Here is a 121,896-nt window from a genome sequence, read left to right on the forward strand (position 1 = left end):
CTGGGTTCTTCAGAACCATTTTCTTTTTTTTTTTTTTTTAGATTCCATACATATGTGTTAGCGTATGGTATTTTTCTCTTTCTGACTTACTTCACTTTGTATGACAGACTTTAGGTCCATCCACCTCACTACAAATAGCTCAATTTCGTTTCTTTTTATGGCTGAGTAATATTCCATTGTATGTATGTGCCACATCTTCTGTATCCATTCATCTGTCGATGGACACTTAGGTTGCTTCCATGTCCTGGCTATTGTAAATAGAGCTGCAGTGAAAATTGTGGTATGTGACTCTTTTTGAATTATGGTTTTCTCAGGGTGTATGCCCAGTAGTGGGATTGCTGGGTCGTATGGTATGAACTCAGGCTTTTCAAGAACCACTGTGGCCTGCTGTGCAAGGGTGACAGTGGGAGACAGTTAAGAGGCACTGCAGACATCCAGGTAAGAGATGATGGTGGCCTGGGTTTTGGTGGCTGATGGAGGTGTGAGAAATGATCAGGTGTTTCATATGTTCTCATGAGATTTGCTGAAGGAATAGGAGTGGAGAGTGAGACCAAGGATTTAAGGATAACTCTGAGGTCTTCAGCCTGAGCGCCTTGAAGGAGAGTTGCCATTTATGGAGATGGGAAGACGAGGGGAGGAGCTGGCTGTGGGTGGGGGTGAGGCGCAGCAGAGTTTGGCTGTGGACATATTCAGAGGCTGCCTGCCATGTTGTCCAAGTGGACATGTTGATCATGCAGTGAACATGCAGCTAGGACAGATGAGAGGCTGGCATCTGGCGAAAAGAAGCCTCAAAAGCATAAAAGAGGTGTTGGGGGGCTTATAAAATAACCCTCCTGAAAAAGTGTCAAGGCTTTTAAACTTACATCATCACTGTTTTTATATCACTTATAAAGTTCTATGACTGTAAAAGGTGTGGCAATACCATGTTGCAGGAAGTGGCTATAGCTGGTCAGTGGTTTCTAAAGTGTGGGCCTGAGGCCAACAGCATTAAATCTCCTGTGAGCTTGTTAGAGATGCAGATTATTGGGCCTCACCAGACCAGACCTAGTGAATCATAAACCCGGGGCAAAGGGCCGGAACTGTTTTGACAACTTCTCCAGGAGATTGTTATGAAGGTTAAAGTTGAGTGAGCTAGATAAGAAGTTTAGCATTTCTAGATTTTAATCATTTAAAAAGAAACAACTTTTTTAAAGGTAAAATGTCTTTATTGTTTGAAGCATTAAAAAAGTAGATAAAAATTGGTATGACATTTCATTTCTTAGTCTTCTCAATGAGGTTATAAAAATACAGTGCCACTTAGTCTTATAAACTCTTGAATCTGTCTAGAAGTTCACACTTAGTATTATCTAAAAAGTCACTTAAAACACACGAGATGATAAAACAAAATCACCTCATAAATACAATCAAAATTGCTTTGAGAAATTTCTAAATATAGACTCCTAGATAAATAGGACTTTTTTCTTTTCCAAAGCATAGACAGTATTTTCCCCATGATATGCCTACAGGCATCATAAATGTGGACTGCCTTCTCCTACCTTCTGTTCTAGATATAGGTTAACAGAAATGCAAACTAAATTCAGTTTTTTTCAATTTAATCTCTTATTTTGTTTAAGATAAAATTCTTAATTTAAAACCAAGATCTTTTAGAATGCCTGGCTCATTTTCATTTTGTTTCAAATCACAATTCATTAAAAGGAAAATAGGAAGATGATGCAAATGTTCTTTATTCAGCTAAAAAATCACCCTAAACATTTCTGAAGAATGTGAACATACATGTGTGAATATTTTTAAATATTGCTGTTGCATCGTTCTGGGTTTTGAGGATTCTGCACTAACTTAATCTTCATAAACTGAGATCACAGGTTTGGATACAACCCAAATCATTCAGTGCATTCATCTACGGAAGCAGATTTGTACACTTTACATATTTCTAACTCTTCTTTTAGGTTGGTCAAAGAATAAACAGTGTATACCATAAATTAAATTGAAACCCCCTGCCGTATGTCCTGTATGTGCTGTTGCTAATTAAAATAAGTGTATTCTTGCTGTGGAAATTCTGCGGTTTGGGAGTTGTATGAGATCATCTTTTCAAGGCATAGGTAAAGAATTTTTTTTTTAACAGAAAGAAATACAAATCAGATCATTAATTCATTCTCTGCATACAAAATGCTGTTTTAGAGGTAAGTGAATTATTTCACCCCAAGGGTACTGTTTACACTAAAAAAGTACACCAGGTGTTTAAGGAATTGCCTGAACATGGTCAATTTGGAATAACAGTGAAATACAGAGATTTGACTACTTTACTGGCAGGATTTGGACTATTAATGAAAACTGACATTTAAAATAATATGGGGGAAAATACAGAGCCACTTGAACGTGTATCACTTTATTACTGCAATCATAAATGGTAATGATTTGAATTAGTCCTCGGCATTGATTTGTGTGTTGAAATTAGTCCTTAATTATGCCTTTTCTGCCTTTTGTTCACCCTTTTAAGAAATGCCATGATAATTAGCACATGGTTGTGTTGCATAAAGCATCTTGTACTACCTTCCTGAGTACATGTACATGTGTTCATTTCTCGTGCCTCTGCTCATATCTTTCTATTCAACTTTTCTGTTGGATAGCATTGAAAAGCCTTTGCTGATTTTCAAGGCAGTCTTTCAGCTTATCCTCTGTCAAAGTCAGTCGCTGCTCCAGGATTGAAACAGTCTGCAAAAAAGGGGGACAAAATAATCAATGCCTGGTGACCTGGTGGTGAGGATGATGATGATAATCTCAGCATTGATCTTTTTCAGAACTGGAATGCCACCCTTTTGCCAGGAGGTTGGCTCAGAAATGAACCCTAGAACTTGCCCCACTTCTGTGCCCTAACACAAGGCAAAGCACTGTCAAGCAGTTTGAGGAAAAGAAAAAAAAAGGAACCATTTGAGGAAAATGGAGTAAATGATCAAGCCTCTGTAGGCAATTCTGAAGTCTGATCTTCTAAAGCATCGCTGCCAGAGAAGAGGCCCCGTGAGGCATGTTAGGTAGTGTCACAGGTGACATGGAATGTGGGAGGTGGGGATGGAATGCCACATAACCCCACCGCTACTTAAATGGCATCACTGGTCCTTCTGTCACAATCAATCCATGATGGACCATACCTATATTACCCTAGACGGCTGGATACCTAGCTTACTTTGAAAATATAATGACTGCTACCCCTTTCTGCACCCAGAAGATGACAGCAACTCCTAGGGTTGTTAGGAAGACTGACTAAATGAAATACGGCATGTAAAATGCTTAAGCTGGTGCCTGCCACACAGGACTTCGTGAATCTTATTCTAACTCCTTCAGCTCGTGAGTATATAACTACACACACGCGTGCGACTACTTTTAAATCTAATTGTGATAGACTACTTCATCTTCAGTCTTTTATCTTTTAAAAAAAACTATACGATAAAATAGATTCAGGAAGTTGCACAAAAAACATGTGGCACTTAATGAACTCTCACGAGAAAAGCACCCTTATGACCAACACCCAGGTCAAGAACTAGAACTCTGCCAGCCACCCCCGAGTGCCTCGCGTGCACCTTCCCCCATAACAGCCCCTATGCTGACCATTATAATAATCACTCTTCTGCAGGTCTTTATGGTTTTATCTTTCAAGTGTACATCCCTAGACACTATAACTATATCTTACCCATTTTCAAGATTTGATGTCATTTAAAGTCTTTTAATCTACAGATCCCTACTCTCTCCATTTATTTTCTTTATAATTTGTCTTTGGACAGGTTCAGGCCATTTGACCTGCAGCGCCTCTACCAGTCTGGATTTTAGGGACTGCGTACTCTGGGTACAGTTTAATCTGTTCTTCTACCCTCTGTATTTTATTTAAATTGGAAGCTGGATTCAAAGGCTTGGTAAGACTCAGGTTAGATCCCTCGGTGAGACTATTCTTTCTTTGGAGGGCACAATAATAACATTTGCTTCTTTTTCTGTGTTGTCAGTAGCTACTTAATGTCTAGATCTATCGATTCTTAGAGATTGCCAGTGATATTCTAATTCCATCATTTAAAAAATGTATTAGTTGGGATAATTTATACAAGACACTTCTCTCATATATTATTTGGTTACCTGGTAGTACAGTTCATATAGGAAAAGCAGCATAATAAATGCTTGGTTACAACTGATTCCCTACCAGCCTCTGAAGGCAATCAGTTTAAAAAAAAAAACTATCTAATACTTTTTGCTCTCATATTCCATACTATAGATCATGATTCATTGAAATTAACGGCAATGCTGATAATACTTTCTACTATTTCTTGAGTGCCTACTATGTGCCAAGCATTTTGCCTGATACTTATCACAATGTAAGATGCAAAAGCTTTTGATATGTGTATCATCAACACCTTTAACCCTGGTTAACTCCTCACCTACCAACCATCTTAAAAGTTATAATGAGAAAGTGATACTACAATCTGTACTGAATTATAAGCACTGCCACTGGGTTAGGAGATGTTCAGTCATCTGTAATTAAAGTGAATCTGAATGTGTTTATTTTACTTGTTATTTGCCCACAGAGTCACATTGTTCCCATTTTGCAAGTGTGCTGTGCCTGCTTTTAACTTTTCATATTTGAAGGAAAGTCAGTCCTTAAAAATTAAAAGTAAAAAATTACAGACTTTCAATAAAGTTTAAAGGGATCCATTTTAACCTTAAATCAGGAAAAAAGAAGGCAAAATGAGTCACGAAGCTGACAGAGTAGAAGATGGAAAGAGCCTAAAGAGGACTTGCCACCCAATGTGACAGTGCAGGTGAGGAAGCCAGGGCCCTGGGAAACAGGCCAACCAAAACTAAAGCTGGCATGAAGCTGAGAGAAAAACTGCCTTTTAAAGGAAAGGAAAGTCCGATAAACACAGTCACCTCTAGCACAATACTGCAAAGCAAAAATTGATGATTTTCCTATTATTTTCATTGAACAGATCTTACGACTCCAAGGTCTCACAAGGCTCGTTCTCACAATTTGTCATGACCCCCATCCACATCCCTTAACTCCAAGGCCCTGAGATGTTATCTAAAGGGTAAAATTTTTAATTACTGGCTCTTAACCCAAAATGGAACCTTAAAAGTCCGATGCCAGGGCCTTGAATTCTCTGGAGATGAGACCTGGACGTCTGGATGATTCTTAACTAAGTGCCCTGGCGATTAGAATGTACAGCCAGTGTTGAGAATAAGAATTAGATGATTTCTATGCATGAGCAATTTCAACTTGAAATATTTATTCTGCAAAAGTAACTGACGTCTTCTCTAGTTCACATTATAGCCTCTTTCTGTATAATTTAGGACAGTGTCTGCTCTGGATCCTCATTCTGTTTATCAAAGAGGAACAATAAGAATTCTTCAAAGGAAACACTGAGCAGAACTGGAAGGGCAACCTCTGATGTATCCATCTTAATACACCGCTTCCATTAAATGACATCTGTATTTCCTGACCAAGAGTTGGAAGACCTTCGATATATTAAGATCCATGGTATCCCTTCTTGCAAAAGTATATTGGCATCAAAGGACTGGGTAATATTCTAAAAGGGGAATGTGGAAACCTCACCTCCAGAAGAACAGAGCATCATGTAAGGAGCTTTGCAATGAGGGAAGTTAAACATTGGACAGAGAGAACTTCTTCAGAGTGAAAAACTAAAGCAATGCCAAAATTTCATTCTAACCGAAATGATTAATCCCAATACATTTTTCTTATTGCCCTAAATATTTCTTTGATAATGTCCAAATCTGAATACATGGCATCAAAAATTCTTACGGCAAAACATTACTGTCCAAAATCAAATAATACACTTGTAGCATGAAGTACGTGGTCTCCTCTATTCGCTTGTGGGCCTCAGATGCTAGAGTACAGTGTGTGTGTGCACACATGCATACGTGTATATGTGTGCATGGGCTCTGACTTTGCCTCCATAAGGTTTAGAGCGGCTCAGCACAGCAGGCACTGCTATATTAACTACCACCTTTGAGCTTGCCTTGCTAAGAAAGAAAAACTTCTTACAACCAAGTGAAAAGTGCGCCAACCCACCTGTGTCAAAACATTGAGCTGTTCCATGATATGCTCTAAGGCATCGGTCACAGCGAGTGGTATGCTTCGCTGATTCTCAGAAGGCAGGTCACTCATTTCTTCTGTTTTCTTTTTCAAGGTTGTAGGTGAACATTCTGATGACATTAAAGAAGGGTTCAAGAAATATCCGCAGATCTCTTCACCCTTGTCTGGTAGAGTATGAACAGTGGTCTCCGTTGTCTTTGACACCATAGAAAAGATAGGAAGAGTTATATTTTCCAAACTTTAAAATGATATATATTAACGTTTTCAACATTCCTCTTTTAAAAGCCCAGGTTTCATTTAATTGTTCATCTTCAACTACAGCAAATTATGGAAATTACAATTATAAGAAGGAAAAAAAGGCTAAAAAAGGATGGACAAAATTCACGATTCTCCTTGATTTTTTTTCAATAAAATTGTATGTATCTGTCTGAAAGATCAGGTGTTCTACCATTAAAAAGGTGGTTACATGCTAATTCTTGATTTTTAAAAAGTCACATCCATTAAGGCGAGTATTATTTGATTTCTATGGGGAGGAGACAAGATGGCAGAGTAGAAGGACTTGAGCTTACCTCCCCTCATGAAAACACCAAAATCACAGCTAACTGCTGAACAACAATCGAAAAAAGATGAGAACCTACCAAAAAGATACTCTACATCCAAAGACAAAGAAGAAGCCACACAAGACAGTAGGAGGGGTGCATTCACAGTATAATCAAATCCCATAACCACCAGGTGGGTGACCCACAAACTGAAAAATAATTAGATCACAGAGGTTTTCCCACAGGAGGCAGAGTTCTGAGCCCCAGCCAGGGGGACTGGCATCAGGAGGAAGAGGAGCCCCCAGAGCATTTGGCTTTGAAGTCCAGCAGGGCTAGAGTGCAGGAGCTCCACAGGACTGGGGGAAACAGAGACTCCACTCCTGGAGGGCCCACACAAGGTTTCATGTGCACTGGGATGCAGGGCAAAGCAGTGACTCCACAGGAGCCTGGGCCAGACCTACCTGCAGGTCTTGGAGGGTCTCCTGGGGAGGCGGGGGTTGACTTTGGCTCACTGTGGGGACAAGGATGACAGTGGTGGAGGCCCCGGGGAATATTCATCTGCGTGAGCTCTACTGGAGGTCACCATTTTGGCACTGAGACCTGGCTCCACCCAACAACCTGCAGGCTCCAGTGCTAGGATGCCACAGGCCAAACAACCAACAGGGTGGGAACACACCACCACCCATCAGCAGACAGGCTGCCTAAAGTCATCCTGAGCCCACAGCCATCTCTAAACACACCCCTTGACATGGCCTTGCCCACCAGTGGGAAAAGATGCAGTTCCACCCATCAGTGGGCAGGCACCAGTCCCTCCCACCAGGAAACCTGCACAGCCCCCTGGACCAACCTCACCCACCAGGGTGCAGACACCAGAAGGTAGAGGAACTACAAACCTGCAGCCTCAGAAACAGAGACTGCAAACACAGGAGTTAGATAAAACGAAATGGCAGGGAAATATGTTCCAGACAAAGGAACAAGGTAAAACCCCAGAAGAACAACTAAGTGAAGTGGAGATAGACAATCTTCCTGAAAAAAAAGAGTAATGATAGTAAAGACGATCCAAGATCTCACAAAAAGAATGAAGGCACAAGAAATGTTTAAAAAAGAGCTATAGAAGATTTAAAAATCAAAGAGGTGAACAATACAATAACTGAAATGAAAAATACTCTAGAAGGAATCAATTAACAGAATAAATGAGGCAGAAGAACAAGTGAGCTGGAAGCTATTGCTGGAGATCACTGTCATGGAACATATTAAAGAAAAAAGAATGAATAGGAATAAGGACACTCTCAGAGACGTCTGGAACAACATTAAACACACCAACCTTCACATTATAGGGGTCCCAGAAGGAGAAGAGAGAGAGAAAGGGCCTGAGAAAATATTTGAAGAGGTAATAGCCAAAAACTTACCTAACAGGGGAAAGGAAACAGTCACCCAAGTCCAGGAAGCACAGAGAGTCCCGTACAGGATAAACCCAAGGAAGAACACAGCAAGACACACATTAATCAAATTGACAAAAATTCAAGGCAAGGAGAAAATACTAAAAGCAACAAGGGAAAAGCAACATGTAACATACAAGGGAATCCCCATAAGGTTATCAGCTGACTTTTCAGCAGAAACTCTGCAGGCCAGAAGGGAGTGGCATGATATATTTAAAGTGATGAAAGGGAAAAACCTACAACCAAGAATACTCTACCCAGCAAGGCTCTGGTTCAGATTTGAGGGAGAAATCAAAAGCTTTACAGACAAGCAAAAGCTAAGAGAATTCAGCACCACCAAACCAGCTTTATGACACATGCTAAAGGAACTTCTTAGGCAGAAAAGAAAAGGCCACAACTAGAAATGAGAAAATTACGAATGGGAAAGCTCACTGATAAAGGCAAATGTAAAGGTAAGAAGTCATCCACATACAAATATGATATCAAAACCAGCAATCACGAGGAGAGTACAAATGCAGGATATATTGGAAATGCATTTGAAATTAAGAGACCAGCAACTTGAAACAATCTTGTGTGTGATATATACATATATATATACACACACACACACACACACACACACCTATATCAAAACCTCACGGTAACTGCAAACTGAAAATCTACAGTAGATACACCACACAAAAGAAAAAGCAATCCCAACACAATACTAAAGTTAGTCATCAAATCACAAGAAGAGAAGAGGAAGGGAAGAAAAAAGACCTAGAAAACCAAATCCAAAACAATTAACAAAATGGCAATAAAAAATACATATAATTACCTTAAACATAAACGAATTTAAGTTTCAAACCAAAAGACATAGACTGGCTGAACAGATACAAAAACGAGACCCATATATATGCTGTCTACAAGAGACCCACTTCGGATCTAGGGACACATACAGACTGAAAGTGAGGAAATGGAAAAAGGTATTCCACGCAAATGGAAATCAAAAGAAAGCTGGAGTAGCAATACTCATATCAGAAGAAACAGACTTTGAAATAAAGACTGTTACAAGAGACAAGGGCAGTACATGATGATCAAGGGATCAATCTGAGCAGAAGGTATAACAATTGAAATATATATACACCCAACATAGGAGCATCTCAATATATAAGGCAAACACTAACAGCCATAAAAAGAGAAACTGACAGTAACACAATAATTGGGGGGGGGGTCTTTAACACCCCACTTACATCAATGGACAGATCCAGACAGAGGATCAATAGGGAAACACAGGCCTTAAATGACATGTTAGACCAGATAGATAGACTTAATTGATATTTATAGTGCCTTCCATTCAAAAGCAGCAGAATAGACATTCTTCTCAAGTGCACATGGAACATTCTCCAGGATAGATTACATGCTGGGCCACAAAGCAAACCTTGGTATATTTAAGAAAATGGAAGTCATCAAGGATCTTTTTTGACCACAATGCTATGAGATTAGAAATCAACTACAAGGAAAAAAACTAAAAAACACAAACACGTGGAGGCTAAACAATATGCTACTAAACAACCAATGGATCACTGAGGAAATCAATAAATACCTAAAGACAAATGAAAATGAAAGCACGATGTTCCAAAACCTGTGGGATGCAGCAAAAGCAGAGAAATTTACAGTGATACAGTCTTACCTCAGGAAACAAGAAAAATCTCAAATAAACCTAACCTTACACCTAAAGCAACTAGAGAAAGAACAACAGACAAAACCCAAAGTTAGTACAAGGAAAGAAATAAAGATCAGAGGAGAAATAAAAAAATAGAGACAAAGAAAACAATAGAAAAGATCAATGAAACTAAAAGCTGGTTCTTTGAAAAGATAAATAAAATTGATAAACCTTCAGCCAGACTCCTAAGGAAAAAAAAGGAGAGACCTCAAATCAATAAAATTCGAAATGAAAAAGTTGTTACAACAGACACCACAGAAATACAAAGGATCATAAGAGACTACTACAAGCAACTCTATACCAATAAAATGGGCAACCTAGAAGAAATGGAAAAATCCTTAGGTATAATATTCTAAGACTGAACCAGAAAGAAATAGAAAATATAAACAGACCAATCACAAGTACTGAAATTGAAACTGTGATTAAAAATCTTCCAACAAAGAAAAGTCCAGAATCAGATGGCTTCACAGGTGAATTCTATCAAACATTTAGAGAAGAGTTAATACCTGTCTTTCTGAAACTATTCTAAAAAATTGAACAGTATAGAGGTTCCTTAAAAAACTAAAAACAGGGCTTCCCTGGTGGTGCAGTGGTTGAGAGTCCGCCTGCCAATGCAGGGGACACGGGTTCGTGCTCCGGTTCAGGAAGATCCCACATGCTACAGAGCGGCTGGGCCCGTGAGCCATGGCTGCTGAACCTGCACTTCTGGAGCCTGTGCTCCGCAACGGGAGAGGCCACAACAGTGAGAGGCCCACTTACCGCAAAAAAAACAAACAACAAAAAAAAACAACTAAAAACAGAACTGCCATATGACCCAGCAATCCCACTCCTGGGCATATATCTGGAGAAAACCATAATTCAAAAAGATACATGCACCCCATTGTTCATTGCAGCACTATTTACAATAGCCAGGACACGGAAGCAACCTAAATGTTCATCGACAGATGAATGGGTAAAGATGTGGTACAGAAGATGTGGTACATATATACAATGAGATATTACTCAGACATAAAAAAGAATGAAATAATGCTATTTGCAGCAACATGGATGTACCTAAAGATTATCATACTAAGTGAAGTAAGTCAGACAGAGAAGGATAAATATATGGTATCACTTATATGTGGAATCTAAAAGGATGATACAAATGAACTTAATTACAAAAGAGAAACAGACTCACAGACTTTGAAGACAAACTTATGGTTACCAAAGGGGACAGGTCAGGGGGAGGGATAAATTAGGAGTTTTGGATTAACATCTACACACTACTATATATAAAATAGATAATCAACAAGGACCTACTTATAGCACAGGGAATTCTACTCAATATTCTGTAAAAACGTATATGGGAAAAGAATCTGAAAAAGAATGGAGATACATATATATATATATGTGTGTGTGTGTGTGTGTGTGTGTGTATATATATATATATATGTATAGCTGAATCACTTTGCTGTACACCTGAAAGTAACACAACATTGTAAATCAATTATACCCCAATATAAAATTAAAAACTATTACTTTAAAAAATGAAAATAATAAGCGTTGGTGGAGAAATTGGAACCCTCATGCATTGCTGTGGGAATATAAAATGGTCACCTGATTGGAAAACAGTTTGGCTATTCCTCAAAAGGTTACAACAGAGAATTAGCATACAATCTAGCAATTCCACTCCTGAGTATATATCCACAAGAACTGAAAGCAAGGACTTGAACAGATACTTGTACACCAATATTCATAGTGGCATTAGTCACAATAGTCAAAAGATAAAAACAACCCAGTACCAATCAACAAATAAATGTATAAACAAAATGTGGTACACATACAATTGAATATTTAACCATAAAAATAAATAGAATTCTACTACATGCTACAACATGGATTAACCTTGAAAACATACTAAGTGAAAACAAACAAGACACAAAAGAAAATACCATATGATTCCATTAATATGAGGTACCTGGAATAGGCAAATTCAGAGAGAGTATAGGTTACCACGAGCTGGAGGGGAGAAGAAACATGGAGCTTATGTACCCATTGCTTAATGAGGACAGAGTTTCTCTTTGAAATGATGACAAAGATCTCAAAATAGTGGTGATGGGTACATAACATCGTGAATACTTAACGCCAGGGAACTGTACACTTAAAAATGGTTAAAATGGTCAATTTTACAATATGTATATTTTACCACAATAAAACAAATAAGCCCTCCGAACATATAGCAATAAAAATCTAAAAATAAAATTAAGAAAACTCAGTCTTCATGAGCATCAAAAAGAATAAAATGTTTAGGAATAAATTTAACAAAAACAGTGCAAGGCTTATATACCAAAAACTACAAATAAACCATCAATGGAAGAAATTAAAGACCTAAATAAATGAAAAGACATTCCATACCCCATGTTCATGGAACATAAGACTTAATATTGTTAAGATGGCAATATTCCCCAAATTGATATATACAGGTTCAATACAATCCCCATCAAAATCCCAGCTGCCTGTTTAAAAGAAATTGACATGCTGGTCTTAAAAGGCATATAGAAATGCAAGGAACCCAAAATAGCCAAAAGAATATTGAAGGACACAGTTCAAGACTCACATTTCCCAGTTTCAAAATTCACTACAAAACTACAGTAATCAAGACAGCATGGGACTGGTATAAGGACAGACATATAGATCAATGGAATAGATAGACCTTTCCATATACGGTCAATTGATATTTGACAAGGTTGCCAAGATAATTTAATGGAAAATAATAGTCTTTTTCAAGAAACTGTGCTGGAAAAACTGTGTTTTTAAATTCAAAAGAATGGATTTGGGTCCCTACCTCACACCATGTACAGAATTAACTCAAAATGGATCATAAAGTTAACTACAGGAGCTAAAACAATACAAATCTTAGAAGACAACATAGGAGTAAATTTTCCTCACCTTGGATTAGACTGAAGCTTCTTAGATACAATACCAAACTAACAAATGACAAAATAAATAACAAATTGGACTTTATCAAAACATAAAAACTTTTGTGTTTCAAAAGACAAGAGGGACTTCCCAGTGGTCCAGTAGCTAAGACTCCATGCTCCCAATGCAGGGGGCCCGGGTTCGATCCCTGGTCAGGCGGCTATATACCACGTGCCGTAACTAAGAGTTTGCATGCCACAATGAAGACCCCGCACGCAGCAAAGAAGATCTCGCATGTCTCAACTAAGACCCGGCGCAGCCAAATAAATAAATATTTTTTAAAAGTAGGTAACAAGAAAGTGGGAACAAATCTCGCAGAATTGGGGAAAATATTTGCAAATCATGTATTTGATAAGAGACTTGTGTGAGAACATATAAAGAATTCTTACAACTCAACAATAAAAAGACAACCCAGGGGCTTCCCTGGTGGCGCAGTGGTTGAGAGTCCACCTGCCGATGCAGGGGACACGGGTTCGTGCCCCGGTCCGGGAAGATCCCACATGCCACGGACTGGCTAGGCCCGTGAGCCATGGCCGCCGAGCCTGCGCGTCCGGAGCCTGTGCTCCGCAATGGGAGAGGCCACAACAGTGAGAGGCCCGTGTACCTCAAAAAAACAAAAACAAAAACAAAAAAAAACCAATTAAAAATGATCAAAGGATTTGAATAGACATTTCTCTAAAGAAGATGATACACAAATGGCCAATAAGCACATAAAAAGGCGCTCAGTATCATTAGTTATCAGGGAAATGCAAATCAAAACCACAATGAGATACCAATTCATACCCATTAGGATGACTAAAATAAAAAAGAAAGAATATAACAAGTGTTGAAGATGTAGAGAAACTCGAATCCTCATACATTGCTGGTGGGATTGTAAAATGATGCAGTCACTTTGGAAAACAGTTTGGAAAAATTCCTCAAAACATTAAACATTGAATTACTATGACCCAGTGATTCCACTCCTTGGTATATGCCCAAGAGAAATGACATCCTTTACATATATCCACCTAAAACTTGTACATGAATACACAGCAGCATTATTTAGAATAGCCAATAAAATGGAAACAACCTATATACATCAGAATGTTGTGATAATTAATGGAAATTCAAAATGTGGTATTATCCTTACAATGGATATCAGTTACCCACAAAAAAAGAATGAAGTACTGATACATCCTACAACATGATGAACCTTGGAAACAGTAGGCTGAGTTAAAGAAGCCATACACAAAGGCCACATATTATGTGATTCCATATGTATGAAATAGTCAGAATAGACAAATACAGGAAGACAGACTGAGATTAGTGGTTGCCAGGGGCTGGGAGGAGGGAAGAATGGGCAGAGGTCGGTAATGGGTATGTGGGTGATGAAAATACTCTAAAATTATTTTTGGAGTGATTAAATATTCTAAAATTAGACAGCACTGATGGTTGCACAACTTTGTGAATATTCTAAAAATCATTAAATTGTACTCTTTAAAATGGCAAGTTTTCTAGTATGTGAATTACCTCATTAAAGCTATTTTAAAAACAAAGAATCCAAATATATGCATCACAGAAATCACAGAATTTTTAAAAATTTTAATCAGTTTTTCATTCCTGGTTGTCACTGGCATATGAGAGTTCCAGACAGAAGGTACCTCAAACATGGCAAGTATACTTCTAATGATGATGGTGGTGGTGGTGGTGATGATGGTGACAATTAGCAAGTACGGAGCTTACTGTGTACTTGCATTGTTTCAAGCGCTTTACACATGTTAACTGGTTTAATCTTCACAATAACCCGATCAGGTATGTTCTGTTCTACTATTATTCTCATTTTTCAAACTAGGAAACAGAGATACAGAGAGACTAAATAACTCGCCCAAGCTCACACAGGTGGGAAAGGTGTATGAAACATAACCAATCATAGATCTAAGAGATGCCAAAGCACTCTGGGTATTGTAACCTTGGGATCAAAGCCACTGTTCTCCATGATCTTCCCAACCATTTTCAGGAAGATGAAAACTTTCAAATTTCCCTCTGTCATAATCTTACTAATTCATCATCTGTTGAAAATAATAAAAACAAACTCAAAATCCACCACCCCCAGTTCAAACTTATTTTAAAATATGCAGAAAACACATCTCATTACTCCTACCCAGCTGAGTGTATCTGCTTAGGTTCTTTTTGTTTGTTCACTTAACAGATACTTCTGGAGCCTCGCTCTGTGTGAGGCGCAGTTCTCAATGGTGAGAACCCAGCAGTGGGTGGCAGGCCCCAAGACTCTGCTCTCCTAAAGCTTATGTTCTGGTACCTTCAGTCATTTGGTACCTTATCTTTTCTACTTTTGTTTTGTTGCATACCAGCCTATGTTCATCTCCAAAACCATCCTGGTCTCTGAGCAGTTATGCTCTGTACCCACAGTTTTCCACCTTTGTGATATAACTGATGATATTAGGGTCTGAACCTAAAGTACCTGAATGAAAATGACTTTTTTGGGCAGAAAGCACTCATTAAAATCCACACCCCCCCAAAGAATCCTATTACTAATGCTTTGAATTACTTAACTCTGTGTGATGAAGAAAATCTAAAACTGTCCTTGAAATGTTCAGAAGCAAAACTAGCAATCATAGATCACAGAACAAGTTCACATAAAGGATTTTTAATGCCACTCATTAGCTGGGCCCAGAAGCACCTATGACCTACTTATTCATGTCCTGAGCTAAGGGAACTTAGAAAACAACCTATAGCACTTATCTACCGGGGTCCCCAGCTATTGGCTGGTGGCAAACAATGAAATGAAAGCAGTGTAAAAGTGAGTATGGAATATCTGAAGAATTCACCAAGAAGTCCTGTCTCACAATCACAGTCTGCATTCCTGGTCCTAGGCAGCCACCTCATTGACTGGGGACATTGTATGGATGGCCATGCACAGCCATCCTCACCTTAAAATAAATAATTCCTGCTCAAAAGACAGACTTTTTTTTTTTTTTTTTTTTTAACATTGCTTCTGCTGTGCCTTCTCTGCCCTCCTAGCATGACTGAATCTTTTTTGATCTCCAAATTTCAGCTTAATTGTCACATCTTCAGAAAAGTAGTCCCTGACCACCCTAATGAAGGTGGTCTGTCTACTGGCTACCATGGCCTCCTGATGTCTTCTTCCGTAACTGATCAGAGTTGTCTTTTCCTTCTCTATTGTCTGTCTCCCTCACTAGACTGTGCTATGCCTACTCTTCTGACCACTGTACCCCCTGGATTTAGCAGAAACATAAATATTTTTGAATATGTTAACCACTCACATGCAGAGTTTATCACCGTTCTCACAGATGGAAACCAAACTCTCTATGACCAGGACAGTCTTTTTTACACGGATCACAACATACCTAAGTATGTACACACATGGTCGCAAATATAACTAATTGCAGTAGCAGCTCCGGCCCTTCGTGGGAAAAGGCCTCAATCTAATTAACAAATTGGTCATCGAACCCTGGGGGACTGCAGTCAGGGTGGTTAGTGAAGAAAGGGCATAGGAGATGGGCAAAGAAAGATTTAAGGCCGTAGATAGTCTAGGCAGGAAAAGATCCCAATAACCTTAACAATAGTTTTCTTGTTTGGGACCCCCCCCCCCCCAAAAAATATATACTATCATATGACACATAAAAATGAATAGAAAAGGGAAAAGGGTATGGGCAGAGAGACAAAAAAAGTACGAGATCTCCATTCCACTTAGCCAACTGACAGATCTGTTCTCTGGTCTCTCAAAGCTATTTGGACCTAGATATGAGCAGATTCTTTCCCACCGACCAAGCCTGCCTTTGCTTCCTGTTTGTACAGGAAAAGAACAAGATGCACAGCTTGGGGAAGTTTCAATGCTCTCATTCATAAAATTTAAAAAAAAAATGAAAAGGGAAAAAAATATATTTAAGATTCTGGGTTATTAAAAGTCTAGCAAATGAGGCTGCAGTACCTGCTTGCTCCCAGTACACTGAGGTCCTCTCCTACTTCAGAGTTGCTAATATTCATTTTTTGGGTGAATGCTTACTGAACACTGCCATTATACTAAGCATTTACCAATGTTAAATGTGAGTACAATGTGATACCAGCAATCAAGGAGGAGTCTCTATTATGGGCAGAGAATTAAGACAGAGCAAGGCTGGGATCCCCTGCAGTGCCTGGCATATACCGGCAGTGAATAAGCAAGAAACACAAGCAAATGACTGTAAGAACAGAACAAATGCTTTGGAAGTCCATAAAAGGAAGAAATCACACATGTTCCCTTACCTCTTACTTTCTTTGCAGACACTTGAAGTACAGCAGGGTAACAATAACATTCATTGATTGATTCAGCAAATGAAGGCCTCCTATACGTAGGCATTAAAGCTACAGCAAAGAACAAATCAGATATGGTACCTTCCTTCAGGAGCTTACAGTTCTCCAGGGAACCAATTCCTTCAAATGGATGGCAGGGCAGTTACCACGCTTAAGTTCTCCTTGGATAAACTCATGGTTGCCATCTCAAAGATGGGAAATACAGCCTTACCAAGTGCACAGAATGAATGTGTGTGGCTAAGAAATCCTTATCTCTACAGGTTAAAAGGCTCCACTTTCCCTCTGAACATACATAATAGAGTAAAAAATACAGAGTTGACTGATGCAAACTACTTTGATAGTCCTGAGAGCTATATATAAAACCTGTCACATTCTTAACAGGTTGTTTAAATGCCATGATTAATTTTAATGCATAAAGTTTCATTTGTCACATTAGAGAATGAATTCTTTTAATGCATCAACAGAAAGTGAAAATTGTGGCATTTGCAAGTAAATTTTTATTGGGAAATTAACCATTCAACAATGTAATCAAGGTCTACACATTTCAACTACTACTATTTACATCATTAACAATGAAACATTCAAGATACTGTGGTGCCCAATTACATATGGAAGTTCATGCATTATATTTATTCTCTTTTCTTCCTCGCCTCTTCTCTCCCCCTCCTACTACCCTTCCTTCTTACCCACTCAACTGCCTGGGCTGGCAAGTCAGAACTAATCACTGGCACCATTTCACTCTCGAGGAGGCAAAAGACCTGTACTCTGAAAACTACAAGATGCGGATGAAAGAAATCAAAGATGACACAGACAGATGGAAAGATATACCACGTTCTTGGACTGGAAGAATCAATATTGTCAAAATGACTATACTACCCAAGGTAATCTATAGAGTCAGTGCAATCCCTATCAAATTACCAATGGCATTATTCACAGAACTAGAACAAATAATTTTTAAATTTGTGTGCAACACAAAAGACCCAGAATAGACAAAACAATCTTGAGAAAGAAAAACAGAGCTGGAGGAATAATGCTCCCTGACGTCAGTCTATACACAAAGCTACAGTCATCAAAAGACTATGGTACTGGCACAAAAACAGAAATATAGATGAATGGAACAGGATAGAAAGCCCAGAAATAAACCCACACACTTATGGTCAATTAACCTATAACAAAGGAGGCAAGAACATACAATGAAGAAAAGACAGTCTCTTCAATAAGTGGTGCTGAGAAAACTGGACAGCTACATGTAAAGGAGTGAAATTAGAACATTCTCTAACACCATACACTCTCATAAGTCTTTGTTGATGCCATTAGTAGAGCATTCATCACTTCTCATTATATTTGTACTTTCATGTCTAATATTCCCTACCAGGTCATGGGGATTACTCTCGAGGGTAGGAGCCATAACTTGGTCATCTTTCTTCCTCAGGTGCCTAGCATAGTGCATGAGACACATACAGGGCTTAACATTTGTTGAACTGAATTCAACTGACCGTCCTGCATCTGCTGAGCCATCCTCAAAATGTAAATATTAATAATTTGACAGTATTTGGAGAGAACTATTGATATAAACTCAAAGTCAAGCCAGTACAATTCTCTACTAAAAATTACTATCTTAAAGCCCTCCTCAAAGACACAATGAGGGAGCAATGGAAGCATTTATCACTTAACTGCAAATCACTTCTTGATTTTTATCCCCCAAAAGTGTATTTGATTGTTTCTGGTGAAATAGCATAAGGATCTTCTGACAAGTGTGAACATGCAAAAGGAGGTACTTCACGTGTACAGACAGATAAGCAGTGACCTGAACTGCAGATACATATTTAATAAATGGGTTAAAATAAGTCAGTTTGGGCTTATACTTAACATTTCTAGTTTTGATTTAATTCTGTAAGTAGAGAACAAAACAGACCAAAGTCAGCAGAGTCTATCCCAAAGTGGTCTTGATCCCTCTAGCTAAAGTGAGTTTCCCATCACTGAAGGTTCTAAAGTAGACTAGGGATGATCACTTATCAGGGATATTGTGAGAAGTATACAAACATCGGATCAGGAAATTCAAACTGAATGCCCTTTAAAAGTCTGTTCCATTCCTGACATTCTGAGATTTTTTAAATCACTACACACACACACACACACACACACACACTCTCACACTCTTATAAAATGCCTGCCTGAAACAGACTAGGATAACAAAAAATACCTTTTGCCTGGACAAAAATAAAAGCAAATATTGCTTTTCAAAGAAAGAATGGGTCATTTATCTTCAACAATAACAATTAGAATAGGGATTAGAAACTCCAATAATCTTTATATGGGATATAAAACAATGAAGACATACCATTTATTCAAACAAAATTGTTTTTACTTAGCACCTATGTGCCAGGAAAATTCTAGGTGCCAGAGATATAGGAGTATATTAGTTTCCTACCACTGCTGTAACAAATTACCACAAGTTTAGTGGCTTAAACCAACACAAATTTACTTACTATTTTGAAGTTCTGAAGGTCCAAATAGATCTTATGCGGCTAAAATCAAGGTGTCAGCAGAGCTGTGTTCCTTCTGGAGGCTCTAGGGGAGAATCTGTCCTTGCCTCTTCCAGCTCCTGAGGCTGCCTACATTCATGGCTCTAGGCTGCATCACTCCAATCTCTACTCCTCTGATTCCTACGGCTCCCTCTTCCCCTGTAAGGACCATTGTGACTGTGTTGGACCATAATCTAGGATAATCTCCCCATCTCAAGATCCTTAACTTAATCACATTTGCAAAGCCCCTCTGCCGTGTAAAGAAACATATTCAGAGTCTGGGGATGAGAACTTGGACATCTTTACGGACCACTGCTCTGCCTAACACAAGAAATGATTACACAAAAGAGACCCTGTTGGGCTTCCCTGGTGGCGCAGTGGTTGAGAGTCCGCCTGCCGATGCAGGGGACACGGGTTCGTGCCCCGGTCCGGGAAGATCCCACGTGCCGCGGAGCGGCTGGGCCCGTGAGCCATGGCCGCTGAGCCTGCGCGTCCGGAGCCTGTGCTCCACAACGGGAGAGGCCACAACAGTGAGAGGCCTGCGTACCGCAAAAGAAAAAAAAAAAAAAAAAGACCCTGTTGACATGGGGTTATATTCCAGTGAATAAATATATAGATATGTGATGTAATGTCAGGTAGTACCAATGGTTATGAAGAAAAATAAAGCTGGGCAACGTGTTACATTATGATTTAGCTCCACTGATGATGCATTTTTAAATTGGGGGCATGTTAAGTTTGAGATGCCTATGAGCCCTCCAAGGGGAAGAATCATGAATACAATTGGAAATGTATGATTCTAGATTTCTGTGGAGAGGTTGGGGCTAAAGATATAAATTTGGGAGTTATCGGAATATATATACATATATTTACCAGTTTTTATAAAGGATACAAATGAACAGCCAGGTGAAGAGGTACATAAGGCAAGGTCTGGAAGGGTACCAATTGCGGAAGCTTCTGTTCCCTTGGAGTTGGGGTATTCAGCATATAACTATTTACAGCCATGGCTCTATGATCAAACAAAAGGGAGAAGCCAAACAAGAGAACAGCTGCAAAGACTTTAGAAGGCAGGAAGAGAAGGAGCAGGAAAGGTGACTAACGACCCATGAGGTAGGAGGGGTACTGGACCCGAAGGTAGGTAAGGAAAAAGTTTCAAGGGGAAGGGAGTGATCACTAAGACCAAGTCCTATAGAAAGGCTGATTCGGATGAATACTGGGACCTTGACATGAGTGGAATGGTGGGGACAAAAGCTTAACTGAAGTGGATTCAGAAGAGTAGAAAGTGAAGAAATGAAGACTGAATATATGCCTTTCTTTTGAGGAGTTTTGCTATAAAGGGGAGCAGAGCAATGAGACAGGACTTGGAAATGGATGAGGGGTCAAATGAAGTTTTCCTTTTTAAAGATGGGAAATACATTACAAACGTGGGCTGATGGAAAAGAACGAACAGAAAGAGAGCACTGATGTCACAGGACGGTGAGGAGTTAACTACTTGGTAAATGGATTGCTAGGCAGTACTGAGTGCCCCTGGAGCTTTGTATAAATAAATTTAAAGGGAGATCAGTCAGCATGGCAGTCTAGTCGAATTCAGTTGCTTGGGTGTAGGTATAGAGTCGGCAGAAAAAAATAGATTTAACCAGGCTGAAGTTTTTTGGGGTGAGTACAATGGAGAGAGAAAGGGGCAAGCATATGGCTACGATGATGGACTATAGAATCTAACCCCATAAAGGCGAGACACACAGACACAGAAGGTGGGCAATGAAAAGGCAGAGGCTCAGTGGATTGGAGGTCCTTCTGGGGTTGATGAATTATCAAAACTGAAGGACTAGAGGGAGTGGTGGCCAGTGCGTGGGAGGTTTTACACTGAGTTTACCGTTAACACAAAGGATTTAGACAGTCACTGAGTTCATCTGAGAATCCTGACCAAGAGAGGATGGCTGTCTTTCAGAAGTGACTCAGAGTGTTGCTCTGTCTTTCCTTGAGATCAAAAGCCAGTGTTAACCAAGAAGTGGATGGATTAATCAGAAAAACAGAATGAAGAGCTATGGAGTCACCCATATGGGGCTGTCACAGGACCACAACACAGGCAGGATTCGTTCCCAATTTCTAAAACTCTTAAGAAGAAAAGGCTGTTGATCCTGAAGAAGAAAACCACATCTCTTCTATGTTATATCTGCACAGTGTATTGTATATCCTTATAGGAACATACCCACCTGATCCAGTCTCATTGATTTAAAAATACTTCTAGGATAAAATCAGAGAATGTCATGTGAAATTTGTGTCTCCCAGACTAAAGTCGCTGAGCGGAGAAAGCCTTCTGTTTATCCCTTGGGAAAAATCATACATCTTTTTCTCAAAGAGAGAAAAAGAGGCTTTGGGGATAAGGTTTTACTGAGAGCTTTGATTTTTCTTCTTCAAACCAAATTGGACGTTTCATGTTTGTCAGAAGACTTGAAAAACCCCCCCGCCCCAATGCAACTATCAACTAGGAAATCTGAGTGATTAATTCAGTGCCCTTGAAAATGACAGCTGAGGCCATAAATCTGTCTATCTTTGTCTTTAATCTTTACTGTCATCTCCAGAGAAGCTTATTAATTTTGAAGCCATGAATAGGTAGGATACAGCTAGGACAAATAAAATCTGTACAAAAATTTCCTTTCATGTTTCACTATTTACATGATTAGGCAAACAAACTATGAATCCCTTAAAGGAATATTTGTCTTGTAATGCCTTATGCTGAGTCTAGAACTGTGCACTGCACCAGATAAATTTTAATTAATGATAAAGTACTTACCAGAATTATCTGGGGGAGGTGGAGGGAGACAGCAGGTAGTCAGTGAACTAGAATTAGTACTCTCTCTTCTGAGTTAATATAAAACTAAAAATTCTAATCCCAGTATTCTAGACAAGTAGAATACCAATAAAACTTTCTATAAATTCCAAAGAGAAAACAAGTAGTCATTACATCTTTTGTGAATCCTGCTGTTATACCCCAAAGGCCTACAGAATAAGGGATTCATTCTTATTATCTCTTCCATATAGAATCAACAAGAATATTTTATGCAAGTTGCTGAAATGACAAGGGCAGAAATCAACCATTATTTATAGCGATACCTTACTGTGTTCAAAAAAGGTGTGTGCATGTGTGAATCTAAATTCTGAGGCAGGTAATAACTTATATTGTACAATGATGTACTTTTTTAAAAGATATTTTACATTCAAGTAAGGATTACATCTTGGAGAAAACTGAAGTTTGACTTGGAAAACCACATTTGGTTTAGTTTCACCCACATCATGTCTCCAAAAAGCCATCTGTTCACCTTTCAGAAAGCTGCCCCTTCTTTGCATGCAGAACAGCAATCAAGTGAAATGAATACAGGCGTGAATAAGCAATGCAACCTCACTGCAACACTAACATTTCTGAATGAATCTGTAATCCCTCTTTTTATCTCATAATAACTGATTTTTTAAGTTCCAATTTTGCTTTCAAAAATTCGTTGAAAATAAAACTACTAAGTGAAGTAAGTCAGAAAGAGAAAAATATCACATGATATCATTTATATGTGGAATCTAAAATATGACACAAATGAACCTATCTATGAAACAGAAACGGACTCACAGACATAGAGAACATACTTTGGGTTACCAAAAGGGTGGGGGAGGAATGGATTGGGAATTTGGGATTAGCAGATATAAACTATTATATGTAGAATGGATAAACCACAAGGTCCTATGGTATAGCAAGGCAACTATATTCAATACCCTGTGATAAACCATAATGGAAAAGAACATGAAAAAGAATGTATATATATGTATAACTGAATCACTTTGCTGTATGGCAGAAATTAACACATTGTAAATCAACTACAATAAAGTAAAAATTTTTAAAAATTCAATGAAGAGATATAAGAATAATAAAGCAACCCTCTCCCCTACCTTAAGAAACAAAGTATACCCTTTTATGACCTATCTCCCTACCTTTCCCTCTTAAAGGATACCACCATCTTGAATATTGTGTCTATCATCCCAATCTATGTCCCTTTACTTTTATCACATAGGTAGACATCCCTAAACAGCAGTATTGCTTTTGTGTGTATTCGAGCTTCACATAAAATAGTATTAGATCTCTTTAGTATTTTCTGTTAACCAACATTGTTGGATTTGTCTATGGTGTTGCAGGTAGGTCTACTTCACTTATTTTCCCTGCCAAATAGTATTCCATTGATTGGGTATTCCACAATTTATGTGTCCTTTGTACTGTTAACTAGCATTGAATTCCACAGTAAGCATTCTTATAAATGTCTCCTGTACACAGGTAGGTGAGTTCCTCTAACGTGTCATAGTTCAGTTATAGTTTTACCAGATACTTTCCCAAATGGTAGAATCAACTTACTCTTCCATGAGCAGGAGAAAATCCCCCTTTTTCTACAAAGTCAAAAATATTTGATTGTCAGGCATTTTAAATTTTAACAAAATTATGGGCAGGAAATGGTATCCCATGGTTGTAATTTCATTGTTTGTTTCCTTGATTATTGGTAACTTGAGCATATTTTATGTGTATATTGATCATTCTTCTGCAAATTACCTATTTAAGTCCTCTGTCCACTTTTTAGTTGGTCTGCTTTTTTCTAATTTATATTTATGAGTTCCTTCTATAGAGAGAAATACAAATCAAAACAACAATGAGGTACCACCTCACGCCAATTAGAATGGCCATCATTTAAAAGTCTACAAATAACAAATGCTGGAGAGCATGTGGAGAAAAGGAAACCCTGTTACACTGTTGCTGGGAATGTAAGTTGGTGTAACCACTGTAGAAAACAGTATGAAGGTTCCTCAGAAAACTAAAAATAGAACTACATATGATCCAGCAATCCCACTCCTGGGCATATATCCAGACAAAACTATAATTCAAAAAGACACATACATCCCTATGTTCTTAACAGCACTACTCACAACAGCCAAGACGTGGAAGCAACCTATATGTCCTTCGACAGATGAATGGATATATAAGATGTGGTACATATATACAGTGGAATACTACTAATCCATAAAAAAGAATGCCATGTGCGGCAACATGGATGCAACCAGAGATTATCATACCAAGTAAAGTAAGTCAGAAAGAGAAATACCATATGATATCACGTATATGTGGAATCTACAATATGACACAAATGAACCTATCTATGAAACAGAAACAGAATCAGGGATATAGAAAATAGACTGGTGGTTGCCAAGGGGAGAGGGAGGTGGGGGAGGGATGGAGTAGGAACTTGGGATTAGAAGATGCAAACTGTTATATAGAGAATGGATAAGCAACAAGGTCCTACTGTAGAGCACAGAGAACTATATTCAATGTCCTGTGATAAACCATAATGGAAAGAATGTGTGTGTGTATATACATATATATATATATGTATAACTGAATCACTTTGCTATATGGCAGAAATTAACACAACATTGTAATTCAACTATACTTCAATAAAAATTTTAACAAGTTGCTTATATATTATGGATACCAATACTTTGTTTATATGTGTAATACATCCCCTACTCTGTGGATTGTGTTCACTTTTATGGGATTTTTTACAGAAGTTTTTTGTTTTAACTGTAGTCAAATTTATTAAACTTTTTCTTTTATGATTTGTACATTTTATATTTTGCTTAAGCAATCCTTGCCTACCCAGAATACATAAATATATTCTTCTGTTTTCCTTTAGAAGTTCTGAAGTATGGGGTTTCACACTTAAGCCTTTAACCCATCTGGTATTGATTTCATTTGTGGTTAAAAGTAAGAACATAATTTTTTACTTTTCATATAGCTAGCTGTCCCAGCAACATTTATTGAACAGTTGACTTAGTGACAAACCCATCTTCATGGGTCTACAAAATCAGGCCTTTCATAGACCAACCATCTGCACTTGTGTGGGTCTGCTTATGTGCTCTCCATTGTGGACTCTTTGTCTCTCTGTGTAACAATATCACACTTAGAGCTTAAAGAGTCCCCAACCTTCAAATTTCTTCAAAATTGTCCTATTTTGGGCCCTTTGCTCTTCCATGTATGCCATAAAATCAACTTTTTAGGTTTCATGAAAAATCTTAATAGGATGTTTATTGGAATTGCCTTGAATTTGTAGATTTATTCAGGGAGAACTAACGTCTTTATGACACTGAGCCTCCCTAACTACAAACATAATATTCCAAAACACGTGGAACATTTAATAAATTTCAACTTATCCTCTCGTGGAGGCCACTCTAATATTTTCTGTATCTTTTCAATTTTAGTATACGTGCTGCAAAAGCAAATACACCACCACCATTTTAGTATCATGATAATGTACACGGAGAGCTGACCAAACCAACAAGCCAAATGTTGTCCTCAAATAACTATCCTCATTATTTTTATGAAACACAAAATTATCACAGAGTCAGGATTATTTAGAATAAACTTATGAAAAATTATTTCCTGGGCTTGCTGACTCTCTTAAGATAAATAATGCCATTCTTTGACCTTTTTTACAGGCCTATTTTCTGTTCCTCAAAACTCTTCAAGTGCCAAGTTCAGGAGAAGTGAGCTGTGTGTTAAAAGTCATGAGATAATTTTTTTTTTTAATTGCACATACACAGTAACTCATGCTTTGCTCACTTCAATAAGACTAGCTTCTTTACTGTGTTTTAATACTATGAAGAGGCAATTTTAAGGCAGGAATTTATCCAATCATTTAACAAAGCTACATCCAGAAAACATCTTTTAGAGGGCAAATATTATATTTATTTATGTTCTATTCACCATCTAGCATAATGTGAACATTCTAGTACGATTAATGATAAAACTGTGATTATAACAGTATGTATATTCACAGCTGGGTATTGAGAACCACTCTTCTATTTATTGTTCATTATATCATTCAGAAGACAGAGAGTGAAAGCTTTCTATGAGATCTCAGTATACACAGTGCACTTTATGTAAGTTTACTTCAATTTGCATTTGCAAAATAATGAAGTCTTTCCTCATCCTCCCCAAATAGATGCAATTTGCCTGTTCTAGATCTCTAGAAAAATTCAATTTTGTTTCTTAAAGGTAATTATCAATTTTCCCTGCATTTCTGCTGTTTGTGATACTGTATAATTATCCATGCTATCATATAATATGGCGCTATATTAATGGGGCATCAAGTCACACGGACTTGGGTTTAATCTTGTCTCTTCTGTGTACTGACTGTATGACCTTGGACAAATTACTTGGCTTCTCTAAGTGTTAGTTTCCTCACCTGTAAAATGAATAAAATAACCCTGGGCTACATTATAAGGTTGCTGTGAGAATACAGGTAAAGAGTTTAATCTATAGTTTGTGATCAATTACCTATCATTATCAATATTATCAAATTGTGTCCTCCCCCCAACTCCACTAAAATCTAAATTGCACTTTTCTAGAAGGCAGAAGCCATAGCTCACCTTCTTTCGGATAGTTGACAATATGGTGAGTGCCTCCTATGTGTAAGGCATACATAAAGTAATTAATAAAATTTGTTGAATTAAAGATATTTTTCTATCCATTATATTCAAATTAAAAAAAAATTCTTCTATGTCTGGTTTCTCAAATAAGTTAACAGGCTACTTAAGGGCAGGTGGAAGTTCAAAAAATAAATGAACAAGCCATACTAAATAAAGTAGTAAATGGATAAGCAGATGCTGAATATACATTTAAAATGAAAATCACTGTTCAGCAAATCCAAAACAAAATATTAAGACATTTTCAGATATAGTTAAAAAAGAAAAAAGTTTCCATTTTCAGGCAGCTGCCTGAGAAATGTACATAATACTTTTTTAAAACACTTAGTAAACAAAGATACAACATCTTTTTAAAAATTCTGGTCCCATCATTTAATGCGTGAAAAATGATTTCCTAATAATAATACAGGAAGCCAATCTAACATCAAGCATTTAAATCTATGAATCTCATCTGAAATATTTAACCCCTTGATAAATATTATATAACTGGACATAGTTGAAAAATTATGGCATAAAATCTTCAGGGCAAAGAGCTTATGAGTAGAAAATCAGTAACAAATACTTCATTATAAATAAGAGGCCATGATAACAATATTACTGTTTGATAGACATACTATATTTTTCTTTCCTACAGTTTTGTATATAGAAAGGTATGGGTGTTTTGCTCCTTTCTAATTTTGCTGGTGGAAGAAACTCAGAAACCAAAGGATAACAACAATGACTGATAACTAACAAGGACCTACTGTATAGCACAGAGAACTATATTCAATATTATTTTAATAACCTGTAAGGGAAAAGAACCTGAAAAAAAAGTATATATATATATATATATATATATATATATATATATAAATAACGGAAACTAACACATTATAAATCAACTATACTTCAATTAAAAAATTAATTTTAAAATGACTGTCTTTATAAAGAAAGATTTTCCTTTCTTTTTTTTTAAACCAATTATCATGGGGAAAATGGTCCAGGAGAATTAATGTTCAAATGCTACCATAAAGTTCAAAAATATTTTTCACAGATGTCATGAGTCAAAGAGAATATGAACTACATTCTATAACTTTATTAAAAGTGTGGTTAAGAATCATGAAAATTTATCTACACTAAACACATACCCAGAGGAGTAAGCATGAAGTTCTTAAAAAAGGAAGCCGGGACACCACTAATGCACGTCTGCTACTTACAGCCATTAAATGCAACCAGTTTTATCTGCTTTATATTTCAGTCACAGTATTCACCAAATAACCAGCATTATTCAAGCAAACAGTCTTCTAATTACCACTCCTGATGAATGAGATGAGATTACTGGTGATCATCTATTTGTCATAATCATGACCGTATTTAGTATGAAGCTGCAGTTCAGGGATCACCCTGTGGGACCTCACGGCTTGATCGATCAATTAAAGATTCCCAGATCTATACTTCTGCCTGGATGCTCCATACCCAAGACCGGTCTCTGTCCTATCTTGGTAAACAGTGCCATTATCTACTCAGGAGCTTCAAATTTGGGAGCTATTCTAGAGTCTTCCCTCTCCTATGTCTAATCAGTAAACAGAACTTAACTCTTTCTCTTCAAGATCTCACAGCTCAGTCTCCTCTTCTTCATTTCCCCCTATGTTACTGCTCAAGATCAAGCACCCCCCCACTCCGTATCTAGATTATGACTGCACTTGCCTCCTAATTTTCATGCCTCCCAGCCTCACCTCCCTCTAAGCCCTCCTTTATCACACCTCTAGAGTAACTGTCCTAAAACTCAAATTTGCTCTTGTCATGGTTCCCTGAATTCACCATCCCCTCTTAAGCCTTATCACCTATACAAATGCTGAACTCTGTCCGTGTTCTGCATAATGGTAGGCAAATTCTTAAAGAAACAGCTCAACTTTCAACCATTTCCAGGAAGTTATCTCTGATTAAGTTTTCTGTCCCCCACCCAAATTTTCTAGCACTCACACACATGCTCATGTGTACACACACACACACACACACATACACACTCCTTAGTTAACCACTCCACTGATGTACTACTCCCATAGCAACTTAGGCATTTATCACTATTATTGGACTCTTTCATCTGTGCATTCTCATTGCTTGGTATATAATAGACACACAGCAAATGTATTCAATCAAAGAAAGAATAATCTATTCTAGCTGTCTCTTTGCTCACCCTGCCCCCTCCACTCACTGTTCAACTCACTTCATACTGGCTCGCACCTGTATTAGTCCATTGAAAAAGCTCTCCAAAAGGTAACCAAAAATTTCTGCTAAATTGATTATTATAAAAATCCTTCTCTTGGCTTTCAGCAATGTCGACACTCCCATCTTCTTTAAACACTCCTCTCTTGGCTGTCCTGATACCACATTCTCCTGCCTATCCCTGGGCTCCAGCCCTCTTCTCAGTCACTAGAGCATACCAAGGTCCCTGCAAGCCAGTCTTTGCATACACAGTTCCCTCTGCCTAGAACACTCCACTACTCCTAATCTTCTCACATCCACTCTTACTGAAGCTTTAGATCAGCACTTCTCAAACTTTAATGAACACATAAATCACCTGGGGATCTTATTAAAATGCAGAGTCTGATGCAGTAGGTCTGGGGTGGGACCCAAGACTCTGCATTTCTAAGAAGCTCCCAGGTGATGCTCAAACAAACCATGGACCACATTTTGAATAGCAAGGTTTTATATCTCAGCTTAAGACAACTTTTTCAGGGACACTTTCTGTGATTTCGCCTCACCTATACTCCTGACTTAGTCAAATGCCCACAATTCATACTGTCACTGTACTATGTAACTTTCCATGATAGCTTTTGCTTATCATTATAACCCACATTCATCCTCCTCCCTCTCAACCCCCTACTCCTATCTAGTGCCTGGCATGTTCATTTTTGAGAAATGAATGAACAATGTCCATTGAGTCAGCCCCTAACTTAGGCTGAGTCACTTCCCTTCGTGATGCTGCACACCAAAGGTTCACTGCCCTGAGCTCAGCTCCTGCAGAAATACAGCTCATCTGTGGTTAGTACTCTGAAAGATTTTCTATTCCTGCCAAGATTTACTCATTTGGGGTCTGCAGAGCTATGGCAGGAGAGTAATTAATTCCATATGTACTCGTTTTGCTACTCTAACAAGCTGGTTGGCCACAGTCTCCACATACAGTCTACCAGTACTCCAGATTTTCTTGTGCCAGGTATATAAGCAGCAGAGGAAAAAAAGCAAATCCTAGTTAATGTGGTCAGATCCAAATCTCCCACCCTGGTGTGAGGACTGGCACCAGGAAGGGTAGAGGCAGGAGGAAAAGACAAAAACTTTCAGTACATTCTGATTTTTTTCCATTAAAATTTCATTGTTTAGCTTCTCATAAAATTCATTTTTCCTTTACATTTAGGAAAATAAGTTTGACTAAAAATACTGTAGGAAAAATTATATAAGTTAATGGCTGGATACAACAGCTAGAACATTTGCATGAAATAAGTTGTGATGGGGAATATACTGGAAGAGCTTAATTGCATAAAACATGACAAGTAGAAGCAATGCCACTGTTGCCAAGAGAACTGCCTGGAAAAAGTGCCAAAGCAAAACTAAAAATAAACAAATAAAACATAATTTGAGATAAACCCCAGGAATGTCATTTCGCTTGACTAATAAATACATAAAAATAATCATAGCACATAGTAACAGAAATAACAAGATCCTAATGCTTGATTAAAATATTAATCATATAATACCTTAGGGAAAACTATTGCTCTCTAAATAGAAAGTTTCAAATACATTTCAGGGAAGAGATAATTTATTTTTAAATAGAATTTTTTTTCCTCAATTCTGTGTCATAAACGTATCAGTTTACTCAATTTAAAAAATGGTGATATTTTGAAAAACATATTATTTGTTTAAAATTTTTCATGTCATTTAATTGTATATCAGAAAGAGGTTGTTTTCCCTGAGTTGGGAGGAAGAGGGTGTGACTGACTCTCTGATAGATTAGTGCCCAAAATGTAAAACAGCCATAGTTTTATGGCATTTATAATTCACAGAACATATATAAACGATTTCTTGAAAAAGAACAAAGTTTTTAAATAGTGTTAACAGCTTGAATTTTTTTCAGTAATTTTACTGTGTACTGAATTTTACAGAAAGTACACAGAATTTTCTAAAAGTACAAATCTGGGAGAGTGCATTTCTTAGTCAAATTCTTCAAAATTTCAACTGATTTTCCAAAGCACACAACTGTCTTCACTTTATCTTAAAATAATGCATTTCCAGTTCTGTTTAAAACAAGTAATTATTTATCAACAAATAATTAAAATTTCATTAGATGATTAATTATTATCCCTAAAATGCATTGTTTCTGAATTTAGAATAACATTTACTCTGGTACTTTGCCTGATGCTAGATGTCATTTAAAATGAATTTAGTTTACACAATATCAAGCTTAGAGAATGGACAAAATGGGACACAGATTCATTCTACTGAACCTGTAGCTTCAAACAGAAGAACTTTCCGAGTGAATTACAAAATGTCTTTTAAAGTTTCAGCTATGGGAACAAGGTGTACTATTACTGTAACACTGTAATTATGGATTTGGGCATGCTTTCAAGCGTAGCCCATAAGATTTCCAGCCCAATAAACAGAATATTTACCAAGAAAACGTAGCTCTGCTTAAAAATAAAAGTCAATGGAAAATAGGATTCACTTCATAAAATTCACACTGTAGCCAAATCTGATGGAAACTGACTATCACCTATTCCACAAAGGAAATAATATCTGCACACACGAGAATGAATAGCAATAACACCACCAAAGAAAACTTAGGCACACACAATTCTTGCCACAAAGAATACTCTTTCTTAAAAAAAAAAAAAAAAAAAGAACAAACAAAAAAATGAAAATAATTGATTGGGTGAGGTTGGGGACATGGGAAGAGCAGTAAAAGAAAAGTAACTACAAAGCCCTACCAAGGAGGTAAAGCCCATGCTCAATTTTTGTCAACTGGCATAGTGATGTTCTTTATAGCAATTCTTCTACTGACCCAGAATCAAATTCAGAATCATACACATGCATTTAGCTGTTGTTAAACATGGCATGGCTATATAATATTCCATCACTTGATGTACTATAGTTTTATTTAACTAATACTCTCTTAAAGGATATTTGACTTGTGTCCATTTGTTGTTATAAGTAATGCTGAAATAAACATCCTTGGATACAAGTCTTTTTCTGTACTTCTATTTCTCTAGGATGGTTTAGGATCTTTAGGATGATCATTCAGGATCCAGCAGGAAAACAGAAACCACAACAGTTATTTTAGCAGAGAGAATTTAATATAGGGAACTGGTTAAAAAGGTTTGGAAGTCTGCAAAGGCTAAAAGGGATCACAGAGGTGAGAAGAAATAGTAAATGCATGAAGCAACTAACTCTAGGGCTGAAGGAACAAAGGAAAGAAGTTGGTTTGTTAGAAACTTAGACACTTAGAGGCCCCTCACTGAGTTAAGATGGTTTGTTCATAGGAGGGAAGAGGAATGTTCATTAAAAAGACATTCTGAAAGGAAGAGGAAATGCCTGACATTCCTTTTCTCCATCTCCCCTTCAACTTAAAACAAACAACATGTAACTCTTATGTGCTTCAGTAAAATAATCCAAACAAATACATGAAAAGTAAAGGAATTTTGCCACCATAAATGCTGAAACCCACCAAAATTCTGTAGTGATCTGGAAAGCAGTTTAAAAAGAACATATGATATAAAAACTGGGCTTTACAGTGGCCATCATTATCTCAAGTAAAGGAAAAAGAAAATACATAGGAATTAGGGGAAAAAAATGATACCAGAACATTCTTCAGTTGTAAAAGTCATTCCAAGTCAGTCTCAATGTTTAAATTATAGGGGTTGGTGGACTGGCTGGTTTGAAGCAGCAGAGTTTTCTGTGTGCTCAAGGATGTATGATTGTGCACACAGTATGATATCTTCTACTGATGCCTGACTGTTTCAGAAAGTAAAAGCAAGGAGACTGAAAGACATAGATGGAACTCGGCAAGAACCAGCACTGGGCATCAGCAGCCAGTTCACTCAGATTACGAGGGTTTTAATCCCTCTGAAGTCCTAATATAGTTCACATAACCTGACTTCATAAAGCACAAAGAACTGACTGAAAAATTCATTTCAGCAGACTTGCTGACTACTTCCACCGAACAATTAGCTGTCAGGTGCCTAAATAAAGGAGCAAAGCCAACTAGCTTCACTGTATAAGCAGCACCAAATTACTCAAAACCAGATGGGTGTAATGTACAGAACAGCTGAAAGAGAAGCTCGCTATCTTCCAGGCAACTCTGATAGACCTGCCAACGGCATTTAGCTCCATAGTAAACCATCCTCCAGGTCAGCAGGAAGCTCATTATGGGCTGACAGTCCAGGAGACAAGCACTTTGCAGAATGCTCCCCTAGTAATTTCCTGTGTGAAAAGCTCACTGCTGTTCCTGCATTCCTCAGGGTGCATTTCTTCTCATCTCCGAGGATGTTGCTCTTCCACAGGAAGAGGAAGAAACCAGTTGTTACTGGGTGTGTGGGCTGAGGCTGTCGGGCATTTTCTGCACGCCTCAGTTTCAACTGTGGGAACTGGGGATGTGGCTTAGATTCCCAGGCCTGTGACAGTCCAGATGACTGCAGCAGTTTAGAAATACAGTAGTGCAGGAAGTTGGAAGGCAGAAATAATACCTGGAACATCAAAACCTCCAGTTCCCAGAAATGTGCTAATTTTCTAAAGGAAATTAAAAAACGTATTTAGTCTGTTGGGCTCCCAAATAGCATGTTTTATAAAATCCTTTTGTAGAGTTCTCTCTCTCTTTACATTTCATAAAGAAAAGTTTAAGTCCTAAATCACTTTTGTCAACAGGTTATAAAGACCAGTTTCACTGCATAAATTTTTAACTAGGACTATGCTTAAAAATTTACTTAGTATAAAATTTTTGGTAAAAGGAAACACTCATTAATGTAAGCTTTCTTTCTCGGTGACCTTGAAACTTAAAGGGAATGAGGCTCAAATTAGTTAAGTCGTTAAGGATAGTTAAATCAAACATTTGGGACTTATGATTATTATGACTTTTATCAAAAAGTATATTTTATTTGGAGGAAAAAAGAAACCCTCTGACCCACACTATTACTCTCTTTTTACAATTGTACTATCTTAGTAAATCAGCTTTAAAAAAAAAAAGCCACATTCCTTTAACAGACTAAAAGTTTTAGTTGCTTGTTTTTTTTTCTATAATCCCCAAAACACATTTTTTTTTAAAGGTCAGCTATCACATTCACAACTGTTGGTAGTTCTTATAACATATAGGTCATGATGTACTTCTAAAGCAAGGATGCAACGAATTTGGAAATCGTCTCTTCCTCTCTAATGTTTTCTCTATCTCTAAAATAACTTGTATCTGAAAAAACCATAAATGTGTTTTCTATTCTAAAGGGTGAGAGATTTGTGGAAGTGTATTTCTTCTTATTTACTTGTTAGTTTTATCATGTATGTCTTATTTTTAAAATGCTTTGACAATTTAATTACTTTATCTCTTTCAATTTCAAAGGGTAATGTTTTAAAATTATTTCTCAGCCCTGATAAGAATTCATCTTTTACTCCTACTAAGCATCTTAACTTTTTGAGACACTGGATTAAAAAAAAAAAAAAAAAAGAATCACTGTATCTCACTTGACATATTCACTATCATTTGAAATTAAGACTAAATGAGGATAAAAAATGAGGATAATAAAATGAGGATAAACTGTGGAAAGCACCTCTGTGTACAGTCCATAGGTGGATTTTACAAATGCCTGTATTCATTTTCTTTCAAACACTTCGAGTGGGAGCAGAAAAGTCCCGAGGGCCACTGAACTGATGTCTAAAGATACCATGAACATGTCTGTTTCCTAAAGCTTAGCAAGCAACAACGTTACAAACATATCTAGTTTCAAAAATCATATGCCCCGAATTTACAAATCAAATGCTACCTTATAAACTGTTGCAAAGTTCAAACACTTAAAAAAGAATTTCACCTACCTCCAAATTTAGAAGCTGTTTATAGGTAAATGCAGGAATGTTAGCATACAGAAAAGCAGTGTAAGCAGGAGGTTTGCACAACATGGTTTTTATTGATTTTCCTGGAAAGGTAAATGAGGTATCTGGGGACAATGCATCACATATTGCCATTTTACACTTTCAAGTTACAAATTTTAGTTTTGAACATTTAGGTTTCATACACTGTGTTCTTTCAAGTAAGTCTTTCCAAATCTTTGCTTACATAAGCAGTTAGGAACTGGAATAGCTCTGAACTGGTTACGCAATGTTGTCTAGTAACCAGGACGAACTGTTGCCACAACAACCATGGAGATATCCTCTCTGCAGCTGTAAGTTTACTCTTTGTATGTCCTTTTATTTTATCAATATATCAATATTTTTCAGAGAGCATATATTATATGACAATCTCCATGAAAGTGGATAACTTTTTTCTTCCTAAAAATAGGCTGATGCGACAGCCTTTCCAAAAGGGAAACCAATAAACATCGCTGAAAAATGCAAACCTAAAGGACACCTAGGAAGGAGGACTATGTTTTACCACTGTGGTTCTCAAAGTCACAGAAACAGCACAGTCTCTCTTGCTTTGATTCAGCTGATCACCTTCCTAATCCCAGAAAAGAAGATAGGAAAATCACAAATCTTTTTTTCTCTCAGCAACCCCTCTGGCCAAATGATGCTGAGCCAGGAGATAAGCTGGGCCACCCTGAGATTACTCAGGGCTGCGCCTTACTATCCCTGGGGAAAGGAGACAGGGAATCCCACAGCGGACATCCAGTCCATTGGCTCCACCTTCAAAATACATCCAGAATCAGATCGCTTAACACCACCTCCTCTGTTACGGCCCTGGATCAAGCCACTTCTGCCTTCTGTCTGATGATTTCATTAGCTTCCGAACTGGTCTCTTTGCTCCCCTCCACCATCACCCCCAGCTGATTCTCAACACAGTAGCCAGAGTGACCCTGTTAAAACACTCATGAGATTATGCCCCTTTCTCTGCAGGAAACCCTCCAGTGGCGGCTCCTCACTCCCAATCTGGTCTTCCAGCACTGCTCCCATGGCCTGGAGTACCTTCCCAGATAGTCATCTAACTTGTTCACGTCATTCCTTCAGTTCCTTCCACAAACGTCACCTTTCACATGACTCTTGTCCTGGCCATACTATCTAAATGCACCCTTCTTCCTACCTAACTTCGGTGCTATTTACACCTTTGCATTGTTTTCGTCTACTATACTATATGGTCTACTTTTTTTAAATCTGTGAATTGCTTGTCTCCTCCTCTAGAATATACAATGTAGGCTTCTCTGGGGCAGGTATATTTTGTTACTCAAGAAGTACTGATTGAGAGCTAAAAATATGTGTGAGTAGGTATGCTCCCAGCATCCTACCACATCTGCTATCCATTGAGTTAGGCAACGCAGAGACTCCAGATTAGACGGCTGCACTTTTATTACCATGGTACGTATTGTATTTTCAATTACTTCTAAGGCATCTACTTATACCTTGCTTTCCCCACCTGGAATGTCTCTATCAAAATCCTACCCATCTTCGGTCAGGTCAAGAACTGGTCAAATGTTTTCTGCTAGAGAAGTCTTCTAGTTTCCTCTAGCCCATTCATGACCTTTTCTGAATCCTTCTGTTAACAACCTTTCCTTTGACAATCATATACCCTTAGCATCTAGTATCTTGAAACTGCCACTTACTTCTTACACTGTTATTTCTCTCTGGCTTGGCTGTAAGTTTCTTGAGGTGAGGCGGCCAGCTTGACATCCTGTCTTCAGTATATCATATGATGCCTCCATGCAGTGTGGCTTTAAATATTTGACTGATGGAGCAAGAAAAGACTGTAGACCTTGATTTTCTTCTATGATATAACTTCAGATTCTCAGTTTATTGTAAATAATTAATTTAACCTGAAAACTGTCCCTAATTCTAAAGAAAGGCATAAATACTACATTCATACTCTACACAGTTGCCAGAGTAAAGACAAGGACACTCTGAGTTCTCTGAGTCCAGTGTTTTGAGTCAATCAGAGTAATACTAGCAAGATCATCAATTTCATTATGTTCATTTGTTGGACAAATAGTAATAAAATACATCAAAACTTAGGAATACAGTTTACCTAAAAATAACAATTTTAATAATCCTAGAGTATTTTAAATAAGCTCTGTTTAGTTAGTATTTAAAAAAACACCACTTTATATAAGGACACAGAAGAGAAATTACTGTCTTATTTGCCTTTGGGGAGAGAGGAGCTGAGGATATAGCCACACCACATGTGCTAATGCTAAATGCCTTGTACAATTTTGATGACAAAACCTTCATCTATTTCTAATAGAATAAATGAAAACATTAAAAGACTCAATGGGAATCTTGAACTAAATAATCTTTAGAAGATCAGCAAATAGCAAGAGACAACATAATTGGAATAAGATTCAGAAATTTGAGATCAACATTTTTAAACTATGTCTATGTGACAGCCAGTATATCCCTTTACGGAAACTTTTTTTTTTTTTTTTTACAACAAAGCTTTAAAAATGCAGATTGGGAACAGCTTATTTTGATCCCGAAATATTGTATCAAATTTCCTGCCTGGCATTAGAGACACAAGTGCAAGCCACAAAGATACCAACTGTTACACTGTATGCCATAATTTCTTCTCTGTTGTAAGAAGGCATCAGAGCATAGATATCAGTACACTTAGATCTAGAAATCATCCTGAATGTAATATTAAATCAAGTCAAAACAGGAACAGAAGCCAACTATTTCTTACACCATAAAAAACCTGCTTTTATCCTAAGAAATTTCACAAACTAAGTTTTAAAGAGTAACCTTTTTACATCTCATCTTGATGAAAATGAATTTCTAAAGAAACTTTCTTCCAGTCTGCAAAAACCAAACAAACAAATCCCCAAAATAAACAGCAACCACAATAACAAAAACCAAAACCATCTGTAAATACTGCTTTTCTTTCTTTTTTTCTTCCAATACTTCTCTGTGTCTTTTCATTATAATTACATGCAAAGTTCACACCACAATAGTGCTTCATGCCAGAATAGAAACAAATCTCCTTTACATTTATGTTTGATTTGTTGTGCAGAAGCAAAAGAAAAGCAGCCGATACAGAGGAGATGACAGATTAAGAATTACCACTAGATTAATGGAAAGGCAAACAATTACAGTGATTGCACTTTAGTTTTCTAACCACTTATCTATCAATGGGCTAAAAGAAAGACACATACATTGAAAATTTAAAGGAAAGCTCTTTAAAGATACTCTTTATAAAAATCTAAATGCTTCATGAATATCTGTCTTCAGAAAATGTGTCAGTAAAATAAATAAAATCAGGAGTCCTTATGTCTTGCCAGGAGGCAAGCAGCTATCTTCCAGATTGTAAAAAAATCTAAGGGGGACATCATTAGCCTAATTCGAAACCAACTTATAGCAAACAAGTTTTTGTTTTGTTTGTTTTATTTTTATGTAGCATCAAGCACACAACTCAAAGTAACAGTGGAGTCTTCCTTTTAATGCTTATGTGTGGGGCTGAACCATGGGAAATCACTGATATGTATTAGATCGTTTTTGCCTACAAAATGGCAATATCATATAATTCAGCCTAATAGTATCCCTTATGTGGGTAATAACTGTACTCTTCAGTCTTATTATTCTGCTTTGTAACACAACTGCAAACGTGTCACATGTTTATTATTAAAAATTGTCTTCCCTGTACAGAACAGACTTGTGGTTGCCAAGGGGGAGGGGGGGAATGGACTAAGAGTCTGGGGTTAGCAGATGCAAACTATTACATATAGAATGGGTACACAACAAGGTCCTACTATATAGCACAGGGAACTATATTCAATATCCTGAGATAAACCATAGTGGAAAAGAATATGAAAAAGAATTATATATATGTATAACTGAATTACTTTGCTGTACAGCAGACATTAACACAACATTGTAAATCAACTATACTTCAATTAAAAAAACAAAAAAAGAATTGTCTTTTTGAAATCCCGCGTACCCTGTATTCCCGAGTTAGGGTTCTATAACATGGACACTTGACTTTGGCACTTCTGCATTACCATCCAGGGACAGACACCCTGCTATCGCTTGCTAGGTGGCACTTATGCCCACCTCCATAGCACAGTACTGAGAACACATGGATTCCTCAGGTCATGAGGTTTTGCAAATTTCAAAGGGTAATGGCAGGGAGAGTGAGTCTCAAAGCTCTGATCAAAGATTTTTGATGATCTCTGATATCTTCTAGGCCAGAAACACCCAATTTTAGTCTACCAACTACCTCACAAGAAGGCAGCACATCTCAAAAACCACCTACCTTTTGCTCCTCTCACCAGTGGGGCAAAAACCCAACTCACCAGAATTTGTAAATTTCAACAGTGAGACTTTTGAGTAATTCATTGAACATAAGTATTGAGCACCTACTATAAGCTAAGCACTGTGGCAAGAATTCGATGTCTAGTTAATTTTTTTTTTTTTTTTTGGTGGTACGCAGGCCTCTCACTGTTGTGGCCTCTCCCGTTGCGGAGCACTTGCTCCACGGCATGTGGGATCTTCCCGGACTAGGGCTCGAACCCGTGTCCCTTGCTTTGGCAGGCGAATTCTTAACCACTGCACCACCAGGGAAGTCCTCCCATTCGTTCTTATAGCTAGTTTTGCCCTGACTAGCAGAATTGATGGCAGAAATAATCTGCTTTGCAAAGATTAAGCAGACTCAAATTGAAATGCTAAAACTCTCAATTTTTGAAGTCTTTGGATACACTTAGTAAATAAATTATATGTATGAAATTTTTTAAAACAAAATTGCAAGTGTTAGAAATACTTCTTAATTTCTGGATTATCCTTCAAGAGAGACGAACAAAGGGAAATGATTGCTTTTCTTACACCTTCTAAGGAGACTAGACGTAAGTTTAGCACCTCTGAAAGGCAATTACCAAAGAAGGAAATCTGTTCTGTGACAGCAAGTGAAATGTCACATGGGTGGCACCTTAACGGGAGATGAGACGGTATGGATTCTACTGAGCTCAGGTCCTCAAATTGAGGCTTTTCTAGAAATTGGTACTGCTCCCCCTTGTGGTTATTTAGACACATTGTAAATATGACTTTTGTACAAGGTTTTTTCTATGCTAAGGTGTTAGGCTATTTAGCCCATTTTTTATGTTCTCTCCCACACACTTTTTTTTTTTTTTTTTTTTTTGTGGTACACGGGCCTCTCACTGTTGTGGCCTCTCCCATTGCGGAGCAACAGGCTCCGGATGCACAGGCTCAGCAGCCATGGCTCACGGGCCCAGCCACTCCGTGGCATGTGGGATCTTCCCGGACTGAGGCACGAACCCATATCCCCTGCATCGGCAGGCAGACTCTCAACCACTGTGCCACCAGGGAAGCCCTCCCACACACTTTTTAAGGAAAATGGATTGTGCCAAACAATTAAATACCATTTAAATGCCAAAGAAAACTTACTGTGGTAGAATCAAAAGAAAGGATGTCCACAACAGGGGGAGTAGAGGTCTGCAAATCGACTACATCAAGCTTTGGATTAATCTGTATATATACATTAAAAAAAGCTAATATTAGATTTTTATACCATAGGAAAGTGGATGCCATTTCTAATAATCTAGAGGGTATTTCCTAATATATTCTAAAATGAAAATATCCATATATTAGCATGGATACAAAAATTTTAAATAAAATATTAGCCTATCAAATCTAACAATATATAAGAAAAGATCATTGTGAGCAAGTTGAATTTATCCCAGGAATAAAAAGTTGCTTTTACATTAGAAAATCAATGGGATTCACCTATTAAGGGATTTTAAAAATAAAATGAAATGACCCACCTCAAAAGATGCAGAAAAAAATCCTAGCCAGTTCAGTAAGACAAGAAAAGGAAATAAAAGCATTATGATGTAAGAATTAGAACAGAAGAAATAAAAATGGTCATTCATATATAATTATCTATAAAGAAATCCCAAAAGAATCTACTGCTGAATCATTAAAACTAAGAGAGTTTACTAGATCCAAAATTGATATACAAAGTCAATTACCTGTCTGTACTTCAGCACACAGAAAATGTAAATTTTTAAAAATCATAATTTATAATGCCATAGAAATTTTTAAATACATCAGGAAAAAACCCCAAAAATGCATATGACCTTTAAAGAAAAAAAACTCATATAAAGACATTAAAGAAGTCTTTAAAAAATAGGAAGCAATCCGATAAAGAGTTCAGAAGCAAAGCCCTGTATATATGGAAAACAAATACAAAGGAAAAATGGTGCCACAAATCAATAGAGGAAGGATGACTTGTACCTAAGAAAATGGGCTCACTAAATAGACCCCTGCCTAATACTACATACAAAGATGGACAGCAGATAAATTATAAACCTAAATGGTATGTTAAAACTACAAAGTTAGTAGAAGTTAATGTGTAAGAATATCTTTCTGACCCAGGGTAGAGAAGAATATCTTAAAAGCTGCAAAAGTAAAACCATAAGGCAAAAACTAAATAAATTAAAAAAAAAATTGATCCATCTGTTTGCCCCAAAATTAAGGATTTCTGTTTAACAATGGTTACCACAAAGTTAACAATCAGATAATGGAATAGGAGGAGATATTATATCTGAAACTGAAAAAGGACAAATACCTAAAATATATAAGAAAAACCTACAAATCAATGTGAAAAGAAGAGCAATCCTAAGGAAAAAATTACAGAAAACCTAACAGTTATCTAGAATATGAAGAGATTTTCAGAAACATTAGTAGTAATTAGAAAAGGGATGATTAAAGCAAAATACTGCTTAACACCTACAAGACTGCAAAAGCTAGAAAGCTCAATGATGCTGACATTGTTTAGAGCAACACTGTAATGGCAAAAACGGAAACAAACCACAGTCTTGCAGAAACTAACACAACATTGTAAATCAACTATATGTCAATAAACAGTAAATTAATTAGAAAAACAAACCACAATCAGAAATCCCCACCTGTTTATCAACAGTAGAATAAATGTATAATCATGGGAATTACTACCGTAGTAAATTCACTGAAATCCTATACAGCTGTGAAAATGAATGAAATACAACTATCTGCAACAACATATGAATGTATGAATTCAGAATCCATGCACATGAATCTCAGGATTTTAATGCTAAATAAAGGAGGCTATAGTAAAATATATGCAGTATGATTCCATTTATATAAAGTTTAAAACTATCCAAAATGAAAAAAAAATCTCATTACTGATTCAATCATAAATAGTAAAATTTGAAAGAAAAGCAAGGGAATAATTAGAGTGGTGACTACTTCTGAGGGAGATTATTTCAGAATTCAGAAAAACAAAAAGGGAAAGAAACCACATGATCACCATTTATTTACTAAACATTATGAATACAAAGAAGTAAACAAAGGGCAAGAGAGAGAGCAGAACTTGGTATCAAATAAATGCTACCAGCAAAAAGCATACTGATGAACCTCAAAGGAGAAACTTGACTGAGCACTTAGTGAGAAAGGCTTCCCGTGGAGGAAACAGAGCTTGTGATGGCTCCTTTAGAAAAGGTTTATAAAACAAAAGCAAAAAGAGAGAGACAGAGATGAGGTTACAAGCCTCCCTGAGCATAGAGGCAGAATGCTGACACGATACTGCTGCACAGGGCAGCGACAAGAGAGGGTGGCAAGGGTCAAATTGTGAGGGGTGAAGGAATTTGGGAAGGCACAGAAAAACTGGAGGCTAAAATGTGCTTTAGAAAGATCAATCTGACAGGAACATGTGGAGTATCAAGAATAAAGTAGTGGTTAACAGTGAGGACAACACTGCAACAGTCAGGGACTGTGGTAAGAGGAGTGGAATTATTTTAACAGCACTTATCAAGTTTGATGGGTACAGCTGTAGTTTTGGAAATATTAATAAGCATTTACATCTATCCAGCCACTTGTGTCAGAAGTAGAGGTGTATACTCCCAATAATTCCCACACTACAGTAAAGAAGGAATTAGAACCATGTAGGACTATCTGCTTGGCCCACCAACACCTATGTTTCTTTCTGGCCATTCCACAGAGCAGAACGCACAACCTTCTTCCTATCAGCTCGAGTCCAGAGTTGAGGCAAAGATAAGAAACTTGAGGCTGACTCGCTTTCCTTTTAATCTTGGGTGAGCTGTCCAGAAAGAGTGCTTGCAGACACATTATTCTCATTTATCTACTGCCACCTAGTGTAGATATGAAATTGTTTACCAATGAAAAATACAATCTGGTTTTGCCATCTGAAACTGGAATTGCTCAAAAAACCACTAAATCACATGGAAATGGTCAGCATTTCTCATAGAGAAATCCTTGAGCTTCTACGAGCTGGGAAACTTTTGATGTAACAATATTTTACTGTATTGTACCACAGTTGCTGCCATATACATTAAATGGAGCAGGAAATTCTTACTAAGTAAAAGTTTACAGTCTTCTCTGCAAAGAAAATATGCTGAGGCAGTGACACTTACAGTTGAGTTCTTTGCAAGCTAACCTCCATGAATATTAACAGTACTATCTCTCCATTTTTATTAAAGGAAAGAATGCTTCAATAACTACAGTTGCCTTGAAATGGGGTTGGCTGCCTTATGAGAGGCTGAGTTCTCCATCACCAAACAAGGGATTCATGCATGAGGGAGGGTTAGTATACACGACCTCACCAATACCATCCCACTCTGAGGTTCTGGTGTATCCATCATACTGAGGAGTCCATGAGCACAAACCCTGCTCTGACAAATTCTGAAGGGCAAGAAATATGCCCATCTTGTTCACTGTTGCACACTCTAAAGCTAGTACGATGTCCAATATCTGTTAACAGGATGAGATTAACTTTTTATTCTACTGAAGCACTGCATCAAAATAGTTAAAGGGAGACGGAGTGGGCGCTGCCGCCTGAGACCGCGGCCTGAAGAGAGCTGAGACGCGCCCCAGGAGCGCAGTTAGGAGCTGAAAGTCGCCTGGGTTTCGTGCAGAAGGCCGGAGCAAGGGCGTAGAGAAGTGGGGTGCAGTATTGAACACTAAGTAATGGCTATGCAGATGCAGCTTGAAGCAAATGCAGATACTTCAGTGGAAGAAGAGAGCTTTGGCCCACAACCTATTTCTCGATTAGAGCAATGTGGCATACATGCCAATGACGTGAAGAAATTGGAAGAAGCTGGATTCCATACTGTGGAGGCTGTTGCCTATGCACCAAAGAAGGAGCTAATAAATATTAAGGGGATTAGTGAAGCCAAAGCTGATAAAATTCTGACTGAGGCAGCTAAATTAGTTCCAATGGGTTTCACCACTGCAACTGAGTTCCACCAAAGGCGGTCTGAGATCATACAGATTACTACCGGCTCCAAAGAGCTTGACAAACTACTTCAAGGAGGAATTGAGACTGGATCCATCACAGAGATGTTTGGAGAATTCCGAACTGGGAAGACCCAGATCTGTCATACGTTGGCTGTAACATGCCAGCTTCCCATTGACCGAGGTGGAGGTGAAGGAAAGGCCATGTACATTGACACCGAGGGTACCTTTAGGCCAGAACGGCTGCTAGCAGTGGCTGAGAGATATGGCCTCTCTGGCAGTGATGTCCTGGATAATGTAGCATATGCTCGAGGGTTCAACACAGACCACCAGACCCAGCTCCTTTATCAAGCGTCAGCCATGATGGTAGAGTCCAGGTATGCACTGCTAATTGTAGACAGTGCCACCGCCCTCTACAGAACAGACTATTCGGGTCGAGGTGAGCTTTCTGCCAGGCAGATGCACTTGGCCAGGTTTCTGCGGATGCTTCTGCGACTTGCTGATGAGTTTGGTGTAGCAGTGGTAATCACCAACCAGGTGGTAGCCCAAGTGGATGGAGCAGCCATGTTTGCTGCAGATCCTAAAAAACCTATTGGAGGAAATATCATTGCTCATGCCTCAACAACAAGACTGTACCTGAGAAAAGGAAGAGGGGAAACCAGAATCTGCAAAATCTATGACTCTCCTTGTCTTCCTGAAGCTGAAGCTATGTTTGCCATCAATGCGGATGGAGTAGGGGATGCCAAGGACTAAATCGCTGGGTTTTTTCCTGTGATAAACCTTAAGTGCTGCAGCCTAATGGAGAGGACTGCTCCCTGAGGTTCTTCACAGGCCTCTTCCTGTTGTGACTGCCAGGAAAAGGCTTCCAGGAAAACAGCTATTATATCGGCTTTTCTTACGGTGTAAACACGAGACAGGTCAGTAGTCACAAGCCGATCTGAAATGTTTATTCCTTCTAGAGTATATTAATCTCTATGTGAATTCTTTGGTTTGGGGGTGTAGGTATGAAGTACCTTTGACATCATAGTGCCTTGGGGTTGACTCAGGACTAACTGCTATTGGCCAATCTTATGTCTCTAAGAGAACTAAAACTGGAGAGACCTGGCTTCTCTCACTGTCTGAATAATGTTGGGGAGAAATATGCCTGAGCTATGTGGCAAAGGGAGTGGGTCTCCTCGCAGGTTTTTTTTTTCTCTGCCAGTAAAACTCTTAAATCAGAAGCAGGTAAAGTTTGTGTGTCTGAATTAGCTTATATAAGAATGTTTTTTTAGATAAGGGTTATTGAATAGGCCTGCTGGGCTACCAGCCCTTCACCATCTACTCTTTTTTAATGCTAAGAGCAATTCAAGATAGTTCTGGAATCTTAAACATTTCGGAAGCTCTTCAAGTAAGTAGATTCAATGTGGGACTGCTAATAAAGTAGTTATTTGTAGTGAATGTGCTGCTTGTAGGAGTTATTCTGGTACAAGCTGAATATTTCAGGATAGGGCCTTCGTAATATAGTTTTGGCTCTGGGTAGGGTGATCAGTTTCTATTGCTTTAAAATTGAAAATTTAAAAGGGAAGTCCCACATTCAGATGATTCATTTTATACTCCTTTAACCTAATAGAAGATCTCACAAGATGGCTACACCATGGCTTTCCTGTGGCCTTTGTTTTTATTCTTCAAGTTTTGTATTGTATAGGGCTGGTTCTTGCCCAGATTATTCTACTTCAGGGGTTTGAGATACTCCTTCCCCTTCAAACTTCTACCCAGGATGTGTTCTAACCAACTCTTCCAATTTCAAAGGGCTTCTCGGCTAGTATTAGGTGAGGCAGTGCAAATCTCTGCTGTTGCCAGTGTTGATCCTACTATATGTAGGGAGATAGGAAGAAACAATTTAATGCAACTTTGTTTTAAAAACAGTTCTGTTCCCTGACTTTATAGAACAGAGTACCTCCTAGGCCTTCTTTTGTTTCTACATTACAGAACAAACCTGGGATGAAATAATAAAGCCACAGTAACAGAAAAAAAAAAAAAAAAAAATAGTTAAAGGTACAGAATGGAACCAGAGTGACTGGGTTGGAATTCTCATGTTGTTACTTACTAGCTTTAAGATTTAATTCACAGACTAGGAACCAAGATGGCAGAGTAGAAGGACGTGCTCTCACTCCCTCTTGCGAGAACACCAGAATCACAACTAGCTGCTGGACAGTCATCAACAGGAAGACACTGGAACTCACCAAAAAAGATACCCCACATCCAAAGACAAAGGAGAAGCCACAATGAGACGGTAGGAGGGGCGCAATCACAGTAACATCAAATCCCATAACTGCTGGGTGGGTGACTCACAGACTGGCGAACACTTATACCACAGAAGTCCACCCGCTGGAGTGAAGGTTCTGGGCCCCACGTCAGGCTTCCCAACCTGGGGGTCCGGCAATGGGAGGAGGAATTCCTAGAGAATCAGACTTTGAAGGCTAGTGAGATTTGACTGCAGGACTTCAACAGGACTGCGGGAAACAGAGATTCCACTCTTGGGGGACACACACAAAGTAGTGTGCACATCAGGACCCAGGGGAAGGAGCAGTGACCCCAGGGAAGACTGAACCAGACCTACCTGCTAGTGTTGGAGGGTCTCCTGAAGAGGTGGGGGGTGGCTGTGGCTCACCATGGGGACAAGGACACTGGCAACAGAAGTTCTGGGAAGTACCGCTTAGCGTGAGCCCTCCCAGAATCTGTCATTAGCACCACCAAAGAGCCCAGGTAGGCTCCAGTGTTGTGTTGCCTCAGGCCAAACAACCAACAGGGAGGGAACCCAGCCCCACCCATCAGCAGTCAAGCAGATTAAAGTTTTACTGAGCTCTGCCCACCAGAGCAACAGTCAGCTCCATCTACCACCAGTCCCTCCCATCAGGAAACTTGCACAAGCCTCATAGATAGCTTCATCCACCAGAGGGCAGCCAGCAGAAGCAAGAAGAACTACTGTCCTATAGCCTGTGGAACGGTAACCACATTCACAGAAAGATAGACAAGATGAAAAGGCAGAGGGCTATGTACCAGATGAAGGAACAACATAACCCCCCAGAAAAACAACGAAATGAAGCAGAGATAGGCAACCTTCCAGAAAAAGAATTCAGAATAATGATAGTGAAGATGATCCAGGACCTCAGGAAAAGAATGGAGGCAAAGATCGAGAAGATGCAAGAAATGTTTAACAAAGACCTAGAAGAATTAAAGAACAAACAAACAGAGATGAACAATACAATAACTGAAATGAAAATTACACTACAATGAATCAATAGCAGAATAACTGAGGCAGAAGAACAGATGAGTGACCTGTAAGACAGAATGGTGGAATTCACTGATGTGGAACAGAATAAAGAAAAAAGAATGAAAAGAAATGAAGACAGCCTAAGAGACCTCTGGGACAACATTAAACTCAACAACATTCGCATTACAGGGGTCCCAGAAGGAGAAGAGAGAGAGAAAGGAGCCAAGAAAATATTTGAAGAGATTACAGTCGAAAACTTCGTTAACATGGGTAAGGAAATAGCCACCCAAGTCCAGGAAGCACAGAGAGTCCCATACAGGATAAACCCAAGGAGAAACACGCTGAGACACATAGTAATCAAACTGGCAAAAATTAAAGACAAAGAAAAATTATTGAAAGCAGCAAGGGAAAAATGACAAATACCATAGAAGGGAACTTCCATAAGGTTAACAGCTGATTTCTTAGCAGAAACTACAAGCCACAGGGGAGTGCCATGATATACTTAAAGTGATGAAAGGGAAGAACCTACAACCAAGGTTACTCTACCCAACAAGGACCTCATTCATATTAGATGCAGAAATCAAAAGCTATACAGAGAAGCAAAAGCTAAGAGAATTCATCACCACCAAACCAGCTCCACAACAAATGCTAAAGGAACTTCTCTAAGTGGGAAACACAAGAGAACAAAAGGACCTACAAAAGCAAACCCAAAACAATTAAGAAAATGGTCATAGGAACATACATATCGATAATTACCTTAAACGTGAATGGATTAAATGCTCCAACCAAAAGACATAGGCTTGCCGAATGGATAGAAACACAAGACCCATCTATGTGCTGTCTAAAAGAGACCCACATAAGACCTAGGGACATATACAGACTGAAAGTGAGGGGATGGAAAAAGATATTCCATGCAAATGGAAGTCAAAAGAAAGCTGGAGTAGCAATACTCATATCAAATAAAATAGACTTTAAAATAAAGAATGTTACAAGAGACAAGGAAGGACACTACATAATGATCAAGGGATCAATCCAAGAAGAAGATATAACAATTATAAATATATATGCACTCAACATAGGAGCACCTCAATACATAAGGCAACTGCTAACAGCTATAAAAGAGGAAATCGACAGTAACACAATAATTGTGGGGGACTTTAACACCTCACTTACATCAATGGACAGATCATCCAAAATGAAAATAAATAAGGAAACACAAGCTTTAAATGACACAATAGACCAGATAGATTTAACTGATATTTATAGGACATTCCATCCAAAAACAGCAGTTTACACTTTCTTCTCAAGTGCGCACGGAACATTCTCCAGGATAGATCACATCTTGGGTCACAAATCAAGCCTCAGTAGATTTAAGAAAACTGAAATCATATCAAGCATCTTTTCTGACCACAACGCTATGAGATTAGAAATCAATTACAGGGAAAAAAACGTAAAACACACACACACGGAGGCTAAACAATACGTTACTAAATAACCAAGAGATCACTGAAGAAATCAAAGAGGAAATCAAAAAATACCTAGAGACAAATGACAATGAAAACACGATGATCCAAAACCTATGGGATGCAGCAAAGCAGTTCTAAGAGGGAAGTAGCTTTATAGCTATACAAGCCTACCTCAAGAAACAAGAATACCTCAAATAAACAATCTAATGTTATACCTAAAGGAACTAGAGAAAGAACAAACAAAACCTAAAGTTAGCAGAAGGAAAGAAATCATAAAGATCAGAGCAGAAATAAATGAAATAGAAACAAAGAAAACAATAGCAAAGATCAATAAAACTAAAAGCTGGTTCTTTGAGAAGATAAACAAAATTGATAAACCATTAGCCAGACTCATCAAGAAAAAGAGGGAGAGGACTCACATCAATAAAATTAGAAATGAAAAAGAAGAAGTTACAACAGACACCACAGAAATACAAAGCATCCTAAGAGACTAAGAGACTACTACAAACAACTCTATGCCAATAAAAGGGACAACCTGGAAGAAATGGACAAATTCCTAGAAAGGTATAACTTTCCAAGACTGAACCAGGAAGAAATAGAAAATATGAACAGAACAATCACAAGTAATGAAATTGAAACTGTGATTAAAAATCTTCAAAGAAACAAAAGTCCAGGACCAGATGGCTTCACAGGTGAATTATATCAAACATTTAGAGAAGAGCTAACACCTATCCTTCTCAAACTCTTCCAACAAATTGCAGAGGAAGGAGCATTCCCTAATTCATTCTATGAGGCCACCATCACCCTGATACCAAAACCAGACAAAGATACTACAAAAAAAGAAAATTACAGACCAATATCACTGATGAATATAGATGCAAAAATCCTCAACAAAATACTAGCAAACAGAATCCAACAACACATTAAAAGGATCATACACCATGATCAAGTGGGATTTATCCCAGGGATGCAAGGATTCTTCAAAATATGCAAATCAATCAACGTGATACACCATATTAACAAATTGAAGAATAAAAAGCATATGATCATCTCAATAGATGCAGAAAAAGCTTTTGACAAAATTCAACACCCATTTATGATAAAAAGTCCTCAGAAAGTGGGCATAGAGGGAACCTACCTCAACACAGTAAAGGCCATGTACGACAAACCCACAGCAAACATCATTCTCAATGGTGAAAAACTGAAAGCATTTCCTCTAAGATCAGGAACATGACAAGGATGTCCACTCTCACCACTATTATTCAACATAGTTTTGGAAGTTCTAGACACGGCAATCAGAGGAGAAAAAGAGATAAAAGGAATACAAATTGGAAAAGAAGAAGTCAAACTGTCACTGTTTGCAGATGACATGATATTATACATAGAGAATCCTAAAGATCCCACCAGAAAACTACTAGAGCTAATCAATGACTTTGGTAAAGTTGCAGGATACAAAATTAATGCACAGAAATCTCTTGCATTCCTATACACTAATGATGAAAAATCTGAAAGAGAAATTAAGGAAACACTCCCATTTACCATTGGAACAAAAAGAATAAAATACCTAGGAATAAACCTACCTAGGGAGACAAAAGACCTGTATGCAGAAAACTATAAGACACTGATGAAAGAAATTAAAGATGATACCAACAGATGGAGAGATATACCATGTTCTTGGATTGAAAGGATCAATATTGTGAAAATGATTCTACTACCCAAAGCAATCTACAGATTCAATGCAATCTCTATCAAATTACCAATGGCATGTTTTAGGGAACTAGAACAAAAAATCTTAAAATTTGTATGGAGACACAAAAGACCCTGAAAAGCAAAAGCAGTCTTGAGGGGAAAAAAATGGAGCTTCAGGAATAGACTCCCTGACTTCAGACTATGCTACAAAGCTACAGTAATCAAGACAATATGGTACTGGCACAAAAACAGAAACACAGATCAATGGAACAAGATAGAAAGCTCAGAGATAAACCCACGTACCTATGGTCAATGAATCTACGACAAAGGAGGCAAGGATATACAATGGAGAAAAGACAGTCTCTTCAATAAATGGTGCTGGGAAAACTGGACAGCTACACGTAAAAGAATGAAATTGGAACACTCCCTAACACCATACACAAAAATAAACTCTAAATGGATTAGAGACCTAAATGTAAGACCGGACACTATAAAACTCTTAGAGGAAAATATAGGAAGAACACTCTTTAACATAAATCACAGCAAGATCTTTTGTGATCCACCTCCTAGAGTAATGAAATAAAAACAAAAATAAACAAATGGGACCTAATGAAACTTCAAAGTTTTTGCACAGCAAAGGAAACCACAAACAAGACGAAAAGACAACCCTCAGAATGGGAGAAAATATTTGCCAACGAAGCAACAGACAAAGGATTAATCTCCAAAATATACAAACAGCTCATGCAGCTCAATATTAAAACAACAAACAACCCAATCCAAAAATGGGCAGAAGACCTAAATAGTCATTTCTCCAAAGAGATACAGATGGCCAAGAAACACATGAAAAGCTGCTCAACATCACTAATTATTAGAGAAATACAAATCAAAACTACAATGAGGTATCTATCACCTCATACCAGTTAGAATGGGCATCATCAGAAAATCTACAAACAACAAATGCTGGAGAGGGTGTGGAGAAAATGGAACCCTCTTGCACTGTTGGTGGCAATGTAAATTGATACAGCCACTATGGAGAACAGTATGGAGGTTCCTTAAAAAACTAAAAATAGAATTACCATATGATCCAGCAATCCCACTACTGGGCATATACCCAGAGAAAACCATCATTCAAAAAGACACATGCACCCCAATGTCTATTGCAGCACTATTTACAGTAGCCAGGTCATGGAAGCAACCTAAATGCCCATCGACAGACGAATGGATAAAGAAGATGTGGCACATATATACAATGGAATATTACTCAGCCATAAAAAGGAAAGAAATTGGGTCATTTGTTGAGACATAGATGTATCTAGAGACTGTCATACAGAGTGAAGTAAGTCAGAAAGAGAAAAACAAATATCGTATATTAACGCATGTATGTGGAACCTAGAAAAATGGTACAGATGAACTGGTTTGCAGGGTAGAAGTTGAGACACAGATGTAGAGAACAAACATGGAAACCAAGGAGCGAAAGCCACAGGGTGGTGGTGGTGGTGGTGGTGGTGTGATGAATTGGGAGATTGGGATTGACATGTATACACTGGTGTATAAAATTGATGACTAATAAGAACCTGCTGGGCTTCACTGGTGGCGCAGTGGTTGAGAGTCCGCCTGCCCATGCAGGGTACACGGGTTCGTGCCCTGGTCCGGGAAGATTCCACATGCCATGGTGTGGCTGGGCCTGTGAGCCATGGCCGCTGAGCCTGCGCGTCTGGAGCCTGTGCTCCACAACAGGAGAGGCCGCAACAGTGAGAGGCCCGTGTACCGCAAAAAAAAAACCAGAAAAAAAAGAAAAAGAACCTGCTGTATTTAAAAAAAGATTAATTAAATAAAATTTAAAAATTAAAAAAAAGATTTAATTCACATGTGCCTCAATTTCTCATGGGATAAAAATGGTGCTTCCTTTATAGAGTTTTAAGGAAGATTTAATGACAATTTGTGTAAGGCTATTAGAAAAATGTTGCATGTGTTAGATATTATTACTGCTATTATTATTATGTAATCTCTGAAGAACAGTTTTTGAGGTCCAAAACAGTGTAGACATATAGCACAGCTAGAACTAAATTACAAAACTGATAGAGGAGTGGTCATTTTTTTAATCATAAATCATAATGTTTCAACCTTAATAGAAGGTTGAGATAAAACCCAATCTCAGACTCCAAGACTTAAAATTGATCACTTGTAGTTTTGAACTATGAATCGTGGCCAGACTACCATAAAATATCATTATACAAATATTTGGTTAAGTTAAAGGAAGTTTTCCTTCCTGATCAATGTCGTACAGAATTTCCTATGCAATGTGTAGATTAAGGTAATCTCAAGTGGCCATTACAAAATTAGAAGCCATCAAAACAATTATTTTATTAACAAATTCTTTTTAACAAACTAACCATTACCCCTTCCTACAATATTCAGCAACTCTCCTAGAATAGCTATTTTGATGCCTTTCTGTCACCAAGATCTACCACCATCCCTTAGAATGGCTCTATGTCTTCCCATCAAAATATGCAAAAGGGTAGGGAACTGCTTGGGAGAAAAGTGTCAGGCACACACATTAAGTTAGTTCCTCCTTCAAGAAGGAAAGTTTGGTTTTGCCTGGGCGGCTGGACTAGGCAGTCCAGCTCGTGACAGTCTGAAGAAGACAAAGTCAGCACAAATTCGTGATGTGCCATTGAGCAATGCAGGCAGGGTTAAGATACCTTGTTTTAAAAGTGGGCTTCTTTCCCACCAAAAAAAGCAAGAAGTTGTTCTTATGTTTTAATTAAGACAGAGTGCCCAGGCCAGGAGCATTACAAAGGCTCCGCAGTTAGATGAGCAGAAAGGACAGAGGAGGGGTCTGACACAGCAAGGGAAAGGATTTCATGCTTCCTGCCTTCTTTCATGTGGCCTTCTTCTCTCATTTATTCTAAAAGCAATCTGGCTATCACCCTCTCTATCTGTGTAGGAATTAGTAATTTATATCTGTAGTCAGCTGGTACCCAAGGTCTAAGACTCCACAGGATTCCCCACCTTCAAACAAGTGATGACTTTAAGGCTGACAAATGGATGGCTTTTGCAAAAGGCCAAATAATTTCACCCAGAAGACCGAGATTACATGCGATTCAAATGAGCCTCACAGAAAACACAATAGAATACAAATCATAGGACAGCTATGTTACTTCAAACTCAGAAATGAAGCATTCGTGGTTACTGTAAAAAGAGAAAGCTGGGGAAATTAGATTATTTAGATGCCATTTATTTCACATCTTCTAATAATACATTTTTATTCCTTTAGTCAGGAATTCTGACCTCAAAAAAAAAAAAAAAAAGTTTAGCGCTTCCCTGGTGGCGCAGTGGTTGGGAGTCCGCCTGCCGACGCAGGGGACACAGGTTCGTGCCCCGGTCTGGGAAGATCCCACGTGCCGCGGAGCGGCTGGGCCTGTGAGCCGTGGCCGCTGAGCCTGCGCGTCCGGAGCCTGTGCTCCGCAACGGGAGAGGCCATAACAGTGAGAGGCTGGCGTATCGAAAAGAAAAAAAAAGGTTTACTAGTTTCCAAATATTTCCAAAGTAACATATGTAAGCTGACCTTGCCTAAAGCTTTGAAAAAAAAAAAATCTAATCCATCAAATTTAGTATTTCGAAGTAAAATTTGCTAATCTTAAATGAGCACAGTACAACTTCTGATTCATACTATTCTAAATGATATTTAAAAATTTATAGTCTTTTGGCTCTATGAGGGATTCACAGACATTACTTTAAAAAATAATTTGATATTTAATAATTATTTATTCATAATATTAAAGATGTTCTCTGTCCAGAAAACTTTATACCCTTGCTTTATTATAAGAGATTTTAAGGGAAAAAAAATGAACAGTTGGTTGTTCATATGCAGAATCGTATATCATAAAATCTCTGGCATTTCATATCACAAAATCTGAATTTTGACAAATATTAAGTCATACTGTATACTTAATTTAAGCAGATAATAAATGTAAAGTGCCCAGGTAGTAACTGATATTTAATAAATGTTCAATACTCTCTATTACGTACTGGCATCTAGTAAGAACCAAGCCTTTTGGTAAATATGAAAAATAAAAATAGTAAGTAGAGTTGTAGAGAATATCTATGTGCACAATCTGTATACTCTCCCGGGACATTTCTCTCATCACTGTCCTGTATACAAACCATATTTAGAGTGGTAAATCATAATTACTTGTTTACGCTTAGGGAGACAGAGCATTGGTTCCCCCAATCATCTTCTGTAACTAAGATAAGGGAAAGAAATGGATAATGACTCTTTATGAATTGGTCTCTGATCCCCTAGGATTAGAAACTGACATTCACATTCTCAGAAGTGCCATTTTCTAAAATTTTTGTGGTAGATAAATGATAGATACTACAGTTGCTACTATAAGTTTATTTCAGTCCCCATTCAGTGAGTATGTATGAGTGTGTACAGATAATTTAAACTGTACACAGAGGCTGACTTTCTTAAGGCAACAAACGTAATTCAGTCACAGTGTTCAAGATTCTGTATACTGTAACTGAGGTGTAACTCCAAGATGAAAAGCCAGTTTTTAATAGATTTTTTAAGGGTATATGTGAAAAATATGGGTTGAGAGTGGCTCTGCATGCCCTGGGTCATCTTGACCTAGCCATAGAAAGCAACCCAGCTGGTTTTACTGCTTTCTGGCTCCACTGTCAGAGAAGAGCTACTTAGAGAACTTGTTGACACTTTAAAGGAAGTCTAGGGCTTCCCTGGTGGCGCAGTGGTTGAGAGTCCGCCTGCCGATGCAGGGGACACGGGTTCGTGCCCCAGTCCGGGAGGATCCCACATGCTGCGGAGCGGCTGGGCCCGTGAGCCGTGGCCGCTGGGCCTGCGCGTCCGGAGCCTGTGCTCTGCAACGGGAGAGGCCACAGCGGTGAGAGACCCACGTACCGCAATAAAAAAAAAAAAAAAAAAGTAAGTCTAGCACTCTTAAGTGAGCTGGGGCTCAGAGTAAATCACAGAGAAAATGGCTTGAATCCTCAGTGCTGAGGCAGTGTGATGTCATGGAAGTATAAATGAATTAGGAGTAAAGAGACCTGGGCTCAGCCTGCAGCTCTGTCACCTACCACACTGGAAAGGTAGGTGGCTAAGCGTATGAGAGGGCAGCAGCAATGTTGCTGATCAGGCCCAGCTAAGCTACAGAAATACTAGAATAAAAAACACCAAGAGTCAATAAAACCAGCTTAGGTAAAACAAGAAAAGAAAACTCAAGTTAAAATATATTTCACATATATTTGATGTGAATGCATGGGATCACAGGGGATCAACAAATGCATCCATAATTGCAGAAACTGAAACAAAAATGTGGTGAACCACAAATTACATTACATTCTTTCTTTCAAAGAAATGAAAGAGGGGGAAATGATAATACAATAAGTGGCATGAAGATGTAGTAAAGCACAATGGTAAACACTTTAGTTAGAAGGTCTGGAAAGATGGTCGGAAGTTGGAGAGGACAAAAATTATAGCAAAGAACTGAAAATAAACACTACCATTGAAAAACAAGGAAAGAAATCCCCAAAATGTGGCTAGATTAAACAAAATCTAAAAAACAGTCTAAAAGAATTAGAAGTTTTAAAAACTTAAATTTATGCATGCGTGCACATGCACACACCCATACACAAAACCTGAGACTAAAAGAAATACCTTGAGGTAAGAGAAAAGGCTAAGACCAAGGAAACCAAAATTAAAGAACTGACATGGGGTAAGGAAGCCAGAGACCACAGAAGGGGGTCTGGAACTACAGCATGAATAACAAGCAGGAGGTGGCTGTGAACTGCCACTCAGGAATAATATCTTAAGAATTTTTAAGCATCTACTTGAAAAGCAAAGAAAGACTCTGCCAGTGATTGGGAAAAAAATTCAGATGAAGAGATAATAGTAATTCCTGATATCTGCTCTTTCTGAGAGAAAAAACAACTTAAGAAGAATCATGCAATGGGAATTCCCTGGCAGTCCAGTGGTTAGGATTCGGCGCTTTCACTGCTGTGGACCCGGGTTCAATCCCTGGTTGGGGAACGAAGATCCCACAAGCCAGCAAAAAAAAAGAATCATGCAAAATGGAAAGAAATAGACTAATACCAGCAAAGTACCCAGCAAAGACGGAACTTTTTTCTTTGAAGAGAGTAGAACATTTAAATCTATAGGACCTAAGGGAACTTGCCAACAAAAATTTACAGCTAAACAGATAATTATATACTTGAAAATATATGTTGGCAAACAGTAAAATGGTCTCAACTATTAGGTTTAATGCTTAAGTCTCTTCTTTTTACTGTTCATAAGACCTTTTATTTTATTTTTTATTGTAAAAGGGCTTCAAGATACCTATTTCAATAACTGCTCTAAAAATTCTTGCCTTTCAGCCCTGTTCTCTTGACAGCCATCACATGAGCTCCCTAAACGTGCCTAGAATATGAAGCCAGCTCAGACTTTACAGTCATCAGAGGTCTTAGATTTGATTCCTCATTTCCATTATTATTAACACAATTTTTAAGTTTTATTTCTAAATCTTCAAGAAGCAAATATGAGAGGCTTTAGTACTATTACACACTACCTTATTTACAGTTTTATTTTATTAGTGAAAATAATTGTTTCTTGAAGTGCTGCTGTTTTAAAGCAGGACTAGGTTTCATCTAATTAAGTATAATTTCAAGCATCTAGTTGACCAACAGCCCCAAAGTGTACACTTAACAAATGGTAGGGCAAATATGCACAAAGTACTCACTTCAACAGTTTCAATTTTTCCCTCCCGGGGATGTGGTGTCCTTGGGTAGATATCGAGAAGATGTGGTGGTGAATCAAAGTATAATCTTTTGAGGTTTCTTTTAATAACGTCTTTACAATTCAGTTCATCAAAGTTAGTCCTCCACAATAAGACCTATACAAATCAATCAGGTTGGCAGTTATTGACTTGCATGTACAAGCAGTAGAAGTAAATTTTTAAAAAAATGAATATATAGAATTGTCTCTCAAAATAGTCAGGAAGGCTAGATATATATTCTGACAACATTACATCTCAACACTTTTTTTTTTTAAAGGGTGATAGGGAGAGATTTAGCATTTCAAATTGCCTTTATGTCCAGTTTAAAATTCATATTAAGAAAATAACTTATTATCTTAAAATCCTCTTTTACTTTTCCCAAAGCCCAAAATCATGTTTTTGGCTTTACTGTCCACCTTATTCAATAAATCTGGCTCTGAATGACTTTTGGTCATTTCAAATAAATGCAGATTTGCTATACAAACAATTTAATTTTACCATCCTCAAGGAGCTTAATCAACATTTGAAAAACAAGGCATACAGACAATAGATTAGGCAATAATTCAAGTGAAAGGGCCACACCAATATTAGGTATTCAGTGTCAGTTTTATGTATTATAATTAAGTGTAAAGATGAGCAAAAGAAAATAACTGCTATTTGAGTTCCAAAAACTATCAGAACTGGAAGTATTTCAGCTATGAGATAGCAGACTTCCTGGCACTAAATTAAAATATAAACTCATTGATAATCATCTTAACATATACAAACTAGCTGGTTGTAAAAATCTTAGCTGAGGTCTCAGATTCCATTCCCCTAACCAAATCAAAGACGGAGCCGAGAGATTTACAAACCTGTGCATCTGCACCTCCTGATGTAAACAGCTCTCCACCTTTTGAAAATGTAACAGTGAAGACAGGCCCCTAAGAAATAAAGGGAGATAAAAGAAAAACTTACTTGGTAATGTGTTCTCATGGCCAAGAAGGCCGTGAGTATTAATTTTTCATCCTAACTTGTGCAGACTATTTATGCAATGTCTTGAGAACATATCCAGCTGTTAGTAACTTATGCAGGCAAAGAGAATCAAAGAATCAACCCAATTACATTAAAACATCTATAAATGATACTAAGTGAAAAAAGAGATGCTAATAAAAATGAGAAAATACACTCTTCTCCCCTTTAAAGAAAAGCTTGTGCATAGGTAAGTTAGTAAGAATTTCTGTTAAGATTTTCTGGCTTTGGATTCTTTATTCAACAAATCACTAGCAGAAACTGAATGATACTTCTGTAGGTGATGGGAATGAGGCTGCATGAACAAAGCTTATTTCCTGACCACAACAGGCTTCACTGAGTTCTCCCTTCATGTGGGCAATATTGAGCCACTCAAAGTTTTAAGAGCAGGACATGGATAGAAGAGCTGTGATTGATGAAAATTGATATCACGATTGTGAGAATGATGAGTTGGAGTCAGAACAAATGGTTGCAGGGCAGTTAGGAAGTTACTGCAATTATCTAGGTGAGAGGTAACAGGAACACGAAATGGAGCAATGGCTGTGGAGCTGGACAAGACTATACCCGGCACAGTCACAACATGACCTCTAGGTCAATTTTCAGTCAGGATAAGAGTAAATCTTCCTCATTTCAAAAATATTCGTATACTGTTTGTTTTTAATATGTCCTTAATCTATGCAAGAAAATCTTGAAGGAAAAACATCTTATATTTTTCAAGTAGACCATCCCACAGACTCAGGTTATTATAGCCTCATAAACACCTTCACCTCCAGACTGTGAAATATTCCATATTCATGTGTAGTGCTTTTCTCCTAAATTATTTTATTTATCTTTTTTCTATTACTCTGTCCTTCTTCCATGGATATTTTAATCTTTGGCCACTTTTATTTGTTGTTCATCCAGCCTAAATCCATGGGTACACATATATCTGAGCTGGTTAGTGTCTATTTCTGCTTCACTCTAACACAGCTGCAGAACAAATGATAAAGCAAGCAGGAAGTCTGGCAGGATACATGAAGGCAGAAAAAAAACTTCTCCCTTAGACCACAAAACCCATTCTATTTCTGGATATAAATAACTTATACTTGGTTAAAAGGAAGTACCTAGTACATCTTATTAAAAAAAAAAAGAGGATGCATTCTAAAAAATTTAGAGAAGTTTGAATATTTACCCAGAAAGGAAAGATAGTTTCTACACTTAAAAAGTTTTTCTTTAGTACATTATATACTAGTGTATATGTGTGTTTGTGTGTGTGTGTGTGATTGAATAGGCTCAATAGATAGCACCCCACTTCCCCACTGGTTTCCTGAAACAATTGAAAAATAAGACAAAAGAAATATTATCTTTCTTACTGATGAAGGCTTATAAAGAGAAAATGTGGCTTTATCTGTGGGCAACTGGGCTTTCTAGAACTGAATCCCAGAATGAGTCAGATTTGAGTACCCAGTCACAGGCAAGGCTGGACAAGGGCAGGCCTCCCCACAAGAAATATCAGAGGAAAACCATACAGACAGGTACAGGCTCCCAAGAGTAGAAGGCATTGGGCTCGACTTGTCAAATTTCTCCTTCTAAACTCGCCAATCAGATTAGTGAAAGGATAGAGTGAGGGGGTGTGGAGGCTAAGAGGGTCAAAGCTAGTGGGACAGCCTCCACATGAGGGGAAAGATCAGAAGTAAGAAAAACATGTATCCATCACCATTTAACCAGTCAAACCTATACTACATACTGAGGAAGATAGCAGTAAAGGATTACGTTAATGTCCACTGAAAGATACACATTGATTTTGACATGAATTACAATAAATAATATTTATTTAAAGATAAAAAATAATATTTATTTTAAAATAAAAAACATAGCCTTGGAAGCAAAAAAAAAACAAAACACATTGTGGTAGCAGCAATGTGTGCTACACTTGGAAAAATAATAAAGCCATATAATAAAATGGATCAAAACTTTTAAAGATATATTATTTAAGAAGTAAAAATCTTACTGTTCATACCGTATGTCCTTGAAGTGTATATATAAGCCTTCCTTCTAAGAGGTCCAGAATCTTAAGCATACCATCTGAAGAAGCAGTGATGAGATAGTTACCCGAAGGATGGAATGACACACAATTAACTCCACCGCTGTGAACTGATTTGTAGAAAATTAAAGCAAAAAGTTCAGAGAATAATTCTTAATTCTAGAGATGCCCCTTTACCCTATTAGCAATACCAGGCTGAAAGAATCAATTCGGGGCAATGTCTCCACAGCAACCAAAATTCCACATAGCTCATGACACAGAATAGCTTTACAAATGAGAGTAAGTCATGGAAGAATGATCTTAATAAACACATAACTATAAAATCTTCAGATATATTACCAATATAAGCAACCATTGATTACCACCAGCTCACATAAGGTATACATCTTAGCCTTAAACTAAATTTAATTACCAGTTAGTTGCTTGGGTCAAGGGGTGAAGAGTATGGAGATATATGTGGAGAAGGGCAGTCTTGCCAGCTTGAGAATTCATTTCTGGACAACCTCCTTCCAATAGGAGGCAGCATAACACAGCGATCAAAAGTTTGTTCATCACTGTATTTTATAAAAATGTACTTTATAAACAGAAAGTCCCACATCAGTTCTATCAATATTTTAGCAAGTAACTTAGCCCCTTTAAGCCTCAGTTTCCTTATCTTTAAAGTGGAGGTAACAGTAATACCTCTTAGGGCTGTTGTGAGGATTTAGCACAGTGTCTGCTACATTATAGTTATTAAGAAAAGGAAATGTGGGGCTTCCCTGGTGGTGCAGTGGTTGAGAGTCCACCTGCCAATGCAGGGGACACGGGTTCATGCCCCGGTCCGGGAAGATCCCACATGCCGCAGAGCGGCTCGGCCCGTGAGCCATGGCTGCTGAGCCTGCGCGTCCAGAGCCTGTGCTCCACAACGGGAGAGGCCACAACAGTGAGAGGCCCACGTACCGCAAAAAACAAACAAACAAAAACCAAAAAAAAAAAAAAAGAAAGGGAAATGTGGATTTAATATAAATCTAATATACACTAAGAAATCAATTCATTTCTCTTTTAACTTCAATATATGGGCACAGTAGGATGTTGTTTTCTACCAGTTATAACACCTATCTGTGCTCAGGTATCTCCTTCTGAGTCAATTTCTATCCTGGATTCTTTTTTTTTTTGCGGTACACGGGCCTCTCACTGTTGTGGCCTCTCCCGTTATGGAGCACAGGCTCCGGACGCGCAGGCTCAGCGGCCATGGCTTACGGGCCCAGCCGCTCCGCGGTACGTGGGATCTTCCAGGACCGGGGCACGAACCCGTGTCCACTCCATCGGCAGGCGGACTCTCAACCACTGCGCCACCAGGGAAGCCGTATCCTGGAGTCTTATACAAAGCAGATAATTAAGTTTGAAAATCTTACAGTAACCTTTTTTCTTCTTCTTTATTATTATTATTTTTTTTTACAGCCCTGGCAGAATTTTTAAGGTCCCTCCACCCCCTTCTGTACGCTGGCCTCTACTCCAGCTCTTCTACTCTAACTCTTCTCTAGTCAGTTCAAAGTCAGCCCATCTTTCTCATTAAGAGGGCTAAGCCACACTGAGAAGGATAGTCTGTCAGCGTTAAGAACTTCCTAGAGGAGCCCATTTTACAACTGAATTTTGTTATGGAAATTGTTACCTTGATAATGCTGGAGTAACTTGTTCACTCTTATATCCCAGATTTTCACGGTATGATCAGAACCTGCTGAAGCTATGCATGTACCATTAGGGTTAAAATCCACAAAATTTGCAAACCTAGGAGGAAAGAATAAGATGGTCTAATAGTTTGATTTCTCTTTACTCTCATTTCTTTATTTGAATTGTAATAATTAAATGTCTCCGTATCAAACTAACCCATATAAATGCAAAAAGAGAATGGACTTACCCTACAAAATCTGAGAAGTTATTAACACATTGCTTATTTGTGGTATCCCAGATTTTAATAGTTTTATCCTCACTACATGATACAATTAGTCTTCCATCAGGTGAAAACCTGGAAAGCATAAGAAAGATAATTGTTCTGGAAGGCTCCTGACAATCACCCCCACCCCCACCATGACATACACATGACATGCATGTACATATTAAATACCCTAGGCCAGTGTTAGCACACCACGCAGCAAACTCCTATTCTGCTACCAACACCTTTTCCAACTAAAAATAAGCACAACGAATGACACTGATAGACCATTAAAAAGATGAAAATATACTATACAGATTAACTGAGAGTATTTTAACCTTTTATTCTTTTATATTTAAATAATTTAGTTTCAAGGTAGTTTCTGTCTGAGGTCTGCACTGCTTCCAAGCCAAGTACCTTGTTTTTTGGGTTTTTTTGGTTTTTTTTCTTTTTGTGGTATGCGGGCCTCTCACTGTTGTGGCCTCTCCCTTTGCGGAGCACAGGGTCCGGACGTGCAGGCTCAGCAGCCATGGCTCACGGGCCCAGCCACTCTGTGGCACATGGGATCCTCCTGGACCGGGGCACGAACCCGTGTCCCCTGCATCGGCAGGCGGACTCTCAACCACTGTGCCACCAGGGAAGCCCCAAGTACCTTGTTTTTTAAAAGTATTCTCTATTTCTTTCTACTGTCATTTTCTGGTGTTATCCATATGACCCAAGAGAGCATCTATTACTCATCCTACCAACTCTACAGTGAGGCTTTTTGTAAGAAAAGAACTGGTGTGTTGAGAATTAAAATTGAATGCTATCATCAACAAAAGAACCAACTCCTCAAGCCTGTAACTTCCCGGATTGGGGAGGCCAGAGAGCTCCAACAGACTGAAAATAGGATAACTCATTTATACAAAACTGAAGTTCCTTCAGAGACACACCTATTATCCACATGCCCCATTAAAAAACAAATGAGAAAATTCTCAGACATCTTGTCTACTGCTTTTATACTCTTTCCCTTTAAAATCCTTTCCAAGGTTATTTTTCTCTCTTAAGTGCCTTTTTAGAATGGAGATAGAAGAGCAGAAGGCTGAAAAGAAAATGAAAAATTTTAGACTATTAAGAAACTATGGAGCAGAAGCAAAAAGAACTACAATTGTGCAGCCTGTGGAACAAAAACCACATTCACAGAAAGATAGACAAGATAAAAGGCACAGGGCTATGTACCAGATGAAGGAACAAGATAAAACCCCAGAAAAACAACTAAATGAAGCGGAGATAGGGCAACCTTCCAGAAAAAGAATTCAGAATAATGATAGTGAAGATGATCCAGGACGTCGGAAAAAGAATGGAGGCAAAGATCGAGAAGATGCAAGAAATGTTTAACAAAGACCTAGAAGAATTAAAGAACAAACAGAGACGAACAATACAATAACTGAAATGAAAACTACACTACAAGGAATCAATAGCAGAATAACTGAGACAGAAGAACAGATGAATGACCTGGAAGACAGAATGGTGGAATTCACTGCTGCGACACAGAATAAAGAAAAAAAAATGAAAAGAAATGAAGACAGCCTAAGAGACCTCTGAGACAACATTAAACTCAACAACATTGGCAATACAGGGGTCCCAGAAGGAGAAGAGAGAGAGAAAGGACCCGAGAAAATATTTGAAGAGATTACAGTCGAAAACTTCCTTAACATGGGTAAGGAAATAGCCACCCAAGTCCAGGAAGCACAGAGAGTCCCATACAGGATAAACCCAAGGAGAAACACATTGAGACACACAGTAATCAAACTGGCAAAAATTAAAGACAAAGAAAAATTATTGAAAGCAGCAAGGGAAAAATGACAAATACCATAGAAGGGAACTCCCATAAGGTTAACAGCTGATTTCTCAGCAGAAACTCTACAAGCCAGAAAGGAGTGGTATGATATACTTTAAGTGATGAAAGGGAAGAACCTACAACCAAGTTACTCTGCCCTGCAAGGATCTCATTCAGATTCAATGGAGAAATCAAAAGCTTTACACACAAGCAAAAGCTAAGAGAATTCAACACCACCAAACCAGCTCCACAACAAATGCTAAAGGAACTTCTAAGTAGGAAACACAAGAGAACAAAATGACCTACAAAAGCAAACCAAAAACAATTAAGAAAATGGTCATAGGAACATACATATCGATAATTACCTTAAACGTGAATGGATTAAATGCTCCAACCAAAAGACACAGGCTTGCTAAATGGATAGAAACACAAGACCCATCTATGTGCTGTCTACAAGAGACCCACGTAAGACCTAGGGACACATACAGACTGAAAGTGAGGGGATGGAAAAAGATATTCCATGCAAATGGAAATCAAAAGAAAGCTGGAGTAGCAATACTCATATCAGATAAAATAGACTTTAAAATAAAGAATGTTACAAGAGACAAGGAAGGACACTACGTAATGATCAAGGGATCAATCCAAGAAGAAGATATAATAATTATAAATATATATGCACTCAACATAGGAGCACCTCAATACATAAGGCAACTGCTAACAGCTATAAAAGAGGAAATCGAAAGTAACACAATAATTGTGGGGAACTTTAACATCTCACTTACACCAATGGACAGATCATCCAAAATGAAAATAAATAAGGAAACAGAAGCTTTAAATGACACAATAGACCAGATAGATTTAATTGATATTTATAGGACATTCCATCCAAAAACAGCAGTTTACACTTTCTTCTCAAGTGCGCACAGAACATTCTCCAGGATAGAACACATCTTGGGTCACAAATCAAGCCTCAGTAAATTTAAGAAAATTGAAATCATATCAAGCATCTTTTCTGACAACAACGCTATGAGATTAGAAACCAATTACAGGGGAAAAAACGTAAAAAACACACACACATGGAGGCTAAACAATACGTTACTAAATAACCAAGAGATCACCAAAGAAATCAAAGAGAAAATAAAAAAATACCTAGAGACAAATGACAATGAAAACATGATGACCCAAAACCTATGGGATGCAGCAAAAGCAGTCTAACAGGGAAGTTTATAGCTATACAAGCCTACCTCAAGAAACAAGAAAAATCTCAAATAAACAATCTAACGTTACACCTAAAGGAACTAGAGAAAGAACAAACAAAACCCAAAGTTAGCAGAAGGAAAGAAATCATAAAGATCAGAGCAGAAATAAATGAAATAGAAACAAAGAAAACAATAGCAAAGATCAATAAAACTAAAAGCTGGTTCTTTGAGAAGATAAACAAAATTGATAAACCATTAGCCAGACTCATCAAGAAAAAGAGGGAGGACTCACATCAATAATATTAGAAATGAAAAAGAGGAAGCTACAACAGACACCGCAGAAATACAAAGCACCTTAATAGACTACTACAAGCAACTCTATGCCAATAAAAGGGACAACCTGGAAGAAATGGACAAATTCTTAGAAAGGTATAACCTTCCAAGACTGAACCAGGAAGAAATAGAAAATATGAACAGAACAATCACAAGTAATGAAATTCAAACTGTGATTAAAAATCTTCCAACAAACAAGAGTCCAGGACCAGATGGCTTCACAGGCGAATTCTGTCAAACATTTAGAGAAGAGCTAACACCCATCCTTCTCAAGCTCTTCCAACAAATTGTGGAGGAAGGAACACTCCCAAACTCATTCTATGAGGCCACCATCACCCTGATACCAAAACCAGACAAAGATACCACAAAAAAAGAAAATTACAGACCAATATCATTGATGCATATAGATGCAAAAATCCTCAACAAAATACTAGCAAACAGAATCCAACAACACATTTAAAGGATCACACACCATGATCAAGTGGGACTTATCTCAGGGATGCAAGGATTCTTCAGTACATGTAATTCAATCAATGTGATACACCATATTAACAAATTGAAGAATAAAAACCATATGATCATCTCAATAGATGCAGAAAAAGCTTTTGAAAAAATTCAACACCCATTTATGATAAAAACTCTCCAGAAAGTGGGCATAGACGGAAGCTACCTTAACATAATAAAGGCCATATATGACAAACCCACAGCAAACATCATTCTCAATGGTGAAAAACCGCAAGCCTTTCCTCTAAGATGAGGAACGTGACAAGGATGTCTGCTCTCACCACTATTATTCAACATAGTTTTGGAAGTCCTAGCCACGGCAATCAGAGAAGAAAAAGAAATAAAAGGAATACAAATTGGAAAAGAAGAAGTCAAACTGTCACTGTTTGCAGATGACATGATATTATACATAGAGAATCCTAAAGATCCCACCAGAAAACTACTAGAGCTAATCAATGACTTTGGTAAAGTTGCAGGATACAAAATTAATGCACAGAAATCTCTTGCATGCCTATACACTAATGATGAAAAATCTGAAAGAGAAATTAAGGAAACACTCCCATTTACCACTGCAACAAAAAGAATAAAATACCTAGGAATAAACCTACCTAGGGAGACAAAAGACCTGTATGCAGAAATCTATAAGACACTGATGAAAGAAATTAAAGATGATACCAACAGATGGAGAGATATACCACGTTCTTGGATTGGAAGAATCAATATTGTGAAAGCAATCTACAGATTCAATGCAATCCCTATCAAATTACCAATGGCATGTTTTAGGGAACTAGAATAAAAAATCTTAAAATTTGTATGGAGACACAAAAGACCCCGAATAGCAAAAGCAGTTTTGAGGGAAAAAAACGGAGCTGGAGGAATCAGACTCCCTGACTTCAGACTATACAACAAAGCTACAGTAATCAAGACAATATGGTACTGGCACAAAAGCAGGAACATAGATCAATGGAACAAGATAGAAAGCCCAGAGATAAACCCACGCACCTATGGTCAACAAATCTATGACAAAGGAGGCAAGGATATACAATGGAGAAAAGACAGTCTCTTCAATAAGTGGTGCTGGGAAAACTGGTCAGCTACATGTAGAAGAATGAAATTAGAACACTTCCTAATACCATACACAAAAATAAACTCAAAATGGATTAGAGACCTAAATGTAAGAGTGGACACTATAAAACTCTTAGAGGAAAAATAGGAGGAACACTCTTTGACATAAATCACAGCAAGATCTTTTGTGATCCACCTCCTAGAGTAATGGAAATAAAAACAAAAATAAACAAATGGGACCTAATGAAACTTCAAAGCTTTCGCACAGCAAAGGAAACCATAAACAAGACAAAAAGACAACCCTCAGAATGGGAGAAAATATTTGCAAACGAAGCAAGGGACAAAGGATTAATCTCCAAAATATATAAACAGCTCATGAAGCTCAATACTAAAACAACAAACAACCCAATCCAAAAATGGGCAGAAGACCTAAACAGACATTTCTCCAAAGAAGACATACAGATGGCCAAGAAGTACATGAAAAGCTGCTCAACATCACTAATTATTAGAGAAATGCAAATCAAAACTACAATGAGGTATCACCTCACTCCAGTTAGAATGGGCATCATCAGAGAATCTACAATCAGCAAATCCTGGAGAAGGTGTGGAGAAAAGGGAACCCTCTTGCACTGTTGGTGGGAATGTAAGTTGATACAACCACTATGGAGAACAGTATGGAGGTTCCTTAAAAAACTGAACATAGAATTACCATATGATCCAGCAATCCCACTACTGGGCATATACCCAGAGAAAACCATCATTCAAAAAGACACACGCACCCCAATGTTCACTGCAGCACTACTTACAGTAGCCAGGACATGGAAGCAACCTGAATGCCCATCGACAGACGAATGGATAAAGAAGATGTGGTACATATATACAATGGAATATTACTCAGCCATAAAAAGGAATGAAATTGGGTCATTTGTTGAGACGTGGATGGATCTAGAGACTGTTATACAGAGTGAAGTAAGTCAGAAAGAGAAACACGAATATCGTATATTAATGCATATATGTGGAACCTAGAAAAACGGTACAGATGAACCGGTTTGCAGGGCAGAAATTGAGACACAGACGTAGAGAACAAACGTATGAACACCAAGGGGGGAAAGCAGCGGGGGGGGGTGGTCGTGGTGGTGTGATGAATTGGGCGATTGAGATTGACATGTATACAGTGATGTGTATAAAACTGATGACTAATAAGGACCTGCTGTATAAAAAAAAAATAAAATTAAAAAATTAAAAAAAACAAAGAAACTATGAACAGTAATTTTGCTATTAATATTTTAGCAATAACAAAAACCAAAAAAAGATTTAGGTCACAGACCGATTATGTTTCAATTTTATTTGTAGTTTCCCTCTCTGCCCAGATTACTATAAAAGTGATTAACTAAGGGTGTGGGTTATAAGTGAAGGTTTTTCTTTTTGTTTTCTCACTGTCCCCTCCCCTGCCCCTCCCATTCTTAAGGTTGGCCGACAAATAATTCTTCCTAACAGAAGCTTTCAATCTGGAATTTATGAATTCACCATATTTTAAAAGCAACATAGATGAATAATTAAGTTCTATGTGAAATCGTTTTTAAAAATTCAAGAAAATAACCTTGCAAGGAAATATTTTCCACACCGGGCAGTTCAGCTTGATTTTATCATAATATTTTATTAATCTTTTCATTTAGGAAAATATGTGAGGAAGATTCAAATATGAAAGACAGTTTTACAGAAATGCTCCAAATAGATGTAACTTATTTTGTATAGACACTGGGGAAGAAAAATCTATTCAGTATCCCCATGAAAATAAACTTTACATAGTAATTGTAAACAACTAATATAAGAAATCAAATTGTGTTTATTAATAAGCTCTCTTCTAAAAAATTATTTAATGTGAGCATTCTAAATGATAAGAATATTTCTAGGAGATGAGTTGATTTGACATTTTAAGAAAGCAATGATTAAAAAAATGTAATAGAATGGAAGGATTAGGTTAAAAGCAAAGTACAAATATACTCATTCTATGATATTACTGGCCAAATACCACCACCACCATCATCATCATCATTACCCTGTCAACATTTACTGAGCATCTGTGTCCTAGAATGGTTCTTAACACTTTACCTATAGCAACTCATTTAATCCTCAGAATAACCCTACAAAACAATTGCTATTGCCGGCCTCCATTTACAGATGAATAAACCAAGGCACATAAAGGGTCAGTAACTGCCAGTCACACAGCCAGGAAGATGTGAACTAGTCAGTCTGGCTCCAGAGCCAGATCTCTCAGCCACTCTGTTTACGTCTCTGACAGAAAGGAAAGTTTCTTTTACCGGCCAAAGTAGAGCACAGGAAGTTCTGTGTGGCTTGTGTAACCACAGAAAGTTCTAAAGTGGAGAAAAACCACTGGCAATGCTCTTAGGAGGCTATATCACTGGGCTCTGCCTGACAGGCTAACCACTAGGCAATCCCTTAATAAAAATCTCTGTGTCTGCTGCCATACCCGATCAGTGTCCTTGAGGAGTTTATGGGGAAGATAGTCATTCACTGGCTCATTCGAATATTTACTGAGCACCCGCCAGAACCAGGCACTGGTCACTGGCCTAGGTAATAGGAATACCACAGTGAAGGAGCCTGCTAAGACCCCTACTCTCATGAGGATTTCATACTAGGAAGGAGGGAGGGCACACAAATAATATAATTTTAGATAATGGTAAGAACAGAGTTGGTAACAAAAAGGTGCCAATTAGTTACCAGAAGAAACAGGATTTTAAAGAAACTTGTGAATTAAGGAAAAGAAGGTATCTCGACCAGCCAGAAATTCATCCTAAGCAGGAGGGGCCATAGCCTGGGAGAAATTTCCCCAGCACTAGAGAAATGAAGGGAATGTGAACCTCAGATAAGTGGGGAGTGGAGAAGCCGACTGGGATGAAAGAAGGCGGTGGCTGAGGGGGGCGTTTCTACCACCCCCCTCTGCACGACCAAAGCAGGGGTCAGGCTTAGGTCCTCTCACTTGCTCTGGACACTGTGTATAATCCCCGCATAAACTCTCTGTTGGCTCTTTTCGCCTTTGGAGGGGTTGAAAGTGAGGATGGCGGTTTGTATCTTCTCCTCTCTTTTTTTTTTTCCCTCCGGTACGCGGGCCTTTCACTGTTGTGGCCTCTCCCATTGCGGAGCACAGGCTCCGGACACGCAGGCTCAGCAGCCATGGCTCACGGGCCCAGCTGCTCTGCGGCATGTGGGATCTTCCTGCACCAGGGCACAAACCCGTGTCCCCTGCATCGGCAGGCGGACTCTCAACCACTGCGCCACCAGGGAAGCCCCTCCCTTTTATTTTTAATTAGATACATCAGAAATAGGTTCGTGCCAATAAAACAGGCTTCTCTTTGCCCTGACTTTGATCAGGAAAGGGTAGTCCTTTTTTTGTCAGGGCTCAAACAACATCTGATGGGGTTATTAATTTGAAGAACGTTAAGAGGATATAAAATTTCTATCAAGACATAAAAAAAATTTCTAACACTCTAATTCAGTATCACCTAACCACCTTTTAAAACTTCCAGCAAGTGTGTCAAGAAGATGGATGTCACATTAGTCAACAGTGACTAATGGATCAGCAGACGTGAACTGTCTGTAAGGCATTTGCGAAGTTAACTACTTCCTATTCAAGCCTTTAAAATGTAGTGGTACTCTTTGGAGAAAATGAGGAAATTCTTGAACTTTCTTCTGGAAAAACTGGTTCACATGTCCTTGAGAGTAGCCCAAGTTATGTAACAGGAGTTCTTTAACTTTGAATCTATGGAGTTCCTGAAACTATATATAAAATTATATGTCCATAAGTACAGTCACTGAGTTATTCGTTCATTAGCGAGCCAAACATGTCCATGAACCCTGAGAAGTTTTAAAGTGTTTTCATAAGAAATCAAAATTTTCATTTGGCTATTTCTTATCATTAGACTAAATAGTCTACAAAAATACAATATATACATGCATGTATCAAATCACCACATCGTACACCTTACGCTTACACACAGTTATATGTCAATTATATCTTCATAAAGCTGGTGGGGGAGGAACAAGGACACACAGCCCCCATCCCTGCCAGACACTCAACTGCATGGAGGAAGGGCTAAGCCTTCTGAGATGAGAGCTTGTGACTCAACCGTCCGCCCTCCAAACAGGAGGAGGACACAGAAGACTAATTTGAGAGTTAGATACGCCACATTTAGGAACTAGATATCGTCCCTGAGGACCAACCTGGACTCCAGGGGCTGAAGGATATCTGTTTAGCATCCAATGTCAGCCACACTCACCAGCTCCACCTCTGGTTGGGGGGGAGGGGGGCAGGGTAAAAAGGAAAAGAAATTAAAAATAAGGGAGGATAGAAAGGGAATAGTGGGAGAGAAGGAAAAAATGAAGGAAATACAGAAAGCAAAATATTCTCCAAAAAAAAAAACCCAAAACCAAAACCCTACATTTTTGGCCCTCAGGGCTCTGAGACCAGAGTAGGCACTGTTCCATGTCCCTTAAGAAACAAATCATTAGTAAGTGGTACTCTGAAGCCAGCAGCTTTTCAATAGGAGGGGAAAGCAGTAAAAAGCAGTGAAAATAAGACTACCCAGTCAGTGCAGAGTCCTGAATTCTAAAGCCAATTTTGCAACTGCCCAGCTATGTAACCTCGTGAAACTCATAACCACCCTGGCCACCATTTTCTATTTGGATAATGAGAAATTCTGGCTTGCATTCAGGCCTAAAACTTTCACAGACATTAAAAAAAAAAAAAAAAATTGGCAGTCTCAGAGTTTGCTTTGATGGGATTTTGGGTTTACATAGTGAAGGTGGAGTTCAAGGCAATAAGCAAAACGGTTATGCTTTTTAAGTGTTGGTCAGCATTAGAGGAGAAACCGTCTTTTGGTCGCAGTAACAAGATTCATTCCTATAACTGCTGAGAGACAAAAAGCAGATGAAAGAGACATAAGAAGATTTAAGTATGCCATGAAACATGCTAATTATTGCTGGGTCATTTACCATTTACACGCCCAGACTCCTCTCCCGGGATTTCCACCCATAAGTACAACTGCCTACTAAGCGTTTCCTCTTGGATATCCTGCAGGCACCTCTGACTCTGAACTTGTCCAAATCTGAACTCATTATCTTCCTCCCCGAACTGCTCCTCCAGCGTTTCTTTTCTCAGTAGATGGTTTCTCAAGACAGAAACCTAGGAGTCAAGTTTGATTCCTTTCTCCTCAACTTGCTGCCACATTCCAATCCATTATCAGGCCCTTCCTCTTCCAACCATAACAGGCCCTGCTGACATTCCATTCTCCACAATCAATAAAAGTGATCTTTAAATCTTAAATAAATTTTTTCTGATTAAAACCTTTCGGTGGTTTCACATTTCCCTTGGGAAAAAGTGACACCCTTACCACTGCTTCCTGGGTCCTCGAGGATCTGCCCTCCTGTCTCTTCATCTCCATCACCTTACTCTTCTTGGCACCACACCCCTCTTCTCTCGGGTCTTTCTCTTGCCTCAGGTGTTCCCTCACATGCTGTTCCCTTTGCTTCAAACACCACTCCCTACTCTTTATCTAGTTTTTTTTTTTTTTTTTTTATTTCATTTACTTATTTTTGGTTGCATTGGGTCTTCGTTGCTGCGCATGGGCTTTCTCTAGTTGTGGCGAGCAGGGGCTACTCTTCGTTGCAGTGCATGGCCTTCTCATTGTGGTGGTTTCTCTTGTTGAGGAGTGCGGGCTCTAGGGTGCATGGGCTTCAGTAGTTGCATCATGTGGGCTCAGTAGTTGTGGTTCACAGACTCTAGAGCACAGGCTCAGTAGTTGTGGCACATGAGCTTAGTTGCTCCGTGGCATGTGGGATCTTCTGGGACCAGGGCTCGAACCCGTGTCCCCTGCATTGGCAGGCAGATTCTTAACCACTGCGCCACCAGGGAAGCCCTCTTTATCTAGTTTTAAATACCTAAGGGGATTTTACTCATCCTTCAAGTCTCTGCTCAGGGTCACTTCCTCAGGAAAAGCTTTCCTGAACTCCTCCCCGCAGTAGGTCTGCTCTCCAGTATGCATCTTAGAGTAGCTCACAGTCACACTTACAACCAATTATTCTGTTTGCTTCCCTAAGAGAATGTAAACTCCAAGAAGAGAGAAACAACATCTGTCTTATTCACTCACTGCTGTATCCCCAGGCACAGTATATGGTACTGAGTAGGTCCTCAGTAAATATGTAGGGCATTAAAAAACTTTTCAAGGGGATTTTCATCAGCCAATGAACGCTGATGTTTAAAATCTTTGCAATTATTTGCACAACATAAATGTACTTAATGCCATTGAACTGTATACTTGAAAGTGGTTAAATGGTAAATTTCATATTATATATAGTTTACTGCAATAAAGAAAAATCCTTGCAATTCAGATGATCAAAGGTCACTTGTAACACTACCAAACACTGAAAACTAAGGTCAGATTTCCCCCCTAAAATTAATGCTAGAAAGACAAAGTTGGAAAAGTCGTTCATCAGCCGCTACTTTTTTTTGCCTGAGGACACCTAAAGAAACGTAAGTGATACCACAACACACATTATTTTTTAAAATACAGGATTATAACAATTTGAACTTTTAGAAAAATTCACCTGCCACTAAAAATAAATATTTCTCAACCCGCATATGTAGATATTTCAAACGATACATGTTTTCTTCATTACTCGTTAAAGACAAATTGCTTGTTTAAAAAAACTGGGAAATATAGTAAGTAAAAAAAGTCCACAGTGCAGCACCCAAACAAAATCATGTAATATTTTATGTATGTAGGTACTTTATCTTTTGTTCGTGTACAGATCTTTTATATTATAATCATGAGTTCTGAATTTTGCCCTTCTTACCCCACACATAAACATGTTTTTATGTCACTACTTACATATATTCACCTTTTAGTGGCTAAATAATAATCTAAATTTTTTTAACCAGTTTTCTTTATTTGGAAAACTTGGTTATTTCCAGTTTCTCATCATTATAAATTAAACTGAAAGCGGTATCTTTAAATACAAAGCTTTTCCTTTAAATACAAAAGAGTATTTATTTAGGATAGATTTACAGTTGTGGACTCACTGCAACAAAGACTCCTGATATATTTTGCAAATTGATTTCTAAAAAGACTAGAGTAATTTATATTTTTAAAGCATGAATATATCTCCCAATAGATGATATATCTTAAAAATAAGAAATATTTCTGTGAATCAAGATGTATGATCATAAACGATAGTTAGTCCAGAAAATATAGCTACTCATCTCTTCTTACACCAATGGGCACCATCTCTGTGCCACATGGAGTAGGTCTGGACTCCAGGGACAAACTCATAATAAGTACTAGGCCCAGAGAGAGACACAGAATTTTAATTACTCAAGTCCATGGCACATTTAAAATTCAAATAAGGGAGAAATAATTGCTCTGTTGACCCTCTACATTCATTTAAATATGCTGTCCATGCATTGGAAGGAAAAGCAGTATCACTTAGACCATTTTTAATGTTTAGTTGTTTAATTTATCTACAATTTTTGTTAATGTGTGGTGTGCAATATAGATCCAACTTTAAATTTTTCCAAATAGAAACATAATTATCTTAACTACATCTAAAACAACTATTTTAATATATTAAATAACTATTTAATATTATCTTTTTTAACATCTTTATTGAAGTATAATTGCTTTACATGTTGTGTTAGTCTCTGCTGTATAACGAAGTGAATCAGCTATACATACACCTATATCCCCATATCCCCTCCCTCTTGCGTATCCCTCCCACCCTCCGTCTCCCACCCCTCTAGGTGGTCACAAAGCACCGAGGTGATCTCCCTGTGCTATGCGGCTGCTTCCCATTAGCTACCTGTTTTACATCTGGTAGTGTACATATGTCCATGCCACTCTCTTACTTCGTCCCAGCTTCCCCTTCCCCCTCCCCGTGTCCTCAAGTCCATTCTCTACGTCTGCATCTTTATTTCTGTCCTGCCCCTAGGTTCTTGAGAACCATTTTTCTTTAGATTCCATATATATGTGTTAGCATACAGTATTTGTTTTTCTCTTTCTGACTTACTTCACTCTGTATGACAGACTCTTGGTCCATCCACCTCACTACAAATAACTCAATTTCGTATCTTTTTATGGCTGAGTGATATTCCATTGTATATATGTGTCACATCTTCTTTATCCATTCATCTGTCGATGGACACTTAAGTTGCTTCCATGTCCTGGCTATTGTAAATAGAGCTTAGTAACTCTTTAATATTATCTTAACATTTTAAATAACTATTCATCCATTTCCCCACTGATTGGAAATGCCATCTTTATCAGAAAACATATATGGATCTGCATCTGAGCTTTCTATAACCTATTTTCCTAACGTGGTACCATGATCACCACACTTTAATTTCTATAGCTTTATACTGTGTTCTGAGAGCTGGTTAAACAAATTTCTTCCAATTTTTTCTGGTCATTTTTTTCTTGGCTATTTTCACACATTTAACTCATCTGTACAAACTCTGAAACTGGCTTGGCAGTTTCCACTAAATTCCTTCGGCAAAACTTCACGTTCCGGATAGGAGCAGTAATGATGATCAGACTTACTTCCCTACCATAAACAATCATACAACTCAGCAAAATACATGAAGCAATTGTTTTTAGGCACTGGACAAGAGACAGCACAGGGCTATGAAACTTGACAGACAGAAAACAAATGAGATAAACACAAAATCCATCCCAGATTTCTACCCAGGAGCATTTTCAGGCATGGCATAAGGATGCAGAGTCCAAGGAAACAGCTGCAGTCTCACTGAGCAGAGGAAATAGCAATTAGAATTCAGAACTGCTAAAGGGCTGGAATTTTGTGGGCAGGGTAGGTGAGAGGACCTGTGAAGAGCAGAAATCCCCCAAAATCTGCCAAGGAGTCTCACTGAGTCTTCGGTCAAATACAAACCTGATAATGCACAGGACAAGAAGGCTTGGCAGAGAACAACGGAGACTGTGAGCCAAAGCAAGATTCCTGAGGTTACACAGTACTGAGAGATGTTCAAGTTCTGAACCGATTTGGCTGAACACTCCAGGCATCCAGCTGAGGCCCTAGAAAGTCCACTAGTACTATAGCCCAAGAGTAAAGGCCACTCTGGATCCAGCCTAAAGTCTAAATCCAACACCATCTGGCCAGGCCAGCAGAAAGTTAATTGTTTACCAAAACAAAACTCAACACTTTTCAGAAGATGATAGAGTAACTCATACTCTCAAACACTGAGCAATGTTTGTGCATACAACAAAAAACTTAAAAAATACAGAGAAGCAAAAAATTTTGATCAAGATATGACATAAATGTTAGAATTAACAGACAAGGACTTTAAAATTGTTATTATAAATATGTTCAAGGATTTAAAAGAAAAGATGGGCATAATGAGCAAACAAATGGAAAATCTCATCAGAGAAATGGATAAGCTTACAATAGATTGGACAGTGCAGGGAAAAAAATACCACTGAACTTGAAAACAGGCCAATAGAAACTATGCAAACTGAAGCACAAAGAGAAGTTTGAGAAAATGAACAAAGCCTCAATAAATGATGGGACAATATCAAGTGGTCAAATGTGAATTTGGAGCTCCAGAAAAAGATGAGAAAAAAATTAGGGCAGAGAAATAATGTATGAAGAAAAGAGAAAAACTTTCTAAATATGATGAAAAAAGATCAATCCACAGATCCATGCAGTTCAATGAACCACAAGAAAAATATACAAAACCATACCCAGGTTCATCATGGTCAAATCACTAAAAACAGAAGATTAAGCAAAAAAAAATCTTAGAGCAGCAGAGAAAAAAAAGACACATTACATACAGGAGAATAACGATAAAAATGACTGTTGCTTTCATTTAAAAAAAAATGCAAACCAGAAGACAATGGAATGATATCTTTAAAGTACTGAGAGAAAAATTATCCACTGAAATAAAATTCTACATCTCAGCAAAAATATCCTTTAAAAAGGAAAAACAAAAAGCTGACAGAATTTATCACCAGGAGTCCTGGGATACAAGAAACAGTAAATGAAGTTTTTTAGGGTGAAGAGAAATGATATTAGATGGAAACTTGGATCTACACAAAGGAAAAGAGTGCAGGAAAAGGTAAATATAAAAGCCTGTTTTGTTTCTTTAGAAGAAAATGGTTGCTTAATGTATTATGGGTATATATGATATGTAGAAGTAAAACTGTCAAGAGGTGGGTGAATGGAGATGTATTTTTTTAAGTTCTAACATTAGAACTTTTATAAGTTCTAACGTTATATATAGAACAGCATAAAATTAATTCTAGACTATGATATGCTAAGGTTACCACTAAACAAAAATATAAGACCAAAGTTACCACTAAACAAAAATATAAGACCAAAAGTAAAGCTAAAAAGACAATAGAGGGACTTCCCTGGTGGCACAGGTGGCACATGGATAAGACTCCATGCTCCCAATGCAGGGGGCCCAGGTTCGGTCCCTGATGAGGGAACTAGAGCCCACATGCATGCCACAACTAAGGAGCCCACTAGCCGCAACTGAGGAGCCTGCCTGCCACAACTAAGACCCCAGGCAGCCAAATAAATATTTTAAATAAATAAATAAAAAGACAATAGAGGAGTTAAAATGGGATACTAAGAAATACTTGATTGATCCAAAAGAAAAGGAGTAAAAAGAAATAAACAAATAAGACAAATAGAAAACAAAGAGCAAGATGGTAGTGTTAAAATAAATCTAACCATAGGACTAGTTACATAAATTTAAGTGGACTAAGCACTCCAATTAAAAGGCAGAGATTTTCAGACACAAGCAGTTAAAAATAAAGTTACCCTCTATAGTTAAGTACATAAAATGCATTTAAAGGTTAATAGTAGTTACCCATAGCAGCAACCCCAAACACTATGCGCAAATGTGTGAAATGACTTTGGAACACAACCTAAAGGTGACTCCAGTAGAACTGCAAGGAGAAAAGGCTGGAGTGTGAGGGTAGTTAATAGCTGACATTATTTACATTCATTAACTTGTTCAGTTTTCAGGATGACTCTCTGAGGAAGGTACTCCTTTGTATCCATTTTATAAGGGAGCAGACTAAGGACCAGAGGAGTTATGTCACGTTTGCAGGATCACATGCTAGTGAAACCAATCAGCTCTACTGCACCACCTAAAAGATACTATGTCAACAGAGAGGAGGTGCCCAGGAACCACCCGAGGCAAGAGCAAGAGCAATCATCCATCAGGGTGTCTCCAGCCTGGCCCAGGGAAGAGAGTACCTGACCAGCAGAACTGACTGTGCAGTTTCCTCGGCAGGTACGTATATGTGGAGGAGATAAGCCCATCTTACTACCCTAACCTGAAAAAACTATCCATCAGGATTTTTTTCAACAAACTTTCTTGCCTTAGTTCCAGGGCCCACTGAGCCCTTATTCTGACTTTGTTGACAGAGTGGAAGAAGGCCCTGACCGAGGCATGCAAATGCCCTAGCCCCTCTGAAGGTTAGCGCTGTCACTGTCAATAAATTGTAAATTTGGCTTCTGTTTCAGACTCTCCTACGTTTATTAAGCCTGACTTAGTTCCCCCCTGAGCCTCCTCACCTCGGGCCAAAACAGAACTTCTGATCCTTCAGACATTTAGAAGAAAGTCCTGGACTAGAAGGACCCCATCAAGGTGAAGCTCTCACAGGAAGTTGCACAAGCACTGAGAGGCCGGGCCTGAGTGGTCAGTTAGGCCCTCCCAACTCTCTTGGACTCCATCTGCATTAAGAGGAGTCAAGAAAAAAGATGGTAATAAATGTGTGAGAAAGAACTCATGTTGTCGAGCACATCTATGGAAAGCCGGCCAAAAGAGGAAATCTTTATTCATTAAATTTAGCCAAATTTGTTACCAAAGAACATTCCTCCAGAGAGGCCTCTGCAGAATTCCACAGGAATCACTCACTCCAAACAGTAAGAGAACAACTGATTGAAAAATCAATCCATCAATCAATCCCTCAGATCCACAAGGTACCAGCAAAATAAAGGCATTCCATTAAGACCAGGTGTGCAGAGTATAAAAATTATCAATCTGATCAAAAATAAAACAAAACGAAAAAGTAGTGAAGCCACTTAAATATTCCTCATGTATAACATGCATGTATAGTACTCCTGAATTTGGTATAAAAAAATCCACAAAAATGACTCTTTCCTGAAGAAGCCCATGAAAACTCCCACCAAAGCCACCTGCACATTAGCGGTCAACCTTTCATGGATTCATTCGACCCACATTTTTACACAACTCCTCTGAGCCTTCCTCACCCTATAACTAACACTCTGCAGTGTCTCTCACACTGTATCTGACTCTAAATTCAACACTCTCCCCCGATACCCACACCTTATTAGTTCTCCCACTCCAGTCAATATCACCTTAATAGAGCTGCCTTCCCTGGACACCATATGTAGAAGAGCACCTCCCATCCCCGTCACTCTCTGTCCTGTTACCCGCTACAGCACTTTTCTGCAGAGCACATATCACTAGTATATTTGGTTATTGTCTGTCTCCTTTTGATAGAAGGAGTTCCATGACAGTAGGAATTTTGTCTGATTTACTTTCTGCGGTATTTACAGAATTTAGAATGGTCCCTGGCATGAGAATACACAATGAATAAAATACTTGTAATTCAAAGTCTAATAGGGAAGTGAGGCCTAAACTGGCAAACAGACCTCATTAACAGGGTAATGTGGTGGCATAAAGGAAGCATAAGAGGCTCCCCCTGGGAGAGCTGGAAACACTTCTTAGAGGAAGAGATGCAAAGCAGGCTGGTGAAGGGAGGGTGGAATTGGGGGCATTCCAGGTATGGCAGGCAACATGTGAAGGGGCACAGAACACAACAGAGCATCGCACACTTGGGGAACCTTGTGTAGCTGCAATAAGGTGAATGGTGAAAAGGAAAGAAAGGCGAGCTTGTAACAGGAAGGCAGAGCAGATGTGGCAGGACAAGTGTGCCTGGACAGGAGTCACCGAGTGGCTTTAACCTAAGGAAGAGCACAATCAGATTTGCATTTCACAAAAGTCTCTTTGGAGGCCGTAGGGGAAGGAGGGAATAAATGCCAATCTGTAGTCATGGAAAACCTTTAGGAGTTTATTGCAAAAGTCTCCACAAGTGATAATGATGCTGAAAACTAAGGCCGTGTTGGGGATGGAGATAAAACAGGAATCACGAGTGCACATGACTGGATGCAAGGATCAATCCCATTTTTCCAAAACTCTGCTTCACTATCACTTCCTATGGAAAGTGCCTTTTAAAAAAAGAGTGAAAAGAAATATTTTAAGGCTCATGTCTCTGTCTCCCTCTCCGGCCCCTCCCCACTCCCACTAATAATTCCAGGCATGGCTGTACCTAGAAACCACACCATGTAATCAGACAACAATTTCTGTCTTCCTCTCACAGCTCCGCTCTCCTCTGAAAGAACCAGCATCATTCTTAGGTCAGTATTTTGTGCACGGTGTCCCTCAGCAGTTCAGGTTTAAATAAGCCTCAAGATAGAAATCCCACAACAAAGGACTACAGTTCTAACAAGGCTCACTCTCTCCTGTAGGAAGGGGGATGCTCTGTCCCGTATGGCAAACCTGAGCTGAGCCTCCTGCTGGACTGGAGACAGGGCCACCACAGTACATAGAGGGACCGTCGGGGAGGGCTGGTTAATCAGGGAAAATGTGGGCACTACCACCAGAAAATGGGGAATGATGTTAGGCAAAGTGCAAAATTCCACCATGGCTTTCTTCTCTTGATTTAAGGAAAAACAACATTTTCAAAGGCTCCCCCCACTTCCCGAGTTTCACCCTAGCAGACGGTGCTCAGCTGGAGGCACGGCAGTCCTGTGGCATCACTCAGTCCCAAACGCTGTAAACTTACATTTCTCACCCTCGCAACAGTCCACTTTGAGGAGCCTCATCACCCTCACTTTCCACAGAGGCAGAGAGCCGTGAACCGAAACATGCCCGAGGGTAACAAGGTGCTATATGTGGGCACGTGAATCTTGGACTATCTCATGCCAACCCTCTAAACACAAAGTCATGCCAGTAGAATAGACCAATTAATAAAGAAGAGCTCAGATCACGCTTCTTCCAGATTCCAAGCTCTCTGGTGCCTCCGTATCACCTGCAGGATGAAGTCCAAAGTCTTTTCACATCATCCAGGACCCTGAACCCTGAGCCTTCCCATCTCCTCCTACACCTCACCCCACCTTATTTCCTGAGCATGGCCACAGCTGAACAGTTGACAGAGCACCACACTCTCTCAGCCACGGTGCTCACTCCCACTGATTCCCTCTGGAAGGTCTGCCACCCGCTTCCCGTCTGATGATTCGCCACTCCCTCCTCTTCTCCTCTCCCCGCCCCCCTCAGTTAGGGGCTCACAATGTCTCTTTTGACTTTTCCTCACACAAGCCTAGTTCAATGCTCCACTCGCACACTCCCTCGTCATGTATATCATTTTCCCATAGGACACACCCTTTTATAATTATTTATATATTTTTTCCCTTGAATTATAAAAGCTCCTTGAGGCTAAGATGGTGTCTTTCATCTCTCCATACTTAACACCCAGCACAGATGTGTGGATCGTATCGGGGGCTATGCTTATTAAAGGAATGTTTTGATGACGAAAATTTCACATTGGTGATCTTTCAACCTTTCATAAGTTCTATCTTACATTAGTGTTACCTTTTTTCCTTTTTAACATTTATATTATACATAGATAATTCAATACAAGGGCAAGGAATAAAGTATTTCCTAGAATCTACTCCAGGAAAAATTTTCTCTTATCTGAACAATTTGATTGGATTCCTTCTTGTTATTAGAAAATGGAAATATGTCAGCCTCCATCATTCCATTAATACCTGGGCTGCAGGAAACTCAGGCTACACCTCATGCCAAAACTGCACTAACCCAGGTTACGTGGTTCTAGATAGAACTGTCTCTCCATTCCCTCCAGTGACTGATGTATACATAGGTATGTCAGTTATTATAAACCACTTTAAATTCTTTATGAAAGGAAACAGAGATACATAGGTCACAGTGGATAAATAACAGCTCTTATTATTAGTCAGAATATAGAGGACACATTCTGTCTTGATTAGTTAAATCAATATTCAGTGCTTTTGCTTATGTTGAGCTCCCTGATGAAAGTAACAGAAATCAGTCTCTTTACTGAACATATCCAGAGTTGGTACATAGTGGGAGCTAAATGACCCTTCCTAGTACCCGGCCCTGCCACCTATACCTCTGCTCTCCAGGCCCCAACCACTAGATAATAGAGCTCTGCCTCCTCTTATTTACAACATCATTTCATAAATAAATACAAATCGTGCCACCTCCTTAGGTGGGGAAAAATTATCAATTCAACTTACATAATACATGTAAAAATTAAATAAGAATGAGATGTCCAATGATGGTGATGGGGATGATGGCTAAGATTTATCTACTGATTAGTATGTGGGCTTTTAAATTTACTCATTTAAATACCATGACAACCTAGGTGGCAGGTTACTGTTATCATCCTAATTTTACAGATAAGAAAACTGAGGCATGAGAAATCAGATAATTTCCCCAAAGGTCATATAGCTAGTAAGTGGTGGGGCTGGGATTTGAATCTATGTATTTGTAACCACACAGACATATGGCATATATGGAAAATAACACTAAGATGGCCAGAGCCAAGAGTAGCTAAGCCCTTTAGAAGGAAAAAAAAAAGAAAAACTATTGACTAAAAGTATGATCTTCTATCCTTTTTTAGTCTGCTTAGACTCATTACCATAAATTATAATCAACACCTCCTGGGCAATAATGCCCCCCAGAGAGCATAACAAGGGTTAAGAGTTTGGACTGTAAGGCAAGACAGAGAGCTGGGCTCATATGCTCACTCCACCACATCCTGGCTGTGGACACCTGGCACGTTATGCCATATGGTGTGCACAAATCCAGGTGACCACAGGGCTCACAGCTTCCCCCACCGATTACCTCTGTACCCGCCCCCTTCTTGTGAGAACTCTCCTCTCTCTGCATCACCAGAAAACATGGTTGGTATGACCCCTCCTCCCCAGCCAGGGTAGCTTGTCTCAGTTGGCTGCCTGGATAAATTTGAACAATCACAGTGTCTCACTGCCTGGTGAAGGGATGGGTACAGGGTCCTAGCTGGGCCAGAGTCACCCCTGGGTACTTTTCTAACTGGAGCTGAGAGAAGCTTTTCCTCTCAAAGCTTAGAGTTTCCTGTCAAAGCTTAGGGTTTCTCAGCGAGTAAAGCTGGCATGTTAGAGAGGCCTAGAGAGAGCTAACAGCATTGGAGTCCCTCGTTCTGGTCTCTCCTTCCAACTCCAAGGTTATCAAACAGGCAACAAAACCACCTTGAGAAGTGAAAAAGAATGGGTTTCTGTCACTTTCAGCTAGATGAGCTCTAACTCTAATTCTGAAACTTAGTTTCCTCATCTGTAAAATGGGGAATTTAGAACAACAGCCCTTCCCTCCCTGGCCAGTTCCGATGGGGAAAGGAGATATGTATTTTAAGTACTATAGCACTGTGTCTTAGGAATAGAGGGCTCCGCGGCTATTAGCAGACCTTAATAACACAATAGCACTTGTCCCAACAGACTGTTGCCAAAGATTATGGAGTCATTCTTGGTTTCTCTCTTTCTCGTCACATCCAACACGACAGCAAGTACTTTTGGTTGTAACTTCAAACTACAGTTGACCCTTGAGCAACACGGGGGTTAGGGGCACCAACACTCCACAGAGTCAAAAATCCGTGTGTGACTTAGTTTGCCCTTGGAATCCAAGGTTCCTCCGTATTCACGCTTCCACATCTGTGGATTCAACCAACCTCGGTTTGTGAAGTACACTAGTATTTATCGACACTACTGAAAAAAATGCACGTATGAGTGGACCCCTGCAGCCCAAACCTGTGTTGTTCAAGGGTCAACTGTATAGATTATCTAAAAATCCAACCGCTTCTCAAAATCTCCACGGCCACTACCCTGGACCAAACCGGGATGAGAACCACTGCAACAGCCTGCACCTCCGGGCTCTGCCCTGACTTCTGACAGTCTACTCGCCACACAGTGGTCAGAGGGGTCCCGTTAAACTGTAAGTCAGAGAGATGAACATGCTCCAACGGCGCATCTACTCAGCGTGCCCGTCAGGGCTGTTCCCCGGCTTCGCCGCACTCTTGGCCGCCCCTGTCTTCTTGTCCTCACACAGCGACCCAGCTCCCGCCTGAGGGCCTTCACTCCTGCTTCCTCCACGCGGACCTTCCTTTCCCAAACATCTTCAACCCTCACTCCCTGCCCTCCCTCTGCTCAAAGGCCACCCTCTCTGGGAGCAGTCGCTGAACACCCTGTTTAAACTGGCAGCCCCCCTTCCCATCTAGCTCTGTTTCTCCCCGTAGCACTTACCACCATCTGACTTACCATATCCAGTTTCCCATTTGTTTATTGTCTGTCTCCCCTCCCCAGAATATAAGCTTCATGAGAGCAGCGGTTTCTGACCGTTTTGTTTACTATTGTTCCTGGCACATAGCAAGCACACAATACATATTTGCTGAATGAATGAACAAATGAATGAATGAATTTGCCCTCAATCTCCTTTTCTGGGAGTCGGGGGGGTAAAACATGGACTATAGCAGGAAAAAAAAATGTGGAAACCTTACTGTGAAACTTTGCACTTACTTGGCACAGCGAACCCAGTGTGTGTGTCGGTACAGAGAATATAAGAAGCGCTGGCGATACATGTTCCATACTTTGATAGATTTGTCTTCAGAAGCTGTAGCAAGAAACTGGCCATCGGCTGAAAAGTCCACACTTCTAACTGGAGCTGTGTGAGCTTTAAATTCAGAGGATTTCCCTCTCCTGGAGACAAACAGTTTAATATTTATAACATTTGATTTAATTATCAGTATACAGACTTTGAAACATATAAAATAGTTTGTTGTAAAAACTGACAGAAGTGTGAAAAGGCTGTGTTGTACTGTACTCTTCACTGACACTGTTCCAAGCTGGTTTTGTTAAAGTCACAGCTGACACTAAACAAGTGAGAGCCTAGTGGTCCCCACCCTGAAATGCATTTGCTGACTTTGCTTTAATTGGAAGCTACGGAATAATATTTTGAACAAGTTCCTGTTGTTCCTCTAGAAAGAGCAACATACAGTTTAAATGAACTGCAAGCTAGAAAACCTAAGATTCATTAAATGAAGAGCTCTAAGGTAGGGTTTTCAAACTGGGCTCACGTGGAAATTGTGTGGACTGGCAGTCTGGCTTGGGAAGGAGGAGATGTTCCCTATGTCACTTGCCTCTATGCAGAATGTCCCTGGGTGATCTGACTTTCCCGCTTTCACCCACCAGCAATGCGAACTGAGATCCTGAGGTATACCTAAGGCCTTGCTCAGCCCTGAGCCCAATCTTACATTCATAAGCAAAACAAAAGATAAATGGTAATAACACATTGATCCTTCAGTTCTCAACACCTTGAAATTTCAGATACTTTTTTTTTCTTGGCTAGGGTGGGAAAAAGAGAATAGGAAAAAAAAGGTGGAGAAAATAATGTGTGGCATTTAAGGAGAAGCAGCAGGAAAAATGCTGACATAATTAGGGGTAGGCTAGTAGACAGCGCTGGAGTTAAATGGTGACATTTGGGAAATGCTACTTTGTGTCAGTGTTTCCAAGTTCCCAAGGTACTTTCACTTTATACTACATTTAGACTTAGCAATTTTTCCATTCAGAAAATCATATTTATACAGGTGATGCCTTATGGGAAAAATCACCACAAGTGTTTGAAGAAGATCAGGCAGCAGAATTTGCAGAAGCCTGGAAGTTACACTCAGCTCCTCCCCAACATCCGATAGGTCAGCAACCTATTTAATGTGATAGTGAGACTGCTATCACCTCCTAAATATCTTTTGAATCCCTCCTCTTCTTTCCATCCCAGCTATGCTTGCATTAAGGTAGATATACATACCCTCAATATCCTTCACCTAGATTACTGCAAAAGCCTCTTAACTGGTCTTCCTGCTCTAATCTTTCATCTCCCTCCAGTCACCTACATACTGTGCTTACAGCCTTGCTAAATGTATAATTCTAAGCGTGTAAATCCCAGTGTAAACGTGTCATGGGCTGCTCTCCAAGAAAAAGTACAACGCCCAAGCTCTCTGGCGAGACATCCTGCCACTGCACTGACCTTTGTACTCTTACAACAGTCTCACTGCTTCAAACACACCTCTGGCTTTGTACTTACAGCTTTCTTAGCCTGACTACTTTCCCCTACCAGCAAAGCCCCCTTGACCAACCCAGACAGGCTTAATTGTTCCCTTTTTATTATAGCTATTTTGCTTATTACATTATACAGTAATTTTTGTTTTAAAATAGTCCTGTTTCTCTCCTATTAGGCAGTAATTTTTTGAGGGCAGGAAAGTTGATTATTCATCTCTAAAAGACCAGCATCTAGCACAATGTCAGGCATGGAAAAAGAACTCAGTACATTTTGCTGAATTCTGCTGGGAAGAGTCAATACTTAATGGTTCTTAGATCCATCCTGGCTTTCCCTTCCAGTGGCCTGTAGAAGGCAGAGGTGACTTTGTCATAAATCTCCATCACCTGATATATGACATACCAAGAATAATTAAAATCAATATTTAAAAACAAAATAGGAGGGAGCATTCAGGGACTACTAGGTCAGTGAGGTTTCAAGGGAAAGTTCTTTGAGTAGAAGTCAGGAGTACAGTATGGCCTGATTTTAGGTATAAAGCCTAGAGAAAACAAAGAAAAGACTTGGCATCTGCTATGGCCAGGAAGCCAAGAGACAGCTGGTATCATCAAAGTCTGCCCTGAACTTTCTTCTGCACTCCATACTGCAGGAGGCTTTCCTGCTTGCATTCTTTCTAAAAGCCGCTCCTCTCGGCTACAGGCTGGCCCAACAGCCAGATCCAGGTCCGGTCTCAACAGGAAGCATCTAGGAAACCGAGATAAGAGTGCCTAGTGTTTGTTGTGCTGGTGCTTAACTGGTTTCTAGTTCCTCACATTGCCTTCACACGGACTTTCCACCTCCCACACGTTCACCTGCCCTTTCCGCCCAAATTCTCTTGACTGCCGACTGTGATGAACGCCAGGCCAGACCTGCCTCCGAACTCGCTCCTACTATGCTTTCTTAGCCTTCCCGCCACCAGTTCTGGTGTTTGCTCATCCGGCTGCCCACAATTCCCCTCATCCCTGTGCACACACGCCACTCCTCCCCATGGGAGGTGGAATCCATCCATTTCTCCTCCCTTTGAATCTCGGCTGGTGCTGTGACTTACTTTGACCAACAGAATGTGGCAGAAGGGATACATACTGTGCAAGTTTCAGGACCAGCCTTTAAAAAGTCTAGCAGCTCTGGCTTTTACCATCCTAGAATCCAGCTGCCATGCTGTAAGGAGGTCCTTATAGTGCTGGAGGACCACGGTGCCCCAGCCAATAGCCGGCACTAAGGCCACAGGTGTATGAGGGAGGCATTGGACCTGCCAGCCCAGCTGCCAGCTTAATGAAGCTGCGTGAGTAAGAGCCAACATCAGTGGGGCAGAGGAGTCATCCAGGAACCCAGAAAATTGTGAGAAATGATAGTTATTGTATTAAGCTACTAAGGTTTGAGGACTGTTATGCAGCAATAGGTAACTGGTTAGTTTCCTTCTCCTTGCCATGACCCACTATTGCCCTGGCACCACTGTGATCTGATTTAGGAAGAGGAACTAGACGTGTCTACACAAGCCTAATTGTTGTACTTAGATGAGCCAGTACAAGTTAATGATTCAGTGTGCTTTCACCTCATCTACCCTCGTGCAGTTTACTGAGATTTCCCTGAATTAGCGATGGGAGACAGGCTGTGCTGAGAATAACAAACCACTAGTCCTAAATTCCTAAAGTGAAGGATTTTAAAAAATGCTTTCACTTTTGGACCCCAAATCAGCCTCTTGTCCTTACAATTCCCTCTACATTGCAATCTGCAGTATCATAATATGTCACTTCTCCTCAGCAGTGTTTGCTACCTCGGGATAATGTTCAGATTTCTCAGTATGGAGATCCTTTGGGTAGTGGCAGGAAAAAAGTGCCCACTGGCAGGGAAATGCCCCTGGAACTTTCATTCATTTGCGAGTGCCTGAGCCTCTTCAGGCACGTACCACAAATCAAATCCTGCCACAACAGAGTGAAGGAAAACACTCGTTTCTTATTATCCTAAGTATTTATGAAGGAAGTGATATGATGTGTGAGATTTGTTCTAGTAATACGTATTCCAGAAAAGAAAAAAAAAAGGTGTGTGGCAACGGGGGAACAGATGAAACAAGACTGACAGAACACTGATAACTGCTGGATATGGGGGATGGTTATGTGGGGAGGGAGTTGTCACGTCACCCATTCTATTTTCATGTATGCTTGAAATTCTTTATAATTAAGAGTTTAAGAACTTTTAAAATAATCAAGGCTCAATAATTGCTTAAAATAGATGGGCTATCAGCTAGGATTTAAAAAACCTCTTATAGAGAGGTTTGCTATGACAGGATAGGACTGTGCACAAATGCAATGAGGTTTATACATTTGTCAGAAATTCTCTTTAACAAGAAAATTCTGGAGCCCAAATGAATGATATGCATCAAAGAATAGCTAGCCCTGGGGTTTTTAATAGAGATTCAAAGTCCCCTCAAGGATCCGCGATGGGTGGTAGTAGGTTAATAAACTGTAAAATCTTGATTAGACAGGCTGATGTATATCTCTCTGGGGAGACGATCTAAAGCTTACATCAGATTTATAAAGGGATTGATAACCATCACCCTTCCTAACCAGCGCCCCCGCCCCCACCCCAAGAAAACCTTAGGACATATTAAGCATATTTCCATGGTTAGAAATAGTTTTCAAACAGAAGACACAATTATGAGTTAAAGATGAGGAAAAAATGGTAATGAAATAGTCTGACTTTACGACAAGGGCAGTACACCTTGTTTGTGACTCAGACTAAAGATGTGCAGGTAACTAGGGGTGTGGGCATTCCAAGAATCGCACAGGGAACAGCCCGCCTCCAGTATTCTTTCACATTTCTAAATCCAGAGCATAACAGGTGTTCGTTTCTCTTACTTATCAGGAATCCAGAGTCTAACGGTCCTGTCTCGTGAAGCAGATGCCAGTAAGTTTCCAAGTGGAGAAAACTGCACGCTGGTTACAATGTCCTTGTGACCCACATATCTGAAAGCTCTAGCTTGCGGCTTGAAACTCCACAGCATGAGAAACGTATCCCAAGAACCGGTAGCTATTAAGAAATAGAAGAACAAAACCACTGTGTGTTAAAACACGAATGTAGGCATGTCTCATTACAATGGGCAGCATATCTAAGAACAAGACGTCCAGGTAACAGAGGGGCCTGGAGGTTGTGAGACAGACCAAGCAATGGCAAAAACATTTGTAAAAGAAACCCAAAGCCACATCACTAATATGCAAGCTTGGCTGTGTCCTATGTAGCCACAGAGCAGGATTATTGGCCCCTGTATTTGGTTAGAACTCAATGACTGTTTACTAGAAGAAGGCAGCACAATACAACAGAGACACAGGAGTAGGAGTCAGTTCTGTCTCTCTCAGGTTGACTGCGAAAGTAACTTAATCTTTGTGTCATAAGGACTGAATGCTTTTCCTGAGAGGGCTGGATGAGAATGATTTTTTTAAACTGTTTATGCAGAGATAACTTCACAGTTATAGAACAGTCATAAAAATAGTATAAAGAACAGTAATATACCCTTTACCAGATCCACCTGTTGTTACTATTTTGCCCCATTTGGTTTATAATTTGCTCCTGTGCGCACTCTTTTTCTGTACACAAGCATTGTATGTGTGGGCACACATACAAACACACAATTTTTTCTTCCTAAGCGATTCTGGGGTAAGTAAATTCATCATCATGGCACCTTTATTCCTAAATACTTAAGTGTATTTTTCTAAGAATAAAGATATTCTTTTACATACCAATAGCACTATAATCAATTTCAGAAAATTTACCAGTGACAGTACTTTAATCTACTGCTTTCCAGTTTTGTTAATTGACCAGTAATGTCTTTTATAGCTAGATAAGGTAATCTTAAAACACACTTTTTGCTCTGTTATGACATTCTACAATTAATAAAAGAGTCATGTGTTTCAGACATTAACTTAAGGCTTTAAGAAAAGGAAAACAAATGAAATCAACAGTGGAAATAAATGCCTTAAACAAGGAATGAAGAAATAAACAAATGAAAGATAGATCTAACTCTTGCCCTAAAACCAAATTTTATATATTCATGTAGCCCCAAAATAGCCCCAGTGAGAGGAACCAGGTCAATGAGAATCACTAAGTCTAGACTGTAGAATGTTTAGAAAAAAAAAAACTTTATAAACTTGAAATACAATTAGTATTACTGTTAGAAGAGAAATATAAAGTCACTGAAAACCTTCTAAGTTCCTTAGCCATAGATAAAATTCATTTGGACTTGGCCTATGCAATGTTTCCATGTAAAATAGTTAAAGTGAGTTTATAAGCTGTGTACTACCCCCTTTTTTTAAAAGTAAAAAAGTTGACATTCCATTACAGCTCATCAAATTATTAAATAAATCAGGGTTTGAATTATCTGGGGCTAATGTGGACAAACTAGGGAAAACAATGAATTATCATGTACATTATATTGGGGACTCTGAGTTCTAAGGTATGCTACAAACAAGAGCTACAAAGGGAGTAAGACACAACCTCGCGCCCTCAGGGAATCACAACAGAGCAGGAGATGCTTCATTAGACTATAATATCATACATGTTCAGAGGACTTTTATATATTATTTCTTTTTCTTCCAGGTTTGAGATATACATCATGAAATGATTACCACTATAGGTTTAGTGAATATTCATCATTTCATATTTCTCATTAAAGAAAAAGAAAAAAAAATTTGTTCTCCTTGTGATGAGAACTCTTAGGATTTACTCTCTTAACTTTCACATATAACAGACAGCAGTGTGAATTATATTAATCATGTTGTACGTTACATCCCTAGTACTTATAAGTGGAAGCTTAAACCTTTTGACCATATTCTTAATGTTATATGGGGTAGTTAGTGGTCCTTTCCAAGGAAGGGACATGCGAGCAGAGACTTGAGTGAAATGAGGAGTGATCCAGGCTAAGACGTGAAGAAAGAGCACTCTGGGCAGGAGGGCTCCACATGTGAGGGCCTGAGACAGCCATGCACTTGTCAACCTGAGGAACAGCAAGGAGACCAGCATGTCCACAGGGGAGGGGAGAAAAAGAGAACAAGGGATGGAAGCCCAGAGAGAAGCTGATGCCAGCAAGGAGCCATGGTGAGAGGTGTGTATTTAGTTCTCAGCCACTGAAGGATTATAAGCAGGAGGACCTTGTGATCTGATTTAAGAAAACTGCCGCTCTGACAGTGAGAAAAGGATGATCTTTGCAAAAATGATGTTGGGTCCACTGGGTATTCACAAGGAAAAAAAATGTACCTTGACTTCTACACTATACTGTACACAAAAGTAATTCCGCATGGATTGCGGATCTAAATGTGATCGGTAAAACAATAAGCTTTTAGGAGAGAACTTAGGGGAATATCTTCATGGCCATTGGGGTAGGCAACGATTGCTTAGATAATACCGGAAAATGACTAAATTACTAAAATTACTAAAAGAAAAGAATGATAATTTGTACTACACTAAAATTAAGAAATTTTGCTCATTGAAAGATACCGCCAAGCAAGTGAAAACGCAAGCCACAGAGACGAAAAAGATATTTACAATACATTTATCCAACATATAATAAAGAATATATAAAGAATCCTACAAATCAATAAGGAAAGGCAGTAAAATACGACAGGCAAATACATAGGCAAAGGGCTTAAACAGGCACTTCATAAAGGAGGCTATGCAAATGGCCGATAAACATATGAAAAGGTGCTCAAATCCATTAGTCACTAGGAAAGTGCAAATTAAAACCACAATAAGATATCACTACACTCTCATTAGAATGGCTACAATAAAAGAGATAAATAGTACCAAATCTTGGTGAGTATGTGTAACAAGTGGAGCTCTCAAATAATGGTGGTCGTTTTAAGCACCCTTGGAAAATTGTTTTGAAATCTGTTGAAGCTGAATGTACACTTACCATCTGACTCAGAATTTGACGCCTAGGTATATACCTACAGAAATTCTTATGCATGTTTAGCAGAAGACATGTACAATAATGTTGTGGAAGTACTATTCAAAGAAGACCAAAACTAGAAACCCAACTGTCCATCAAAGTAAAACGGATACAAAAGCTGTGGTATATTCATACCGTGCACCTAACGTGTAATTAAATTTCATTTATACGAAGTTCAAGAAGCAGCAAAACTAATCTATGGAGTTAGAAGTCAGCATAGAGATCATGTGGGTGGTAGGGAGGGAGGACAGTGGCTAGAAGGGAGCACAAGAGGGCTTCTCACTCTGGATGTTGGCAAAATGGGCATGTCACAGTTGTGGAAATTCTGCAAGCTGTCCAATTGTGGTACATATCTTACACTTTAATAAAATGTTTAGACGAAACGAACAAAAAATCTCACTCTGGCTGTTGTGTGGAGTATGCACAGCAGGAAGAAGGAAATCACTCAGGAGGCTATTGTAATAATCCGGCCAGAAGGTGGTGGTTTGGACTAGGCTGAAGGCTATGGAAATAGTAGAAGCAGTCAAAACCAAGATATATCATAAAGACGGGAGTCCACAAGGCTTGCAAACACATTAGATGTGAAGGGGAAAGAAAGAAAAGAAACAAAGGTGCCCAGCTTTTGGCGTGCGCACCCAGGTAAATCTTAGAGAGATTTAATGAAATTAAGGCATTTAAAGTATTAAGTGAAATAATACTCAGAAGACATGCGTGGCACATAGAAAACGCTCAAATGTAGCTATTATTACTGTCGTTTTAATTTGTGTTACTGTCAGCAGCAACAGTGTAGATAATACATTAAAGACTGGAAACTGGATGGGATCACTCAGGCAGTGAGTCTAGATAAAGAAGAGGGTGCAGATACTTAACCTGGAGAGAAGGGAGAGACAGGAAGGAGCCATAAATGGAGGGGGAGGGGGCAAGGAGACTGGTGTCCAGGAATTCAGGATGTGTTCCAAGAGGCTGACGGGCTGTGTGAAGTGCTTTGAAGAGATCTGGTTAAGATCAGGCCTGAACACGACCAGCTACATAATTTGGGGGGTCCAGTGTAAATGTGGAGGCCCTTGTGGGAAATCATTAAGAATTTCAAGACCATGATAGCAGAGCATTAAACCAAGTATGAGACCTACGCAAAGATACAGGTATTTGCCCAAGAAGCCAGCCCTAGGCCCGAGGATCAAACGTTGGCTTGGCAACAAGATTTGTTTCAGTGAAGTGGTGGGATCAAAGCTGGAATGGTGTGGGTGGAGGAGAAAATGGGAGGGAGGCAGTAGAGGGAGTTAATACACAATTGATCCATGAACTCACTGAAGGTTTACAGGGTCACTAATGTTTAATATGACAAGGACCAGAAAAAATGTTATTATAGGATCATGGTGAAGCAACAATTGATTAGGGGTGGCATGGGCTGGGTGGGGGGGAGGGGCAGAGGGCAGAGCCAGAGGAATGAGAACATGACACTTAACTGAGAAGGTGCCACAGGACTTGAGCCTTTACATATTTTGTCAGAAAAGGAAAAGGACATCTTAAGCAGAGTAGATGCTCAAAAATCATAAATTTAGAGTTGATGGCTACATTAAAGCAACACTTGGCTATTATCAGCCTGAGACCCGCTAAAGAGAAGTGATGAGAGGGCAGGATGAACGCGTGGTTTAAAGGACAGCAAAACCTTACAGCAAGGTGGCATTTCCAAGCCCTAATAATTATGAAACACTAGAAGCAGGGATGTCCCAATTACAACTGTGTGGCTCAGGGTACACTCTACATTTTCTTCCAAATTTCAAGAAAACAGAAAAAAAGACTAACAATCTACAAAAAGCCCATGAATGCATTCTTATTGGAAACTCTGAAAACCAACACTGAATTTCCCTCCTTACTTCCTTAACCCTGCGCCACCAAACCCTAATACCACAATAATAAAAGGTGTTTGATTATTGGTGTCAATGTTGTACAGTGTCAACCTGGAATTTGCTTTCATACATTTCTAGTGAACCACACCCTCTATAAACATTACCACATCATTTAAAATGTCAAAGCTTGTACCTAATCGTCATCTGACTCATCTATTTTAAGATAAACTATCAAAGGGAGGAAGTTAAAAATTTAACTAGTAAATCTACCCATTTAAAAAAAAAGTATTTATATTTTATAACAATAATCCATTGTTTCAAGAAATCCTCATTAGGACAAAAGAAAGAACAAAGTCCACAGTCACCTAGGCCAGTGTCAGGTCTCTGGAGGTGACAACAAAGAGCATACTAATGGTTTGCTCTCCATAATGTCCAAAAGGCCAACAGTTATTGCGTCACCTTAAGTAGCAATAACTTTCTTTCCTCAACCCAAGCTCTCTCATTGATTTAACCAAAATCAACTACAGTTAACTGGAGGTTTGCTTTGCGAGGAATACCTTTTTCTGGAAAGAGATGGTACTGCCTCCCAATTATTGCATTTGTTGTTAAATTATCTTTTCTAATGGTAATACATGTATATGACGCAGAATTCTAGTATTACAAGAGTATTTACCAAATTTCCTTCCAGCCCTTGGCCACCTGGTTTCCCTTCCTAGAGGCATAGTTAACATATTTGTTTAAGCACATAGGAGAGAGGATACTCATTTTCTTGAGTATCCTCCCATGTGTTTAAGCAAATATGTGTGTCAAATCACTTTTTTCTCTGGATTTTTTTCTTCCATTTTTATTGAGATATAATTGACATACAGCACTGTGTAAGTTTAAGGTGTACAGCATAATGATTTGACTTACACACATCAAATGATGACCACAGTAAGTTTAGTGAACATCCACCATCTCATAGAGATCCAGTAATGAAATAGGGAAAAAAATATTTTTCCTCATGATGAGAACTCTTAAGAGTTTACTCTCTTAACAGCTTTTATATACAACGTACAGCAGTGTCAATTATAGTTATACACCCCTAGTACTTATTTACCTTACATCTGGAGGCTTGTACCTTCTGATGACCTCCATCCAAATCCCCCTTCCCCCACCACTGCCTCTGGTAATCACAAATCTGATCTCTTTTTTAATGAGTTTGTTTTTTTCCTGTTGTTTCCTTGCCATCAGATTCAGGATATACACTTTTGACAAGAACACCACAAAAATTATGTTGTGCCCTTATCAGTGCATCATATCAGGGTACGCTTGATATCTGTCCCAGTACTGGTGAGATTAACTTTGATCACTTGGCTTAGGTAGTTTTTGCCTTGTAAAGTTAGTATTTTTCCACTTTGTAATTAATTAGTATTTTGTCGGGAGATACTGTAAACTATATAAATATCCTCTTCCTCAATAAACTGTCACCCACTAATTTTATTTTTTTTAATTAATTAATTTATTTATTTTTGGCTGCGTAAGGTCTTTGTTGCTGTGAGAGGGCTTTCTCTAGTCGCGGAGACCGGGGGCTACTCTTCTTTGCAGTATGCGGGCTTCTCATTGCGGTGGCTTCTCTTGTGTGTTGCGGAGCATGGGCTCTAGGCACGTGGGCTTCAGCAGTTGTGGTGCATGGGCTTAGTTGCTCCGCGGCATGTGGGATCTTCCCGGACCAGGGCTTGAACCCGTGTCTCCTGCATTGGTGGGCGGATTTTCAACCACTGTGCCACCAGGGAAGTCCATCACCCACTAATTTTAGCATCCTTCAATGATTTTCCAACCCATTATTCTTCCTATGGTTTACTAATTAATGTTTAATTAATGAACTAATGTTTAATTTGTTAATTTGTTACTTTAAGGAAGAATCTTCTCTTTTTCTCCACTTATCTACTTATTCAGATACTTGTTCGTATCAGTGTGAACTCAGATTATTTTACTCAGTGGATTATAATTCAAAGCTATCATTATTTATTTTGACTCATATTGTTCCAGATTTGGCTAGTAAGAGCCCCTTAAAGCTGGCCTCTGTGTCCTTCTGATATGTGTCCATCATTTTGAATACTTCCTTACTTCTAGAATTACAAGATGTTCCAAGATGTACTTTCCCTGCTCCAGCCCTGGAATAGGTCTTTTCTCCCCAAGAAGCTCTGATTCCTCTTAATAGAGAGTGGTATTTAGAAACCAAGATCTGGAAACTGTTTGCTCATTGCTACTGCTGTGACAGCTAACAGAACTAAGAAATAAGGTATAAATAGAAATCTCAGCAGGCAGAACTAAGAAAGCAGATATAAATAGAAAGCTGTATCTATCAATATGTAGAAATGAAGATAAAGATATTAAAAACCATGAGTTCATATTGATAACTCTAATTCAATCTAACAGCACCAAATGCATTCCAGCCCTCCCTCTTCTTACATTTATAACTCTCTTCCCCCACAGTAAAAAATCTGGCTCACGTTACACTCAATATATTTTTGTTCAAGTCTAGAGCACGCAAACGGTTTCAGAATCACTAACCCACACCCCCGCAAAAAGCGGTGCTACTAACTAGAGTTCAGGGTGCAGTTTTACTCCTTTTGATCTTGCCAGCCTTGGTTTTATTCTTTGTTAGAGCAAATCTACTTCAGTTTTAAATTTAGTTTTCGGGCATGCCCTTTATTTCAGATGTGGTCCTGATGCCTAAGGCCTGGCCTCCCTGGTGTCTCGCCTGAGATGCTGGGCAAGATCTCCCCTTTGTCTGAGCTAGAGCTGGAGCGCTCTAGCCCGGCATGGTCACTGGGCTCACCACTCCTCTTTCAGCCTGGCAGGAAAGGGTCTCCGCTAGACCTCACACTCTCTCAACTTGCACCTCAGCCAAAACTGCAGCAGGCCCCACAGACATCTGAGGCCGCGTACCCCACTCAGCAGCAGCTTCTCAGGAACCCTGCCACACGCATTCAGCCCGGACACAGGCAGAAGAACTAAGACCTCTGCTCCGCTTTGCTCTACCTCTGCTGTGCAGCAGGAAGAGTGCCCCCGGGGAGAAAGCCAAGTAGGGAGGAGCTCACCTTCGTTGCAAGAAGGTGTTTCCTTCTTGCAAGGATCACCGGTTTACATTCCCTGTTTGCTCAATGCCCGAAAACAGTTGCCTCATATATTCTGTCTCATTTTATAGTTGTTTTCAGCTGGAGGGCAAGTTTGGTTACCAGTTACTATCGTGTCTGGAGGCAGAAGTTGGCCTTAGTCTTTTTAATAGCTGCATAGTATTCTATGGTGTAGCTATACCTTAATTTATCTAACCAGTCTATCCTATTTAGGTTGTTTACAAATGATGCTGCAATGTACATGTATCATTTCTGACATATGCAAAATAACACTGTGATAAATGCCCAAAAGAATTATTGATGGGTCAAAGAGTACATATTTTAGAATTTACTAAAAAGGTCCATGTTCATAATATAGTATCTTTCACAACTTTATAAATTTGGATTATATTCCTCTTAGGCCTTTTCATTCCATAATCAAGAGAGTCCTAATAACTCAACACCTCCCTATAGAAATTCTTGAATTTTTCAATTATTGCAGAAGTCCCTCAATATATTTCCTACCCTTATTATGTTCTGCTTTAAAACCCACTACCAGAATGAAACTCAGCTCTCTAGTTTGAGGGCACCATGATTTTGTACTTTCTGTTGCATTTCCAGGTTCATGCTGGTCTTTGGTTCACAACAGAAACACTGGACCACCTTCTTCAGGAAAATATAAATAAGGAAATCTAAGAGAAGGAGTTCACTATAAGTTTTTTTTTTTTTTTTTTTTTGCGGTACGCGGGCCTCTCACTGTTGTGGCCTCTCCCGTTACGGAGCACAGGCTCCGGACGCGCAGGCTCAGCGGCCATGGCTCACAGGCCCAGCTGCTCCGTGGCATGTGGGATCCTCCCGGACCGGGGCACGAACCCGCGTCCCCTGCATCGGCAGGCGGACTCTCAACCACTGCGCCACCAGGGAAGCCCAACTATAAGTATTTTTAAGAAAAGAAAAATAAAATATAATCCCCAGGCATACACATCCATAAACCCAGACAGAAGGGAGATGGTTGCACAATAAAAAGATAATATTCTAACCGTAACTAGATAAACTTTAATACCCTATCTAATACTTTCAGAATAGTTTGTACAATCCAAGCACTATGTAACAGTATAATTAAGTGATGGCACTGACTTAAAATTCCTGTCTGAATGAGGGAATAATTTTCTTGCTAGCTGACACTAAGTAGTTAGCTTGCTGGTGTAAGCAGAGTCTCAAAGGAGTTGTGACTGCTTTAAGAATAATCTTTAGTAATGACAATGTGGAGAAATTTAACGTATTCAAATTCTGTATCTCGATGAGGGGTGACAAATTTAACACAAACCCTTCTCGAGTTGTCACTGTGGGCCGAGTACTTTTAAGAACTTGGTAAACATCCTTTTACATAATCCTCACAACGAGGTAGGTGACCATCATTATCCCTTTTTTACAGATGAGGAAATGAGGCTTGGTGAGGTGAAGTAACTTGCCCAGAGTCACGCAGGTGGGAAGGAGTAGGGCTCCGTGTTTAACCGGGTCTATCAGACTCCACAGCTGGGGCATTTAACCAAGAACCCAGTGCTTGGAGAAGCTCTGGGGATTTACTGATTATCCCCATTGGAATTACTTGGGGACCTTGTGAAAAACGTGTATTTCTAGAAAGTTACATTCTCTGGAGTGAGACCCAGGAATCTGAACTTTTGATCACTTTCTCAGTCCATTCTGATATATGTGGACATCTGAGAAATACTGCACTCTGCTACTGCCTCTCAGTGTGTACCCGAGCTTACTTTAGCGCTTGGGAGCAATTTTTAAAACTATAACAGTAGGAGGAACTTAAGTAAATCTGCTACACAGGTTGCCATCAAGAACCAGAATAGAAAAAGAATTTCTGGCAAACTTTAATTATAGTTTCACTGTGAGGAAAATAACTTAAAAATTCACAATTTCATTCTGCCTCTATTCAGAAAGAAAAAGGAGATATAAACTTGTCCTATACTGTCATTTACTCTACAAACATCCCACAGATTAAATAGGGAATGAATCAATGACAGGGTAACCTTGAACACAAAAAGAGGAAAAGGTGACAACATCAATGTTAAAATATATCGTTTTAAATGGAAACTTCTAAAGTGCAGCTCAGATTGTGCACGTCACATGAAAATGCTCTTAAACTCTTCTAACATTTGTATAAACTTAAGTGTGCCCCTCTGGGAAACTGCCCTGATGGAAAAGAGTGTGGCTCCAGAGGCCGACTGGAAGTCAGGCTCACCCAAGCTCTGCTGCTTACTAGCTATACCGCCTCAGCAAAGTTACTCAACTTCCAGTTTCTGTCTGCATAAAGAGGGATGGTATTTCACAGGTGGTCATTTTTTCCCATCCTCTCCTCTCTGATCACCTTCCAACTCATCCTGTGAAACCCAAGAGCCCACCACCTTCCAAGAGGCTACTGAGTATAAATCCACCATGCTTCATGCTGTTTCCTCCAGTCATGACCAGGAATTTAAGCCTTCAGCCTCTCTGGTCATCAATTACCCTGCACTCTCTCCCATAATGCTCCAGATAGCCCCTTAGCTGACCCTGGTACCCATGCCTGCTCTCCTTCCCCAAAGCTACCACGGGCCAGAGAAACACCCACTACATGATCCCTCTTGTATACGCATCCTCCTCTCTGAAAGTCCCTCCTCCTACTAACCTACTTACACTTTGACTCTGCTCGGGGACATCAAGTTCCCTGCAGCCCTTTCAAGCAACAATCATTTTCTCTTTCACGCTTCAGGTCTTTCTCTCCGTTCTAACTCCTGGTATTATTAGTTCATTCAACAGATATCTCACCCCTACCACATGTAAGGCATGGTGGGCGGGGTGGGGAGAGTCCTAAGTAACGATACAGGCAAAAATCTCTGAATAGGGAGCTTAATTTTTTTTTTAAATTTAAGTTTGTGTGAAGCTTTATTTCATTTAAGTAACTTCTTTGGGTTTCAGTAGACGCATTGTTTTAATGAACATTTCAATAAATGCAAAATCAAATATGCTGGCAGGTCACAAACTTATCTGAAAATTGCAGGAGAGCTCTTGACTTGGGCAGCATTTTCAAGTGCTAAAATCTATACTGCATCTCAGACACAGGATCTTAATGGAAGAAAATATCTTTCTCCAAAGCCATGTGAACAGTACACCTATCACCGTTCTCCCAGCAAAATCTGCTTTAGCCATGATAACACCCAAAGCAAAGACCAATGATTATCTTGCCAGCACTTGTCCATGTGCCTCTTTGTGCTGAACTACTTTATTTGTAAAACAGGGAGCCCTGGTATAGGCTTAAATTTAAGCAGAGAAGAGGGAAACAAGTCAATTAGCAGGCAAGCATATCACTTTAAATTGTGCTAAGAGACATGAACGATAAAGCAGGATGTCACATGAGAATTTTTCATGGGCATAGAATACTTTATTCAGATGGAGTAATCAGTGGCATTTTAAGTGGAGGCGTGAAGCACAGGAAGGAGCCAGCCAACCAGAGTGAGGTGGTGAAGAATATTTCAGACTAAAGGGACAACCAGGCCTCTCCAAAGACCTTTTCTTCCATGCTTCCTCAGCAGCCCATTCCATGGTCAAACCCTGGATTTTGTCGCCAGCAGAACCAACACTTCCCTGATTGCTAAATGAAACCCACTACCCTTTGACAACATGCTTTTCTTATAGCTTCTTTTCTGGATGAGCTTCTAACTCATCCAGAACTCCAATCCATTGACCTATGTTCTCCACTGAGGCTCTCTATCACTATCTTCATTTCACTATCTGATTTATAATCCTCACTTCTCTCCTTATCCAAATTATAAACCCCTTCTTACACATATATTCAATCCTTTGACTTTTCCTCCTTCCTTCAAATTCCTCTGGCAAAATCCCAGTCGCTCTGCCTTTTCTGAGACTGTATCTGTGCCAGTGAGAATTGCTAGACACACTCCCAGGAAGACTGGAAATACTATAAATTCATGATCGCTAATTGCACACGGATCTTCCACACTACCCAGTGGTGCTCAATTCTATAATAGTTCCCTTCCCCACTCTTTCTAATGACTATTTAATATCTTCTTCTCTCTCTTCTACATTTTTACTCCACTCTATCTACACCTTGGCTTTCATAATACCTTACTATAATGGGTTCCCCTCCTATTTTTCCGACTATTCCTTCTTTGATTCTTTTGTCATTTCCTCTTCTGATCCAAAGGTTGGAGAGCCTTAGGACTCAGAAATGGACCATTTGCCCTCATTGTTCTATGTTTTTCCCAGGTGACCTCATCTATTCCCATGACTTTAAATACCATTTGTATGCTAGTAACTCCCAAATTTCTCTTTCCCAGGCTATCACCGAGTTTGAAGACCACCATCCTCGTCTGAACCACCATCATCTCCTGCTGATATAATAGCTCCTAACTGATTTCTCTACTCACAGTGGTTCAATCTCCACGTAGTAACCAGAGTGATCTTTTTGAGGTATAAATCATATTGTATCATTCCCTCATTTAAAATCCTTCAACAAATTTCCATGACTCTCAGAACAAAAGCCTAAAACATGCCCTCTTAGTTTCCTGTGGCTGCCATAACAAATTACCAAAAGCTTGGAGGCTTAAAGCAACAGAAATTTATTCTCTCACGGTTCTGGAGGCCAGAAGTCCAAAATCAAGGTGTTGGCAGGATCACACTCCCTCTAAAGGCTCTAGGGATTTCATTCCTTGCCTTTTCCAGCTTCTGGTGCCTCCAGGAGCTCCTTGGCCAGTGGCTCTATCATTCCGATCTCTGACTTCACGTGGCCTCCTCCTCTTATCTCCTCTGTATGTCTCATTTTAGGGCCCACCCAGATAGTTCAGGAGGATCCCTGCTCAAGATCCTTGATTACATCTGCAAAGACCTTTTCTTTCAAATAAAGTCACATTTACAAGTTCCAGGGATTAGGACATGGACATATCTTTTGGGGGGTCGCCGTTTAACCCACTATAGCCTCCAAAGACAACTCAAGCTGCCTCGGCCTCCCCCTGCAATTTCACCTCCCAAAGCTCTCTTTCTTCATTTGTTTACAGGCTCTACCCATTCTGGCCTTCTTTTATTTCCTTGATCAAGGACAAGCTCTTTCCCACCCTTGATTTTTGCTTATTCTATTCTGTCTCTAGTCTTTGCCTAGCTAGCTCCTCCTTCAGGTCTTGAGCTAAATCTAACTTCCACGGAGAAATGTTCTTTGACCCCATAAACTTAAGTACTTTGCCCCAGTTTTCATCCCTCAAAGAAACCTGTTCCTTTTCTTCACAGCATTTGGTTGTTTTCCAGTTTCAAGTTGTATCTGCACATGATTTGTATGTTTACTTGTTAATATCTGTCTCTATCACTGGACTGTGAATTCTTCATACCATCATAAGAAGCACACCTGTTTTGTACATCTCTGTATGTACACCCAAGCATAAGACAGCACCTGACACATAGCAGAATTAACTTTAAAGAAAAAAAAAAAAAAGTACTAAGTAAATAGAGTACCTCCTATTCCTTTTATGAAGAGGATTAGATAAGTGTAAATAAATGGGTTAGAATGATGATCAGACAGCTGAGGACACTGCTGGCCTGCAGCAGACATCCCTTCCCAGCCAGCCTGGGAAATGATCAAGTTGGGCACAAAAGGAAAAGTAGTATCTGACTACTAACTAGCAAGTTAGAAGGAGTTCTCTAGTCTTCAGTTCTGCCACAGACAATTATATACTCTGGGAACTCGTTTCACCTTTTATAATAATCTCTACCTCCTGTTCAAAAGGATTGAGGTTTTTTTGAAATCTTAAGAAAAAACTCCAATACAAACTGGTTTCCACCTGCACCCTCATACGAAGCTCGGAGATTCACATATTTATCTAACTTCCTTAATTCTGCTGAATTACAGCATGACTCAAGTATCAACAATAAATACTGCTGGCCTGTTTTAAAGTCTACTATGCACAGAGGGACAGAGAAAAGAGCAATCTTTTCTGAGACACATGAAATTCTCCAGCCTCTTTTTCTCCCCTGAACTTTTTTTTTAATTGAGATACAATTCACATACCACAAATTCACCCTTTTAAAGTGTACAATTCAGTGTTTTGCCCAAAGTTGTACAACCACTGTCACTAATTCCAGAACATTCTCATCACCATCACCACACCCTCCAAAAAACCCATCCTCATTAGCAATCATTCTCTATTCCTGCCTCCCCCAGGCCCTGGCAGCCACTAATATTGTCTCTACGGATTTTCCAGTGTTTTCTAACGTTCATGAAACTGAAACACAGAGAGATGAAATGATCTGCATAGGGTTGCAGTCATTTAGAAACTTACTAGCAAGATTATATTACTCATTATTAGGAAGATTATAACATATATTTATAGTAACGTTTTAAACTGTACATAAAAAAAAAGATCAGTGAAAATATGTTTAGCTTGACTACACATATCCTAAACGTGGCTATAAGACATCTGATATACAAAGCGGAGTCCTTGGGCTGGTGATGCTCAGGCAGTGTTTCAGGCCAGGGAGAGGCAGGGGTGGAGGGTGTTTGGAGGGAATCACTAAAAGAAGGACAGAGATGCTACTGGTGGACAGGAATTGCACTTAGGGACAGGGTGATGCAGAGAGAAGGTTGAGGGAAATGGGAAGCTATGCAGTTTACAGGACAGACATTTCTTTTCGGCCCAGGGTTCTGAAATTTGTGCTAAGGTGCCCACGTACCCACTTGCCTCCTTCTATAGTGTCCCCAATTTGTCCCAGAGATCTCCGATCATTTCCAGTTTGTTTATGAGTAGTTAATGCACGAGTAGTGTTAACACCACTTCAGAATACTTGCTGGTTAATGACACTTTGCAAGATAATACATGAAATTCAACTTTTTAAAACATTCTACTGCCTGCATTGTCAAATAAGTAAAATAATTACAAGCTAACTTACTTCTATAACCATCAATAAATGTGTACACAGGAAGAGTGACCCCAGGGACTAAAATCATCAGAATCCATTTGCAAAAATAATTAGGCACACATTTTATTTTATATGTCTTAATCAATATTGCAAATACCATTGACAAAAGGAAAGAAGGATGGAAACCGCTCATCACACACAAAAAAATTCATCGTTCAAAAGAGATTAATCTGAACCTCAACATTCCTTGTGCTCATTTTAAAACATTATTAAAACATCAATAGAAAAGGACAAAAAAGTCAAAACTAAGTATTTTATTAATTAAAATTGAGACCCTAAACCAACTAAAATTACACAACTGAAAAATAACCTCCTATCATCAACCTAGAAAAGTGAGATTTGCCAACAATTAATGAATACTCAGGAGCCTACTACTGGGTGCACAGACAAATCTTCGTTTACAAACAAGTTATTCTGAGTTATAGAGATCCTGTAGATGACCAGATTATCATTTTTTTAAATGGCTGCTAAAAATGACTATTTACTCAACATATTCATAGAACTGAACACTAAATAACATAGTGACCATTTAAAGTTGAAACTTCTTGTCTACCAAATTTTTATAAAACTGTTTTTAAGTATATAAATTAAAAGATCAACTCTTAATTATCTACTGCAAAAGAGAGCTTTGGTACCAATAAATTAGAAGTAGGCAATCAAAATATACTTTGTAGTTTTACAGTGTATTTTAGGAATTAAATTGGAAATGCCTATATATGAAAATTGGGTCTCATTCTTCCGTTACCTACATTACTGTGAGGAATGAACAGCCCACTGATTCCAAATTACTGATATAAATAAAACACTAGCCTAAAATTTCTTCCAAAAAGATTAACAGGTCACACCCTGCAATTTAGGCAAAAGGTAAATAAAGAATTAAGCGCTTTACTTTTCAATGCTCCCTTTTTTTTCGATGGGAGCAGCAAGATTCTAGAATAAAAATAATTCCAGTAAGTACATTTAGAATATGTCAATCTTAGTTTCCCATTTGATAGGGGGCTAAGAAGAACAACAAAAATAAATAAAAAGAGAAAGGGTGATTTTTAAAGACGAAAAGGCAGACTGAGCAAGGGGTGAGGGTGGGTTTAGGAGCATATCTGCTGCCAATTAACCACATCAGAGCAGATTACAAACCCTCCTAAATTGTACCCAGGGCCATGCACACTGCACATGGAATCTGGACAATTCTTTGCTACATAACATAAAGTTATTAACACATTTTTATTTTAAGAAACAAAAGAGAAACAAAATATTCAAAATACATAGCAATTTTACTTTTTGAAATGGTTATCCTACAAACTTTTCTTAAATTTAGATTTTGCAAAGTTCCTACTCTCCAAGTCATCAAGTAGACACCGAAAACAACTTCCGAGTACTGTGGACTGATGCTTTATGGAGCATGCATTTTTCACAAATCTAGACCACAATGAACTAATTAAGATTTAATTCTGAATTCAGCCTGTGATTGAATTCTGGATACAACATTGGAATAAAACCAGTAAAAATAATTTTTTAAAGTATGTTTACTTCTTGCATAATTTAGTTTGGAAAATATTCATATTCTTAACCCAAAAGATAACTTTTAGAGTTTGAAAGATTAAAGATAAAAAACAAAAATTGGTTCAGCAATTGTCAAAATAAAATGAATACAAACACTGACCACAACTCTCCATTCAATCCAAAATAAACCACTTCAGTTGAGCTCAGCTCACTTAATTTTTAAAACCATTTCTTTTTTTCCAGCTTCATAACTGGACTGAACATTGCGCAACAACATTACCTACGTTAGCAGGGAGGAAATAAAGGTGTTGTAAAGATTGCACAGTGACTGAATGTACAAGCATAACATTTCAGAGCTGGAGAGATCTTCAAGACCTCCTCCAGCACCCACATTTTACAGATGAGAAACTGAGGCCCAAACTAAGTCAATCAAATGACTTGACCAAAGTCACAATCATCGGCTGAGCCATTCATTCAGTCAGTCATTCACCCACAACTACTGACAGCTGCCTAAGCACCAGGCTCAGGGTTAGGTGCAGAAAACAACCTGGAAGGCAGCATCCACCATTGCCAAGGCTATCTTTTCCCCTTGTTTTCTTAAAATTGATCCTTAAAAGTCCTAATCAGCAAGAACTCTGTAGGAGAGTTCCACAGCTTTTGTAGATGTGGGCCCACTTTCAGTTTCACACATTTCAGTAAATGCAGCTGTCCTCTATTGTGTTAATTTTAAGTGATTAAGCATTTACTTTAAGTGATTAAGCATTAACAAAGAGAAGCACAGTATTCTGAACAAGTCCCTCTCCAATACATTCATAACTTAAGGAAGTGCAATCAGAAAATGCCCTACACACACAAACAAGTTCACAGAGAGGACAGCTTACAAAATCAGAGTGATGTGAGGTATCAATATAGATCAGTTAAGTCCAATAGCTCAAGTTTGCAGTCTGGAATGTAAATATCTCTCATTTCATTCAGATATGGGTATATTTTTCTGAGATGTCTGTATGTTAAAAAGACCTCTAAACTTACATTCAAATTCACATCTAATGACACATATGTCTAAACCAGGTCTTTCTCCTTAAGATTAACTTTCCTTGATTTCTATTTGAGTAAAGGAAAATTACAATTAAAAAAATAAACAAAACCTAAAATTTAATGTGCTGGCTAAAGGAAATTCAAATTCTATGTACAATAAAAATAGCAATAGCTCAAACTGCACATTTATGAGTTGTTTTTTTGTTTTTTTTTTGATGGGATGCGCAGTGAACTTACCCATCAAAATAAATCATCCCTCGCTTTGCAGGGACTTTTACGTTCTTTAACATTAAGTCTGGCACTTAAATGTTTTGTGTATCTCAAGTCAAATTCATTAAGAAGAGACCATATTGACAAAGCTCTTAAATAAAACCCATAAGTAAGGCACTTTGAAATATTAAACAGCAGCTCTCTGTGTACCCAGTTTCAGTGTTTTTACCAAAATGATCCACAGCTTTTACAGAGCTCTTGCAGATGACCACTGGGTGAATGCTGATAAACTGAATCTTCACTGAGGCTCTCTGAAGGCTCTTTGACTTTCCTCAAGCTATCGTCAGCTCAGGACGAGAAAGTGCTGTTACGCTCTTCTATTTCTCAAACTTCCAGATTTGATTTTTATCTAGAGCATCACAAGTTCTCATTTGAACATCAGGTCGGCCCTCAGGTGTCCGGTAAGCACTAAGACACAGTCCTGAGTGGGGATGAAAAATGGTTCCATCTTCTTTAAAATACCAAATAATGTTTGCTGGAACAGGAAACCCATCTCTGGGACAATTTTGCATTCCCACGTGACTTTTTTGCTCAGGAACCTCTGCACATAACTCTGTCACTGAATTAAACCTTATTTCTTTGTTCGAAGTATATTCAAAGAATTGATTGCCTCCTTGACCGTGGCATCCAAACAGTGAAAGGTTAGCACCTGTGGGGTTGTTGTCAGGAGAATTATAATCTAAACATTCAGAAGAGATCCCAATACTGCGAATAGCTCCGTGCCAGCCTGGCCTATCCTCTGGAACATGTAAATTAGAAAACACATTTTTCAAATACCAGTCAAAGCTCTTGCACCTCAGCCGTTCTCGTAGTAATTTTCTTTCAGAAATATCGCCATAAGCTTCTTTCCTTGCTGGAGGGTTTCGATTGTAGAAATGCTCTTTGTACCCGTCCATCCACACTTCCGCTGCCCGAGCAGTATTCTGCAGGAAATTGGGCCGAGCATATGGCGCCCGCTTGGGGAAAACGTGGCCCACGTGAGAACAGGGGTGGATCTCCAGTTTACCTCCACACTGCCACACCCTAAAAGACAGCTCCAGATTTTCACCTCCCCACACTTCCATCCCAGTGTCATAAGTTCCAAGGTACTGAAAATATTTTTTGCTGACAGCAAACAGTCCTCCAGCCATGGTGGGTGATCTGATTGGGTCAATTCTCGATTTCCTCCTCTCCCTTTCATGTTTGGGGACAGAATGCCACTGGAACGTTAGACGCCAATCAAACCCACCAATCATGGGCTCCCCAGTCTGCATATAGAATTCAAAAGTATTCCAATCAATGGTGTCTATAACAGGACAAACAATTGCTGTTTCATCTTTAGCAATCCTTTCCAAAAGTGGCTCCAGCCAACCAGTATTACACTCACAGTGACAATCCAGGAAAGTGAGGACATCCCCAGTGGCAAAAGTGGCCCCAATCAGACGGGCCCTAACCAGCCCCTCCCGCTTATTTGTTCTAATCAAGCGGACTCTATCGAGATTGCTGATATAAGTTTCAAGTTGTGTCTTCAAATAAACTCTGTCGCTCAAGTCATCGACTAAGATGATCTCCTTCAAAAGGACTGCAGGAGAAGTTTCTAAAACACTGTGGATGGTGCGGAGCAAAGTCGACCAGGCTTCATTATAGAAAGCAACGATAACAGAAGTGGTGGGAAGTCTCCTATAGTTAAATTTCTTGGATTTACACTCATACATTCTTTTATCCTCTATGTGGCGGTGCAGGGAAATCCTGTCACTGAGGTAAATATTAATGGCATATCTCTCAATGAGTTCTTCTTTCTGCTTCAGTTCACTCTCCTTGAGCTGGAGTGTGCTGGCCTTCCCCCACTCCCCAAGTGCATGGGAATCTGCAGGGGGCTTCTCATAAAGCGGTCGAGACAAATCCACTGCTTTCTTCCCGGAGTCTGAGAGCTGTCTTGGGCCCCGCTCCCTGGTAAGGCCGGCTCCTGGGGAGGCATGGAGAGTGGAGACGGAGAGTTCCACCAGGAGATAGGCCACTGTTAAAAGCGCCAGCAGCAGGCAGCTTTTGCCTGCCCACGTCCACCTCACGGCCATCCGGATCCTCATTGCTGGGGCGCGGATGCGGTCACCAGAGCCACCACGCAGGGGAAGGGCTGCGGGACCCGACGCTGGAATTCCGGGCTTAGGTAGAAGCGAACTTCCCAGCAGGTTCCTCCTTTCATGCAGGCGCTCGGCTCCTTTCCAGCCGCGGGGGCTCCCCGGGGGTCACCTAAGACCACCCCGTGCTCGGCCTCCGGAACAGCCCCAACGCCTCTCTCCCCACTTCCTCCTGCTGGTCTCACAACTTTTCACAAACTCTCCAGCCAACACCCCTCCCTCCCGGGGCCGAGGACAAACTCCGCCCCTTCCCACTTACTCCTCCTGGTGGTTAGTTCGCGAAAGTCGTCGGCCAGGCCCAGCCCTACAGGCGACCCTGCGGGGCCGGGCTGTGGGCCGGGATGACCAAGGTGGCCCCAGCTCGGGCCCACTCTGGCTCCGAATGCATCTCGGCCGCTTTCAACACCACCTCCACCCATACGTCCTCAGTGGTTCTCGCGGGGGCCCGGCGTGGACAGGAGGCAAGGGTTCTGACCGGTTGAGCGTCTCATTACAAAAAGAAAAATAGAAAACTTACCAAGTTGTTTGCCGTCGGGACTAAAGTCCGCGGAGGTGATCGCCGCTTTGTGGCCCTTAAAATAACGCTGCAGAACGGGGTCCTCCTGGGAAGGAAAGTTGTCAAGTTTTGAAAGCAGATGCTGACCTCGAATTTGGGGGGGTCGGGCATCAACGCTGTCCCCTCCCCCGGAGGCCGGCCCGGGAACGGCCGCATCGAAGGTGGGTGTGCAGAGCAGGAGCGCCCCGCGCGAGCACACGCGGCCACCGCTACAGAGGGACGCCGAGCGCCAACTTCCCCAGTAGAGCCGGCCGAATCCTCCACTCGCGCTTCCCAGAACCGAGCGCACGCGAGGGACCACCTGGGCAGCTCCATTTAAATGCACGTTCCGGGACCCCGCCCGCTGGCACGCAGTCACAGGTGCGAGGCGGGGCCCGGGCTTCGGTACTTTTCAAAAACTTCCCAGGTGATTCTGACGCAGGCTCTCCACGGAAACCCTCAGAGAATTCTGGGGTCCATGGGGCTGCCGGGGCTGTCGGAGCTCCGGGACTCGGGGAGGAGTGCCTGGGAGCTCGGCCAGGGCTCTGCGCTCCCGGTGTCCCAGTGGCAGAGGACGAGTCACCGGCGCCCCAGAGCGAGGGGCGAGGAGCTAGCGGCTCGGGACCCAACTGAGGACGTCTGCCTCCATCTCCCGCCAGGTGCGGGCGCGGCCCCGACCTGGCTCCCCAGCCGGCGGGACCGGCTCCGGGGTGGCGCACCCCAGCCCGTCCTTACCGGGGCGGAGGCCATGGGGGGAGCGGTTGGCTCCTGGCTCCTGCCCCCTGCCCGTGTGGGGAATCGGGGGAAGGGAGGGGGCGAGGTAGGAAGGGGGACCTTGCGGCGCCCGGAACAGTCTGCCCGGAGCGGCAGCGCCTCGCGGTCACTACAACAACGGCCCACTCAAACCCCGCGCTCCAGGCATGGCCAGCCGAGCCCCGAGGCTCCGCCTGCGCCGTAGAGAGCCTGGCCTCCGCCACCTGGCAAGCGGGAAGCCCCGGGGTCAGGTGCCGGCACACATCAAAGCCAACGTTTACTAACACCTGCGCTCCCACGACTTGACACAAGTAGGAGGGTAGTAACCGGGATAGAAAAGAGACCGATGGGTGGGAGAGGGTAATGAGCCTGTGATCGATGCAATCAGAGTTCTATTACACGTTAAAGAGACAGCCCGCGCGAATTTCAAGCTGGTCCCAGACAGCTTATGACGCACAAGAGAGTTTGATGCGAAATGGGGCCGCTTGCTATTTATTAATATACCCAAAGGAACTAAACCTCTGGAGGACAGGCTTGAATTTATTTAATCACAAGTTTTCACACAATGCCTGGCTTGTTATAAATGTATATACTGTATAAACGTGATGAATGAATTAATGTTGTGAATCCACTTAATGGTTTTCTGCTGTGCGTTTTCTATTCCAATCTCATTTGCATATGCTTTAGAGCAGCAAAGTGATACAGCAGCATATTTAAACTTTTTAGGAAGACGTAGAAAGGAACATATTGTTTTGTTTAAATTATTGGGCAATATAGTAACAAAAGCCTTTGCTACAGTAGGCTTTCTTGCACAGAATATCATTGAGCTTCAGCAACACTATGAAGTTAATAGAGTTACAAAATGTTACCAACCTTTACAAATTATAAACTTGATTCTTATTTTAATTATCAACGATCACACACAGCTCTTCCAGTTCCAAGTCCATACCCTTTTTTACCCTGCCTCAAAGCTTGAAGGACTCAGCTGAAAATTATATACAGAAGATTCTGGGCAGCATAAGATGGCATAATAGATCACAGCTGGTAAGATACACATTCTATGCAAATGAAAGATAAACTATACACCAAAATTACAGATTAACTAGTTGTCTAGTGATAGAATTTAGTTTTAATGAGTACTATAAATAGCAATCAAGCAAGTAGGAAATAGCTTTAGACTGCAACATTAGTTCAAGTATATGTTTGTTGAATATCTCCTGTATATTTGGCTCTGAGGAGTACAAAGGTGACTGAGGTATTTTCCCGGCCTTTAAGAACTCAACAATCTAGGTTTCTGAGTCTCATATTTTAACATGAATAATGATGATTTAGGGCAGGGGTCCCCAACTTCTGGGCCGCGGACCGCTGCAGGTCCGCGGCCTGTTAGGAACCTGGCCATACAGCAGGAGGTGAGTGGCGGGCGAGCCAGCAAAGTTTCATCTGCCGTCCCCCCATCGCTCCCTCGCTCGCATTACCGCCTGGACCTTCCCCCCACCTCCCCTGCCACACATACACACACTCACCCCCCGTGGAAAAATTGTCTTCCACAAAACCGGTCCCTGGTGCCAAAAAAGTTGGGGACAGCTGATTTAGGGGACCTCATTCCCCAAAATGCTGAATCAGCATATAGGGGGTGGGATCGAGGACCCTATAGATGTAATAAGCCCCTTAGGTGATTGCCATGGGAGTCTCAGCTGTGTACATTGGGAAACATTGCTCTAGTTTAGGAGGTGATGTGTCCAGATTGTTGATACCAACAACTTATCAGCAAACTGTGGCAGGACTCTAAGCTTTGCTACTTATTCCCAGTCTAGGTTTGACTTTTTTTTTTTAAAAAAAAGAGCAATATATTTTAAAATAATGCTGGGTGCTGGTGGGAATGTAAAAGGATATAGCACTGTGGAAACAGTTTGGCAGTTCCTCAAAAAGTTAACTCCTAGGTATATACCCAAATGTATTAAAAACAGGGACTGGAACAGATACTTGTACACCAATATTCATAGCAGCATTACTCACAATAACCAATAAGTGGAAATAATTCACGTATCCAACACGTGAATCAATAAACAAAATGTGATACCTACATAAAATGGACTGTTATTCAGTCATAAAAAGAAATTTTGATACATGTTATAACATGGGTGAACCTTAAAACGTTAAGCTAAGTGAATAAGCCAGACATAGAGGAACATATATTGTATGATTCCACCTATATGAGGCACCTCAAATACATGGATTTATAGAGAGAGACAGTGGAATGGAGGTTACCAGGGGATGGGGATAAGAATGGAGAGTTATTGCTTAACGGGTGTGGAGTATCTGTTTGAGATGATGTTCTTCCAGTTTTGTTGAGATATAACTGAATTACAGCACTGTATAAGTTTAAGGTATACAACATAATGAGTTGACTTTCATACATCATGAAATGATTATCACAGTAGGTTTAGTGAACATCCATCATCTCATATAGATACAAAATAAAAGGGTACGCAGCTAAGGAAGTGGCAGAGCTTTAGATTTTAGTGGGCACTTCCAGACTCCACCTCTTAATCACTAAGTCGTGATGCCTTTTTTGTGCTTGCAAGGGTATGCTAAATGTAAAATTCTGTATCCTACCTAATGCTTTACCAGTTTACAAGATTTACAAAAGAAAAAAATGTAACACCTTTATTTCCATTCCACTGTCCTCATTTATTACTCCCAAATGCCCCTCCCATGATTCTCTTCCATATTTGATTATATTTCTTTTTGCTCTTCCTAACCTTTGCAAACAGCAAAAGCTCAGAGGTGGATATTTGGAAATGTGGCCCAAGTTGAGGATTTTTTTTCTAACTCTAAGCCTGCTTCACTTCATGTAATTCTACTTGCTTACAGTAATTATTTGGGACCACCTCAAATTGCAAATTTATTAATCTGGATGGGAGTCACAATATTTAAAAATCTAAGGTGTCATTGGAGGCCAGGTACAAAGGTCAGGTAAAACTGACTCTTTAATTAGCCCTCCTTTTCCAGATCCCCTTCAAATCAGAAATTGAATTTATCCACTTGAACACTACAAAGGGTTGTTTCTGTTTTAGCACGAGTCATTCCGAGGTTACTTCCCTTCAAAGTGGAGAATTCAGGCATAGCACAAAAGTGCCATCTACTGTTCATTTCCCTATGTGGCACTTGGACTGAAAGTATAGTTGACCCTTGAACAACATGGGTTTGAACTGCACAGGTCCACTTATACGTGGATTTTTTTTAAATATTGGAATTTTTTTTTTAAATTTGCAACAATTTGCAAAAAACTTTCTAGGCTACTTTTTTGTAGCCTAGAAATCTCAAAACATTAAGAGAAATTTAGGTATGTCATGAATGAATAAAACTATGTAGATTAGTCCATCCTTCATAGGCATAAGGTGAGTGATATTGAATATTAAATTAATCATGTATTAGTCTTCTTACTGTTTTATAACTTTGCTTTCAAAGAATTACATTACCATATGGTATGCCTCTCTCTTGTAATTAGAGAAACTGCGTATCAGCCAATCATCACAGGTGTTTCTTTAAATGTAACAATGTTTCCAATACTGTACTCTGAATATGACTGTATGCCATAAAATTTTTATATTGATTCATTCATTTAGTGTATAGCCTAGGCTACCATGAAGCATTTGCATTGATTGCACTAGACTACACGATAAAGCAATGATATTGCTGCTGCTTCATTATCAATGCATGAATCGTTATACCTGAAAATAAACATGGATTTCCTTTTCACATTATCTTTTCATTTTTGATGTCTAGTGTTAGTAATATGTATAAGATATACAGTGGTTTGTATTATATAATATCGATGTAGATACAGGCAGATGATTCATCTTGTAAACAGATGACCTAAACTTATGGTATTGATAAATATAGTACAGTACTGTAAATGTATTTTCTCTCCCTTATTATTTTCTTTTCTCTAGTTTACTTTATTGTAAGAATTTAGTATATAACACATATAACATACAAAATAGGTGTTCATCAACTGTGTATGTTATCAATAAGGCTTCCAATCAACAGTAGGCTATTAGTAAAATGTTTTGAGGAGTCAAAAGCTATACATGGGTTTTCAACTGCCCCTGGGGGGGTCAGCACTGTTCAAGGGTCAATTATTTTGTAGCCTGTTGCCTGGCAGTGTAACTCTCTTCTGGATACAGTTACTTCAAAGTATAGGAGAATACATAGAAATGAAAGTACCAGATCCTTCTGAATCATTAAAGCATTAACCTTTAAAAAAAAAAAAGACTGAATGATTTGTCAATCAACATTAAGTTGCCAAATCCTACCCACTATATCCTCACAACAGATTTTATCTTCCTATCCTTCTGTTCTTTGGCCCCAGCCCCTCTGCCTCTGCCTTCTAGAGTATTTCCATAATCCCTAAATTACTTTCTGACTTCAAGACTTACCTGTGTCTGTCTATCCTGCATGTTGCCAACAAACACATAAGAATCACCTGGGTAGCTTAAGTACCAATTCTTGGGCCCCACCCCAGATATTTTGATTTAGAAATGCTGATGTGAATGCAAGAAATCTATATGTTCTTAAACAAGCTTTCTAGGTGATTATAATGTACATCAATATTTGGGAGCCACGGGGCAAATCATGCCACGGGACTTCTTTAAAATGCATTTTGAACCTCAATGCATGAGGTGCATTGCATGGTCTGAACCTCAAACCAACTCTTATTTTATATCCAACAGCCCAGCTTCCCTAGGCCAATAGTTAAGCCATTGCAGAAAACTCCTGCAGGAAATGGGCATTAGGATCACCTGAAGGACTTGTTAAAATGCAAATAGCTGGCTCCCACTTGAGAGTTTCTGGTTCAGTAGGTCAGGGGTCCAAGAATTTGCATTTATATTTCCTAGATGTGACGCTTATGCTATCAATGAACCATTCTGTGGCAATCAGCAGACTAAATAAAGAGTGGTGTTGGGGACTTTCCTGGTGGCGCAGTGGTTAAGAATCCGCCTGCCAATTCCGGGGACACGGGTTTGATCCCTGGTCCAGGAAGATCCCACATGCCACGGAGCAGCTAAGCCCATGCACCACAACTACTGAGCCTGTGCTCTACAGCCCATGGGCCACAGCTACTGAGCCCACGTGCCATAACTGCTGAAGCCCGCGCACCTAGAGCCCGTGCTCTGCAACAAGAGAAGCCGCCGCAATGAGAAGCCCACGCACTGCAACGAAGAGTAGCCTCCGCTCGCTGCAACTAGAGAAAGCTCATGCGCAGCAACAAAGCCCCAACGGAGCCAAAAATTAAATAAATAAATAAATAAGTTTATTTTTTTAAAAAGTGGTGGTGGGATGCAGGGAGGAGACAGGAAGTAGAATGGTGGTTGCTAGGGGTGGAGGGGAGGAGGAGATGGGGAGTTACTATTTAATGGGTACAGAGTTTCAGTTTGAGGAGATAATGAAGTTCTAGATGGATGATGGTAAGAGTTGCACAACAATGCGAATGTACTTAATGTCACTGAGCTATATACTTACAAATGGCTAAATAGTAAATTTATGTTGTGTATATTTTACCACAATTGAAAAAAAAGAGACGTATTGAAGGGGAAGAAAGTACATAAATAAAGGCATCTCTTTCATGGGATGAACTTCAGTAGAATGGAGAGCACTACAGGAATGGGGAATTCTGGCATTGTTGGAGTACTGGCAGTAGGGATGTAAAGAAATTGATGGATGTGTGCAAGTGTGACATAAATAAAATGAAGGGGAGGGGGCAGAAAAACTGTGAATGCTGTCCTTGGTCCTGAACCAATAGTACCTGTTGGCAAATGGTTATCTAACCTACTTTGAGGCACTGGTAACTCCTCTTTTCGGGCTTACAGTTCAATATTTAATTTTTTAAAAAAGAACGAAGATTTTACTGTCTCAGAACAAATAAAATCCCGAATTATTATCAATTTACCTAGCTTATTCCTTGTATTTTGACCGTTGTATCAGGTTACCACTTGTAAGAATTTTCTTTTTTTTTTTTTTTTTTGCGGTACACGGGCCTCTCACTGTTGTGGCCTCTCCTGTTGCGGAGCACAGGCTCCGGATGCGCAGGCTCAGCGGCCATGGCTCACGGGCCCAGCCGCCCCGTGGCATGTGGGATCTTCCCGGACCGGGGAACGAACCTGTGTCCCCTGCATCGGCAGGCGGACTTTCAACCACTGCGCCACCAGGGAAGCCCCTCCTTTTTCCCATTAGAAAGAAAAGGCAGTCCATGCCCCCTTTCCCTCTCCATCCTAATCATAAGCTTATACATTGGAAGGTCAGTTGAGGTGAAGTATCACTAGGACTTGTCAAGTGACTGTGTAAGAGGGATGAAGGGGAAGATGGAATTGAAGATGGCTGGCAGGGTTTTGCTTAAACGACACCCCTCAAAGAGGCTTCAGAGACTACCCTATTTGGTGTGGCTCCTCTTTCCAGTCATTCCCTATCCAATTACCATGTTTTATTTTCTCCATAGCCCTTGCTGATCCCTCTGCCTTTACTTCCCTAAAATCTTTGCATGACCCCTTCTTTTACTTCACTTAGGTCTCACAAGCTTTTTTAAAATTCATGCCCCCACTCATTCCTTATCACATTTAACTTTTATTTTTCTTCAAACATGTATGCCTCACAACTAAAAAATAGGCAAATGATTTGAAAAGACATTTCACCAAAGAAGATATATAAATGGCCAGAAAGCACATTAAAAGATTCCCAACATCATTAGTTATTAGAGAAATGCAAATCAAAACCACAATAAGATACTACTTCACAGCCACTAGGATAGCTATAATCAAAAAGATGAATAATCCTAGGTTGCAAGGATGTTTCAACATATGCAAATCAATAAATATAATACACTACGTTAAAGGAATGAAAGACAAAAATCATATGATCATCTTAATAGATACAGAAAAAGTACTTGACAAAATTCTACATACTTTTATGATAAACACTCTTAATAAATTGAGTATAGAAGAAATATACTTCAACATTATAAAGGCCATATATGACAAACTCACAGGTATTCATACTCAGTGGTGAAAAGTTGAAAGCTTTTCCTCCAAGATCAAGAACAAGACAAAGGTGCCCACTCTCACCACTCCAATTCAGCATAGTACTGGAAATCCTAGACAGAGCAGTTAGGCAAGAAAAAGAAACAAAAGGCATCCAAGTTGGAAAGGAAGAAGTTAAATTGTGTGTTTGATGATGACATAATCTTGTATATAGAACATCCTAAAGACTCTACCAAAAACACTGTTACACCTAATAAACAAATTCAGTAAAGTTACAGGATACAAAACCAACACACAAAAATCAGCTGCATTTCTACACACTAACAATGAACTATCTGAAAAATAAAGAGAACATCCTGTTTACTATAGCATCGAAAACAAAATACTTAGGAATAAATTTCACCAAGGAAGTTGATGAGCTATACATGAAACACTATAAGACATTGATGAAAGAAATTGAAGAAAAATAAGTGGAAAAATGTCCTGTGTTCATTAATCAGAAGAATTACTATTATTAATATTAATTTGTCCATACTACCCAAAGCCATTTATAGAGTCAATGCAATCCCTATCAAAATTGCAATGGCATTTTTCACAGAAATTGAAATAAAAATACTAATATTTGCATGGAACCACAAAAGACCTCAACTAGTCAAAGCAATCCTGAGAAGAACAAAGCTTGAGGCATAACCATTCTTTGTTTCACACTATAATATAAAGTTATAGTAATCAAAACAGTATGGTAATGGTATAAAAACAGACACAAGTCCAATGAAACAGAATCGAAAGCCCATAAAAACTCTCACATATATGGTCGACTAATATTTGACAAGGGAGCCCAAGAATACTCAATGGGAAAAGGACAGTCCCTTCAATAAACTGTTTTGAGAAAACTAGATAACCACATGCAAAAGGATAAAACTGGACCCTTATCTTACACCACTCACAAAAATTAGCTTGAAATGGATTAAAGACCTAAACGTAATACCTGAAGCCATACAACTGCTAGAAGGAAACATAAGGGGAAAGCTCCTAGACACTGGTTGTAGCAATGATTTTTTGATATGACATCAAAAGCACAAGCAATAAACACAAAAATTAATAACTGAGACTACATCAAACTAAAAGGCTTCTGCACAGCAAAAGAAACAATCAGCAAACTAAAAAGGCAACCTATGGAATGGGAGAAAATACTTGCAAATCATATCTTTGATAAGGGGTTAATACCCAAAGTATATAAAGAACTCATACAACTCAATAGCAAAAAACAATCTGAATAAAAAATAGAGGAACTAATATATATTTTTCCAAAAAAGACATATAAATGGCCAATAGGTACATGAAAAGGTGCTCAAAATCACTAATCATCAGGGAAATGCAAATCAAAACCATAATGAGAGAATCACCTGTTAGAATGGCTATCATCAAGAGAATGAGAGATACCAAGTGTTGTAAGGATATAGAGAAAAGGGAACCTTTGTGCACTGTTGGTGGGAATGTACATTGGTGCAACCACTATGAAAACAGTATGGAAGTCCCTCAAAAAATTAAAACTAGAACTACCATTTAATCCAGCAATCCCACTTCTGGGTATATATCCAAAGGAAATGAAAACAGGATCTCAAAGAGAAATTTGCACTCATATTTATTGCAGCATTATTCACAATAGGCAAGAAATGGGGGAAAAGAAATATATGCCATTAAAAAACAGAAGGGGGGGCTTCCCTGGTGGCACAGTGGTTGAGAGTCTGCCTGCCAATGCAGGGGAACGGGTTCGTGCCCCGGTCCGGGAAGATGCCGCATGCCGCGGAGCGGCTGGGCCCGTGAGCCATGGCCGCTGAGCCTGCACGTCCGGAGCCTGTGCTCCACAACAGGAGAGGCCACAACAGGGAGAGGTCCGCATACTGCAAAAAACACACACACAAAAAAAAAACCAAAAAAAAATAACAGAAGGGAATCCTGCCATTTGTGACAGCATGGATGGACTTTGAGGGCATTATGCTAAGTAAAATAATTCACACAAAGACAAATGCTGTATGATCTCATATGTGGAATCTAAAAACATCAAACTCATAGAAATAAAGTAGAATGGTGGCTGCCGGGGCTGAGGAGTAGGGTAAAAAGGGAGATGTTGGTCAAAGGGTACAAACTTTCAATTATAAGATGAATAAGTTTTGGGGATCAAATGTACAGCATGGTGACTATAGTTAACAACACTGTATTGTAAATTTAAAAGTTGATACGAGAGTAAAGCTTTGATGTTCTCACCCTAATAACAACAACAACAAAAAAATGGTAATTATTTGAGGTAAAAGTATGTATGAACTAACCTTATTATGGTAAACATTTTGCAATATAGCTGTTTATCAAATCATCACACTGTACATCTTAAACTTACACAAAGTTATATGTCAATTATATCTCAATAAAGCAGGGGAGAAAAATGGAAAATAACAAGTGTTGGTGAGAATGTGGAGAAACTGAAACACTCCTGAGTAGTGGCAATGTAAAATGATCTGGCCACTTTATACCTAGGAGTAGAATTGTTGGGTGATATGGTAACTTGATGTTTAACTTTGTGAAGAATTTCCAAACTGTTCCTCAAAAAAGTTAAACATAGAGTTACCATATTACCAACCAATTCCACTCCTAGGTAAGTACCAATGATAAGTGAACATATATATCCACACAAAAACTTGGACACAAATGTTCATAGCACTATTACTCATAATAGCCAAAGGAAGAAACAACCTAAATGTCCATCAACTGATTAATGGGCAAACAAAATGTGGTACATCCATAAAGTGGAATATTATCTGGCAATAAAAAGGAATGATTTATGCTACAACATGGATGAAACATGAAAACATTACGCTAAGTGAAAGAAGCCAGTAAACAATATTTGATCCTGTTCACAAGACATTCTCAGAACAGACAAATCCATAGAGACAGAAAGTGGATTCATGGTTGCCAGGGACTGCAGGGAGGAAAGAATGAGGAGTGACTACTAATGAGAAAGGGGCTCCTTTTTGGGGGAGATGAAACTATTCTGGAATTAGATAATGGTGACAGTTTCACAACTTAAGTATAAAAACCTTGCTTTTTATACTTAAAATATTAAATAAACATTTTTCTTTAAATGAATAAACACAGGTAACCACTTATGTTTTTTTAAAAAAAAATCTTTATTGGAATAAAATTGCTTAACATTGTTGTGTTAGTTGCTGCTGTATAACAAAGTGAATCAGCTATATGTATACATATATCCCCATATGCCTTCCCTCTTGCATCTCCCTCCCACCCTCCCTATCCCACCCCTCTACGTGGTCACAGAGCACCAAGCTGATCTCCCTGGGCAATGCAGCTGCTTCCCACTAGCTATCTATTATACATTTGGTAGTGTATATATGTCCATGCCACTCTCTCACTTTGTCCCAGCTTCACCTTCCCCCTCCCCATGTCCTCAAGTCCATTCTCCACGTCTGCGTCTTTATTCCTGTCCTGCACCTAGGTTCATCAGAACCATTTTTTTCCCCCACATATATGTGTTAGCTACAGAATTTGTTTTTCTCTTTCTGGCTTACTTCACTCTGTATGACAGACTCTAGGTCCATCCACCTCACTACAAATAACTCAATTTTGTTTCTTTCTATGGCTGAGGAATATTCCATTGTATATATGTGCCACATCTTCATTATCCATTCATCTGTTGATGGACACTTAAGTTGCTTCCATGTCCTGGCTATTGTAAATAGAGCTGCAATGAACATTGTGGTACACGACTCTTTTTGAATTATGGTTTTCTCAGGGTATATGCCCAGTAGTGGGATTGCTGGGTTGTATGGTAGTTCTATTTTTAGTTTTTTAAGGAACCTCCATACTGTTCTCCATAGTGGCTGTATCAATTTACATTCCCACCAACAGTGCAAGAGGGTCCCCTTTTCTCCACACCCTCTCCAGCATTTATTGT

The 121,896-nt window shown here is 39.3% G+C and overlaps 3 protein-coding genes and 1 non-coding gene across 8 annotated transcripts; 1 reads left to right on the forward strand and 3 right to left on the reverse strand.

The window, feature by feature from the left end:
- Positions 1–2,369: 2,369 nt before the first annotated feature.
- POC1B (POC1 centriolar protein B) lies at positions 2,370–111,197 on the reverse strand. Of its 5 annotated transcripts, none has more exons than XM_033415487.2 (12): positions 110,872–111,197; positions 110,119–110,203; positions 89,674–89,845; positions 85,249–85,428; positions 62,599–62,706; positions 62,353–62,468; positions 60,678–60,742; positions 58,522–58,590; positions 57,635–57,787; positions 40,626–40,706; positions 6,068–6,286; positions 2,370–2,712 (listed from the first exon to the last, which is right to left on the reverse strand). In XM_033415487.2, exons 1-12 carry the CDS (start codon positions 110,884–110,886, stop codon positions 2,608–2,610), a joined length of 1,368 nt encoding a protein of 455 aa, XP_033271378.1. In that variant the 5' UTR covers positions 110,887–111,197; the 3' UTR covers positions 2,370–2,607. The 5 variants fall into 5 exon arrangements, with proteins under 5 accessions (XP_033271378.1, XP_004285160.1, XP_033271379.1 ...); XM_004285112.3 differs by having other exon boundaries at positions 60,678–60,811; positions 110,872–111,196; XM_033415488.2 differs by lacking the exon at positions 40,626–40,706 and having other exon boundaries at positions 60,678–60,811.
- Positions 25,769–25,870, reverse strand: LOC117198514 (U6 spliceosomal RNA). The gene has a single exon (XR_004479709.1). It is a non-coding gene; the product is annotated as a U6 spliceosomal RNA (small nuclear RNA).
- On the forward strand, positions 44,054–45,700 carry LOC101279275 (DNA repair protein RAD51 homolog 1). Its single transcript, XM_012538813.3, has one exon. The coding sequence runs from the start codon at positions 44,205–44,207 to the stop codon at positions 45,222–45,224; it is 1,020 nt and encodes a 339-aa protein (XP_012394267.1). The 5' UTR covers positions 44,054–44,204; the 3' UTR covers positions 45,225–45,700.
- Positions 104,919–109,922, reverse strand: GALNT4 (polypeptide N-acetylgalactosaminyltransferase 4). Its single transcript, XM_004285110.4, has one exon. The coding sequence runs from the start codon at positions 109,548–109,550 to the stop codon at positions 107,802–107,804; it is 1,749 nt and encodes a 582-aa protein (XP_004285158.1). The 5' UTR covers positions 109,551–109,922; the 3' UTR covers positions 104,919–107,801.
- Positions 111,198–121,896: the final 10,699 nt, after the last annotated feature.

The sequence above is a fragment of the Orcinus orca genome, chromosome 11 (genome assembly GCF_937001465.1).
Source record: "Orcinus orca chromosome 11, mOrcOrc1.1, whole genome shotgun sequence".
Classification (NCBI taxonomy): Eukaryota; Metazoa; Chordata; class Mammalia; order Artiodactyla; family Delphinidae; genus Orcinus; species Orcinus orca.

What these genes read in the sequence shown, in the direction of transcription:
- LOC101279275 (XM_012538813.3), top strand. Translation starts at nt 44,205, where the DNA reads ATGGCTATGCAGATGCAGCTTGAAGCAAATGCAGATACTTCAGTGGAA.
- GALNT4 (XM_004285110.4), bottom strand. Translation starts at nt 109,550, where the DNA reads ATGAGGATCCGGATGGCCGTGAGGTGGACGTGGGCAGGCAAAAGCTGC.
- POC1B (XM_004285112.3), bottom strand. An exon ending in TCCCGACGGCAAACAACTTG is followed by an intron (nt 89,846 to 110,118) that starts GTAAGTTTTCTA and finishes ATTTCTTAATAG; the next exon opens with CTACCGGTTCTTGGGATACG. An exon ending in TTTCTTTTGATTCTACCACA is followed by an intron (nt 6,287 to 40,625) that starts GTAAGTTTTCTT and finishes ATGGTGTCAAAG; the next exon opens with ACAACGGAGACCACTGTTCA.